Source organism: Tachyglossus aculeatus, chromosome 17 (assembly GCF_015852505.1).
Source record: "Tachyglossus aculeatus isolate mTacAcu1 chromosome 17, mTacAcu1.pri, whole genome shotgun sequence".
Lineage (NCBI taxonomy): Eukaryota > Metazoa > Chordata > Mammalia > Monotremata > Tachyglossidae > Tachyglossus > Tachyglossus aculeatus.
The window spans coordinates 854160-996324 of record NC_052082.1 but is presented as its reverse complement, the minus strand read 5'-3'; the positions used below and the strand labels follow the sequence as shown (position 1 = coordinate 996324).

The following is a 142165-nucleotide window of genomic DNA, read 5'->3' as shown; positions in this document are numbered from 1 at the left end:
GGTTTTCATCAGGTACCCCGGCATCAGGATGGTTGTCAAAAGTCTAGTCCCACTTTTTAAAAACGTTATTTGTTAAGTGACTACTATGTGTCAAACACTGTTCTAAGTGCTAAGGTAGATACAATTAATTAAGCTGAATGCAGTCCCTGTCATGGGTAGGGCTCACCATCTCAGTAGGAGGGAGAACAGGAGAACTGAGGCACAGAGAAGTGGTGAAGTGACTTGCCCAAGGTTACACAGCAGAGAAATGACAGCGCTGGGATTAGCACTCATGTCCTTTGACTCCCAGGCCTATGATCTTTCCACTAGGCCATGATACTTTTCAGACCTTCACAGTTCAGCAGCAGCAACAGCACTCAGCCCCAGCATCAATCACATTTTTTGGTCCCTCTTTCCTGCCTGCCTGGACTCCCTCCCACCTCAGACTCACCAGAGCCCTATTAAAATCCACCTCTGCCAGGTGGTCTTCCCTGATTCATCTCTCATCTCCCTATAGCACTTTTGTACAGAACAGTTCACGTGCTGTATTATTTATACATTTATTCATTTACCTAACCAGGTGTCCCTTCTCTTTGTCCTCCTACTGGTAATTTATCTTCTGTCTGTCTGCCTTCCCCTCTGGACTGTAAATTTCTGGAGGAAAGGGATCGTGTCTCCTAACTGTCATGTACTCTCTCAAGCTCTTGGTCCAGGGCTGGCTCTGCTTGAGCGCAATAAATGCCCAGTCAACACTACTGATTTGATTGGTCCCCTACACAGATTCCCCCATTCATTCATTCATTCATTCATTCAATCGTATTTACTGAGCACTTACTGTGTGCAGAGTACTGTACTAAGTGCTTGGAAAGTACAATTTGGCAACAGATAGACACAGTCCCTACCCAACAACGGGCTCACAGTCAAGAAGGGGGAGACAGGCAACAAAACCCATGCAGCTGCCACCATCCTGCCTGTCTCCCATCCACCTATGGCCTTCCCTTTGCTGCCCACCCATCTGCAGCCCACCTGACTGCTGCCCTTCTGTCCAGCTGCGAGCTCCCATGGATTGGAGGATCAGGTCAGTGACGGCCACTGTCCAGACTGAGGGTCTCAGCCATGAGGGGGCTCCCAATGTCTCCCACTGAGCCTGTGCCGCTGGGCCTGCTGCCCACACCAACCCGGTTCCTCCTCATCCACAAATGACAGTGTGCGGGGTTCAGAGTTGGGAAAAAGGGTTCTTGTCCTGGCTCTGCTCTGGCCTGGCCACGGCTTCTCCAGGGAGCTGTCCCAGGGTCCACCCGGCCAACTGCCCATGAGGCAAAGGCCTGCGCAGTTGGCAGGGATGGGGATGAAATGATCCATTACCCCTCTCCTCCTCAGCGCTCCCAACCCAGGTTTTGGCCCACGATGTCAGCTCAGCCCGGGAAGCGCTTGGGATGAAAATACCTCTCTGCTCTGGAGAGACTCCAGGATGGTCTCACTGTGTTCCCGATCCTGGGGGAGGCCCAGCGTCCATACTGGAGCAGATCCAGAAAGACAGGAACACCTGGACACCCAACCTGGTTCAGTGAGCAATTATCCAGCACCACCAATCCTCCAGCCCACGGGACCCCCCAGCCCTACAGGCACGCAGCCAGCACCATCAATCCCCCAGCCCTCTGGTCCCTAGGCCACCAATATCATTGAGCCCCCATAACTAGCCAGTATCACAGGGGTCCCCGAGTCCAGTGGTATTCCCGCCTCTCACCCCCAACACCTGCCTGTGTAGCCCTGTCTAGGCTGGGCTTTGGGTCTGTGAGAAAGAATCATCTCTGGCAGTGAGGCAGAGAGGTCTTTGCCAATTACAGTAAACCTGCTAATCTCCCCGGGGCAACCTCCTCATGGGAAGAAATCCACCACATTCCAGACAGCAACACAAACAGTGCAAAGGGGCTGGCCGAGATCCATTCTTAGAAAGTAACACATGCTCTTACTGTCTCTCTGTCTCTCTTCATCTCCTCCTCCCTCTCCTTACTTCTTTCTCTCTCTCCCCTAATTCCCTCCCCTCCTTTCCCGTCCCTCCTGACCACTCCAGGATGCCAGCTATCCAGAGAGAAGGTCAGTGAGACATGGCTTCCCATGGGAAGCAGGTACAAATTACATGAACCAACTTGCTGCTGCTGTGGTTTTGGGGGCGACTGCGATAACTGGAATTGCAGTGGCTGTGGCAGCTGTGGCAATTGTAACTGTGGTAGTGGCAACTGTGGCATTTGTGCCTGTGGTGACTGTGGCTGCGGTGTTGAGCCGGGCAGTCGGACGGATGGTTCTCTCTGTGGCAGATCAGAGAGGAATAGCTGCATTTCAGACGCGACTACTCTGGTTCAGGACGTTCAGCCCTGTTCTTCTCTCCTTGGGTGTTCACCCAAGCCCGTCTGACTGCTCAGGCCTCAGTCTCCCCATCTCCAAAACAGGAGCACATGGTACATCTCTGACTTCCTTGCAGTGTTTGCCCAATCATGGTAGCTGGTGCTTGAGGATTCTGAGAGCAACAAACCCTAGCTGTCCTCTGTGATGGAGGAAAGGCCAAGTGGCCTTCTGGTTCACAGACAGCCTTTCTTTGTCAGGGAGGAAGAAGCCCAAGCAACGTGTTATGGTGTTCCTCCAACTTCAGAGCACCTTGACTTATTCTTAGCACATCTGCAGTCGATTACAATTTCTATTTTTGTTAAAATGGCATTTGTTAAGTGCTTACTATGTGCCGGGCTCTGTACTAAGCACCAGGGCTGGGGTAGATACAAGCTAATCAATTTGGATGCAGTCCATGTCCCACATGGGGCTCACAGTCTTAATCTCCATTTTACAGATTCATTCATTCATTCCATTCAATCGTATTTATTGAGCATTTATTGTGTGCACAGCACTGTACTAAGCACTTGGGAAGTACAAGTTGGCAACATATAGAGACTGTCCCTACCCAACAACGGGCTCACAATCTAGAAGGGGGAGACAGACAACAAAACAAAACATGTGGTCAGGTGTCAAGTCATCAGAATAAATAGAAGTAGGGCTAGATGCACATCATTGACAAAATAAATAGAATACTAAATATGTACAAGTAGAGTAAATAGAGTAAAAAATCTGTACAAACATATATACAGGTGCTGTGGGGAGGGGAAGGAGGTAGGGCGGGGGGAATGGGGAGGAGGAGAGGAAAAAGGGGGCTCCATCTGGGAAGGCCTCCTGGAGGAGATGAGCTCTCAGTAGGGCTTTGAAGGGAGGAAGAGAGCTAGCCTGGCGGATGTGTGGAGGGAGGGCATTCCAGGCCAAGGGGAGGACATGGGCCGGGGGTCAACGGCGGGACTGGCAAGAACGAGGCACAGTGAGGAGGTTAGTGGCAAAGGAGTAGAGGGTGTGGGCTGGGCTGTAGAAGGAGAGAAGGGAGGTCAGGTAGGAGGGGGCGAGGTGATGGAGAGCCTTGAAGCCGAGAGTGAGGAGTTTTTGCTTGATGCGTAGGTTGACTGGTGGCCACTGGAGATTTTTGAGGAGGGGAGTAACCTGCCCAGAGCGTTTCTGCACAAAGATGAGCTAACTGAAGTGCAGAGAAGTTAAGTGACTTGCCCAAGATCACAGCAGACAAGTGGCAGAGCTGGGATTAGAACCCAGGTCCTCCAACTCCCAGGCCCATGCTCTTTCAACTTTGCCACTCGCTCCGTCTTCAATAAATAGGCCCGGGGGGTGCCAAACACCAAAAACTACAAAGTACTGGATTGGACAGGCAGTTTGTGGCCTTGGCTGTTATATGGCCTCCAGCTGATGTGGATTTGCTGATTCTGAGAAAACATGGCCCTATGCATTTTCCCAGACGCCTCCAGGTGACAACTTTCTAAATCCCAACCCGCCAAGGAACAGGATTCCAGTCTCCCTACCACTTTGTTCCCCACAGAGCAAGTGTCTTAATGTAGAAATATTTTAACAACTTGAAATTCCAACTTCGACCCAATAAGCAGCACTGTTTCTGTGAAAAGCTCCACCCCACTCCACCCAACCAGCTTCTCTCAGGGCCCAGATGGGCTGCCAACAAGGACGGTGCATGGGGTGCCCCTGACAGTCGGGGCCTTTTTCAAGTCTGGGATAGGCGGTCCACCCCGAGAAGCCCTCATTTCCGAGTGGCCATCCAGCGGGCCCGGTGGGTCTGTGGGAGGAGCTGGCCCCTCTCATCATGTTGGGAATCCATAATGTCAACCTCTGGCACTTGCCAACCACCCAGTGCTGCCCACACTGGGCTTGCCACCTCTGTGGCTCTTCCCTCTCTCTCATGGGAAGAGAACAGCCAGGTTCCAAGGCGGAACACAAGTGGAAGGTGTCTTTGGGTTCTTTCTGGACTCCCTACCGAACCATCATTGGGAAGGCCGGGGGGATGGGGAGGGTCTGGCACATCTGCATCCTGGGTGGCAGTTGATGCTTTGGGTGGTGTCGGTGAATGGGACCGAAGCCCCCATCGGTGAGAGAGGCCAGAAGCACGGTATGTTTCAGGGCACGGGTATGAAACGAGGATCGAGTGAGTGCAGGAGATCGGCCCCTCACCCTGGTCTGCCCAGTTCAAAACAGCCATCTGGGCTGGGGTCCCTCCCAAGACCAGGCCCCCTCCTCAGGCTCCACCACAGAAACCTCCTAACCATACCTGCACAGACACACACTGCTACTTCCCACTTGATGTTGCTTATGGGAGGGAAATCAGCCATTCAGAGTGTTTCATTTGCCTATTGCTCGTCTCTAGGGGAGTTGCTGTTCTTATGGTTTATATGCACTCAGGCAGCCTCACTAAGAAATGCAACAGGGCGTCAGAGGACATGAGTTCTAAATCGGGCTCTGCCATTTGTCTGCTGAGTGACCTTGGGCAAGGCAAAAAAAAATATCTAAGACCTGCACTGAGACACCTTACTAGGGCTGAGGCCAAAGCACCTAAGACTCGAACCAGGATGACATGCTGCGGGGGGCCAGACTCCTTGAAACTTCTCTGACGTGGGACTATCTTCAGGAAACTTGGGGAAGCTAGTCGGATTGATGAGGGAACTGAAGCACAGAGAAATGAAATGACTTGCTCAAGGTCCCACAGCAGACAAGTGGTGGAGTCGGAATTAGAACCCATGGCCTTCTAACTCCCAGGCCCAGGCTCTTTCCACTAAGCCATGCTGCTTTGGCTCAGCCCATTCTGGTCTTTAAACTTACTGCCGATTTCCGGGAGGACACGGACCCCTGCAAGGTCAATCTGGAGGTGGGAGCCCAGCCCAGCCCGCACACTCCACTCCTCTGCCACTCACCTCCTCATTGTGCCTCATTCTCGCCTGTCCTGCTGTCGACCCCTGGCCCACATCCTACCTCTGGCCTGGAATGCCCTCCCTCCTCACATCCACCAAACTAGCTTTCTTCCCCACTTCAAAGCCCTACTGAGAGCTCACCTCCTCCAGGAGGCCATCCCAGACTGAGCCTCCCTTTCTTCTGCTCCTCCTCCCCTCCCCACTGCCCCTACTCCCTCCCTCTGCCTACCCCCTTCTCTGCCCCACAGCACTTGTTTATATTTGTGCATATTTATTATTCTATTTATTTTATTAATGATGTGTATATGTCTAGAGAAGCAGTGTGACTCAGTGGAAAGAGCCCGGGATTAGGAGTCAGAGGTCATGGGTTCTAATCCCGACTCCGCCACTTGTCAGCTGTGTGACTTTGAGCAAGTCACTTCACTTTGCTGGGCCTCAGTTACCTCATCTGGAAAATAGGGATTAAGACTGTGAGCCCCACGTGGGACAACCTGATCACCTTATATCCTCCCCAGCGCTTAGAACAGTGCTTTGCATATAGTAAGCGCTTAACAAATGCCATTATTATTATTATCTATAATTCTATTTATCTATTTTGATGTTATTGATGTTATTGTTTTGTTTTATTGTTTGTCTCCCCCTTCCAGACTGTGATCCTGTTGTTGGGTAGGGATTGTTTCTATCTGTTGACGGATTGTACTTTCCAAGCGCTTAGTACAGTGCTCTGCATACAGTAAGTGCTCAATAAATACGATTGAATGAATGAATGAATGAATGAATGAAGTCACTCAACTTCCCTGTTCCTCAGTTCCCTCATATGAAAAACAGGGATTAAGAATGTGAGCCCCATGTGGGACATGGACTGTATCCAACTTGATTAGTTTGTATCTACCAGCTCTTAACAGTGCCTGGCACACAGTAAGTGCTTAAAAAGAAAAATATAAAAAACAAACATCCCACTGCCTCCTTGGAGGGGCAGGGATCAAACAGGTAGTGCTATTTAGTGAGCACTTACTGTGTGCAGAGCAAAGTACTAAGCACTTGCACTGTACTACAGGGAGAATATCAAAGAAGAATCAATCAATCAGTAGTATTTATTGAGTGCTTACCATGTGCAAAACACTGTACCAAGCACTTAGGAGAGAGTACAATTGAACAGAACTGGTAAATATGTCCCCTACCCACAAGGAGGGAAAAGACATTAGATTAGATTACAGATATACAAAGAAGTGCTGTGGGGGTCTAACAAAGACACGTTTTTCTGGTAAAATGAAAATGTTCTTTTGGGGTTTTTTTCTACCATTTTATCACAATGCAGGATCAACTCTATTTGTAAAAGACAGAGTTGGCTTCAAATACAAATCAAGGTCAGGCATGAGAGTGGGTGATCAGAATAATGAACAGATCCAAAAAAATTGTACTACTTTAATTCATACTGATTAAGTGGGATGTTACAATATGCAGCCATCTTCTTCACAGACTGATGATTGACGGACTCATGCTCAGAGAGAGATGAAAGGCAGTCAAAAGGAGGATGGCTTTCTATTATTAGAAAATAACTCTTTTCTACTTGCCTTAGGGCCAATTAATATTTTTCTGGGCAAGTGACTCTATGTGAGCTTAATGTCAATCTTTTATAACAGCCCAACCATTTATCAGAAGCAACAAAGGGGTGAAAGCTTGTTGCTTTACCCTTGCTTCAATCCCCTTCCCGCATCCCCTCTCCCTTCCCTTTCCTCTTCACTCTTAAAAAAAAAAGGATTTGGAAAACATATGGAGAAGTATAGGTGGGCTCAATGTATTTTCTTCAGTCAAACAGAGGGAAAATTGGGTGGATTACTGGGAGGGTAAAAACACTATCCAAACTACTAAGTTTCTCACACAGAAAGTGAAGCCAAAGTGAAACAGAATTTTGCTTTGGATGCTTGATATTCTCTTTCCAACACTTACTGTTCTCCCCACCCACAACCCCACAGCACTTATGTACATATCTTTAAATTATATTTTATGAATTACTTATTTATTCATATTAATATCTGTGTCCCCCAAACCCTAGACTGTAAGCTCGTTTTGGGTGGGGAACTTGTCTACCAATTCTCTTGTATTGTACTTTCCCAAGAGCTTAGTACAGTGCTCTGTACATAGTAAGTGCTCAATAAATACACTTGATTAATTGATTGATTGTCCCCCATGCAATTGTTTTGCTGCACCCACGTCCAGGGCATAGACTTTTAGACTGTGAGACTGTGAGCCCACTGTTGGGTAGGGACTGTCTCTATATGTTGCAAATTTGTACTTCCCAAGCGCTTAGTACAGTGCTCTGCACATAGTAAGCACTCAATAAATACAATTGATGATGATGATGATGATGATGATGATAGACTGCTTCCCAGAACCCTCTGGGACTCACTTGTTCTGAGCCCCTTAGATGGTACAAAAAAGTATTTAGGTGGCTCCTGGAAGATGGCTGGACAACTTGTTTCAAAATGCACCCCATTAGAGCATTTCTTGGGAAGGAAAGTTTCTCCTAAATCAATCAATTAATAATATTTATTGAGTTGCCTACCTTGTGAGGAGCACTGTGCTTAGCAGAGTACCATGGAGTTGGTATCAATCAATCAAATCTATGGTACTTATTGAGCACTTACTATGTGCAGAGCATTTAACTAAGCACTTGGGAGAGTACAATATAATGGAATTGGTAGACATGTGCTCTGCCCACAACAAGCTTACAGTCTAGAGGGGGTTATAGACATTAATGTGAAGAAAGAAATTACGGATAATGCATATAAGGACTGTGGGACTAAGGGAGGGGAAAATAAAGGGTGCAAATAGTAAACACAATCTCTGCCCTCAAGGAGCTTACAGTCTAGTGGAAACAGTCAAATCTTGGTTTTCTTTCCATACCTGGTCAAAGGTTCCAAAGAGAACAAGTTCTTCCTGATCTATTGTTTGCTGGTGTCCCAGAAGACAGTAGTAAAGAACTGAAATGTGCCTCACACCCTGACAGCTGTTCAAGCTCCTGCTATCAGAATGCTTTGCTGTGGGAGAGTCTTGTAGGGGCTGACCCTTGGGCCTGGTTTACAGAGAAGTCTGTGGATTCCCTTCACCGCAACTTTGTTTGATCCTCAGCCTCAAACAGCCCAACAAACAGCAGGCACAGGAAAGCACAAGTCTTTTGTCAAGGCAGGCTTCGGGGAGGGCCCCCCCTTAGTAGTAACTGTGACATTAGCTGCAGCAGTAACAGCAGCGGTAGTAGCAGCAGTAACCATAGCAGCAGCAGCAGTAGTAGTAGTAATATTGGTATTGTTGCCAACTTGTACTTCCCAAGCGCTTAGTACAGTGCTCCACACACAGTAAGCGCTCAAAAATATGATTGAATGAATGAATGAATGAATGAATGGTAGCAGTAGTAGTCGTGGCATTTATTGAGGGCCCTCTTGATGCAATGCATTATACTATGCTCTTAGGAAGGATAGAATAAGGAAGCAACACGTTCCCTGCCCACAAGGAGATGAGACACCAATGGGGGAGGCAGGCATAACAAATGTACAACTCAAGTTGTCGAAATAAATAATTGAACTGTCGTATAGACGTGGGTGCTTTGACAATGACTGTCAGTCAGCTCATCCCTTGCCTGCAAAAATCAACTTTGGCTCAAGATGGGAGCAGGTGGGAGCAGCAGGGCAGGAATCTGGGGCAGACAGACGTGCACCGACATGTTTCCTGAAAGCATGAGCTTGATGAGAGACAGTCACCCCTGTCAGAAGAGTCCAAGCCTCTTGACCCTTGGTTCATCCAGCCAAGGCATGGACTGTTAGACACCAGGAAACTGGGTGGGGTCAAAGACAGGCTTGGGGAGGAAACCGGGAGTCATATGACTATGCCTGCATTCCCTCAGCCACCCCCCAACACTCCACGCTGCTATTTAGCAGTGAATTATTAACCTGAAGATTTTGGCCACTCCCCAACAACATCCTGGACTTTGGCTCAATCTTCCTTCCAGGTAGAATCTGGGAGCTCAGATCAAAGGGCGTATGTGGAGATCCTTCTTCTTAACTCTCCACTCCCTGTGAGGCTTGTGGAAAGGGGGGGAGTGAAAGATGAGAAGATGCCCCCACCCGAGCCCGGCTCCCATGGATGGCTGATGGGGGCGGTCACTGGATGCCACCCTCAATCTGCATCCACCTCACCTCACCCCACCGGGAACCAATCTTCTTTCCAAATGGTGCCTGAGGCTGACTCAGGGGGCTACCTCCAACAGAATACCTGGGCTTCAGAGCAACTTCCCCATGGAGGCCAGAGTTAGCTTCCTTGGAGAGACAAACATGACCCTTCCTTCCTCTTCCAGTCTCTCTCCACCCACCATTCTGATGTTTCTGTTGGCTGGGAAAGAGGGAAGACCTGAAGGAGTGTGTGGGGTCTGGCTTTGGTGGGCAGGGGACAGTCAGGGAAGGGAGACAAACACAAATGATGAACAATTAAACATCGAAGCTAATTACAAAGATAGACTATAAGCTTCTTGAGGGTGGGGATCATGTCTACTAACTGTACTGTATTTTCCCTAGTGCTCAGTAGAGTGCTCTGTCCTCAAAAGATGCTCAGGACATATTGTTGACTGAACCCACGGAGCACTACCTTCAGACTATGCTTATTGTGGGCAGGGAATGCACCTGCCAACTCGTTGTGTTATACACTCCCAAGAGCTTAGTAAAGCACTCTGCACATAATAAGCACTCAATAAGTACCATCGATGGTGATAACTGTGATTATGGTGATGATGATTACTTCAGCCCCTCTTCTCTCCCTTTCCACTCCCCCAATCCTTAGGGCATAGACAGAAAATTGCCAGACCTCGAAATAATTATCAAGATCATGTGTGTGCTACTACCTCTGACCTCTGCTTTAATGGAGAGGGAATCAGGGAGAAGGGACCTCCCAGCTCCTGGGACACACTGAAGCTCTTGACTCCAAGAACTGGTCTCCCTCATTCCTACTGTTCTCTCTCTGTCTTTGCCGGGACTTCATCTCTGGACCAGCTCCTGTTGCCATAGATACAGTGGCCATAGCAACAAGAGATATTTGTCCACTGCTGCGTGGGAATAGCCGCCATACAGCTGAGATCTGGTGATGTCACTGGCCCTAAGCTAGGGATGCACCAAACAATCAAAAGTTTTGATTGAGCACGTACTGTGTGCAGAGGGCACTGTTCAAATCCCTGGGGAAAGCAGCAGTGCTCCTTGGAGACCTGGTCAGCATCTGCTAAAGCATCAGATTCCCAGTGACCAGAACAGGCAGCAGGGGTGGCCAGAGATGGCCCTCCAAGATACCAAACAGGAGGGGCATATTTACATCTACATATATACATGTACTTAGCTGCAGTTTATTGTTTTATATTAATGTCTGTCTCCCCTTCTAGAATGTAAGCTTCTTGGGAGCAGGAAATGTGTCTACCAACTCTGTTGCACTGTACTCTCCCAAGAGGTCAGTTCAGTGCTCTGCACACAATAAGTGCTCAATAAGGGTGCTGCGGGTGTTCCCTCAGACTTGCAGCATAACATAATGGCATTATATGGAACCCTGTCGGGGAGTTTACCATAATTTAGAGCTTGTCTCCTGGGGGGCCCCTGCCCCCTCCTTTGCTCCAGAGCCACTGCATTCCCCTCCTGGATCCCTGGGAACATGGGGTCTCTATGGCACAATGGCTTGGTGCATTCTGCTGTTAACTGAAAGATTGGTGTTTTGAGCCCAGCTAGGGATGGTTTACTTTAGGGAAGTAGTGTGGCCTAGTGGATAGAGCATGAGCCTGGGAGTCAGAAGGACCTGGGTTCTAATTCTGGATCCATCAGTTGTCTGCTGTGTGACCTTGAGCAAGTCACTTCAGTTCCTCTGTGCCTCAGTTACCTCATTTGTAAAATGAGATTAAGACTGTGAGTCCCATGTGGGACAGGGACTATGTCCAACCCGATTTACTTGTATCCACCCTGGTGCTTAGTACAGTGCCTGGCACATAGAAAGCATTTAACAAATACCACAATTCTGAGATGCAGCATTCAGTGGCAGGAACCGAGGCCAGCTCTGGAAAACAGAACAGTGGATGTGAGAGCATCCAGTGTTGTACTTGTGCTGGACAGGGACAAGCCCAGCTAGACTGGCTGCCTCAGTTGGCATAGAGAAGCAGCGTGTCTTAGTGGAAAGAGCATGGGCTTGGAAGTCGGAGGTCATGGGTTCTAATTCTGGCTCTGCCACTTGTCAACTTTATGACTTTGGGCAAGTCACTTAACTTCTCTGTGCCTCAGTTACCTCATCTAGAAAATGGAGATTTAGACTGTGAACCCCACGTGGGGCAACCTGATTACCTTGTATCTACCCCAGCGCTTAGAACAGGGCTTGGCACATAGTAAGCACTTAACAAATACCATCATTATTATTATCATTATTATTAAGCTGACAGAAGAGATGGCGGGAGAGGTTGGAAGAGACCCCTGAGGTTGTCATGTCCCAGCTATTCCAGCCCCCTGCAGCACTACAAGGCTTTGGCTAGATTCCCCTAGGGTTAGAGAAGCAGCGTGGCTCAGTGGAAAGAGCACGGGCTTTGGAGTCAGAGGTCATGGGTTCAAATTCCAGCTCTGCCAATTGTCAGCTGTGTGACTTTGGGCAAGTCACTTAACTTCTCTGGGCCTCAGTTCCCTCATCTATAAAATGGGGATGAAGACTGTGAGCCCCCCGTGGGACAACCTCATCACCTTGTAACCTCCCCAGTGCTTAGAACAGTGCTTTGCACATAGTAGTGCTTAATAAATGCTATCATTATTATTCTCCTAACCAGGGCTAGGAAATATCTTCAACTAAGATTTCTGTTCTAACGGCGATCCCTTTTTACATAGTCTCTTCCTTCTAAGGCTCTAAGTAGTCACAGAATCATCTGGTTTGATTAATAGGAGTAGAGAAAGAGCAGAATTTTTCATATAGTCCTCTCCACCTCTGGAACTACAAGCCCTCCTGCTGTCCTGGGCTCCTCCTCCCTGGAACCCGAGCAGTGAAGAAGCCCAGTGGGAGGGGCTCCAGCAATGGGCTCAGACCGGAATCATGCCAGACTGTGAGCCCTCACCACTCTGCCTGCCTCAGGATTGGTGAGAGCTGGGTCCTGGTGGGAGAACAGAGGGGACTAGCAGGAAGGAGAGAGATGAAGGAGTTCCTTAAAGCCAACCGACAGGAGATTCTGCCTGATACAGAGAGGAATGGGCAGTGCCTGGAGGTTTCTGACATTGTACTTCTCAGAGTCGTGTGGAGAGTCTCCCTCCCTTCTCAGACTGTGAACAGGATAAGGACTGGGTCTTATCTGTCTGGAACCAAATTCCGTGCCTTCCATCCTAGCCTTCTCCTCCACCTAACATTTTCATCACAGGTGACAATACCATCATCTTCCCTGTCTCTGAATCCAGCCATCTCAGCTTTCCCATGACTCCTCTCCCTTTCAACTCTGACATTCAATCTATCATGAAATCCTAACCCAGTCATTTTGTCGTTAATTTGGCTTTACCTCCACAACATTTCCTGGATCCATCCTTTTCTCTCATTCCATGGGCCCCCCACACTGGACTAGACACTCATCACATCTTGGCTAAGACTACTGCATCAACCTCTCAACTGGTCTCTCTGCCTCCACTCCCTCTCCTCCCCAATCTATTCTTCACTCCGCTGCTTAGATCATCTTTCAAAAACATCATTCTGCGCATGCCTCCCCACTCTTCAGACAGCCCCACATAGTTGTCCCTGGACAGGGATGCTCTAAACTCGGTCCCTGGAGCATGGCACCCACTATCACCATGGCAACACAGGACAAGAAGCTCAAACCCCTTAATTAACATCAGTTTAATTCAACGTCTGTGAGAATGGAAGGTAGGTAGTAAACATAAGCCACCTTCTCTAACTGTAAGCTCCTGTAAAACTAACTCTACTATTCATTCCCTAGTGCTTCGTACATTGCTCCATTCCCAGTAAAGCGCTAAGGAAATAACACTGATTGATTGATTGATTGACTCTCTCTCTCTGCGTAGGGGTGGGGGCAGAATTGAGGGCTGGGTTGATGGAGGGAAGGGATTGCTGTTAGGGTTACCAGCTAGTAAGTGGGACAGAGAACTGGGCGAGGCTTCAGGAGCCCTGGCCAGGGTTCGATCCTCCAGAAAAGGTGAGAGGCTTCCCCCATTGTCCCCAAGAGCCTCAACCATTCCCAGAGCCGGTTATGCTATCTCTGAGCCATACGCTATCTCAAGACCCTTTCTACTGCTTTCCCTCTTCTGTAACCACTGTTGGCATAGCCCGACCCAACCCGATTTCCAATTGATCTCTGTGGCTGGCATAGAAGCCACCCTCTCACCACCCTACCTGGGGCACTTGGCCAGTGCAGGCCAACAGGAGGGCCTAAGAAAGCATTCCCGCAGCACCCCGCTCCACCCCACCGCCCCCTGCCCTTCTCTCAAGAGATCCCGCATTTCAGGCCCTTCACAAAGGTATAGACTTTGCTCTTATCTCACTCTTAAATTCTCATTTCCTGCAGGATGGTGACAGTTCAGGGTTGGAAGGAAGGAGGGTTCTGGGGAAGTGATATTTGTCTTTCAATTCCAGAAACACAATGCCCAGACCGGCCTGGAGCTGAGAGGCAACTTTGACTCAGCGACCTCAAGCCCTGGGGTGACCACGAGTCAGGAAGGCCAGACATTTTCACATCACATGCTGCCAGAGGCCCCCAGGGCAGCTCAGATCTGGCCAGGCTGGGGAATTCAGTGTATGGTCTGTGCTCCTTTTTTTGATGTAGGTTTTGAGCACCAAGATGCTGCCATGAAGAGCAACTAAACTACAGTGAGGCAGTGTGGCTTAATGAAAGGAGCATGGCAGAGAAAGTCAGGCCACCCTGGGTCTAGGCCCAGCTCTACCACTGGCCTGGGGTGTGACCTTAAGCATGATACTTAATCTCTCTGGAGCTCAGTTTCCTCATGTGTAACATGAAGATACATGACTCACTCTCCCTCCCTTCTCAGATTGTGAACAGGATGAGGCCTGGGTCTGATCTGTCTGGAATCGAATTCCTTGCCTTCCATCCTAGCCTTCTCCTCCACATAACGTTTTCATCACAGGTGACAATACCATCATCTTCCCTGTCTCTGAATCCAGCCATCTCAGCTTTCCCATGACTCCTCTCTCTTTCAACTCTGACATTCAATCTATCATGAAATCCTAAGCCAGTCATTCTGTCATTAATTTGGTTTTACCTCCACAACATTTCCTGGATCCATCCTTTTCTCTCATTCCATAGGCCCCTTACACTGGACTAGACACTCATCACATCTTGGCTAAGAGTACTGCATCAACCTCTCCATTGATCTCTCTGCCTCCACTCTCTCTCCTCCCCAATCTATTCTTCACTCCGCTGCTTAGATCATCTTTCAAAAACATCATTCTGCACATGCCTCCCCACTCTTCAGACAGCCCCACGTAGTTGTCCATCTCTCTCCCTAGCAAGCAGAAACTCCTCACCATTATTCATTCATTCAATTCATTCATTCAATTGTATTTATTGAGCACTTACTGTGTGCAGAGCACTGTACTAAGCACTTGGAAAGTACAGTTCAGCAGCAGATAGAGACAATCCCTACCCAACAGCAGGCTCACAGTCTAGAAGGGGGAGACAGACAACAAAACAAAACAAGTAGACAGGTATCAACAGGCCCCAAATAGACAAATAGAATTATAGATATACACCATTGGCTTTAAGGCACTCAATAATCTCTGTGTCCTGTATTTATCCTCTCTCCTTCCCTACTACTATGACCCAGCTTGCACTCTCGGCTCCTCCCAAATTCAATTTCTCACTGTGCCTCCTCCTCCTCTTCTTTCCTTATCCCTTGCTCACACCCTCCCACCTGCCTGGAACTACCTCCCATTTCACATTTGCCAAACCTCAGTTCTCTCCATCTTCAAAGGCTTCTGAGTTCCCACCTCCTCCAGGAAACTTTCCCTGGTTAATTTTTCTTCTCCTCAGGTTATACCTTCCCCACTATCATCTCCACACTTTTGCATCCTCTATCTCCTGCTGCATTCTTTTGCAAGTCAATTTACAAACTCTGCTTTTGAGGCACTTTTTGGAAACACGTTTTCTTGCCCTGAAAACTCCAAGCTCCAGACGGTAGCAGATGGAGGACGGACCATTAACAGTTTCAGAGAACGGGGCAATAGGTCACTCAAGTAGGAGAGTAAAAAAGATGAGGAAGCTTGCTTGGTGAACTAAGAGTTTGCCTCAGCCCTGGCAGCCTTAAGAAAATAATAATAATAATGATAATAATTGTGGGATTTATTAGGCACTGTGTGCCAAGCACAGTACTGTGCGCTAGGATACATACCAGACAATCAAGTCAGATCCAGTCTCACAGTCTAAAGAGGAAGTAAGTGCTCAATAAATACAATTGAATAAATGAAGATATCTTATCCCCATTTTATAAGCGCAGAAACTGAGGCCCAGAGAAGTTAAATGACTTGCCTATTCAGCAGCCAAGTGGCAGAAACACGATTAGAACCCAGGTCTCCTGACTCCTAGGCCCGTGCTCTGTCTACAAGGCCACACGGCTTCTCAGGCAAAGATCCTTGTATATTGACATGACCCTGGAATGCCAAGGTCACTTTCCACCCCAAGATCTCAGGGAGGCTGTACCCTGTCCATTGGGTGCAGGGACTCTCAGGTCCCTGACACAGGCAGAATGTGACTTAGAATCAGGCCAGTCCAAACGCCTTAGGGAAACTCCTGACTCAGAAACTCTTAGCAAAGGAAATCCAGAGAAATCCAAAAAAAGCCAGAATCTCCCACGGCACTTCAAGGAAGAGTCCAGGGCAGGAAAGGGTCAGAGAACCACAATCGCCTTCTAGATAAACAGGATCTTCCTAAAGCCACTGACCCAGAGAACCGGGCCCAATGCCAGACCACCAGGGAGAAACATCTCTCGTCAACGCACTCAAGAGCAGAGGTTTGGGTCTCCCAGAGACTGTGCCTGCTTCTGCAACAGCAGTGGAGACAGATTCCCCACCAACCCGGCTCCAACACCCCAAGATACCCCAGAGCAGAACACAGCTGTGGCCAGAGGGTCTCCTCTGTTTGCAGAACCAGCCCTGACCATTGACTCAGGGGGCTTTTCCAAATCCTCGGGAATGTCTTGCCATTTTCCATGTAGATGGCTGCCACCCTCCCCGTCCCCACCTGGATACGTGGAAGAGGCCACTCTGGTGCCTCTGGTGCCAGTCTGAGGATCAAGGAATTCCCCTCAAGGGACCCAGTCAAGCCTCTCCCTGTGTCCCCAGGCCCCTTTCATGTCCTCAGGGTTTCCAAGCCTGGCTGGGAGATTATATCTGCAACTCCCTAGGCATGGGGCCCTGCTGGAATGGGTGGGGGCCTCCCATGGTGGGAGGAGTCTGAGAAAAGCCCAGTGACATTGCCTGGGCCCAATGTCTGGGCTGCCCATGGAGCAGTCCAGAACTGTGAGCAGTAAAGCCAGGGTTCTGCTATCCGGGAGACAGTCTGCCAGGGATATAAACCCTGTAGAGCTTCAGCAGACTCGTCTGTTCTGGGAGCCACTCAGGAGAGTATTACAGCACGTGCTGGGGGTTATCCAAGATCAAACAGAAAAAAAGAAGCTAAGAGGGACAGTTGAGTGCGATCAGAGAGTTACAGCCGGGTGGAGTGGGTTGGCCCAGACACAGGTGGGAATCTCCAGCTGAGAAGCAGCGTGGCCTAGGGGAAAGAGCCCAGGACTGTGGGTTCTAGTCCTGACTCTGCTACATGTCTGCTGTGTGACCCTGGGCAAGTCACTTCACTTCTCTCAGTTACCCCATCTGTAAAATGGGGAACAAGACTGTGAGCCCTCTGTGGGACAGGAACTATGTCCAAACCTGTTAGCTTGTATCTGCCCCAATATTTAGCACGGTGCCTGGCATAAGTGAGTGCTTAACAAATGCCTTAAAAAAATATACATCTTCAAAAGCCTCCTGAAATCCCACCTCCTCCAGGGAGCCTTCCCTGAATCATTATATCCACTCTTGCCAACGCTTAGCACTCATATAGTTTGTTTTCACCCTCAACACATATGTCTGTTTATTCATATTATTCAGTCATTTGATCAGCGATTTCATCCTAACACATGTGCCTTCCTCTCTGTTCTGCCTTCGCTTCTTCCCCTGCTCCTGCATCTCCAGCCCAGTGTTGACTGCTCCCTGGTCAAACCAAGAGATTCCAGTCCTGCTGTGAAATGTCCGGACATCCGACAGAGCTCGGTGCTGCTCCGGTGGTCTGAGCAAGGTCATAAATGATGTTACCAGCCCAGCCCAGGGTGCCAGGGCAAAGGGGAACAAATGGAAACCCTTGCTCCCATGCGGGACAGAAATAAATCAAGGACCAGAGGCAGTTTCTTTCTTTCATTCCTAACAAGGGGAAAATCACCCAAATTTACCCAGTGAAGAGCAGTGGGCTTTCTAGCCTCAGTTTCTACATGTGCTGGTTGAAACTCTGCCTCTGCCAGTATCAGCCCCTCAAGACTTGCAGGAGGCAGCGGGTGCAGAGTTGCTAACTGTTGCTACCGCTTGCGTCTTCCTCACCCAGCTCCTGGCCCGAGTCCTGCGCTACAAGAAGGCAGCCCCACCTGATTTCATGGGTGATTGGTTGGGGGTGCAAAGCTCTTCAGGGACAACACCCCAGATCCCCTGCATGGTCTCCTCCACTCTTCCTTCCCAGACACAGAGGAAGCCCAGAAGCCCAGACTAGCAGGGCTAGAGGACAAGACCCACCATGGTTTCCTGACTCCCCACCCTGAGCCTTGGCCTCAGCCCCTTTCTTAGAGCCAGGACCCTCTCTGTGTTGGCTCTCGGCAGAGAGATGGCAAAGACTCAACCTGCCCCTTTGGAAAGGACTCACAGCCCTTTTCTGGAAGGACACTGACTTGACCTCTGAATTAAACAATCGATCCACGGTATGTATTGAACACTTTCTGTGGGCAGAGCTTTGTACTGAGCACTTGGGAGAATACAATAGAATTAGTAGATATAAACTCTTCCCTCAAGGAGCTGACACTCTGCTGCGCACTGAGCACTTAGGAGAGGACAACAGAGTAAGCTGATGCAATCTTCACCCTTGAGTTTACAAATGGTGATGGAGTTTTCTGTTAAGAATGACAGTTCTGAGAGGGAGTAGAAATGGATGAATTGCCACAAACCCATCCCACATTCCACAGGTCCGAGGCTTGAGGAACGTGGCTTCCCCAACAAGCAGTACCTACCTGACTTCCTGGTTGTCCTTCTAGGGTCGCTGAACACCAGAGAGATAATCTGAGAGACTGCTGGAGAGGCAACCAGAGAGAAAATCTGAGAGATTGCTGGAGATACCACCAAAGGGATAGAGAAATTATCCAGAAATAGTCAGAGAGACCACTACAGAGATTGCCAGAAAGACCGCCAGACAGATTGGCAGAGAAACAGTCAGGGAGACCACTGGAGAGCTTGCTGGAGAGAGAGAGAAAATCAGAGGAACAGCTGGAGAGGCCACTAGAGAGACAGAGAGACTGTCCAGAAAGACTGTCAGAGAGACAAAGAGACCCTTAGTGAGCTTTCTAGAGAGGCAGAGAGACCACCAGAGAGGTACTCACAGAGACCACCGGAGAGGCTGCCAGAGAGACAGAGAGACCTCCAGAGAGGCATCATCATCATCATCAATCGTATTTATTGAGCACTTACTATGTGCAGAGCACTGTACTAAGCGCTTGGGAAGTACAAATTGGCAACATATAGAGACAGTCCCTACCCAACAGTGGGCTCACAGTCTAAAAGGGGGAGACAGAGAACAAAACCAAACATACTAACAAAATAAAATAAATAGAATAGATACGTACAAGTAAAATAAATAAATAAATAAATAGAAAGACCGCAGGAGAGCTTGCTGGAGGAGGCCAAGGAAAACTCTCACAGTGCCATCTCAGGGACCCCACAACACACCACTGAACAGAACCAACCCTGCATCTACAACAAGAACCAATGTTAGGCTGTAGCTTCAGGTTTCTTCCTTCCCCTGACTCCAGTCCATGGCTGCCTGGGACAACAGCACAAAACAACCCCATGAAAGCACAGCTCTCTCAATTTACCCTCAGGACTGAAAACTTACTTTCCCCTCCACCCGTTCTGCCCCCTCTCCACACACCCCAACCCGAAACACACTGCACAATCCAGATATCCCCTCACAGAAGGAAAAGCCGAAACTCCAGTAAAGAAGCAACTCTCCAAGCTGCGGGTACCAATAGAGAAGATCAGTCAGTCAGAAATGCTAGCATCCATTTTCCCTTTATTGTAAAGGGAACTTTGTTCTCTGAAGCACAAGCACAATGCAGTGCATTGTGGGTCATCACACACATAGCCACGAGCTTCTGTTGAACAGACTCGCCTTCACTCCCGCCACCAAGCTGGGGGATCAGATGACTCTGGTGGATTGATTCTCTTTCCAAGAACAAGGTTGGCAGGAGGAGGTCTGACTGCAGGAGTGGACCCCTGAAGTGGTCCCACAGCTAGCAGGGTAGAATCTTGGGATGCCCGAGACCAGCTCCAGGGGAGGGAGGCAGTCACCTTGGGGAGCACGGTTGGGGTGGAGGGAAAAGGAAAGTTAGAAAGGACAGAGGCAAACCTTCCCCTTCCCTTATCCACAGGGCAGCCAGGCGACCACCTATGTTCCACAGTGACAGTTCCATGATAGACACGGCACCAGACATTTTTATCTCCAGGGTCTTTATTCTGAGCCCCAGCCTCCCTCTGCCACCTTGACCCTTGATGATGAATCCTACATCACAGAAGTAATGCCCATGCTCACAGGCCTTGGGAGGGGACTCAGCTACTCTGGAGCAAGGGGAACAGGTGGTCGGCGTGTCCCCCCAGGGATGTGGCTCTAGGTTATTATTATTATTGTTGGTACTCCTAATAACAATGATAATAATAATAATTGTGGAATATGTTAAGCGCTTACTCTGTGCCAAGCACTGTGCTAAGTGTTGGGATAGATATAAGATAATTATGTTAGACAAAACCTCTATTTCACATGGTGCTCGCAGTCTAAGAGGGAGGTAGAACAAGTATCTAATTCCCATTTATCAGATGAGGAAACTGAGACAGAGAGAAGTTAAGTGACTTGCCAAGGGTCACACAGCAGGCCGGTGTGCCTTGCAAACAATAACTGCTCAATAAATATGATTTACTGTCTGACAGAGGTGGAACCAGAATTGGAATCCAGGTCTTACAACTTCCAGACTCATGTTCTTTCTACCATCCACAATGCCTGTATTGGTAAGGGCAAGTCACACTTCCTCCCACTGTCAAGCTTCCAGAGGGCCAAGAAATTGTGTGCACAATTCAGTGACCCACCCAGTGTTCTTCTCAGTGCTCAACCCACTGCCTGACTCACTGCCTTACTCAATGCTCTGCTCGATGCTTCTCTCAGTGCACGACTCAGTGCTCCACTCACTGTCCAACTCAGTGCCCCTTTCAATGCTTCACTATGCCTACTGGTCTCATAAATGGAAAAACTCAGTGGTAGGAATGGAGAATGAAGAAGGGACCTATCCAAGCTAGGACCTCTGACCCCTTGACCTGACCTCTGACCACCCCCCAAGAGCCCAACTCTGTCATCTGGACTTGGCTGCAGAGGAGAAGAGAACGAGGCAATCTCCACCTTTTTCCCTCCCTCCTTGGCCTAGAGGAAATGCTTTTGGCAGCCAGCTCTTCCCTTGGGGACTGGTTGATGGGTTTGGTCCCTGGGGTCAGGGTCAGGGTCAGGGCCAACAAGAGCTAAACAGGAATTCCCAGCTGTGAGCTCTCCCGCACAATCTCCTCTGCCCTGGACAAAAGCTAAGCTTTCACAGGGAAAACAGGAAGTGTCTTGTTCAGTAGACCGGGTAAAGGATACAGGCTGAATATTCATTATGGAGAATGAGGGGCCGGGGGGGTGGGGGTGGGGGGCTATGAGAGTACGGAACCGGGACAGGGGTGGTGTAAGCAAGGTCACACCCCTGGAAGCTCTTTCCTCAGACTCAGGGAGTCTAAATGGTGGCTACTGGACCCCGAGGGAGCCAAGCCTTCCTCCGCTCCCATGGAGCTGGGGGGCGTGGGCCAGGGACATATTTGTAATTCAGTTATTTATATTAATGTCTGTCTCCCCCTCTAGACTGTAAGCTCACTGTGAGCAGGGTGTGTCTGTTTATTGTTCTACTGTACCCTCCCAAGTGCTTAGTACAGTTCTCTGCACACAGTAAGTGCTCAATAAATACAATTAACTGACTGAACGAATGACTGCAGTGCAGCTGACCAGTGAGCTCATTCACCTCTCCCAAGGGGTAAACAATACGTCCCTGTGGACCCAGCGGGGAAAGAGCAGTCAGTGAGAAGGGGGAGGAGCTGGTCGAAAAGTCCATCAGTCCACCAGTCCACCAGTCCTTCAGGCCATCGGATGGTCCACTGCTTGGTTGGAAGGCAGATGGTCAATCAATCAATCAATCAATCATATTTATTGAGCACTTACTGTGTGCAGAGCATTGTACTAAGCAATTGGGAGAGTACAATATAACCGAGTTGGGAGACATGTTCCCTCCCCACAACCAGCACAGTCAGATGGCTGATCCAACATAAAAGGAAATTTCCCTGTTCTCTCTTCCAGTGAATTACCTCCCTCTCCTACTCCATCTCCCCATTGTCTCCATGTCTGTGACATTTTCTCAGGAATTTTCCTGGGGAAATGGAGAAAGGAACCTCCAGCACGACCAGGTGCATTGCTGACCCAGTTCTAGGACAGTGAAAGCCCTGGGTCTCAGTGCTTCCATGTTGCCTTTTCCCAGCCACTAATGCACAGAGTTGGTAGGTGATTTACTCAAGGTCACACAGCAAGCCCTTGGCAAAGGCAGAAATAAGTCTCAGGGTCTACTGGCCTCTCACCAGACCCCATCCATCTGACCACAGTGGATGTTCTTCCATGGCCACCTGAACATGTTGAGGGTTCTGTCATGGACATCAGCAGCCTTCGAATTTCTTGAAGCCTTGAACCACAGCCTGAAAACACTACTGCAGGCTTCACCTGCTACTCGATTACTAAAAGCAGTAGTGTTAGAAGTAGTAACGGGCTCAGCTTCCTCACTGACCTCCCTGCCTCAAGTCTCTCCCCTCTTGGTTCGGCTGCCCAGATCATTTTTCTAAAATGAGGTTTTTCACACATCTATACACTCCTCAAAATCCTCCAATGGTTCCCCACTTCTCCCCACACCAAGCAGAAACTCTTGACCATTGGCTTTAAAGCACTTAATCAGCTCTTCCCCTCCTAGTTACCTCTCTCTTCTCCCACTACATCCCAGTTTATAATCTTTGTTCCTCTCAAATCAATGGACTCACTAGGCCTCACTCTTATTTCTCCCCTCTTGCTCACCCCTTCCCTCCTGCCTGGAACTTCCTCCCAGCTCACCTATTGCAGACCACTACTCTCCCCATCTTCTAAGCCTCCTCCAGGATATCTTCCCTGATTAATTTCTTATCTTCCCACCCTATCTTCTCCCCCAACTGGTAATTCAGCTCTTTCACATCCACTAAAGACCTGGATACTCATCCCCACTCTCCCATAGGACTTATGTCTGTCTTTCCCTCTAGATTGAAAGCTTGTTGTGGGCAGGGAACGTCTACCAACTCTGTTATACTGTATTCATTCAATCGTATTTATTGAGCGCTTACTGTGTGCAGAGCACTGTACTAAGCACTTGGGAAGTACAAGTTGGCAACATATAGAGATGGTCTCTACCCAGCCGCGGGCTCACAGTCTAGAAGGGGGAGACAGACAACAAAACAAAACATATTAACAAAATAAAATAAATAGAATAAATACGTACAAGTAAAATAGAGTAATAAATATGTACAAACATATATACAGGTACTGTGGGAAAGGGAAGGAGGTAAGGCGGGGGGATGGGGAGGGGGAGGAGGGGGAGAGGAAGGAGGGGGCTCAGTGCTCTGCACACAGTAATTGCTCACTAAATACCATTGATTAATTGATTATGGACCTTTCTTCACACCCTTTTGATTTCCCCTGTCTGTAATTTATTCTACCTAGGGTCTGCTTCCCCTCTAAACTGTAAACTCCTTGAGGGCAGGGATCATGCCTACTAATGCTACTGTACTCTCCCAAGTGTTCAGTACAGTGCTCTGCAAAGTTCTTTCCAAATTGTGGAAAGGAAATGCATGCCATAGCAGAACAGGGAGCAAAGGGTTTCCTACATTGTGGAAAGGGGGCCTCAGGGCGAGTGTTCATTTCACTCATTCATTCATTCAATTATATTTATCGAGCACTTACTGTGTGCAAAGCACCGTACTAAGTGCTTGGGAAGTACAAGTCGGCACCATATAAAGACGGTCCCTACCCAACAATGGGCTCACAGTCTAGAAGGTGATTTGATTTATATGGGCTGGCCATTCTCAGGATGCAGGGAAGTTGTGAGGACCCCTTGCCCACGTCCTCCCTCTAGATTGGAACTCCGCCAATCTTCAGACAGAGCCCCACTCTCCCCATTTGCAAAGCCTCTTAAAATCACATCTCTTCCAAGAGGCTTTCTCTGAATAAGCCCTCATTTTCCTGTTTTAGCCCTCCCTCTTACAGCATCTATGCACTTGGTTTTGTTCTCCTGATTCACTTTGCTATTCCCCATTCCCCCAGGCCCACAGCACTAATGTATGTATCCTTCTGAAATTTATTTTAATGCCGGTCTCCCCCTCTAATCTGAAAGTTCCTTGGGGTGTAGGGGTCGTCTACACCTACTTCTTTGTATTGTCCTCTCCCAAACACTTAGTACAGTGCTCTGCATACAGTAAGTGCTCGATAAATGCCATTGATTGATTGATTGAGAGCTGGTGATACTGCGGTGGGCCAGAACACAGGTTTTCCAACATTAAAACCCATCTCCTCCAAAAGGCCTTCCCCGACTAAGCCCTCATTTTCTCTTCTCCCACTCCCTTGCACTAGAATTTGCACCCTTGATTCACGCCTCCTTCAGCTCCATAGCACTCGTGTACATATAGGTAATTCAGTTTATTTATATTAATGTCTGCCTCCCCCTCAGACTGTAAGCCTGTGGTGGGCAGAGAACGTGTCTACCGGCCCTATTATACTGTACTTGCCCAAGCACTTAATACAGTGCACTGCTCACAGTAAGCACTCAATAAATACGATTGATTGATTGTTGAAGCTTCTTCAACCACTTGGCACAGCTGAGTTTGAGGGTGAACAAGTTACTTCCAATTGATCATTTCTCTAGAATTTAAATGGCACATAATTGGTCCTATTTTCTCAATTGGATCACAAGTTGCCGGCTTCTTAAAAACATGTTTTTAGAGTTCAGTACAGTACTGGGTTCTCAGTGCTCTGAAAGCATTTCAGCATAACTTGTTCGGAGGGCTCACTGGTAATCTTCCTAAAAACCGTAGCTGTGTGGTGCAGAACGTGAGCTGCCACACACATATTCTGTGCATGCCAGTCAGCACATACCCAGATACTCATGCAGTTGGATGGGCTATGGGACTGGGGGCCAGGATAATTCTGCCTGGCTTCAGTGGCATGTGATAGATTACAGACATTTCATTTCCTCTTCTAATGCTCTTCTTTTTTTTGCCTCCTGCTCCTTTGATTAGCAGCCATTCAGGATATGAGCTTCCTCTTAATCACTGTCTTTCCCTTTCCCACAAAGCCTGGAACTGGGTGTCGATTTCTTCAGAAAACATTTTCTGATATTTAAAAGCACTTCTTGAAGCTCTCATTATCTTGGCGATAAGATGAGAGTCTGGGTTGGGGAATATTTTCTCTCTCTGCTCTAATCTAAGGAAAAGGAAGATCCGAGACCTTTGGTCAAATTCCTACATGATGAGGCTTGAAAATGCATGCAATCTTGATCTGTATCCATGGGACTTCGTGTGCTCTGAAATGGGAGAAAGCTTGAGTGGCTTTAATGGAACTGACTCCATTTCTTCTACCAATCGAACAGACATTGATGCTAGCTGTTTGCAATAATCTGCTCTAACTGTACAGACGGAGGGGTAGCCTACGGTCTGCAGTAATTAGGGAAAATGGCACCTGCAAATTTTCCTCCATGCCAGGTGGTGGCCACAGTTCTGGGGGTGGCGGGGGGTGGCAGAGGTGGCAGAGGCAGGATTTATGCAGTGGGAACCTGGCAATTAGTAATTAGGCAGCAGGAAGGAGGGGAGAAGAGGAAGAGAAGGAGGAGGAGGAAGAGGAGGAAGGGGGTGCAGGGAGAGAGGTGAAGCATGGGATGATGGTCACGGCCGTGGCAAGCCCTGCCTTTCCAGGGAACACCAGGAAATGCCATCTGGGCCAAATACACCTCTTCCCCACCCTTTGGCCACCATGAGTTTGGGGCAGAATCACTCAATAATCACTTACTGGGTGCACAGCACTGTATTAAGCACTTGTAAGAGTATACTATAACAGAGTTGGTTATCCCCAGTACTGTACTAAGTGCTGAAAGAGTACAATATAATAGAGTTGGTTATCCACAGTAATCCCCAACACTACATGAAGTGCTTGGGAGAGCACTATAAAGAATTGGTTATCCCCATTTGGCAGAAAGAGGGCTCACACAGGCACTCCAGCTCACCCCCATCACTGCCTCTGTCTCCCCACTCTTTAGCCAGAGGGAGGGGCCCAATTCCCCCACTGAACCTTGCTAATGCCAAACCTTCCCAAAGAACACCACTCACATCAACACCCGACAATGACCACCACCAATGTCAAATCCCTTCAGTGAACATGCCCATTGTCAAACCCCCTCAGTGAACACCACCAAGGTCGAAACTCTCCAAGGAACATCATTGACATCAACCCCATAAAACAATCACCATCAATGGCAAACCTCTCCAAGAAATACCATCAACATCAATCCCCTACAATGATCACCACTGATGGCAAACTCCCCAAAGTACACTGTTGACGTAAAACCCCTCAAATGAACACCACCTATGTCAAACCTCTCTCAAGAGCACCACTGACGTCATCACACTACAATGATCACCACTGATGTCAAACTCTCTCAAAGAATATTACTGATATCAAATTCCCTCAATGAGCCCCACCAATGTTAAACCCCTCAAAATAACACCAACAATGTTAAAGCCATCCAGGCTAGGGGTGGAAGGGCTTTTTCTGCTCTCACAATGAGCACAGCATCAGTCCTCTAGCAGATACTTAGCCAGAGAGAAGGACTTGCTTGATCCAAAGAAGTCCCTGAAGGTTCCTCAGTTCCTTTCTGTCTTCTCTGGCTGGTGGTTCTCCATGAAAGGTCAGACACGCTCTGCTTGGTGGGCCTAGCATCACCGCTGACAAGGGTAAAGGGTCAGGTCTCAGAGAACATCTAAGGGACAAATGACAATAACAGGATTGAGAGGTTGGGTAAAGCTTGGGGGACAGCTATAATGGCAATAATATAACCCCCACCACCCGCCGACTAGGTATTGTGCCCAAAGAACATGGCACTGAACCAACAGAAGTGTTATTTACTAAGCATCCATTGAGTAGTGGCTGTTGGGGAGAAGCAGCTTGGCTCAGTGGAAAGAGCATGGGCTTTGGAGTCAGAGGTCATGGGTTCAAATCCAGCTCCACCACTTGTCAGCTGTGTGACTTTGGGCAAGTCACTTAACTTCTCTGTGCCTCAGTTACCTCATCTGTAAAACAGGGATGAAGACTGTGAGCCCCCCGTGGGACAACCTGATCACCTTATTAACCTCCCCAGAACTTAGAACAGTGCTTTGCACATAGTAAGCACTTAATAAATGTTATCATTATTATTATTATTACTGAGCTCTTGCTGTGTAGTGGCAGTGGGAGGTATGCCCTGGGCAGAGATTGAGTGATGGCAGTGGAGAAGAGAAGCAGCAGGGCCTATTGGATAGAGCATGGGCCGGGAGTCAGAAGGACTGGGATTGTAATTCCAGTTACTCCACTTCTCTGTGAGTCCCATGAGGGGCAGGGACTGTGTCCAACCTAATTTGCATGTATCCACCCCAGACCTTAGTGCAGTGCCTGGCGCTTAGAAAGTGCTTCGCAAATACTACAATTATTATTATTATTGTTCTCTTCTGTGTGATCCTGGGCAAGTCACATCAGTTCTCTGTGCCTCAGTTACCTCATTTGTAAAATGGGGATTAAGGCTGTGAGCCCCATGTGGGACAGGGACTGTGTCCAACCCGATTGGCTTGTATCCACCCCAGAGCTTAGTACAGTGCCTGGCACATAGAAAGTGCTTCACAAATACTACAATTATTATTATTATTATTCTCTGCTGTGTGATCCTGGGCAAGTCACTTCAGTTCTCTGTGCCTCAGTTACCTCATCTGTAAAATGGGGATTAAGACTGTGAGCCCCATATGGGACAGGGACTGTGTCCAACCTGATTGGCTTGTGTCTACCTCAGCACTTAGTACAAGGGCTGGCACATAGTAATTGCTTAACAAATATCATCTAAAAAAAATAGTGGAGGTAGGTATGTACTGAGCCCTCACTGAGTAATGGCAGTGGAGGTATGTACTGGGCACCTATTTTGGGTTGTGCACTCACACTAAGTGCTTGGGAAAGTACAAAAGAAGCAAAAGTCCTCAAATAGCTTTCACATTTAATTTAAACATTAACACATATTTGTTATAGCACTGCTCATCCAGTTCAGTACTCACTCAATCAATGGTATTTATTAAGCACGTACTGTGTGCAGAGCACTGTACTAAGCACTTGGAAAATTACAATGCGATAATGTTGGTAGACAAGATCCCTGCCCTCAAACAGCATACAGTCCAAATGGGGGAGGCAGACATAAAAATAAATTATAGATAGGGAAAATGGCAGTGTGTATGGATATGTATGTAAGTGTTGTGGGGCTGAGGTTGGGGGAAATAGCAAGTACTTAAGGGGCTCGGATGCCAGTACTTAAGGGGCTCGGATGCGAGTGAATAGGTGACACAGAGAAGGGGTGGGTAGGAGAAATGAGGGCTTAATCAGGGCAAACCAGTAACAGACTGGACAGGGATTAATGAAACTCAAGGCAAAACACTGTCCCACTGTCCATGGTGGCAGGAAGGGAAGGTGAAAGAGGCTGGACAGGAGGCAATAGCCAAGGCAGGATGAAGCTATTCAACCTGGACCACAACCCCCAGCTGCCTGCCCTCTGAACCTGGAAGTTGCTCTGCTCCAAGCGGGTTCATGAAAATCATAATAATGCTAATAATAAATGTGGCATTTGTTATCGAGTCCACTATTGCCCATGTCCTGGGTGCCACTACTTGGGCTGGGCCGCTGAGCACCGGGGACCACCAACGTTTAATCCAGCTGTTGTCCTGCCCCACAAGCACCACTGGGCTAGTAACTCAGGAAGCTATTAATAATCCTTTGCAGCCCAAATCACTTACCCAATGAGCCCCTTAATGGAGACCAGATCAATCTACTAATCTACACAGAGAAGCAGCATGGCTCAGTGGAAAGAACCCAGGCTTGGGAGTCAGATGTCATGGGTTCTAATCCTGGCTCCACCACTTATCAGCTGTGTGATTTTGGGCAACTCACTTAACTTCTCTGTGCCTCAGTTCCCTCATCTGTCAGATGGGGGTTAAGCCTGTGAGCCCCACGTGGGACAACCTAATCACCTTGTATCCTCCCCAGCACTTAGAAGAGTGTTTTGCACATAGTAAGCACTTAACATATACCATTATTATTATGGCTATTCAGGATGACCCCTGGACTGTCTAGAAGAAAGCAGCATGCAGGGTAAAGGCCCGCAGGAACCAGGGGTATTTACTGTTCCTTTGTCAGGAAGGACTTCTTCTGGGAGGCCCATGTCACTCATACTGAGGGACAGAGTCCTGGCAGGGATCTGATCACTTCCCCATCCCCACTTCACCGCTTCCCCGAGGGCACGGGCTACAGCCAATTGCTAACTTCCAGAGTGCCAGCCCATCTGCCCGCTACAGCACTAACTGAGGGGTCAGTGTCCAGGGAGTGAGGTCACCTCAAAGACCGACCCAGACCTCCCCAAGGCGGGGGGACAGTTTGCCCACAGTCGGGGAATGTCTGCTGGGGCTGCACCACCCCTAAATAACCAGGGAGTTACCATGGCATCAGCTGGTGCCGTCTTCACCTCGCAGAGCAGATAGAGAGCTGCAGAACCCAGCCAAGTGACATCACATCCTGTCGCTCAGTCAAGCGACATCACAACTTGTCCCCCAGCCAAGCGATATCACATCTAATCAAATACGATTGATTGAACATCTAGTCCCCTGAGCCAACAGACCAATGTGAGACTCCAAGCCCCGCCTTCCCCAAACAGGCCAGGGGGCAAGTCTACCGTGGGAAACCTGCACTCAGCAGCTTCCAGACCCCTCAGTTATGGGCAAGACCATTTTTCTTGGTTCTGGGGGGAAGCTGCTATTCGAAGATCTCAGAACAGGCAAGTTCATAGGCCCAGAAGATAACAGCATCATGGCATGCCTGTTTTCAGGAGTGTCAAATCCACCCACAACTCTGTTCAGCTCCAGAGGACCTGTCAGCTTTTCTCAGAGCCCTGAGCAGAGGCACGAAGGTCAGAAAATGAGAGAAAAGGTAAGGGAAAGGTTTCATTCTTTTCACCTTGCTGCAAGCTCCTTGTGGGCAGGGAACGTGTTTACCAGCTCTGTTATATTGTACTCTTCCAAGAGCATAGTACAGTGCTCTGCACACAATAAGCGCTCAATAAATGATGATGCTTCCCCTACTGATTGATTTGCTCTCCCTCACCCCAATCCTTTCTGGAACTGTGACTATGAGAGTTAGGTGCCAAGCACCATGCTAAGGACAGGGGTTGATACTAGATAAATTGATAGGCTATGGTTCCTGTCCAACACCGGGGCCCACAGTGTGCCAGGGAGGGAGGGAGGGCAGGGAACTTATTCTCATTTTACAGATGTGGAGACTGAGGCTCAGAGAGGTTAAGTCACTAGTCTGAGGTCACACAGCAAGCGAGTGGCTGAGCTGGGACTGGAACCAGTTTAGAGAAGCAGCATGGCTTAGTGGAAAGAACATGGGCTTGGAAGTCAGAGGTCATGGGTTCTAATCCTGACTCCGCCACATGTCAGGTGTGTGACTTTGGGCAAGTCATTTAACCTCTCTGTGCCTCAGTTATCACATCTGTCAAATGGGGATTAAGACTGTGAGCCCCACTTGAGACAACCTGATAAGCTTGTATCTACCCCAGCGCTTAGAACAGTGTTTGGCACATAGTAAGTGTTTAACAAATATCATCATCATCATCATGTCTCCTGGCTCCCAGGCCTCACTGCCTCTCTACCTTCTCCTGCTCTGGATCTTCAGTGGGATTTGCTGGGAAATATTTCAGAGCCAATTCACCCTGCCCTGGATAGATCTGGGGTTCCAATCCTGGCTCCGCCAATTGTCAACTGTGTGACTTTGGGCAAGTCACTTCACTTCTCCGGGCCTCAGTTCCTTCATCTGTAAAATGGGGATGAAGCCTGTGAGCCCCCCCGTGGGATGATCTGTTTACCTTGTACCCCCCCCCAGCGCTTAGAACAGTGCTTTGCACATAGTAAGCGCTTAATAAATGCCATTATTATTATTATTATCTGGGTTTCTGACTCTGAGGGCCTGACAATCTCTAATACCCTACAACATAATCTTCCCTGTCATCTAGCTAAGGTACCCAGAACAGAGATAACCCACAGCAGAGCTCTCCTCCTGGCTTTTGACCTATGACCTGTTTTGGAGGCATGTAGAGGGTCAGCCCCAGGGCAGGATCTGTTGCTCTCTGAGGAACCTTGTTCCATAGATCTACTCATCTACTGATCTGATAGCCATGGGTTTCCCTTAACCCCAACCACATCCTCAGTCTGGCCTGGATCTCCCTCCCCCTTCATACATAACAGAACCATGTAGAGAAGCAGCATGGCCTAGTGGACAGAGGAGGGGCCTCGGAGTCAGAAGTACCTGGATTCTAATCCCTGTTCCTCCACTTGTCTGCTATGTGACCCTGGGCAAGTCATTTCACTTCTCTGGGCTTCAGTTACCTCATCTCTAAAATGGGGATTAAAACTGTGAGCCCCATATGGGACAGGGACTGTGTTCAACCTGATTCACTTGTATCTACCCCAGTGCTTAGAACAGTGCTTGACACATAGTAAGTGCTTAACAAATACCATCATTATTATTACAAAAACCTTAGGGAGCTAGAGAGAGAGGGAAGGATAGTCTGCTATATAAAATCAGTAACCACCAAACTCACAATTAATGTATGGATTTAGAAACAGAAACCCACTATCTCTGACTCTCACAGACACACACACAGCAAGTTAATCATCAGTCAGGGCTCTAGGTCTACTTCATAAAGCCATTAGCAAACATGTTCCTGACTCATTTTATTCGTTTGGATTGATGTCTGTCTCCCCCTGCCCCTAGACTCTAGGCTCATTGTGGGAAGGGAATGTCACCGTTTATTGTATTATACTCTCCCAAGAGTTTAGTACAGTGCTCTGCAAACAGTAAGTGCTCAATATATATGATTGAATAAATAAAAGAATGACCTGTGGGCAGGGACTGTGGCTAGTAACTCTGCTGTATTGCACTCTCTCAAATGCTTAGTGTGGCCTAGTGGATACAGCATGGGCCTAGGAGCCAGAAGGACCTGGGTTCTAATCCCTGCTCTGCCACTTGCCTCCTGGGTGAACTTGGGCAAGTCCCTTCACTTCTCTGGGCCCCAGTTATCTCATCTGTAAAACAGGGATTAAGACCCATGTGGGACAGGGAATGTCCAACCTGATTATGTACCCCAGCGCTTAGAACAGTGCCTGACACATTGTCTCGTCTTATGCTGTTGTCAGTTCCTACCCATAGCGACTTCATGGACACATCTCTCCCAGAAGGCCCTACCTCCATCTGCATTCGTTCTGGTAATGCATCCCTAGTGTTTTCTTGGTAAAAATAAAGAAGTGGTTTACCACTGGCTTCTTTGGCGCTGTTAACTTGAGTCTCTGCCCTCAACTCTCTTCCAGGCCACTGCTGCCCGGCAGAGGTGAGTTTTGACTTATGGCAGATTGCTTTCCACTGGCTAGCCACTGTCCGAGCTAGGAATGGAATGGGTACGTCCCTGCTTAACTCTCTTTACCGTAGCCGAGACTGATAGAGGCCTGGAAACTCTCCCGGTGCGACCCTGAGAGGGGCCAGACACAGAGTAAGTGCTTAATAAACTCCATAAAAATGCTATTGATTAACTGATCGATCAGACATCCCCCCTCTCCTGCCGCAGAGGCTCATGTTTCAAAATGAGGGTCCCGGCTGGGCCAGACTCGGGAGTCTGACAGACTTTGGTCTTGCCCATGTCGGTCAGCTGGGGCCCAGAAGGGCCAGGACGCAGTCATCATCAATCGTATTTATTGAGCGCTTACTATGTGCAGAGCACTGTACTAAGCGCTTGCCAGGACGCAGTCCAGCCCGGCATCGTGTGTGGCCCCTTTCGCGGGCTCACCCAGCTCTGCCCCTGGCCTGACCGGGAGCCCCAGGGGACCGGATTTGTTGTCAAAGATCAGTGTCCGACCTAATTGTCCTAGGTTTACAGCAGCGTTTAGCACACAGTATATATCCAGCCCGCTCTTCGCCCTAAGGGATTCACTTCCTGGATTCTGCCGACACCTGCTGGACAGGGCTGGAATCAATCAATCAATCGTATTTATTGAGCGCTTCCTGTGTGCAGAGCACTGTACTAAGCGCTTGGGAACTACAAGTTGGCAACATATAGAGACAGGCCCTACCCAACAGTGGGTTCACAGTCTAAATGGCACCACGTGAGGCACCAAGTGAGGACACGTGGCCTCTGGTAAGATTAATAGTAATAATAATAATAGTAATAATAATGAGTAGTATTTGTTAGGCGTGCCAAGCACTGTTCTAACCACTGGAGTAGATGCAAGGTAATCAGGTTGCCCCACGTGGGGCTCACAGTCTTAATCCCCATTTTACAGATGAGGTAACTGGGGCACAACGAAGTTAAATAATAATAATAATAATGGTGGTATTTGTTAAGCGCTTACTGTGCGCAAAGCACTGTTCTAAGCGCTGGAGGGGATACAAGGTGATTAGGTTGTCCCACGAGGGGCTCACAGTCTTAATCCCCATTTTACAGATGAGGGAACTGAGGCACAGAGAAGTTAAGTGACTTGCCCAAAGTCACACAGCAGACAAGTGGAGGAACCGGGATTAGAACCCACGACCTCTGGCTCCCAAGCCCAGGCTCTTTCCACCGAGCCAGGCTCACCCATGGTCACACAGCTGACAGGTGACATTATTTTATGGTATTTGTTAAGCACTTACTATGTGCCAGGCACTGTACTAAGCACTGGGGTGGATGCAAGCAAATCGGGTTGGACACAGTCCCTGTCCCACATGGGTCTCACAGCTTTTAATCCCTATCTTACAGATGAGGCAACTGAGGCTTAGAGAAGTTAAGTGACTTGTCCAAGGCCACACAGCAGACATTTGGCATAGCCAGGATTAGGCTCCAGGTCTTTTGAATCCCAGGCCAGGACTCTTTCCACAAAGCCACACTGCTAATCCACCTTTTCAGCACATACAGCCTGCCGAGCACTGTACTGAGCACTGGGAAAAAATATACCAGTGAGAATTAGACACAGTCCCTGACCCTCAAGCAGCTCCCAATTTGAGAATAATAGAGAGTAAGTGTCGGGAGACAGACACATCAGGAAAGATGGAACAATAAAAACACAAAGACAACATGAGATAATAATCCAGTGCTTAGAACAGTGCTCCAGAGCTTAAAGCAGTGCTTGGCACATAGTAAACGCTTAGCAAATACCATCATTATTATTATTAATAAGTATATCTACAACAAAAGGGCTGGAGCATTGCGTCTAGAGGAGCAGAGTTTGGGGCTCCTCGTGGCTCAGAGTCCCACAGTCACAGCTGCAGCCACAGCCACAGACATGGCCATGGCCTTCCTGAAGTTCCAGTAGTACAGACAGCCCCGCGCTGGCATGGCTGCCCATCCACCCAACTGGAGCATGGGCTGACGGGAGTTCTGACCAGAGCATGGGGGCGTCGAGGCGGGTGGAAACAGCCTCTCTTCCATCACTCAGTGTAAAAATGTGTCTGTTTATTGTTATATTATACTCTCCAAAGTGCTTAGTACAGTGGTTTACGCACCTAAAATGCTCAATAAATACGATTGAATGAATGAATGAATGAAAAGACTGCTTGGGACCTTCACCGCGGCATCGGATGCACAGCATGGAAGGGCTGGAAAAGTTTACCCTGTTTTTCCCAGTATTGGTGGGTTTACGCGAGGCTCCTGGTGGGTCAGAAAACCCACCTGCTGGACAGCTACTGTTGATGGGGGCAGTCACCACTGGCAGCCCTGCCCACCCCCACCCTCCCATGACAGAACAGGGGCTGGGGGCTTTTCGGCCTTTGGGCTAAGATCAAGTGTACTATCTGTTCTTATCAGTTAATATCTGAAAAACACCTGCTTGTTTTGTTGTCTATCTCCCCCTTCTAGACTGAGCCCGTCGTTGGGTAGGGACTGTCTCTATATGTTGCCAATTTGTACTTCACAAGCGCTTAGTACAGTGCTCTGCACACAGTAAGCGCTCAATAAATACAAATGAATGAATGAAAGTATGAATGGGGACCATGGCAGGGGACTAATGACCCCACTCCTGAGCTGGACAGTGGCTCTTGAGCCAGCTCTTGTCCCTTGCCAAGACTGGTGACCATGGGGCAGCAAGCTTCCTGTCAGAGTGAAGGGTTCCCTGGCTGTAGTGGTGCCCCCACCCCATTCCACGGCTGCCCGCCTGCTGCTGTTTCCTGTGGGCTCAGTGTTTTAAAAGATTAACTCCCTCTCTTCACCCACCATCCCCCCCCCCGGCCCCCCAGCCCCCAACCAATGCTCTGGTCTTTTTGTGGTCATCATAGAAACAAGCACTGACTGAGCTCACAGTGTCCTGGAGGCCCCAGCTTCTCCTTTCCTCTCCATGCACCCCCACTGCCCCGAACTGGGATTTTCTCTTACTTCTGTGGAAAATGTCTATACTGCACTAGGACAGAGAAGCCAGCCCACTGCTGGTTATCCATGATTCCATCCACTGAACTGGAGATTAACGGGGTGACTCTCCCACCCTCCTTTCTGGCCAGCTTCCCCGTGGGGCCTCTGGAGAAGAATGGGCTACTGCTGCTATGGGCCTAAACACGGTTTTGAGGGGAGGGAAGACGAACCAGGCCTATTTCCAGAGGGTCCTCCGCACCAACACTCAGATAATGAAAGGAATTGATTGAGCGCTTACTGTGTGAAGAACACTGAACTGAGCACCTGGGAGAAAACAATACAACAGAGTTGGTAGACTCAATCCACAAGGAGTTTGCAGTCTAGAGGTCAAGGTAAACTGAAATGTGGCAACAGGTAAAACAGGTAACCGATGAAACTGAACAGGTAAAACAGGTAACCAACAAAACTGATTCAGCCAACCAAACATTCCCATGCTAAGCGGAAGCACAACTGCAGAGTGGGGGTTTAAGTCACGGTGCCTTTATCTTCCTCTAACTGTTTGTTTTGAAACTGCCAATAAAGGAAACGTTTCTCAGGGCTTATGGTCTTCCCAGCATTTCTGGTCTGATTCTCAAACAGTAGTTGTTTTGATTAAGCATCTACTAGGTACTGTGCGCACTGCACTAAGTGTGCAATAGAAGCTATAGATGTAACATATTCCCAACCCACAAGCAGCTTACACTCTTAGAAATAATTATGATACTCGTTCATCATAATCATCATCAGTGGTATTTATTGAGCACTCACTGTGTACTGAGCACTGTACTAAGTACTTGGGAGAGTACAACAGAATTGGTAGACCCATTCCCTGCCCCAAGTTTACAGTATAGAAGGGGATTAAGTGCTTACTATGTCCCAAGCACTGTACTAAGTGCTGGGGTTGGTACAAGTTAATCAGGTTGGACACAGCCCTGTCCCACATGGGGTGCACAGTCTAAGTAGGAGGGAGTAGGATTTAATCTCCACTTGACAGATGAGGTAATCAATCAATCAATCAATCATATTTATTGAGTGCTTACTGTGTGCAGAGCACTGTACTAAGCACTTGGGAAGTCTAAGTTGGCAACATACAGAGACAGTCCCTACCCAACAGTGGGCTCACAGTCTAAAAGGGGGAGACAGAGAACAAAACCAAACATACTAACAAAATAAAATAAATAGAATAGATATGTACAAGTAAAATAAATAAACCAAGGCACAGAGAAGTTAAGTGACTTGCCTAAGGTAACAAAGCAGACTTGTGGCAGAGCCTGGATTAGAACAAAGGTCCTCTGACTCCCAGGACCTGCTCTTTCCACTAGGCCACACTGCTTCTCTCGTAGTGGGGGAGACAAGAAAATTATCTCCCAACTCTGTCATATTGTAATCTCCCAAGCACTTAATACAGTGCTCTGCACTCAGTAAGTGCTAAATAAATACGACTGATTGATTGATTGACTGGTCAGTGAAGGTGGAAGGGTAGAGAGAGAGGTAAGAACTTAATCCCAGGAGAAGTTTCCTCTCAACCTCTGCGTCAGGGTCCTTTTCTGCACAGCTGTTCCCTAGCAGGCCTAGAAGTCATGGACAAGCAGCTTTTTGCTGATACACGGTCTCCCACTCCCAACCTCCCATCAAGCCCCCCACACCCCGCAGTGTGGTTTTAAACTTTGGTTTTCTGTTTGACCCAGAAGGCCTGAGAGACAGGTGCAGAGAGAACCATAGAGAGACTGAGACACAGAGATGGAGACAGGGCTGAGAGACATAGAGAAAGAGAGACAGAGACAGATGCACAGAGAACAGAGAGAGACTGAGACACAGAGATGGAGACAGGGCTGAGAGACACAGAGAGACTGAGGCCCAGAGATGGAGACAGCCTGAGAGACAGACTGAGAGACAGGCCCAAAGAGAACCAGAGACTGAGACTCTGAGAAAGAGAGAGACTGAGAGACAGAGACACCCAGGGAAACAGACTGAGACAGAGAGCGAGAGACAGGCTGAGAACACAGAGAGACAGAGACACAGAGAAAGAGACAGACTGAGAGACAGGCCCACAGAGAACCAGAGACAGAGACTGAAAGAGACAGAGAGACAGGCACAGAAAGAACCAGAGAGACTGAGACACAGTCAGTTATAGAGGGAACCGTGAGGCCAGTGCAGTTGTATTGTAAGGTTGAAGGCACTCTTTCATGTATCCAAATGTGGTTAAAGTGAGGAGATGGAGGAAATGAAGTGACTGTGTTACACTTATATATGTATATATCCTGTATATATGTTTGTACATATTTATTACTCTATTCATTTATTTTACTTGTACATATTTATTCTAGTTATTTTATTTTGTTAATATATTTTGTTTTGTTGCCTGTCTCCCCCTCCTAGACTGTGAGCCCGCTGTTGGGTAGGGACTGTCTCTATATGTTGCCAACTTGTACTTCCCAAGTGCTTAGTACGGTGCTCTGCACACAGTAAGCGCTCAATAAATACGATTGAATGAATGAAAGGCCAGGTCCACCCAACCCTGCTTGAGTGCGGATTTTCTCTGCTTGAGCAGCCAGAACACTGGCAAGGGGTCAGTCCGGGGCTTAGGCCGACAACTCCAGCCTGGCCGGGCCCTCCAAACCGCAGTGTCGAAGGGATGGTTCTCGCTTGCCCACGGCGGTGAGTGCCTCAACACGAGCTTCTGCAGGAGCACCCCCCACCCCCTGCCATTCTATGGGAGAACTAAGGGTTCTTTACTACAGTGGGCACACTGCGGAGACCATACTGGCTGCCTGCTCACAGCTTCTTGATTACAGACACAGATTACAGATGATTACAGATTACAGATTAGGAGAAACAGCGTGGCTCAGTGGAAAGAGCACGGGCTTTGGAGTCAGAGGTCGTGGGTTCAAATCCCGGCTCTGCCAGTTGTCAGCTGTATGACTTTGGGCAAGTCACTTAACTTCTCTGTGCCTCAGTTCCCTCATCTGTAAAATGGGGATTAAGATTGTGAGTCCCCTGGGGGACAATCATCTTGTAACCTCCCCAGCGCTTAGAACAGTGCTTTGCACATAGTAAGCACTTAATAAATAATGCCATCATTATTATTATTATTATTACAGATAGCTGCTCCTAGAAAGGGACCTTAATGTTGGAGAGGAAGCTCCTTGTGGCCGGGAACAGGTCACTTCGGTAGCCCCAAGTGGCGAGTACAGTGCACAGTACCAAGTGGGTGCTCAATCAGTGCTGCTGCTACCTATAAAACTACAGTACAGTATTCTCTGGTCATGGGTGCAACAATCAGTGGTATTTACTGAGCACTTGCCGTGTGCAGGCCACTGTCCTAAGCACTTCTTTGAGATCTTGGGCTGCTCCTTCCTGCAGAGAGATGGAGAGATCATCACAATGCCTCTGCCAAAGACCCCGCTATTCAGATTTTTTTTTGAATGGCATTAGTTAAGTGCTTCCTACGTGCCAGGCACTGTACTAAGCACTGGGGTAGGTATAAATTAATCAAGTTGGGCACAGTCCATGTCCCATGTGGGGCACATGGCCTAAGCAGGAGGGAATGAATTTAATCCCCATTTTACAGATGAGGTAACTGAGGCACAGAGAAGTTAAGTGACTTGTCCAAGGTCATACAGCAGACAAGTGGCAGAGCTGGGATTAGAGCCCAGATGCTCTGACTCCCAAACCTGTGTTGGTGGGACAGATATCCATGCAGAGACCTGCTATCTTGGTGACCAGATGACCATGTGTATGTGGCCACTTTGCCTTTGCCAAAGGCACTTTACATTCTCACTCTGTGCTCACGCCACCCCTCTGAGGGAGTACAGTTATTTTATCCCGGGCTCTAATTCCGGCCCCACCACTTATCTGGCGTGTGACCTTGGGTAAGTCACTTAACTTCTCAGTTCCCTCATCTGCATTAATGGAGAGTCAATACCTGTTCTCCCTTCTTCATAGACTGTGAGCCCCTTGAGGGACCTGTTTATCTTGTATCTACCCCAGAGCTTAGTGAGTGGTTGACACTTAGTAAGCACTTAATCAATCTATTAATTATATTTATTGAGCTCTTACTGAGTGCAGAGCACTGTACTAAAGTGTTTGGGAGAGTACAACACAACAGTATACAGATACATTCCCTGCCTATAATGAGTTTACAGTCTAGCTTAACAAATATGATTATAATTATTACCATTTCACAGATAATGGGGGCCCAGAGAGGATGACACCCAAGTCAGGTGCAGTGCTGGAACTGGAACCCAGAGCTCCTGACTCGCTGCTCCTTGCTCTTTCCACTAAGCTACGCTGCCTCCCCACATTTGGCTTTCAACCAGTCTTCTCCTTAATACTACACCTTCAGTAGCCCCCCCAACCTCCACATACGCACACCCTCGTCCACCAAAAGGCCGGTTTTATGAGTGGTTGCCTCTCTTTGCACAACTTTTCCACTTCCAAACTTCAGTCCCCGAGACTAGAGTGGCCGACCGTGGTGTGGGAAATAATAAACGGACCGTTCTCTGGGATAGTTGCGTTTTTCTGGTTTGTTCAACAAGGCCTCAGTGGCCTAGAACTTTGGCTCACTCCCAACACCAGAGTCGCGTGGTGTCAGGAAGCCAGAGCCCGGTGGACCCGGTCCCCAGACCAGCACAAACCCTGGGGGAGAAGAGGACGGGGTGGGGGGCACTCAGTGAAGATGTCCCCCGCAGCCCCACGACAATGGCGGGGGGGGGGGGTCTGCCACTGCTCCTCCTCCCTTCCACAACACCCTGACTCGCTTCCTTTGCTCTTCCCCCCTTCCTGCCCCATAGCACTTATGTAAATAATAATAAAAATCACAGTGGTATTTGTTAAGCGCTTACTCATTTCCAAGCACTGTGTATATATCTATAATTCTATTTATTTATATTGATACCTCTTTACAGAGCCCGTTGTTGGGTAGGGGCCGTCTCTATATGTTGCTGACTTGTACTTCCCAAGCGCTTAGTACAGTGCTCTGCACACAGTAAGTGCTCAATAAATACGATTGAATGAATATATTGATATCTGCCCCCACTCCCCGCCCCCCTCCCCCCACGCCAGACTGTGAGCCCATTGTGGGCAGGGATTGTCCCTCTATTGCTATATTGTAATAATAATAATGATGATGATGGCATTTATTAAGCACTTACTATGTGCAAAGCACTGTTCTAAGTGCTAGGGAGGTTACAAGGTAATCAGGTTGTCCCATGGGGAGTTCACATTAGCAGCATTGTTCAGTAGAAAGAGCCCGGGCTTTGGAGTCAGAGGTCATGGGTTCAAATCCCGGCTCCGCCAACTGTCAGCTGTGTGACTTTGGGCAAGTCACTTAACTTGTCTGTGCCTCAGTTCCCTCATCTGTAAAATGGGGATTAAGACTCTGAGCCCCCCGTGGGACAACCTGATCACCTTGTAATCTCCCCAGCGCTTAGAACAGTGCTTTACACATAGTAAGCGCTTAATAAACGCCATTGTTATCTTTTAGACTGTGAGCCCACTGCTGGGTAGGGACTGTCTCTATATGTTGCCAATTTGTACTTCCCAAGCGCTTAGTACGGTGCTCTGCACACAGTAAACGCTCAATAAATACGATTGATGATGATCCCCATTGGTAACTGAGGGACAGAGGAGTTAAGCGACTTGCCCGAAGTCACACAGCTGACAATTGCGGGGGACAGGATTTGAACCTCTGACCTCTGACTCCAAAGCCCGGGCTGTCTTTCACTGAGCCTCGCTGCTTCTCTATTGTACTTTCCACGATTTTAGCACAGTGCTCTGCGCACTGTGGGCCCTCAACAACCCACTGTTGGGTAGGGACTGTCTCTATATGTTGCCAACTTGTACTTCTCAAGCGCTTAGTCCAGTGTTCTGCACACCGTAGGCGCTCAATAAATACGACTGATGGTTTGAATGAACGAGTGAAAATGAATGAATGCCGTGTAGTCCTCGGCCCCTCCCTCGCCCTTCCTGCGAGCACCTGCTGATCCCTCCTCCTGTCCCCGCTCCTCCCGCTGCCCGGTCGGGCCTCCTAGTTTCGATCGGCCCCTCCCGGGAGCTGGTTTCGCTTACGGACCGACGGACGAAAGGAGGGACGGAGGGAGGGACCGAGCTCCCAGGCTCCGGACAGACGGTGGGCGACGCTGCCCCCCAGGAAACCGTCCCACCGTCCGTCCCGTCCGTCCTCCAGCCGCGCTGGGGATGGGAGCCGAGGCCTGCGGAGCCTGGCCGTCGGCTCCCGGAGAGCCGGTCAGCGGGCCCCGGACACACGAGCGGAGGGCGGAGGACTGAGCAGAGGCCGGCCCCTCCTGCATCCGTGCCCCATCCTCCTCCTCATCCCCGGGGCCGACGGCCGTGACCTCTGACCCGCCATGAGGACCCCGACGGCGATGATCCTGGGGCTGGTGCTGGCCTCCTGCGGCCTGCTCTTCACCCTGACCGGCACGCTGGCCCCCGGCTGGCGCCGGCTGTCCGGCTTCTTAGACCAGCCGGTGGACACGGTGATGTACCAGGGGCTGTGGACCATCTGCCTGGAGGGCAGCAGCCGGGAGCGGCGCTGCCAGGTGCCGGACCAGTGGGCCTACTTCTCGGCAAGGCCGGTGCGGGCGGCACAGGGGCTCATGGTCGCCTCGCTGGTGGTCACCGTCGGGGGGCTGCTGCTGGCCACCCTGGGCGTGCGCTGCTGGCAGGACGAGCCACGCTGGGCGCTGGCAGGCGTCGCGGGGCTACTGCTCGCCGCCTCGGGGCTGCTCAGCCTGATCCCGGTGTCCTGGTACAACCACGTCCTGCGGGACGGGGCCGTGCTGCCGCTCCCGCCGGGCCCGCTGACCGTGGGAGTCAGCTACAGCCTGGTGCTGACCTACCTGGGCAGCTGCCTGCTCATCCTGGGCGGCTTCTCCCTGGCGCTCAGCCTCGCCCACTGCTGTGGGAAGTGTCGGCGCCCCCGCCTCAGAGCCCCCCGCCCCGGCCCGGCCAGGGGCGCAACCCAGCTCTCGGGGTGGCCCTGGACCCAGCCTTCTGCGGACAACACGTCCCCCAGACAGAAACGCCCACCGCCCACTGGACGGCCTGGCCCGGGCGACCAGAAGGCCCCCCGCCCCAAGGTCGGCTTCAGGATGCCCGCCCCCGCCTCACCCCGGGCCTACACCAACCCGCTGGACGTGCTCGATGGTGAGGTCATCAGGGGTGACCACCGCGGCCCTGAACAGCGCTCCTCCTCCTCCACTCTCCCCTGTGACTCCGACTTGTAGACCCCGGTGTCTCCAGCAACCAGAAGGCCCCCTGCCCCAAAGTCGGCTTCAGGATGCCCACGCCCACACCAACCCACTGGATGTGCTCAACGGCGAGGCCATCAGGGGTGACCGCCATGGCCCTGACCAGTGCGCCTCTTCCTCCTCTCTCCCCTGTGACTCTGACTTGTAGACCCCGGCATCCCCGGAGTCCCACTTGTAGACCCCGGCGTCCCCGGCCCGGACACCCTCCCTCCGTCAGACCCTTCGTCCGGCCTGGCTGCTGCTGGAGGCCCCGGACCAGATCGGACCAAAGGATGGACACCATCACTCGGCCTAGGCCAGAACGGTCCGGTTCTGAGCCTTCCGCGACACAGAAGCGGAGCGCAGGGTTGCACTTGTCTTTTGGGCCTCCGTTTGTTCGTTTTTGAAGGTTTGTGCTCTTCTGGAAAAGAGTGACATGGCTGCAGGATTGCCTTCAGGTGACAACATTGGATTCCTTCAACTTGGCGTCCATTTAACTCGATCAGATGCTGCCTGAACCCTCTGTGCCAAGTACCTGTCGGGCTTTTAATAATAATAATAATAATTATTATTATTATTATTATAACGGTATTTGTTAAGCGCCTATGTGCCAAGCACTGTACTAAACACTGGGAAATGCCATCGTTATTATCATTATTATACAAGCAAATCAGGTTGGACACAGTCCCTGTCGCACGTGAGGCTCATGGTCTCAATCCCCATTTTACAGATGGGGTCACTGAGAAGTGAAGTGACTTGGCCAAGGTCATACAGCAGTCAAGTGATGGAGCTGTGATATGAACCCATGACCTTCTGACTCCTAAGCCTCTGCTGTATGCCATGCTGCTTCTCTGCACTTCTGGCCGGGCGGTTAGAGGGTGCATCTGGCTCGAAGGCAGGGGCCGGGTGCCTGGTTGGATTGGCTCCCTCGCCCCTCCTGGACCCCGTCTTATCTTCGTAATTAATAATAATCGTGGTATTAAAGTGCTTACTAGGTGTCAAGTGCTCTTCTAAGTGCTGGGTAAGCTACAAGTTGCTCAGGTTGGACACAGAGCCTGTCCCATGTGGGGCTCACAGTCATTCACTCAATCGTATTTATTGAGTGCTTAATGTGTGCAAAGCACTGTACTATGTGTTTGGGAGAGTACACTATTCCCTGTCCACAAGGAGCTCACAGTCTAAAGGGGGAGACAGACATTAATATAAATAAGTAGATAAATTACAGATGTCTACATATATATATGCAGTCATCATCAATGGTATTGAGCACTTACTGTGTGCAGAGCACTTGGGAGAGAAGCAGCGTGACCCAGTGGAAAGCACACTAGTCTGGGAGTCTGAGGTCCTGGGTTCTAATCCTAGCTCTACCACTTATCTACTCCCTGTAGCTCACTGTGGGCAGAGACTGTGTCCGTTGTACTGTATTCTCCCAAGTGCTAAATGCAGTGCTTTGTACACAGTAAGTGCTCAATAAATATGACTGAATGAATGAATAAAAGTTTGACCTTGGGCAAGTCCCTTCACTTCTCTGTGCCTCAGTTTCTGCGTCTGTAAACATGGGGATTAAATTCTACTCCTTCCTACTTAGACCGTGAGCCCATGGTTGTCAGGGACTGTGTACAAACAGATAACCTTGTATAAATAAATATAATGTTGGCATTTGTTAAGCGCTTACTATGTGCCGAGCACTGTTCTAAGCGCTGGGGTAGGTACAAGGTAATCAGGTTGCTCCACGTGGGGCTCACAGTCTTAATCCCCATTTTACAGGTGAGGGGACTGAGGCACAGAAAAGTCAAGTGACTTGCCCAAAGTCACACAGCTGGCCAGTGGCAGAGCTGGGGTTGGAACCCATGATCTCTGACTCCCAAGCCCCTGCCCTTTCCACTAAGCCACGCTGCTTCTCTAGATACCCCAGCACTTAGAGCAGTGCTCAGTACATAGTGAGCATTTAATAAATACCATAATTATTATTATTACAATGCAACAGAGTTGGTAGGCAGGTTCCCCGCTCACAGCAAGCTTACCATCCCTGTCCCACATGGGGCTCACAGACTCCCACCTTCCCTCTCCTTCCCTTCATGGGATAGTTGGGCTTTCCAATCTCTTGCCCCTTGCTGGGAAGAATGGAAACAGAAGGCATGGCCCATTCTCTCTTCCAGAAGCCCACAGATACGGGAAAGGCTTTGATCGTGGGTGCCACGTGAGCCGTGGGGGCACCTCACTGGAACATGGGGTTCTGAGGGTGGCTAGATCTGTCTCTGCTGGTCACTCATCCCAGTGGGCTCAACCTGACCCAATCTGGCCCAGCCGGGGCCTGGGGAACTGATCCTGCAATGTAACAGGGTATAGGGTGAATAATATCACCTTGTTCTTTGTGGAGGGCTTTCATTTGTTCAGATCAAACAAATGATTTTATACTCACAACCTCCCTATGAGATAGGGAGAGCAGGTATTGTTGCCATTCCACAGATTAGGAAACTGGGGCCCCAGAGGTTGTGACAAACTCAAATTCATATAGCAGACAGGGGGACAGAGCTGGGGTGAGAACCCAGGTCTCCCAAATCCCAGTTCTCTGCCTTCTCCATCAGACCATGCTGCCTCTAGACCAGCCTATACATAACCATCAAATCTTATTTATTATTATTAATATTATTATTAGCAATAATAATAATAATGGTATTATACTGAGCACTGGGTGGAGACAAGCAAATCGGGCAAGCAAATTTACTGTTGTGGAGCACTGCAACAAGTCCTTGAGAGGGTACAACTGCTAGCCCATGTGTTTTCTCCATGAGCCTGACTCCAGTGTTGTCAATTCAGCTACAAATTCAGGTAAGTTGCAGAACTGTGTCTCTGGGTGCCCCAAGCCCAAACCCCAGTTTCTGTCAATGGTTTGGATTTGAAACACTGAGTCACCACCCTCCATCCTGATTTATGCTGCTGTCGAGAAATGTGACTGAAACCGTGCTTACCACTAGAATAAAACAGAACTCCTCAGACACCTTGATTTCATAGATGCTTCCCCATCTCAGCACCATTTTCTGAGGACGCTCCAGACAAGCAGGAACTCAGACACAGAAACGTGAGCAATAATGCGCCCCAGCACAACCAGAACTGTTTCTAGTGCAAACCCTGACCTAGCTTCATCCCTGATCTAAACACCGCTGTCTGTGAGCTGGGCAGGATCAGGGTCCAGACACCACCCACCCCAAGAGACAGCCCTGGCCTGCAGTCTGAAAGGAGAGGTCACCCTCTCGGACTCTGAATAGAGAGGGCCTGGGGCTCCAGCTACAGAGATCTCCCTGCTGAATGATCGACTGGTTGCAGGGTACAGCAGACACACATGTAGTTTTCCAAGAGCTCAGGGGGGCCCTGTCTGCCTGGGGAGAGGCAGGACAGTCAGTCTATTCTATGACCTGGTGTGGGTTGTAGGTCCCAGTGGCAGCAATCTCCCAACCCAGCTCTCCCTTCTTGGACAGGAAACGGTTTATGGCTTACCTAGGCCACCTCCCTCCCTGCTGCCCTCAGGGGACCTTGCCTGGCTCCCGCCCTTTCCCGCTTCCTCCTCCGTGCTGGGCCAAGAACTGCTCTTTGCTCCCTGAGAGTGAGCCATCTGTGGGAAATCTGCCAACTCCCCGGCCCATAGCCACTGACAGTGGTGTCACAACCATTCGGCCCACAGACTTTCACTCCTCCACCCTAACCCCTGTCTCATTTGCAGGGTGCAGATGTGCCCCCCCCCCCCCCATCCCAGAAGGGGACTAAAGGGCCAAGAAAGTAAAAGTCACCCCACTGATCAGAATTCCAAGGCCCCAAATCCTAGTCAGAGCTCCAGGAATCACAACAGGAGTGGAGTACCAAACAGGAAGTTGGCTTTATTGTATTTGTCTGTTAGGGAAGGACAGCCCTTGGTCTGTCAGACAATAGGGCATCACTGGGAGTGTCTAGCGTGAAGGGAGAGCCTCAGAGCGGATTGGTGCAAGTGGCCTGTCACTGACCTGAGCCACAGGAGTTCTGTACTTTAACTCTCACAAAAGACTTTACCATTGTTCATGTACACCCACTTTAACTACATCCTCACCTCTTTGACTAGAAAGCACATTCCACTTTAAGTGCTTACTAGATGGCAGATAATGTACTAAATGGTGGGGCAGATACAAGATTATGTGGTTGGACACAATCCCTGTCCCACATAGGGCTCTCAGTCAATCCCCATTTTACAGATGTACTCTCCCACATGCTTAGTACAGTGCTGTGCACATGGTAAGCCCTCAAATACAACTGACTGGATAATGGAGGCACAGGGGAGTTAAGTGACTTGTTCAAGGTCATACAGCAGATGAGTGGTGGAGTCAGGATTAAAACCTAGGTTCTCTGATGCCCAGGCCTATGCTCATTCCACAAGGCCATTCTGCTTTTCATTTGCAAAAGTCAATCCATAGTAGGTACAGAGCACTATACTGAACACCTGGAAGCATAAAATAGAATTAAGAGCTTACAATCTAGCAGGGGAGTAGTGGATCTTAAAGATACATACATGCTATATGGGAGTTGGCAGGGGCCGGGGGGGGGGGGGCGGGGGAGAGATGTGGAAATGCTGTCATAAGGGGCAGTGGGAGGGCAAGGGAAGAAATTAGTCAGGGAAGGCCTAGAGGGGTATTAGGCAGAGCAGCTTCTGCAGGTGTGTCCGGGGCCAGGTTTGGAGTCTGGGGCTCTCCCTCCTGGAAAGAGTAGGCATTCAAACAATATAAAACTCATTGTTTTTGCCAGCAGGATTCCTGCTCCCTTGATCTCACACCACTGATATCAGGGCCAAATCTGAAAATAGCTTTTGTGGAAGTCAAATACCCAGCGACAACCCAATTTTCTGGTGCTGCCCTCGGCTTCTCTGGCAAGACCTTAAATGCTCAGTACAGTGCTCTGCACACAATAAGCACTCAGCCAGCTTGGCCAAGTGGACAGAGCACCAGCCTAGGAGTCAGAAGGACCTTGGTTCTAATTCCAGCTCTTCCACTTGTCTGCTATGAAGCTTTGGGCAAGTCACTTCATTCATTCAATCGTATTTGAGCACTTAGCACAGTGCTCTGCACAAAGCACTTGGGAGAGTACAATGCCATAATAAACATACCCAATCTCTTCCCATAACAAGCTTACAGTCTAGATCAGGGGAGACAGATCAATATAAATTAATTACAAATATGTACATAAGTGCTGTAGGGCTGGGATGGGGGCACGGGAGAGAAACAAAGGAATAGGAACCAAGGGAGCAAGTCAGGGCAATGCAGGAGTGGAAGAAGAGAGAAGGAGGAACTTAGTCTAGCAAGTCCTTTTGGAGATGTGCTTTCAATATTCATTCAATCATATTTATTGAGCACTTACTGTGGGCAAAGCACCGTACTAAGCACTTGGGAAATACAATTCAGCAACATATAGAGATGGTCCCTACCCAACAACGGTCTATGCTTTAAGGGGTTGATGGGGGAGGAACTAATTGTTGGATTTGAGGAGGGAGGATATTCCAGGCCAGAGGCAATATTTGAGCAAGGAATCAATGGAGAGACGGACAAGATCGAGGCAGTCAGAAGGTTAGCACTAGAGGAATAAAGTGTGTGGGCTTGGTTGTAGAAGATGAAAAGGAAAGTAAGGAAGGAGCGGACAAGGTGGTAGAGTGCTTTAAAGCCAGTGGTGAGGACGTGGAGGTGAATGGGCAACCACTGGAGTTTTTTTGAGGAGCAGGGTAACATGTACTGAATGTTTTTTGTGGAAGATGATCCAGGCAGCAGAGGGAAGTATGGACTGGAGTGGGGAGAGACAGGAGGCTGATGCAGTAGTCCAGGCAAGACAGGATGAGTGACTGTATTAACATAGTAGTAGTTTGGATGGAGAGGAAAGGGTGGATTTTAGAGATGTTGAGAAGGTGGAACACCACAACTTTGCTGTGCCTCCATTACCTCATCTGTAAAATGGGGATACAGACTAAGCCCATGTGGGACATGGATTGTGTCCAAGCTGCTTAGCTTTTATCTACCCTAGTGCCTGGCAAGTAGTTACCACTTTGTACCATAAAAAAAAAAAAAATAATACAAGCAATGATGGCAGAGTAGAGAAAGTTAGCAGTAGGAGGTATGCTTTAACCAGGGACAGAAAGGGTAGCTGTCTTAGATCTGAAACCTCTGAGGTCTCCCCTCAGTCATCTGGTCAGCATCCCCCACCCCTGCTCCTAGAGTTCCAAGCTAATGGCCTTCCTGACCCAGACAAAAGGGTTTGTGCAGCAAATATCAGCAGCTGCCCCTTCTGGACCTGCTCCTACTCTGAAGTGATGGAGAAGGGAATGGTTGGCAGGGGAAGAGACTTGGGGAAGGAACAGCGTGGTGGCATAAAGGCAGTCATGAATTCTGACTCCTCAAGATCTTCAAACCCTCAGCCACATCTAGTAGTGGCAGCAAGAGTAGCATGTAGTGTGTGTATGCAAGGCACAGTGCTAAGCCCTAGGACTGGCCCAGCAGGAACACTGGATACATTCCCTGACCCACTGAAAGAAGCTGCCAGCAAACAGCCGACGTGCTGTGAACACATCTCTGCTCGCCCTTGCCCACTGGGATAGACACAATTAAGGTACAGAGGGTGGGGTGCAGACCTGGGACCTTTGTGCTAGAACTGCAGTGTGCTTGCCTCCACAAGGTGGGTAGGTGGGGTGGGGGGGAAAAAAACCAGTGACTTGATCAGTCAAGTCCTACAGGTACTGGCAGTGTCCATGCCTCTCGCCGACTGACTTTAGCGTCACTAAGCAAGCCTAGGGCATAAGATGCCACCAGCTGGTCCTCAAGTGCTCATACAGAGCTCCAGTCACCCACTCCCAAATCCCCCATCCAGTTCCCCCAGCCCAAGGCAAACAGCCAAGGCTCTGCGCTCAGCTTTGACTACTCACTGAGGAGGCAGACACACAGATCTAAGCAATTGCTTTATTGAAATACTGAATTCCAGGTTGAGCTACTCAGGAGGCAGCTCCTGTTAGCTCCTGTTGGGAAACAGAGACAGAGACACTCCATTAACTCACATGCATGCACATGTGTGCTCTGCCTCTACAAAAGACTGCTTCTGTTCCCCTCTCCAGCTTGCTTGCCTACCCTCCCTGTTGCCCAGGGGGCAGCCCTCTGGGAGTTGTGAGTCACCCAGAAGTTGTCAAGGTGACTAAAGAGTGGGCAGCAACTGCCCATAGCCCAACCCCATATGTCTGACAGGTGCCCACCTGGTTTCTATAGCAAACAGAGGTGGGGACTTCATTTCCCCCTCCTTGGCACCCCTGAACTTCATACTGGTTCTCTCCTCACTTCCCACCCACCCTAAGAGGAGAGAGGGGTCAGTGTGAGGTTTGTAAAGGTTAGGGGCAGAGGGCAGGACTTGGGACTCCTGGCTAATATGTGCAATAAGACTGCTTCCACCTCAGCCATCAGGGAGAAGGCTTGAAGGCAGGGACATGTACTGATGTAGAAGCCCTGAGGTTCCTCACTCTTTTTTGCCCAAGATATCCTCAAACCCCATCACCCTACAGTTGAGTCCAGTCCCCAGGGTCCCTGAAAATCCCTTAGGACATAAGGACCAGGGAGAGGGTGGGCATGAGGGCTAAATAATGCCCTGTCCTCAAGGAGTTTACCATTCTCATGGTCTCAGCTCTATTTCCACCCACTGCTGGCCAAGCCAGTGGACCAGGCGGACTCAGAACTGCATCCTGGGACCAGTGGGTCTCCTCTTTCCCTCTCCCCCATCAGCTCAAACCTTTACGCACCTGTTTTTCATCATAGGCTTCATTGACAAATGTTTCACTACTCACGAGGGTCTCTTCTTCCTGTTCACTGATCCTGTAGTTGGTCAAGACTCTGGAGGACCCGGTGCTCGATGTTCTAGAACCAAAGCAGGCAGAGTTAATAGGCAGCAGAGAGGGACACTCTACTGCATCAACTTAGGCTCAGGGGTTTCATTCATTCATTCTATCATATTTATTGAGCGCTTACTGGGTAAGAACTCTGTGGGACCAGACTAACAAGCCATAGGGCTAAACAGCTGTGGTTTTTTCATACTATTCCACTACTCTAGCTGACATTTACCTGTCCAGAGACAAGCGTCAGAGGTTTTCCCTCTTTCTGCAGCGAGGCTGCATCCAGGGTCTGGGTGAATTGGAACAGCCCCCTGGGGTTGATGGTGCTTGCCCCTGAGCTAGTATGGCTCCCAAGCCTCCAAGCTAGCGGGCAAGTAAAGCTCAAGGAAGAGAGTGGAGGCTGGGGGAGCCAAGCTGGATGCGATAGGACCTCAAGGCATTGCTGGATTGGGCATTGGGGCCAAACTGGAGGGCTGAGTGTCCTCTCTGCTTTCAGGGCAGATCGTGGGGGGCTGCTTCTACTCCCAGTTCCAATGGGGAGAATAGGGTGAAGCAATGGATTGGCTACAGCAGTAGCCTTGAGAGAGCAAAGGGTAAGGGCCCTGAAAATGCTTCAGTAACAAACTTGGACAGCTAACCAGGTAATGGATTCAACTACCCATGGTGAGGGAAGGCAAAGAAGTCTGGAGTAGAGGAGTGCTGGGGTAGGAGGCTGAGCTGCTCAAGCTGGTGGCCAGATGTGCATGAATGTGTTCATCTAGCCAGAAGGGCCCCTTTATAAAGCCTGGACTCTAGAGGTCCCAGGTCAGCCCTAGAGGTGGAGTGCTGTCCAGAGCTCCAGACAACTCGAGTTTCAACTTTCCACCCAGGATGGACTCACCGTTTGAGTTGGTTTTGCCTCCTGATGTAGAGAAGAGCTCCCCCGACGATGGCAAGGATGAACAAGGATAAAATGATGCCCAGAGCTACGTGTCCAGGCCGTGGTCCGGCTGCTGCCGTCGCCACCTCTTCCTCACAGAAATCCCCACTGTAGCCCAGCTCGCAGTTGCATTTCCTTTGCTTCCCCTCCATCACACAGATCCCTCTCCCACTGCAGGTTTCACTGTCGCAGGGCGGGTGCCCCACCTCTCCAGCACCCCCCCGCCCAGAGGATTCCTTGGTGGGTGCCCCTGCCAGTGTCTGGATGACTCTATGGGACTGCGTGGTCGGGGCCCGTCCCGCACTGTATTTGGTTGCTGCGGGAGGGGAGGTGCCTGTCCTGGCCGGTCTCCCAGGAGTTACTGTGATGGATGCCAGGGTCACTTTTTTTCCAGTCTCTGGCTCACCAAGAGCGGCTGCTGTTGAGCTGGGGCTTCCTGAGTACAGGCCTGTGGAAGAAAGAGTCCCAGGCTCAGCATGGCAGCCCCCACCACTGTGCACCCCAGGATCTGCTGGAATCCAAGCAGCAGAGTCCTTTAGAGTCTGCTCATCCTGGAGTGAGAGTGTTCCTGAGCACCTATGGTTGCCAGAGCTTTGACTGAGCTCTTGGGAAGTACAAAATTTGCTAAGGTTTCTGCCCATGAGAAGCTTCCACTCTAACAGGCTAAGGGTGATTTGGACTCTTTCCAAACTCCTCAAGTCTACTAACCCCAGTGAACCCCCCCAAGCATCAAGTATAGTATTCTGCACACAGAGTAGGTGCAGAAATACAACTGGCTAATTATTGGACACCATCTCAATTAGGAGGATGGTGTTTAGAGATAATGTAAAGTCTAACAAGATGGGTTTGCACACTGCTGAGGCAGTGCTGGGTGGTCAGGACAGTAAAGGCCAGCTGCAGAGGTCAAATAGGGAGTGGTGCTTAAGTGGAGCCTGGTTGAGTGAGGCGTGGGATGCCCACAGCCAGTTGAGCTCCGATAGGCCAGAAGGCTTTCAGTGAGGGGTTACCCCAGGACCCCCAAGGGCAAGCTCTGGTGGCAAGAAAGAGGCTGATTTTTCAGGAGGAAGGAGTCAGCTGAGATTGGCCACCTTAGTCTCATAGAAGCTCAGAATACTATCCTGGGCTTTCCCAGAGCCCCTGGCACATTGCACTAGGGGGTGATGAAGGGAATGGTCAGCTTCCTACTAGGAGTGAGCTTGGATCCCAGCACTCAGACTTAGGCTAGGCCCAGAGCCGAGGTGGCTTCCAATTCTGGCTCTGCCTTTTTCCTGCTGTGAGCCCTTAGGTAAGTCCCTTCACTCCTTTATGCCTCAGTTTCCTTACCTGTAAAGTGGGAATTAGATACCTGTTCTCCCTCCCTGTTAGACCATGAGTCCCATGTGTACCAGGGACTGTTCAATCTGATTGTACTGCATCTACCCTAGTGGTTGGCACATAGTAACAAATATCACAATTACTATTATGGTTGGAGGGACACCAGGCATAAAAGATGGGGGAAGTTGGGGCAGTCCAACTCCCAGGACCAGGCCAGCAACTGGGCTGCTTCCTCAAGGGAGATCCATGTTAGCCCTGGCCCAGAATCTCTGGTCTCGCTATTAGCACCTGACTAAGGGAGGGGAAGAGGGGTACTCACAGTTGGTCTCATCAGACCCATCCGGGCAGTCAGCGTGACCATTGCACACTTGACTGGGGGAGACACACGTGCGTCCATCCTTGCAAGGCTGGGAAGGAGCTGGGCACTGGACCACCTTTTCACAGCTAACGCCAGTCACGTAGTAGCCAGCAGGGCACTTGCAGGTCTTCCCCTCAGGGTTGGGCAGGCAGATGTAGCTACAGCCCCCATTCTCCTTGGAGCAGGCATTCCTACCTGCAAATGGAAGGGGAGACCAGGCTCTGCTGCTGCCCCACGTGGCTGGTCACCACCTGGGACACCTGTGCTGCTCCTCTCACCGAGTGGGTGGAGGAAGTCACCTCCCTGATGGGAGGGCTGTATGGCTAAGTCTGTTCCCTAAGTCACTGGGGCCCTCAGACACCAGGAGATCAGCCACCTGCTGAGAAGATGAAAAAACACTCTCTCCCTCAAAGATGGCTTCCAGAGATCCAGCCAGCACGTTTGAACTGGACAGTGTCTTGCTCCCAGATGTCAGAGTGCAGGTGTGGGGACGGGAGGAGGTGTAGGGGGAGAAGATTTAGGCCAAGAGACCCTTCCAGAAAGTGAAGGGGACGCAATGGGGCCTAGTGGTACGAGCACAGGTCTGGGTGTCAGAAGACCAGGCTTCTAGTTCTGGCTGGACCTCTTGCCAGCTGTGTGGCTTTGGGCAAGTCTATGAACCTCTCTGGGCTTTAGTTTCCTCCTCCGTAAAATGGGATTAAAGTTCAGCTCTCCCTCCCCCTTCGGCCACGAGCCCTGTTTGTGACAGTCTCTAGTGGCTTTAGGTGCCATCTGGACCATTGAGGCCCTGAGGTCCCTAAAAGGGAGTCCACTGGAGCATCTAGTGGGGCAGCAGAATAATAATAATAATAATAATGATGGTATTTGTTAAGCATTTACTATGTGCAGTAGGCGCTGGACCAGGCCACCAGCAGCAGTTGTCTGGGGGAGCAGTTAGAGAAGCCCCTACCCCTAATGGGAGAATCTGGTGCCAGCAGCCCACTCCCACAGCAGGGAGGCTCTCCCCTGACCTTCACACCCTGATTTTCTTCTCCCCAGTTAACTTACCCAGCTGGCTGAATGCGCTGTAAGTTTTCAAAGCCACAATCTTCTGGTCCACCTGGAACCACCAGTTTTCTGATCGCCCCATCTTGCTATACCAAACTTTAGTTTTCTGGCCTAGAGGCAGGGGAAGACAAAGAACAAACTCATTTTTCTCAGCTGCTCCATGATGAACAAATCAAGGCTGGTCATTCCCAGGAAAGGGAGATCCAGCAGGTTTTCAGCTCGGCAATTCTTGTTCGATTGTTGGCAGGGTCTTAGCCACAACTCCAGGGATTTTGCCAACAGATGGCACAGTTCCCAGTGAAGATCCATTGGTGTGGTAAGTCTGCTCGAGTACTGAGGGGTCCCATTAGTCTGTGTGACTTGAGATTCTCTAGATTAGTAGTGACCATTGGGACAGAGTTGTGTTTCAGACCCCTTAGAGGAAGTCTACTGAGTATTTTGGTGTCTGGTTCCAGTCCTGCTTTCTCCACACCTTATCCCCAACCCACTGGGGAACAGAAAGTTTTCAGCCTCTTTAACACTGCTTCCTTGCCCAGAGCTAGATTTGAGCCGGGCCCTAGACACAGCAGTACACGCACAGGGGTCAGGGGTCATATGTCAGAAGCCTCTCTGGGTCATAGCCTGATTTGGAGGCCCAAGAGATGCCAATGCTGCTAAGGAAACAGCTGTGTATCTGCTTAGGATGCTGTCTAGTATATAAACCTCCCGCATCCCTAGGGTGAGAGGTCTGGTGCTTTCAGGGTGCTGAGAAACAACATTAAGGACACACATGTGCCCGGGGCCCCAGGCCATGCCACCACATACCACCGTCGGTATCAGCCGTGGTCCAGAACATCATGCCCTCCCCGACGGTGAAGAGCTGCAGGCCCCGCAGTCCTTGACGGTCCACGCGGTAGCCAGTGCCATCTTGTTGAACGCTCTCTATAACTCCTCTTCCTGGAGGATGAGAGGTTAGGTGCCCTTAGCTAGACCATGGCTGGGTGACAACCCACCTGGCAGTCAGGGAGGCTTTCTGGAGCATTTCGGCTTGGAGTGAAGAAGTCTCCCTGCTGGGGAGGTTTGTCCTCACACACAGGTTCAAGATGTTGGGCTCCAGACCCAAGAGAAACCAGGTACTAGGAGCTGCAGATAGGCCAGCCCAGATAGGAGAGGCTCAGGGTGGAAGCTGCATCAAGATCGAGGTCGGGGGAATTGGCTCGTGGCCTCCTTATCACTGAGTCACTTTGCCTGTAACCGATGCTCCCAGAACCCCCCTCCCACCTGCAATTCCTGGGCCTCCTTCCTGACTTGACTTGCTTGGTTACCACGGGAGAGATGGAAGTGGCAGTGGCTATAGTAGCACACTGCCTCCTATTTGAACGCTTCAGCTGGGACCCTCACCGTGGCTAAGATTAACTTCCTAGCAACTTGTGTCAGACACTGTTCTGCTAGGCACACAGAACCCTACCCCTTTTGTTTTTGAATTTGTCTCTGCTCTCTCTTGTTGGTGTTCTGAATGAATATTTTTCCTCTTGTCTGTCACCTTCCTCCTCTCCTCCTTTATTCTTAGATTATGAGCCCTCTAAGGGCCAGGAAACGTGTTTAATTCTCATCTGAATATCCTCAGCCTTTAGAACAGTGGAATACACACAGTGAGTGCTTAACTGCCATTACAACTATTCCTACTACAGAGAGGCAAAAGCAGAGACAGTGTCATGTATGACAAGCAACCTACGCAACGGGACAACGAATGTGTGAGCACACACTGTGGTTGGCCTGGGTAACTTCCATCTGTTTTTCAGCCACACAGGCACCCTGAGGAGTGTCACTGTCAGTGATGTTACTTTAAAGAATGCAGGATGGCAGGTGTGTATGTGTAAGCCAGAGGTGACTCTAGCCTGGTGTTTGGCCCCCCAGAACAGAGCCACCAACGCAGCGCAGACTCACCGCTGTCAGCCCAGAAGAGGCGTGTGCCAGACTCGGCGAAGGACAGGCCCACGGGCAGCTGGGCTCTCTGCCACAGTACCTCCCTGCGGCTCCCGTCCATGGCGCAGCATTCAATCCGGGGGCTGGGGGCCTGGGGGCCACCCCCCTCGACGAAGCACATGCGGGCAGTGGGTGGGTGAAGCACGAGCTCAGACGGACAGGTCAGGCCCTCCTGAACCACCGGCAGGCCGGGCTGGCCCCCGGGTCGGCCGACGCTGATCTGCGGCTGTGTGCCATCAATCCAGTACACGTTGCCACTCAGCCAGTCCAGTGCCAGTGCTATGATGGTACCCTCCACTGTCACCACCGTCTCCCATGTCAGCTTCCGTGCTGACTCGCTCAGCCTCAGCAGGCGGATGGCGCCGCTGCTCCAGTCTGAGAAGTAGAGGACCTGCTGCTTCACCCCATAGTCGACCGTCACCAGCCGGTTCAGCTCTGTGAATGGGAGGACCCGGTGCTCGGGGACAGTCTCCTGGCCCGCCACAAGCTCCAGCTTCTTCAGATACACCTGGGTGGGAGACATGAATTAGCCTTGGGCCCATGGGCCACATTCCGTGGGCACGGGACCAAGTGGGTGCTATTTCTGCACCAAGCACCAGGCTAGATACAAGGTAACCAGAACTGATGCATTTCCTATACCACATGGGACTCACAGTCTGAGAGGGAGGTAAGGGCAGGAATCACTAGGAAAGTAGTGCAGCCAAGTGGAAAAAGCATGGACCTGGGAATCCAAGAATGAGGGTTATTAATAATAATAATAATAATAATAATAATGTCATTTGTTGAGTGCTTATGTGCCAAGCACTGTTCTAAATACTGGGGGAAATACAAGGTAGTCTGGTTGTTCCACATAGGGCTCACAGTCTTAATCCCCTTTTTACAGATAAGGTAACAGGCACAGAGAAGTAAAGTGACTTTCCCCAAAGTCACACAGCTGACAAGTGGTGGAGCCGGGATTAGAACTCACAGCCTCTGACTCCCAATCCCGTGCTCTTTCTAGTAAGCCACACTGCTTCTCTGGAGTTAGAGCCAGCCACGTTGGTTCTAACTTCAGTTCTGCCATTTGGTTTCTGTATAATCTTGCCAAGTCACTTCACTTGCCCAATTTCCTCAACTGAAGTGGAGATTTGTTACCTGTTCTCCTTCAGACTGTGAGTCTCATGTGGGACAGGGACTCTGTCTGATCTAGCATAGCATAGTGGATAGAGTATGGGCCTAGGAGTCAGAGGGTCATGGATTCTAATTCTGGCTCTGCCACTTGTTTGTTGTGTGACCTTGGGCAAGGCACTTAACTTCTCTGTCACCTCATCTGGAAAATGGGGATTGAGACTGTGAGCCCACAAGGGACAGGGACTATGTCCAATCCCATATGCTTCTAACCACCCCAGCACATAGGAAGCACTTAAAAAATACCATCATCATTATTATGCTTCTACCCCAGCACTTATCACATAGTAAGAACTTAATACTATAATTATAATTTTTATCTGCTCTCCATCATACAAGAGCCTACTAAGGGCAGGTATCATGTCTAACTGTATTTTATCCTCCGAAGCGCTCAGTACCATGCTTTGTACACTACGTGCTCAAATACCCTTGACTGATGAAAGAACAGCAGTTAATAGATGATAAGTGACTTGCTTAAGTCACAACAGGCCAATGACAGAGCTGAGACCAGAACTCAGGGCCTGTCACTGCTAAGTGGTGTCTGGAGGGCCTGAGCTCCATAGGGCTTCCCTTTCTGGTGCCCCATTGCTAGCCTGAGGTGTATCCAGAGGTATCCCATTGTCCCCAGACTCCAGGACAGGGCAGCCTGGCCTAGTGGGAAGAGCTTGGAGACAGAAGACCTAGGTTCTAGTGCCAGCTCACCCCTGCCCACTTTGTGAACTTGGGCACACAGTCATTCTGCAAAAGCGAGATATGAGAGAGGAAAAAAATAGGTATCTTAGGTGAAGAGTACTGGTTGGTACAGGGAAGGAACTTGGCCTGATTACCCTGCACCTCTCCCAACAGCAGACACACAGTAAGTACATCATAGCTGTAATAACAATAGTGCCACAAGCTGCTTGAATACAAGCAAGGCCACGCAGTAGAAAGCTGCCAGCTGGGAGGAGTGCCAGCTGTGCCAGGACCAACCTTAAACCACCAGCAGTGGACAAGGACTGAGGATCACGGGGAGCTTATCACGTAACTCAGTACTGTGCCTGGTCCTGGAAGGCTAGACTGGACAGCGGTGACAATCACCTGTCAGCAGGGTCTCCCAACCAGTCTGCTCCGGAGGGATGTCCTGTTGGGCTCTGACCCAGTATGGCATGCCTCTGTCCCCACACCTGCCCAGTCTCCTCCCCCCTCTGTGGATGAGGCTCAGTTGGTCCTGCTCATGGTCTGGGTTTGCCCTGGGAAGTGATAAGGGCATGGTTTGGGTCACCTCTCCCCTGAACACTCTGTTCCCACCCCAGAGCAGGAGATGCCTGAAGCTAAGGCTCAGAGCAGATCAAGCCCCGTCCCTGCCTGCCCAGGCAGCAGTACCTGAGTCACTAGAGATGAGAAGACGATGAACAGGAAAGCTGACTCCTTCAGCGAGATGCAGTGTAGCCCATTAGCAGCCAGCAGTAGCCCCACAGGGCAGTGGCAGGAACCCTGGGCCCGGGGGGTGAGTAGGCACATGTGTGAGCAGCCCAGGTCCAGGCAGGGGTTGGGAGACTTGGGCTGAAGTACTTCATGCATGATCTGGGATGAAACACAAGTGTCATTAGCAGGTCATGGGGAGGAGCAGGAGGCCATCAAGAGCAAAGTGGGTGAGGAGGGGGAAGAGCAGAATTTCCCACCCTCAAATGAGGCTCTCAAGATGGCCCAGCTGAATGTGGGGGGGGACTCCTAGTGGGTCAGGAACACGTTGTGTGCTTCCTTTCTTTTCCAAGTACTCAGTACAATGCCCTGCATCCAGTGGGCAATCAGTATAGGACATGGGAGTTGAGGTTAGCAGCCAAGAGGTAATTGAGTTCAAGTAGAGGAAGGGGAAATGAAGCAGAATATGGGAGGTAGGGACTCTGAAGACGTGAATACACCTTGTTTTAATCAGAGGCACCATAACAGCCTCAAGCCACCACCAAATCCCATAGCAGCAAAGGGATATATTGAGCATCCACTGGGTGTGGGGATCTATACTGAGCACTTGGGAAAGTAAAACAGAAACACGAGACATTACCTGCCCACAAGGAGCTTCACAGTAAAGAGGGAAATGGGCCACACAATATTCACGAGCAGTGTGATCGGAGTAAATAACTGAAGGGACAGATAGTATGGAGGACTGAGGGTGGCTGGAAGAGCCCAGGGGCTGGAGAAGGCCATTGGTTCCAGGATGGGGGTACAAGAGGTTAGTGGGGAGGGTGGAAATTCAGGAGGGCCTTCAAGTAGTCAGTTCAGGAGGCCCCAGATGGGAGCCAGGCCAGGAGTAGGGAGAGACCTTTAGGCCATAAGGCTGCCCATGTCGCTTGAGGAGGACTGTCCTGTTCTTGCCGGTCAGGCTCCCAACCCGCTGCACAGCTCGTGTCTTCATGTCCGACCAGTAGATTTCGTTTTCAAACACAGCAAGTGAGTAAGGGTTCTGGATTTGGTCCAGCTGGAGCACCTGGAGGAGGAAGAGGAGCAGAAGAGCAGCAGGCCATCAGGGGGGGAGGAACTCTGGGAAGAGGGAAGGGAAGGGCAGGGAAGGGCACTTACCCGGATGCCAGTGCCATCCAGACTAACAGAGCTGATGGAGCGCAGCTTCTCGTCAGCCCAGAATATCTTCCAGCTGGCAGGGTCCAGTGCCAGGTCGGTGGGCCAGCCAAGGCCTTGGCTAACGAGGACCTTGACACCACTGCCGTCCAGCCCAGCTTGTTTGATCTGTGCATCACCACCGCCAGTTTCAGACCAGAACATCAGCCTGTGGGAACACAACAGTTAGCACAATGTTTGTGCCTGTGGCCCTCCCTCTAGGTGGAGCAGTCTGGCAGTTTCCACTCTAGGAGCTATCACACACTCACTGCCCTTTACAGTCTCTCAGGAGGTGCTGGAGATACACCATCCTCCTTAGGAGAGCTGCAGACAAAAATTGTCAACTCCCTGAGGGCAGGGATTGGGGTTACTAGCTCTCCCAAGTACTCAGTACAGTGCTCCACATACAGAAGGTGCTCAGCAGAAGCCACCAATTTTTTTGGTAGGTGGGGGAAACAGATGATTGGGTCCCAGATTGTGGGAAGTCATCAGATGTCTGATTCTCTAATAGGGTGGGGATGTGGGACAAGATGGTAGGAGAGGAGGGCCACCACCACTTGGTTCAAGTCACCGAGTTAACTGACTCCCAGCAGCCTGTTTGGGAACTCTAGGTAACTAAAAAGAGTTCTTCCCCTCTTGGTATCTTGGCTGGGAGACAGGGGTGAGGGACATGACTCCTTGGGTGCAGGGCACAGGACAGGGTACCTGGCGCCTGAGGCTCCTAGCAGGGGCAGTGAAGGCAACTGAAGCCAGAGCTTCTGAGTGGAACAGACTGGTTTACACTACAGTTTATTTTAATATCTGTCTCCCCCTATAGACTGTAAGCTCATTGTGGGCAGGGAATGTGTCTACCAATTCTTACATTGTCTTCTCCCAAGCACTTAGTACAGTGCTCTGCACACAGTAGGTGCTCAATAAATATGATTGATTCTTGTGGAGGATGCAGAAGCTGGGGCCCTTGGCCTGGGCAGGACAGGGAGATTCCTCAGTGACACTCCTCCATCCCCCAGGCTAAAAAGAGAACCCTAAGAGAGGGACGGAGAAGCGGCATGGCTTAGTGGAAAGAGCACAGGCTTGGGAGTCAAAGGTTGTGAGTTCTAACTGCAGTTCTGCCACTTAGCTGTGTGACTTTGGGCAAGTCACTTAACTTCTCTGTGCCTCAGGCACCTCATCTACAAAATGGGGATTAAGATTGTGAGCCTCATGTGGGACAATCTGATTACCTTATATCTACCCCAGTGCTTAGAACAGTGCTTGGAACATAGTAAGTGCTTAGTAAATATCATCATTATTATTATTGCCACTGAACAGAGGAACAGTTTTGTCCTTAGAGAGGGAACTTGACTGTTCCAGTACTAAGGGGGTCTGGTCCCAAGAGGCGGTTCTTACTTGAGGCAGCAAGTGAGAGGCTAGGCTGCCAGAGATGGGCAGGTTTTATGAAACAGTGAGTGGTAAGTAAGGCTGTTAGAGAAGTAGCGTGGCCTAGGGGAAATGAGCACAAGGCTGCGAGTCAGAGGACTTAGTTCTAATCCCAGTTCCTCCACTGGTCTGCTGTCTGGCTTTGGGCAAGTCACTTCAATTCTCTGTGTCTCAGTTTCCTCATCTGCAAAATGGGGATTAAATTCTATTCACCCCACCCCCACCACACTTGTGTACATATTTTTATATAAGTTATAAGTTATCTATTCACATTGTCTCCCCCTCTAGACTGTAAGCTCATTATGGGCTGCGAATAAGTCTGTTAATTCTGTTGTAGTGTACTCTCCCAAGTGCTTAGTACAGTGCTCAATAAATGATTGATTAATACTCTTTCCCACTTAGAATGTGAGTCCCATGTGAGACAGGGACTGTGTCCAACCTGATTTTGTACCCACCCCAGTGCTTAGAACAGTACTTGGCACATACTAAACACTAAACAAGTGTCATCGTCACCATTATCATTACAGTGGGGTTGTAGTCCTCTGGGAAGTGTGGAGCTGGGAGGGAGCAACTCAAGCAGAGTGTGTCTTTCAGTCTTACCCGCTGAGTGGTGCCACAGCCAGAGCTCGGGGCTGGTCCAGCCCATCCAGGACCACCGTATACTCCGTCTTACCCCTCCAGGTAGCTTGCAGCGGGTTGGCGAGGATACGGCCAGCCTGGCCCTCCGTCCAGTAGAGGTTTCTCCCAAGCCAGTCGGTGGCGATACAGTCTGGCTTCGTGCCTGAAGGTAATCAGTGGTATTTACTGAGTGTGGATCACTGTACTAAGCACTTAGGAAAGTACAATACAGAGTTGGTAGATACATTCCCTGCCCACAAAGAGCTTACAGTCTAGAAGGGCTTCGGGTGAGGTGACTGGTAATTTGGGACAGGCTAGGTTGCCAGGGACAGGCCAGTGGAGAAGATAATTCATCTCTTCTACTTTGGTTCCTATGTGAATGGCCCAGTACAACTATCACCTTGCCCCCACCACAACAACATGGATGGAGAATGGGAAGGGAGGGGAGGAGGAGGAAGAAGAACGGTACTGTAGCTCCTGTATGGAGAACTCTATTCTAAGCACTGGGAAGATACACAAATGACTATTATACAGGGTACCTGCCTGCAAAGGACTCAATCAGCAAGGTGAGGCAGGGGTGAGAGAGAAATAGGGACTGGTCACAGACATAAGGAAAGATTAAACAACAAGAGCAGTGACTCACTAAGCACTTCCTACGGGTCAGATATGAGAGTGCTCAGAATCAGGAGCTTTGCACTTGTGATCTGGATCAGAGGACATTTTACATACCTGGGAGGGGAAGCTCGGCACTCTGGAAACCACACTGTGAAAAAATGCATTGGCACCAAGTGGACTTCTACGGTCTGAGGGCATCTCTGACAAGTGCCTACTCTATTGTCTATCCACTCTATTTTACTGTACTTTCCCAGAAGCTTAATACACAGAGTTCTGCATCCAGTAAGCACTCAATAGTATCAGTGGGCTGGTAGAGCACTGCCCAGGGCTGACACTGACCCTTGACTACAGTTCCACTCTTCTTTGTGTCCAAGTTGACCCACTTGATGGCTTCTGAGTTGAGGTCTGTCCAAAACACCTTCCGGCCCTCCAAGTCGTAGTCCACAGCAAAGATGTTCCGGTGATTGTCACTCAGCAGAACCTCCTCCCGTCGACTCCTCAGCCCGAGCTGCAGCAGGCTGAACTGCACCGCGACTAGGAGGACTGGCTCCGGGCCTGTAGGGGAAATGGGCCCTCACTGGGTTCTCTCTGAAGGCGGGCCACCGAGGGGATCATGTGCATGATTGTATGTGTGTGTCCACTGGCCAGCAGGCCGGTGCTCAGTCCTGCCCTAAGTGGAAAGACTTGAGCAGACACGGTGACTTTGGGAGGGGGGTTAGTTTAGCCTGCTACCTATAGGAGCATCCATCACCCAGTGATTATCCTGTTCCAAGAAAGCAGGGATGGTTCAGTTTGGGAAGAGGAGGAGACTGCCCCCTCCCCGAACCCCAATCACTACCCTCTTCTTCCTCCTCCTCTCCCATCTCACCAGTCACTTTGCACTTCTGCCCATCCTGCTCCAGCTGGTAGCCGGGGTGGCACACACAACTGTAGGCCCCCTCGTTGTTGATGCAGGTCTGGGCACAGGGCCCGGGTTCCAGTTCCTCACACTCGTTGACATCTCTGCAAGAGTGGCCACTGCTGCCCAGCTTGAAGCCCTCTGGGCAAGCACAATGCTGAAGAGAGTGAGGATGGGAGAGGGAAAGTCAGCAGGGGCTGTTAAAGCCTCCATCCAGCTGTTCAGAGACCCTCCATCACTTCAAACCCCAGGGGAGCAAAATTACCCTCCCTGCCCACCCTCACTACCCACCCCAACACCACTCATAGGAGATGGTCTCGGTACAATCCAGCCTGCCCATGTCCACAGGTCCAGATGGCTGGGAGGGAAGTGAGCTTGGAGAGAACAGGAAGCAGTGCCCAGAGGAATTAAGGGGCTGCTCTTTACTTTCAAGGAGCCCATCCTTTCCTGTCTGTAATCTATATAATGGTATTTGTGAAGCACTTACTATGTGTCAAGCATTGTTCTAAGCACTGGGGTAGATACAAGCTAGTTAGGTTGGGCACCCGGGGCTCAGTCTTAATCTCCATTTTACAGCCGAGGTAACAGGCACCGAGAAGTGAAGAGACTCGCCCAAGGTCACACAACAGACAAATGGCAGAGCCAAGATTAGAACCCAGATCCTTCCAACTCCCAGGCCAGTGCTCTATCCACTAGGCCACGCTGCTTCTCTATTGCAATGTCTGTCTCCCCTGCTAGATTACAAACTCCTTAAGGGCACAGATTGAGTTCATTGACTATTCTCCCAAGTATTTGGTATGATGCTGTGCACACACAGTTGGCTGTAAGCTCCTTGAGGACAGGTAGAGAAGCAGTATGGTTTAGTGCTGCTAAGTGTGGCTTAGTGGAAAGTCAGAGGATCTGTGTTGTAATTTGGGCTCTGTCTCTTGCCTGCTGTGTGACTTTGGGTGAGTTCTCACTTAAGTTTCTGTGTCCCAGTTTCCAAATCTGTAAAATGGGGATTCAATATCTGTCCTCCCTCCCCTTAGAGTATTAAGCCCCTTGTGGGACAGGAACCATCAGATCTACCCCAGCAAATAGTAAGTGCTTAATATTACAGTTATCAGATTCTCCCGTGCACTCAGTACAGTGCTATGCACACAGTGAATGGTTGATAAATGCTACCAATTGTCTGGGTCCCAATTGTACAGTTCAGTTTGTGCTTTGGTAATGGATTTCACTCTGGGCACGTGACCAAGGTGCCTCTCCCCTCCTCCACCCCCACACATCTGCTGGACTCACTGGACCACTGGGAGTCTGGAAACAGGTGTGGGAGCAGTGGGCATCGCCGCAGGCTGGCACCGCACACTGTCCACCCTCGTCAGTCCCATCCACGCAGTCGGGATGTCCATCACAGACGCGGCTGGTGGCAAGGCAGGTCAAGGAGCCACACTGGAATTCGCCCCTGGGGCAATGACGAGGGTCACCTGTGGGGAGAGGAGAGGTGCATGCTTTGTTCTCGATCTCTACACTCAACAAGCAACAGCTAAGGCCAGCCAGGACAGCTACCAGCCACCTGAAATGGGCATTTTACAGAGAAAAACCAGTCTCAGGTTTAGAACTCATCCCTTTGTTAATCTTGCTAGGTTTTGGGAGGGGGTGTGGCATGCAGAGAAGGAGAGGAATAAAGGTAGGAGAGGAGCTGGGCAGTTTGAGCTGGGCCAGGGACTCCTTGGGGAGAAAAGAGAGTGGGGCCTCACCCTTGCAATCCGTGCCTCTGGTTCAACCAGAATGGTGTTTAGGGCAAGATCCATTGCAAACAGGATTGTTTGGGTGATTTATGTGCTGGTTAGCTGTTCACAGGATACTGGGTGAGTGGCTTGCACTCTTGGGTCAGCATTAAGGACTTCAGCCAGTTTAGAGGGCATAGGGAAGCAAGTGGAGACCATGAGCTCCTCAGACAGTAGTTAAACCCAATCTCTGTATTCTTCCAAGCACTTAGTACAATGAATACTGCAGATTACGTTCCTTGAAGGCAGTGATCACGTCAACTACTGTACTTTCCCAAGGGCTTAGTAGAGTGCTCTGCACACTACAGGTTATGCTCCTTGTGAGCAGAGTTCATGTTTACTAACTCTGTTGTACTCTCCCAAGCGCTTAGTGAGTGCTCTGCACACTGCAAGCTCCTGAAAGGCAAGGATTGTGTCTACTATTGTAATCTCCCAAGCACTCACTGCAGCACTCTGCAGGGAATGGGTGCCCCATCGGTACTGTTGACTGCTAGTCCAGCCCCATTCCGCTCAGCCATGGCTTTGCCCTGCTGTTCTGCCCTCCAATTGGTCAGGGCCACTCACCACGGGCAGGTCTGCCTGGATCCAAGTCCCCTTGGAGTTGGAGAGCTGGGCCCAGCGCCCCAGGTGGTCTTGATGATAGGCTAGGCCCCCCGACCACCACCTGGCTGTGCCGGGCCACTAGGGATTGAGGGAGTAGCCACCATGCCACTGCTGCTCATGGTGACCCTCCTACTCACAGTCAATCTCATCGCTGCCATCCTTGCAATCAAGCTCCGCATCACAGCGCCAGAAGCCAGGCACACACTCGTCCCCGCTGCGACAGGGCCACTGCCTTGCCCTGCATGCTGCCTTCCTGGGTGGGCAGTCCTTAAGAGGAAAGGGAAAGAGTTGTCACAGGAAGCCACATGGGGACCGGCCCCTACTGCTGCTCTGCTACCTGGAGGTGGCAGCATGGCCGGCCCTAATGGGGAGGGCAAGAGCCGAGTTGTAGTTCCAGCTCCACCCCGGCCTGCAGGAGGACAGAAAGCAAGTCACTTCACTTGCGGAGCACAGCCCAGCCTAGTAGAAAGGACACAGGCCTGGGATTCAGAGTACCTGGATTCTGGTCCTGGTTCTGCCATTTGCCTGCTGCGTGACTTTGGGCAAGTCACTTAACTTCTCCATGCCACAGATTCCTCTTCTGTAAAATGGGGATTCAATACCTGTTCTTCCTCCTACTTTTAGCCCGTGAGCCCCATGTGGGACACGGACTGTGTGCTAACTGATTATTTTGTATCTACCCCAGTGCTTAGCACAGCACTTGATCTGATTATCTGGTATGCACCTAGGGCTAAGCTCCCTCTAGACTATAAGGTTGTTATGAGCAGAGAACATGTCTACCAATTCTTATACTGTACGCTCAAGTGTAATACAGTTCACAAATACAATCGTCACACAAGTGCTAAATCAATACCATTAATTTAAGACTTGGGACGGAAGGGAAAGATTGTTGCAAGTGTCACTCAAAACTTCTCAAACAACCACAGGCACACCAGTGCCCACTAGCCAGGCCAGGGACCAGGGACTAGCAAAGTGTCAGAAGAAGGGATGGACCAAATGTGGGCTTTTGGGGGCAGCTCCCAAGGCCACAGAGTCCAAGCCCCCACGCACCGGCTCACCCGCGCCCACACCCACCTGCTCATCCGTGCCGTCTCTGCAGTCCACATCCCCATCGCAAATCCAGGCATTGGGCATGCACTCCCCACTGGAGCGGCAGGATCCCTCTCCTGGGCGGCACTGGTGCGGCCCCCGGACAGGGCAGCCTTTCTCATCCGAGCGGTCCTCACAGTCCCAGTCCCCATCGCAGCGCAGGGACAGTGAGATGCACTGGCCATTTGTGCAGCGGAACTCCAAGGGGCTGCAGACTTTGTGGCCTGTGGGGAGAAGGAGTCCCCCAGCTCATTCTTTTAGGGCTTGGGAGAACCTTAGTTTCACAGAAAGCAACAGGGCACTTGAGCCCCAGAGCCCACTTGGCCCCTGTCTCGCTCACCATGCAGATGGCCAGAGTAGACATAAGGGATAGAAAGAGCATCCCTGGGAATGGAGGAAGGTGGCTCTGCCCAGATTCCTGGGATCCCTTGGTGGCCACCACACTCCTGAGTGCTAGACCCACCCAATAAATTAATCTCCAATCCCAACCCCCCTTCTCCACAATCTCAGGGTCTCTACTTGGATGTCCCACTGAAACCTCCACATATCCAAAAATCCCTTGCCTTTCTGTCCGGATCCTCTCTTTTCCCTCCATCCTTCCTGTCTCAAGGATGGACAGGGTTAACGGCATTATGCTCAATGCTCTCTCCCCCTTCAATTTACACAGTCAGTCACCAAATCTTATTACAGCTCAGTCAATCTCCATGTAGTAATTGAGGCATAGAGAAGGTCACAGAGTTCGGATTAGAATCTAGGTCCTTCTGAGAAGGAAGATGGAAGAAGGAAGGAAGATGGAAGAAGGAAGGAAGATGGAAGAAGGAAGGAAGATGGAAGAAGGAAGGAAGATGGAAGAAGGAAGGAAGATGGAAGAAGGAAGGAAGATGGAAGAAGGAAGGAAGATGGAAGAAGGAAGGAAGATGGAAGAAGGAAGGAAGATGGAAGAAGGAAGGAAGATGGAAGAAGGAAGGAAGATGGAAGATAATTTGTTAAGCACTTGTGCCAGGCACCGTACTAAGCACTGGGCTTAGTGTCAGGTTGGACACATTCCCTGTCCCACCTGGGGCTCACAGTCTCAATCCCCATTTTAAAAGATGAGGTAACAGGCACAGAGAAGTGAAGTGACTTGCCCAAGTTCACATCACTAAGCCACACTACTTCTCAGCTTGTACTTACCTACCTACCAAGTGCCTAGCACATAGTAAGCACTTAAATACCGCTTTAAAAAAAAATGGATTGACCTGCAGACTTTGCCCTGGTGGAGTCACATGGAGAGGGGCCGCTGGACACCCCCCCCATCTCCAGCCAGCCAACTACCCTCCCACCCACAGGGTCCCGAGGCCCATGCAGAAGGCTGACCGCATTCTCGTTCATCGGCCTGGTCAGCGCAGTCAGGGCTGCCATCGCACAGCCAGCTCTGTGGGACGCAGTGAGTGTGGTTGTCGCAGCGCAGGGCACATTCCTCCGTGGGCTGCCAGCAGTCATGTTCGTCCGAGCCATCGGGACACTGCTGCACCCCGTCACAGAGGTAGCGCTCCTCCACACACTGATGACCGTTCAAGCACTGGAAGATGCCTTGGAGGAGGAGAGAGAGAAGGGAGAGGCGAGAGCCCAAGTCCCCCAAATACTCCAGGGGAAAGACCCCTGCTCTCTCTACAGCCACCCCCCTAACCCACCCGATCTCAGACTCCCCATCTAGACCCAGAACTTAGCCCTGCACACCCTGACTCTCTTGGGGCACTCTGGGCCCCAGTGAGAACACGGCGGGTCAGGCCACAGAAGGAAAGTGGGAGTGCCACCATGCAAACCACCCCATGGGGTGGTGTGTGTTGGGGTGGTCTCCAACCTGCACCCCGCGCCCCACCAGCCGATGGCTCAGGAACCCCCGCAGGGCCCTACCTGGGCCTCTGCACAGCTCCGAGCAGTTCTCCTCATCTGAGCCATCCCTGCAGTCCCATTCCCCATCGCAGAGAAACTCATGGGAGACACACTCGTTCCCATCATGGCAGAGGAAGAAGGAGCGGCGGCATAACAGGGGCGGTCGTGGTGGCGGTGGGGATGACCTGGGGGACGACGCTGGGGGCTGCGAGGCCGTCAGCTTTTGGGCCTCCACCGCTGCAGGAAAGGAAGGCAGTCGGTCAGCTCTGACTCCACATCCCAGGCATATTGGCATAGCCGTAGGGAGGGACAGCCCCCTCCTCGCAGTAGGCCAGGTGGACAGTCGACTTCTCCCCTTCTTGGAAGCAGCATGCAAAACCCCAACCATAGCCCCTCTAGGCATCTCAGAGCAAGAAGAGCCATCATGAGAGCTGGTTTTATGGTCTTGGAGCACTGCTACAGACCACAGCTCATGGTGCTCGGGCTCCAGGAGGTGAGAGTGCAGGGACCAAAAAGTTTGTGCTAGCTACTGTACTCTGCCAAGAGCTCAGTACAGAGGTCAACACATAGGTGGTACTCAGCACAACTCTCAGCCCACAGTAAGCATTCGGTAAGTGCCCACTGCCGGATGAATGAATTCTCGCCCATCTTTTCTGGACATCGGACTGGGGAGGGGGGCACACAGTAGAAGGGAACCCACCTGGGGCCCGCAGGTCTGCAGAGTGCCAGACAAGAACTGTCCCAATGCCAGGCTCCTTCAGGGCAGAGAACGGCGCCATGGTGCGGCGATCCCACAGCGTGAGGGCACTTTGGTTCACAGATACCAGGTAGGGGGCATAGGCTGCGGTGAGCTTGTGAGTCCAGCTCTTGTCCAGGACAGAAGCACGGCGCTTCGCAAGGCTCAGAACCTGGAGGCCTGAAGGATGGTGGGCTTAGAGCTCCCTCCCTCTGGCACCCCCTTTTCCAGCCCCTCCAGTATGACTGACATGACCCTAGGTGCTTACTACAGTGCTCCCAGAGAGGGTTCCATAAGTTCCATTGCTACTGTTGTGACAGTTATTTTAGCTTTACATTGTGCCCAAACTAGTCTAGCCTAAGAGGTATCTTACTAAAGAGTCTTGGGAAAGTGCCCTCCTGTGAGTGCTGTCTCCAGGAAGGTTTCCCTAACTTCTGCTTTCACCTGGTTCTAGCTCCTTCCCCCATGACCGGCCCAGTGATGCATCCTATTGTTCAAGCATTCACCACCCGCTACAGAGCCACCACTGCCTCCCCTGCTAGACTGTGAGCACTTTGAGTACCAGGATTGGGTCTATTAACTATTGTGCTCTGCTTGGAGGGCTTAATATGGAGCTTTGACCAGTGGGTGCCCAATAAGTGCTAGTGGTTGGTTGATCCAGAATGACAAGCATTAGGCTATTCCATTAGAAGGTTACCAGGTCAGTGTTAGGGCCCCACTGAGTTTGGCATGGGGCAGCTGAGGACAGTCAGTGACCTGCTAGCTTCCCTGGAAGCCTTGAGGGAAAGAGATGAGATCAGTCTTCCCCATCCTTGGCCAGGGCTTAACTCCAGCTGGTCGGGATGGATGCAGAGAAGGGGGAAGGCAGAGTCTGGAAGACCCCATATGGGAAACTGGCCCTCTGGGGAAAGACTATCATGTTTGGTGTCAGAATAATAACTGTAACACTTGTCAAGCATTTATGTGGCAAGCCCCATACTAAACACTGGGGTAGATAAGAATCACACTGGACAATTTCCTTTCCCACGTGGGCTTCAGTTTAAGTAGGGGGAGAATAAGTTTCTCATCTCCATTTTAGATGAGAAAACTGAGGCACTGTGTAACTAGAGGAAACTCAATTAGAACCTCCTGAGTTCTAAGCCCATGCTTTCTTCCATTGGGCCTCATTCCTTCTCTGTACCCTTCTCCCAAAGTCCACCCATGACCTGGATACTACAGTCCTGGGCAGGGTGTGTGAGGCCCCCCGCTCCCTGGGAGATGGGCTGCCCAGCCTCTCCGTAAATACTAAGGGCTGCTCTGGGGTAAGACTGATTCTGTTCCCCTCTAGTGGGAGAGAACAAGGAACCCCGGCTCAGGCTGGCCTGCAGTCACACCTCCTTGACCTCTTACCAGAGTCCTCGGTGGTCCAGAGAATACTGGATGACCTCGTGTCCAGGGCCATTGGCGTGTCTGCTTGCCAGGTGCCATTCCAGATGTCCTGCACATTCTGGCCACCCAGCTGCATCCCCTGGAGGGGTTTGTCCCTCTCGACCCAGTACAGCCACCCCTTGGGCCAGTCCAGGAGAAGACGCAGAATCCCGCTGGGGGAATGATAGAGCATCCTGGGCTGTAGGTCTGTGGCTTTCGTCACCTGAATGGCTTTTCTGTCACATGGGAGCCAGTACAGGTCCCCAGTGGACACATCCACACTGGCTGAGCACACTGCAGACAGACATACAACCCATCATTGGTGCCCCTCCCTAACCTCCCCCCTCCCCAACGACCACCCAGGGTTCAGAAAGGTGGGGAGGGGAGAAAGCTGGGGCCCACCAGCTCTATGGGCCCCTTCATGACTATTGCTAGCCCAGTACTGAATGGGCCTCTTGACATCTGCCTCAAACCCCTGAGTCAGGCTGTCCCCCAGAAGCCACAAATGGTCCGGCCCAGATGATTGGAACCCATCATGGCAGCTTGTCCTTCTGGATCAAGTTCCAACCCCTTGACCTCACCACAGCAGAGCCCTGAGTTCCTAGGGAACCAGGGCTGGGGTTGAAGCTTTGGGGGCAGCATGTGATCGGGCAGACTTGAGAACAAGATCCCCCACTTCCTCCAAGACTCCAAATCCACATTTGGCCCTAAGAGACTTTTGGAAGGACATGGTGTGTCGAGGGGTGGACATGTGTGCACATGCACTGCCCATGGGATCTCACTTACCTGGATGGTCAGTCAGGATCTCCTTCCCTGAAGAGCCAGTAGAGTGCATCAGATGACCAAAGTTATCGATCCAGTAAACGGTGTCCCTCTTCCAGTCATAGTCCAGCAGGGAAATGGTTTTTGGGTGTTCCTGGAGCAGAGTCTTCTCTTCAGTCATGCCCAAGAAGCCAACTTTCAGTAAGAAGACTTTTTTGCCAGAGGAGAAGACAAGTTTCAGCTCTACAAAGGAGAAGGTTGAAACTAGAGGAGCCTCCTTGACTCAGATGTTGAGATTCAGTGAGCCCCTGGGTTCTGTGCCTAGTTATCAGTTGTTTATCCCCACACCCCAGCATTTAGTACAAAGCTTTGCACAGAGTAGACACTCAGTATGGTCACTGCTACAACTTATGGAAGGGAGAACCATAAGAACATTGCTATTTCCTTTTCTCCCACTCCCTTCGGCATCACCCTGACTTGCTCCCTTTTTTCGTCACCCCCACCCAGTCCCACAGCACTTATGTACGTATTTGTAATTTATTCATATTAATGTCTGTCTCCCACTCTAGACTGTAAGCTCCTTGCGGACAGGGAGCTCCTTGCCTGTTTATATAAAGTAACACTAAACTAAGCATACTAAATAATACTTAGTACAGTGCTTTGAACACAGTAAGTACTCAATAAATACAGTTGAATGAAAAAAAATTAGGTTGAGTATGAACTACAAACCCTGTGAGGTACAGGTACTTAGTATGAGGGAGAACAAGTATTAAATCCACTTTACCAGAGGAAAGTGAGGTACAGAGAAGTAACTCGCCCAAGGTCACAGCAGACAACTAGCTAGTCTGCTAGTTGTCTAGAACCCAGGTCCTCTAACTTGCAGGCTTGTGCTCTTTCCACCAGGCTGCTCCCCTAGAGAGTTAGTTATGTCTTCCAGTGTTACAGGACAGACAGGTGAAAGCATCCTAAAGATATAGTCATTAGGTGGGGATGCTCAGTGAGCAATAGTCCCTGACTGCAGCCAAACAAGAAACCAGGGACTCCTGGCTCCACTATGTAGGCAGCCAGCAAAAGCAGAACAAGATTCCTTGCCATTGGTGCAGCCCTCTAAGCAGAGGCTGCCCGCGGAGTCCTCCCATACCACAGTTCTCATTGGAGACAGACGGCAGACTAGAAGATCTGCTAAGTCCCTCTCCTGGGGAGCTGATGGCTGCCCACTGCCCACCATCTGGGTACTTTGTCCCCAGGCAGAGCTTTGTCTAGGATAAGAACCTGGAGAAATGTTGGCCTCCTATGCTGCCGTCTGTTCCAGGCTCTTCCCACCACCCACACATGTGGCAGGAGCCTGCACCCACTATCCTTGCCCAACAGCCCAGAGCCCCTATCTAGAGCAGACCTGGATCATAGGGGGCACACTCACCAATGCACTGGCCAGCTGGAGACAGAAACAGGCCCTCAGGGCAGGCACATTTGTAGCCTTGTGGGTGGATAGGCGACAGGAGGCACAGATGGCTGCAGGACTCGGGCAAACAGACTGGGTGGCTGTCTGCTTGGAAGGAGAGAGTTCAAGTGATCAGCTGCCCGACCCCTCCAGCTCATCCACAGCAGTCTGTGGAAGGACTGAGGCAGTGGGCCAGGCCCTCTGTGGAGGGAACTGGGTGTTTCCTGCTTCATTCTGCTGCTCCCAACTTGATTTTATGGTCCAGGGAAGTTCTCAACTAGAAGAAGAATCTTAAGGTTCAAAATTCCTGGGAAAGGGGGCAGGAGGCCCTGGAAAAATGGCTACAGGTTTAGCCTCACTTCCAAGGCCAGCCCCATCCAGGCCAACTTCCAACCTCAGGGAGGTGAGAAGTAGTCAGGAGGCCAGCCATACACTTTTTCCCTGCCACCCCCACCCCAGGAAACCCTCAGAAATGTTACTTGCACTAGGATCTGGCCCACAGGTTGGGCTTCTCCAGGTAAAGGCAAGCCCTGAGGTTTTTTTCCCTACCTGGGTAAGACCAGTGGGGCTAATGCTAGTGATCACCAGGTCTGCTAGCCAACACCACAGGAGGGTTGCTTTAACCAACTCTGTCTACCTTTAGGTGGGCTGGCTATCTGCCCCTGTGGGTTTTGGGCAGGTTTCACAGCGCCCCTGGGAGTGGGCCCCTTTCCACAAGTCCTACACCAAGTCCCTCCCTTCCACTGGGGCCCAGCCCAGACTCCCCATGGCCCAGCCAGATGACCAGCCCACCTTGCCAGAAGGAAGAAGCAGTTGACTCACTTGGGGGTTGCTGGAGCGTGTGGAGCACGGCCAAGGCCGAGATGGAGGCATTCAACAGCACCGTTCGCTCCCCCAGGGCACGGCGGGGTGCTCTCAGCACCTGGAGCTTGTCTGCCCAGAAGACCCAGTTTTCAAACACAGCCAGGCCCACCGGGTCCTGCTCTTCCAGCGGCATTTGAGGAAAGGAGTGTCGTCCGCGGCCATCCACTTTCACTGTCTCTAGGGACTGAAGGGTCAGAGGTCAGCAATGGTCACTGGAATCACAGTGACTTACTGCCAAAGCACAGGGGGAAAGAAGTGGTGAACTTCGGTTTGGTACTCCCCGTTCCACTAGAACAACTGTTGTCTGGACATGATGTAAGGGAGGAGGAGTTAGGAGTTATGATCTCCCCATACCATGCATCATCTGTCCTGGTAGGTCACCACCCACACATTGACTTAGGACAAGCTGGTATGTACATGCAGGAAACAGTGGGCAAAGCATGATTATGCTCCGCCTCCTAGCCTTATTACTCACGGGCAGGAAGTGTGTCTATCAACTGTTGCATTCTCCTCAGTACTTGGTACAGTACTCTGCAGACATTAAATGCTCAGTAAGTACCATTGACTGATTATGCTACACCCACTCCAAATATGCCCTCAGATAGGGAGACCACTGAACCAACAACTAGAGAAGAGCTTGGGGATGGAAGGGGAGGCCGTGTTCGTTCTTGCAAATGCTCAGTTTCCAGGCTGTCAGCATGGCCCAGCAGAGAAAGCCTTTTAGCCTTTCCTACCTCCTTATACTCGCTGATCCAGTACAACCGGCCAGTGATGTAGTCGAGAGTCAGGCCAAAGGGCTCCTCCATGGTGACCACGGCCAGCACGTGCCGGTCCGACCCGTCCATACCAGCTGCCTCGATCCACATTCTGCCTCTTTCGCGGTTGACCCAGTACAGGTACCTGGGGAGAGAGCCCTACTGTGACCCCAAATACTCTGTCTGGCAGCGCATGTGTGCGTGAGCTTGTTGTGGGCAGGGAATGTGTCTGATACTGTAATTTCCCAAGTGCTTAGTACAATGCTCTGCACGCAGTAAGTGGTCAATATGATTGATTGACATTGACCCGCCCCTCCATCCCCCAACCCAAGAAGTAGACCACCCTCTGGATGAAGTGTGCTGGATACCAACAGAATGCAGCCGACAGTCCAGGCCTGACCCAGCAGTAGCAGTCAGACAGTCTGAGGAGATGGACCCTCCCTCAGACCACACCAGTACTTCCTGCTTTGCCCCCATGCTTCATTTTCACCCATGTCTCTGACCTGAAATCCTGAAAATTGCAGACAAGTCTAGCCAAATGGTCCAAATAGAGGTAGAGACATAGAAGCTGGGTGGGAACTCTTACCTTTTGGCAGGAAAGACGTTTAGTTGCTCAGGGGTGAGATCCTTCTCCAGAATTTTGACATAGCCCCGGCCATCTGGAAGCCCTGCCCAGATCACTCTGGCCTCGTTGCTGGCCCAGTACAGCTGCCCCGTGAACCAGTCCACTGCGATGCTGTTGACACCTTTAAGTTCTGTGGGCAAGGAGCAACTTGGGGACCACATGGCTGTCTACAGTAACCATGTCCCCAGGACAGGATGCTTTAAGTAACCATCCCAGTGCTCAGCCCTTAAGATTACTAGGGAAACACCTTGCCCCCCTCCCTGCCATTCAGGGAGTGTGGCAGAGGTCCTTGGCTCAGAGCACTGTCAGCAGAGCTGCATTGCTGAGGAGAGAGTCACTAATATGGATACTGGGGCCCCTCTAGACCTAGTGTCTGTTCATAGACCCAGATCTAGGAGGATGATCTCAGAAAAGTGGCACTCCCAAACTAGGGAACAAGTTAGGTTCTGAGAGCTTTAACCCCATGGTCAATTAAGCAAGAACATCAAAACTTGTCCCACTAGCTGGGCTGGGAGGTGCAGGGAAGGAGACAAAAGGAAGAAAAATAAGGAGAGTTTTCTCTAGACTTCAAAGCTCCTGGTGGATGGGAATGTTTCTACCAAGTCTGTTGTACTCTCCTGAGCTAAAGCAAACACTAGGGTTAGATCCAAGTTTGCCCAAGTCTTTGGGCTCCCAAAGTTCACCCTATCCAATGGTATTTGAGCACTCTGTTTAGAGAACTGTATTAAATGCTTGGGAAAGTACAATAAAATTCCCTTCCTCAAAGAATTAATTTAGCAGAGGAGACACTAAAATAAGCTATAAGTAGAGGGAATGACTAGATTAAATGTAGCTAAGTGATGCATGAGAACACAATCAATCGCATTTGAGTGCTTACTGTGTGCAGAGCACTGTACTAAGCGCTTGGGAAGTACAAGTCGGCAACACATAGAGACAGTCCCTACCCAACAGCAGGCTCACAGTCTAGAAGGGGGAGACAGAGAACGAAACCAAACATACTAACAAAATAAAATAAATAGAATAGATATGTACAAGTAAAATAAATAAGTGCTTAGGTGATAGTGAAGAGGCAGTAAGATGGGAAAATAAGGTAGAGAGATGAGAGAAACTGGGGAAGGCTACTCAGAGATGGGATTTCAGAAGGGCTTTGAAAGTGAAGAAATTGAAAGTGGAGATGTGAAGGGAGAGGGACTGAGCAAGGGGTCATGAGATACAAGATGGAGGAACAGTGAGGAGGTTAGTATGAGAGGAGCAAAGCATGCAAGCTGGGTGTAGTTAGGACAGCTGATCAAATGCCTTCATGCTGACAGTGAGGAATTTTCTGCATGATGCAGAGAAAAGAGCAGCCCTTGTATGCTTGAGGTGTGGGGAGATGTATGCAGCTCAGCATTCGTGGCAGTGGAGAGGGAGGAGCCTAGCTGAAAGCCACAGGAGGCCTTGCTGGGAAAGAGGGCAGCCTAGTGGAAAAAGCACAAGCCTGGGTGTCAGAGGACCTGGTTTCTAACTTGGCTCTGCCACTTACCTAGTGTGACCTTGGACTGGTCACTTCACTTCCATGCCTCACTTTCTTCAACTGTAAGGAGGTTTTAAAACCTGTTCTCCATCTTAGACTGAGTTTTATATGAAAAAGGGACTGTGTCCAACTTGATTAACTTGTATCTACCCCAGCACTTAGAACAGTGCTTAAATACCATTTTTATTTTTTTAAAAAAAGAGTAAAAATAAAGTCAGCAGCTGCCCACTTGGCCCCAGTGCTAGGAACAGTTAAGCACTAAATACTATTATAGTAATTAATGGTTAAAGCAGTCCAGACAGGCTCAAAGGAGCCAGTTTTCTGGATGTTGAGACTTCCTGGGATAACTAATTAATTAGTGATGGTATTTGTTAAGCACTTGGTATGTGCCAAGTACTGTTCTAAGCACTGGAGTAGAAACAAGGTAATCAGGTTGTCCCACATGGGGCTTACAGTCTTAAGCCCCATTTTACAAATGAGGTAACAGGCACAGAGAAGTTAAGTGGCTTGTCCAAGGTCACACAGCAGACAAGTGGGGGAGTGGGGATTAGATCCCATGTCCTCTGACATCCAAGCCTGTGCTTTTGCCACTAAGCCACACTGCTTCTCTAGAACAGCTTACCTGGGTAGAGAGGTACTGAGTTAGCTTTTCCAAGCACAAACACGTTCAAGATTTTTTCTTTGTCAATCCAGTAGTAAAGTCCCCTTCTGAGGTCATAGGCCACAGCAGCAGGATGGGTCTTGGTGGCCACAAGGGACCGGTAAGCACCAGTCTGGATATCCAGGGTAGCCAGCTCCTCATCTGCAGCTACCAGAATCTTGGTCACATTGTCTGCAGCAGGACATAAGAGGAGCACTTGGAAAATGGAGCCGGCACAGATAGGCACACGGTATGCGCTCAATAAATACAATTGAATCAGTAGGCAGAGTGGAATAAACAATAATATTTGAGTGCTTATATGGGGTGGGGAGGGGGAGAGTATACATTATAATAGAAAAGGGGTAGGGGAAACAAAATATAAGACTATCTATATAAACATTGTGGGGCTGAGGTGAGCATCAAAGTGCTTAAGGGATACATGACCAATATAAAGCATAATGAAGTTGGTAGGCATGGTCCTTGCCTATAAGGAGCTTACAGTCTATAGGGGGAAGACATTAAATTAGATAGGGTTCTAGGTGCTGAATGGACAGGACCCCAGAGAAGCAGAAGTCAACCAGAGAGGAGATGAAGGGTCAGTCTTGGTTAGTCAGATTTCTAGTCATTCATTCATTCTTATTTGAGTGCTTACTGTGTGCAAAGTAATCAGGAGAGTATAATATAAGAACAGACACATTCCTTCCCACAGTGAGCTCAGTTTAGATGGGGATAGTCAGATGGGATGGTGGGTGGGAGGTGCCAGAGTGCCCCTTTTGGGTACACGTTTTGTGTAGAATGTGAGTAGGAAGTTAGGCTGAGTGGCTGGGGGTCATGCACCCCATCTGAGTTTATCAGCTGTGTTAAGGGAGCCAGCAGGTGTGCTGACATTTAACAGCCACCTGGGCCCCAGCCACAAACCAATAATCTTGCTGTGTTCTAGGAAATGGGGCTGGTTTTGTGTGGACTCAGAACACACCACCAGCAGGAGAGTTGCTTCTTCTCCCCTCCCTGGGACCATAACCAGGTACACTATTGGAATCTCCCAAGCATTTAGTATGGTGTTCCTCGCAAAAGTAAGCACTCAGATACCATTCACTGATTGGGTACCCTGCTTGTCCATTTTAGCCCATGTTTCCACTTGAGTCAGCCTGCCTCCTCCTAGGGAGTGACATATTGGGTGCTAATGCATGCAGGAATGAGTTGAAGTTTATCCTGGGAAAAGTTGGTGCTTTCCTTAAGCTCATATGAGGCAGGCAACAATGAAGAAACCCATTAAGATGTTTTTCCAGAGACCGTGGCCAAGATAGGTTCCTGGGCCAGGAAAGCACACCACCCCCGACTCCCACCACCTAATGGCTTCCATCCCTCTGTCTCCCGTGGGTAGGACATCTTCTCGATTCAAAGTCGGGGTCCCCAGCTCCTCCACTATCGCCCGAAGGGGTGTGGCAGTCCCGGGTTCTGGCAGCTTACCTGCTACCTGGCAGTCTCTGCCACCGAGCAGCTGATAGCCTTTGACACAGTCACAGGTGAAGGAGCCCACACTGTTGTGGCACAGCTGGCCACAGGGACTGTACACTGTGGAGCACTCATCAATATCTGTGCAAGAGAGATGCCCCATTTAAGCCCTGTGAACCACCCCTGCAGGCCCCCTCCCCACGCCCCCCACCCATCGTTTTTCCCTCTGCTTCCTCGTTTGGGAGAGGTTCTCTTGGCCGTGGTCCAGGATGGCACAGGTGGTGACAGGGCTGGTACAGAGGGAGGGGCAGATAAAACAAATCCCAAAATACTGCAAGCAGATGTTTTAGTTCAAAAACCACGCACATCCCACAGGTGGAAGGCAAGAAACGTGTGCGCTAACTCGGTTGTTTTGTACCCTCCCGAGAGCTTAATACAGTGCTCTGCACATAGGATGTGCTCAATAAGTACCACTGAATGAATAAATATTATTGATTGATTGGAAGGGAAGAGGATAAGCAGCAGAGCGTCTGGGCTTTGCTACCCTCTGGTGGCAGTGTCCCACGTATAAAAAAACACCACAGGTCCAGGGCTCAGCTTGCCAGGACACACCTAACCTCCCAAACCTAACTTGCAGCGCACATATTTCAACATCCTCTGGTTTAGGGAGAGGAGCAGGGGTATTCCCACAGTCGAAGTGGAAAGCCCAGAGGTTAAGCGAGGGGCCTGATGGCCAGCTGTCCCACACCAGCAGGAAAGCCCCAGAACCTGGTGCCTTCAGACATACCTGCACAGCTCTTCCCGTCAGCTTGCAGCTGCCACCCAGGCTCACAGGAGCACTGCACACCCCAGTCTGTATTGTTGCAGTGTCCCATGCAGCCTCCATTGCTTTGAGAGCAGTTTTTACCTAGAGAAAGGAGACTGTGTAAGATGATTTTTCTATTTGTTTTATAAAATATATATTTATTCTATTTATTTTATTTTGTTAGTTTTGTTCTCTGTCTCCCCCTTCTAGACTGTGAGCCCACTGTTGGGTAGGGACCGTCTCTATATGTTGCCAACTTGTACTTCCCAAGCGCTTAGTACAGTGCTCTGCACACAGTAAGCGCTCAATAAATATGATTGAATGAATGAATGATTTGCAGCGTGGTTTAGTGGAAAGAGCACAGGCTTGGGAGTCAGAGGTCATGGGTTCTAATCCCCACTCTGCCACTTGTCAGCTGTGTGACTTGGGCAAGTCACTTCACTTCTCTGGGCCTCAGTTACCTCATCTGCAAAGTGGGGATTAAGACTGAGCCCCAAGTGGGACAACCTGATTACCTTGTATCTACCCCAGGGCTTAGCACATAGTAAACGCTTAAAATACCATTATTATTTATTATTAGGATTACTGGTTCCGAAACCCGTTCCTGAGATGGAACGTGCCTCTTCTGCAAGTCACAGAATCCTAATGAGAGCATGAGACCTACTCACTCAGAGCCCTACTGCTTGGGACAGTGCTCTAACCACAGTAGATGCTTGAGGTAACAGGTTGGTGGCTTGTCCCAGTCCCCCAGATGGCAGGCAGGCTCTGGTACCAAGGGCATCAGCAGCACTTGAGTCCGTAGTCCCCTCCAGGACCACAAGCATCCCACCACACACCATGAGCAGCTAGCTTGGCAGTGCCCCCTCCCCATCCTCACAAGCGGTGAGCTCCTCACCACAAGTGGCCGGCTCGTCTGTGCCATCCAGACAATCCATGACCCCGCTGCAGAACAGAGACTCCAGGATACACTTGCCCTCGTCACACCTGACCATGTTGCCTGGACACGAGGCTGGGAAGAAGAACTGGTGGTCAGTGGCTCACACCCATGGGAGGAAGCCATCCAGAGAGCAGCCTGTCAGGAAACTCTTCTGGGATGTAAAGGAGGAAATTTCAGAGTTACAGGTTAACAGCCTCAGGCTGAGGCGGGGCTTACTGCTGGATGGCCAATCTACTTCTAAGCAGGTGCTTTTTCCAAGACAGGGCATGGGAGTCAGAGGACCTGGGTTCTAATCCTAGCTCTGCCACATCTGCTGTGTGGCCTCGGGCAAGCCACTTAACTCCTGTGCCTCAATTTCCTCATCTGTAAGTCAGGTGTAACCCAAATCAGAGAGTTATGGGCCCCACTTGGGTTTCCAAGGCTTGTTGCTGTCCCACAGTCCCAGGAAGTGCAGCTCACTCTGTTTAAGTGGATGTACTTTGAGGGCAGGGGCCAGGGCCACATGCTATTTTACCCAATGGTCTCCTCTGTACCCCCAGGGTAGGCCATGGCTCCCTCCCTGGTCCAGCCCCGAGGACACATACCACACACATCCTCATCCGATGAGTCCCCGCAGTGGTTCACGCCATCACACTTCCAGTAGTCCATCACACAAATGCCATTTCTGCACCGCCACTGGCCGGGCAGGCAGTGGTCCTTGGCACAGTCAGCCTCGTCCGAACCATCGTCGCAATCCTCATGGAGGTCACAGATCTCCCAGGCATTGATGCACTGGGAGCTCCCGGGGCACTGGACTTTCTGGTCTGAACACACTGTCAGAGGAGGACAGTGTCACTCCCACTCCTGGCACCAGTGTTGACACCATCCCTGGGATTGAGGGGTGACTGCCACTGGGGACTGGAGTCCTGCATGAGGGTCCCTAGTGCCCAGGTCTGGGATGTGGGTGTGGTTGGGCTAGATTCATCCCCAGGTGCTAGGGCAGAGGGAGGTTTTCGGATCTCGGTGCCTACCACAGTCCATCTCGTCTGAGCCGTCCAGGCAGTCGCCAACACCATCGCAGACCCAATGTACTGAAATACACTTCCCATCATCACATTGCCAGGTGAGGGGGTTACCATGGCATTCTGCATCTGCAGAAGGTGGCAGGAGTTAAGAAGGTCAGGTCAGGGTGGGCATGGAAAGTTTGTTCCCATCCTAGTCTAACCCCTTGAATGTCTCCCTGTAAGTGGCCATAGAATGAACATGTCACCTATAAGGTAAGAAACCAGTGGGGCATTGCCAGGTCAGGTCCAGCTTTTTGCCAAGCAGCTGCCTGCTCCTGGGTGCTTGGGCCCACTGCCATGAGGTGCCTCTGTCTCAGGCCACTTGCAGCCAAATAGGCCTGATGGAAGGTGTCAGGACTGCCCACGTGCAAGGGGCAGCTAGGAGGAGGAGCAGGGCCCTATCACTATGGACAGGGAGGGGGAGTGGGCAGGAAGGCTGCCACACCCATGGCAGTGTCATGTGAGCCACAGGGCAGCCAGTTTGACCCGGTGCCATCCCTGGGAGATAGCTCAGTATGAGCCTCAGTCAAGGTTGGCAGGCACCAAGGGGAGTCACCTCCTCCAGGAAGCCTTCCCAGACTGAGCCCCCTCCTCCCCCCTACCTTACCTCCTTCCCCTCCCCACAGCACCTGTATATATATTTGTACATATTTATTACTCTATTTTACTTGTACATATTTATTCTATTCATTTTCCTTTGTTAATGTTTTGTTTTGTTGTCAGTCTCCCCCTTCTAGACTGAGCCCGCTATTGGGTAGGGACCATCTCTATATGTTGCCAACTTGTACTTCCCAAGCACTTAGTACAGTGCTCTGCACATAGTAAGTGCTCAGTAAATACGATTGAATGAATGAATGAGTGGACAGGCAGGCAGAGGAGATTTGGGGGTTAGCTTGAGGAAGCTTTCATCATCTGAATCCCCTTTGAGCTCTCAGAACTCGAGGCTTGGGGGAAAGAAGTGGGGTCAGTCGCCCAGTGGGCCACCATTCACCACCCTCACGCTCCAGGACCACCAAGGAACTCCAGCTGGGGCAGAGGCAGGCTCGCTAGCCCAGCCCCTTGGGTTGGTCTAGGAGGAGGCAGAAGCAGCATGGTACTCAGAGTTGGGTAGTCAGGTACCAAGCCCAGGTCTAGTAAGGGTATAAGGCATGAAGAAAAGGGCTCCCAAAGGTGGAGGTTAGAAAGGGATGGCTTTTGCCAAGGACTCACCGCACTGCTCGTCCACCCCGTCGGGACACTCCTGCTCCCCATTGCACAGCCATGCCAGAGGAATGCATTGTCGCCCACAAGCAGCCTGCCGACTGGCGCTACAGGCTCGTTCATCTGCAAGACAGAAATGGGATACGGGTAGCCGGGCTGGCTCCTATCGGGCCGCAGTAGAACAGTCTGGAGCTCACTAGGGAAATCCTCGGGATCCTGATCCAGCAGGCAGAGAGGCTGTTAGCCCACCTATCCATTAGTAGCACTTAGAGGCCCTGCTGGGTACAGAGTACTGTATTGAGAGCTTGAGAGAGTGCAGTGGTTAGTACAGTATCCCAGGCCTCAAGGAGCTTAGTCTCATAGCACAGGAAGGGCAGGGAAGCAGGGTCCTCACCAGTAGAAGGGGAACACTTAAATCAGGGGTCCCATCTCAATTCACAGCTCTCTATCCCTGCCTGGCACCGGCCAGTCCCAAGCCTTCTACTCCACCACCCCTAGACCCAGATCACTTCTCATCAGGTCTCCCGGCTTGACCTCCAGGCTCTCCCACCACTGCCAGTGGCCTTTACGGCTATTCCAACACTCACACACAGCTTGAGACCCTCCCACCCACAATGTTCTTTATTGAGCACTTAGTATGTGCAGAGCACTGTACTAAGGATTTGGGAGACATGTTCCCTACCCACAAGGAGCACCACCCCCACCTCCTGCTCTTCCAAAGTCCACAGCCTCTATTTGCCATTACTTGCTTTTAGAGCCTTCAGTGAGCTACAGGCCTTCGTCTAGGACTAAAGGGGCCAGGCCATCTGCCCTCCTGTATGTACTCCATGCCAGAGTCCCACCTCCCACTACCATTTTAAAGCCCATTCAGGTGATTGAAGAAGTTGGGGGTGGTGCACCATAGCCATTCCACCCATGGTCATCCTACATGGCTCAGTGGAAAGAGCACAGGCTTGAGAATCAGAGGTCATGGGTTCTAATCCCAGCTCCACCACTTGTCAGCTGTGTGACTTTGGGCAAGTCACTTCTCTGTGCCTCAGTTACCTCATCTGTAAAATGGGGATTAAGACTGAGCCCCACGTGGGACAACCTGATTACCTTGTATCTCCCCAAGCGCTTAGAACAGTGCTTGGCACGTAGTTAGCACTGAAATGCCATTATTATTATTACCACCGCACCAGCCAGTCCAGCATTTGCTCAGGATCTAGTAGGGTCAGCTGAGTTACCCCATTCCCAGAGGGAATGAGGGAGCCCAGGTGTCCCCCATTCCCTGAGGGTGTGAGTGGTGCATCGCTCCAGAGATCACAGGTCCTGGCTGCAGGCTGGTCTAAAGGTCACTGGTTAAAACATGACTTGTTTCCAGCAGATAGCCAGTTAGAGGTTTACACATGCAAGGAATGGATGGTCAGTTTCTTTACCGGATGAGCCTTCAAGACCAGACTGGTGCAGATTTTCTTGCTGGACCAGACTTCTCCCTGAGAGAAATCAATGACCCTGCTCTGAGAGTAGAGCACTATACTAAGCACTGGAAAAAGTACAATGCAATAAATGCAATAAAGTTGACAGCCACTATCCCTATCCAGAGGGCTAACAGGGGGAGACAAAGTGTTACAGGTGGGGGAAAGTAGTGCATAAAGATAAGTACTTAGATGCTATAGGGGTGGGGTAAGTATCAAAGTGTTTAAGGGTGCTCCTATTTGAGAAGGCCACACCTGCTCCCAGGACTAGCCCCATCCCTCCCTATGCCAATCCACCAGTCACACTCAATGATGGTTTAGCAGGTGGGGGAGGCTGCAGCTCCTTGAGGGCAGGATCACAGCTGCTACCTATTGCACTCTCAAGTGCTTAGTACCATATTGCAGCTACCTGTTGTGCTCACTGCAGTGCTCAGCACACACAGTAGACACCACTTAGGAATTGCAGCAGTGGTCTCAGATAACCATTCTAGGACCACAGACAGTGTACCCTGTTTTAACTACCAGTCACTCCATAGTGCAGGCTCTGGGCACAGGAGGGCCAGGTGAGAGAGTGTGGATGACCTAATAATAATAATGGAATTTATTAAGCACTTGGTATGTGCAAAGCACTGTTCTAAGCACTAGGTTGTCCCACGGGAGGCTCACAGTCTTAATCCCCATTTTACAGATGAGGTAACTGAGGCACAGATAGGTTAAGTGACTTGCCCAAAGTCACACCGCTGACAATTGGCAGAGCCAGGATTTGAACTCATGACCTCTGACTCCAAAGCCTGTGCTCTTTCCACTGAGCCATGCTGCTTTTCTACATAACAAACCATCCCCACTACTGCAGAAAAAAACGCCAGCACAGGACCTGCTGACAGTAGGACATCCCTTTCTCCTCAACCATCTGTGTTTGAGCAAGTCCACCCAAACAGTCAGGGGCCAGAAGGGGTGCCCACTTGTATCTTTATAGGCACGGTGGTTATGTCCCAGGGCCAATCCCACAGGTGGCAGTCATCTTAGAAATCAGGGATGATTCCACTACCTCAAGATTGCTCAAGCTTGTATTTCTCAGGGCTCGACATGCAGTTGGCCAATCCTCCTCTTGCTTACTGAGAGCTATTTATTAATAATAATAATAATAATAATGGCATTCATTAAGCACTTACTATGTGCAAAGCACTGTTCTAAGCACTGGGGTAGAAACAAGGTAATCAAGTTGTCCCACGTGGGGCTCACAGTCTTAATCCCCATTTTACAGATGAGGTAACTGAGGCCCAGAGAAGTTAAGTGACTTGCCCAAAGTCACACAGCTGACAAGTGGTGGAGCCGGGGTTTGAACCCATGACCTCTGACTCCAAAGCCCAGGCTCTTTCCACTGAGCCAATTTCTCTCGGTCTAGGCACCTAGAAGTCTGGGTAGGACAGGGGAGACTCTTTCCTCAGTGCAAGCCCTGCTGGCACCACACTCGGGAGGGGGTGGTGTGTTACTGGCTCAAGGGGGGAGGGGTGTCATATGGGAGATTGCAGGGAGGGAGGGGTCAGCTGTACCAGGGAGGTCACATACTGCTGGCTTCATTCCACCCTAGAAGAGGGCCAGGCCCCCATCTCAATCCACACCTTCCCTTCTCCCTCCCAGTTCCAGCCTGGTGGATGGGCAGGATCTAGACCACCGTTCCTGGGCACAGCTAGGGCAGGTTCAGGTCCTCATTCCCGGGTGCCCGTGCCCACTCTCAAAGCAGGGGCTCCACACCACATTCGAGGCTTGAGCCCCAGCATCACTCTAGTCCGCAGGATGCAATGTCTGCTTCCCTGCCCTGTGGGGAAGGGGTGAGGGCAATTGGGGTGAAGGCAACTGAGTCAGAATAAGGTGAGGACACCGCCTAACACAGTTATATCCCATGTAAGGGAGCCCCCTTGTCGTCCAGGCTGCTCAGGTGGTAGACCCGAGGGAGAACCTCCTTTCCCCGAACAGGGAGTACTGGTTGCCTGCCCACCCGGTTCCTGGTCAGAGCCCCCAGTGTAGGGCAGATGTAGCACCCCGAGAAGGGAGAGTAAACCCTGAAGTGCCCCCCAGCCCCCTTATCTACACCGGGCTCAGGGACGTGGCAAAGCACTGCGCTTGGAGATCTCGGCCGAGTCCCCGGGAGGCGAAAACCGCGGCAGAGGACCCGTCCAACCCTCTTTGCCATCCCCTCACCTGGTGCGGGAGGCCCTCCGCTGCCCAGAGCTGCCAGGACCAGGGGCAACAAGACGGGCAGTAGGAGCGGCTGCTGCAGCAGCCCAGGGCGCCCCATGCCCGTCCGGGGTTGGGGGGCAGAGGGGTGTGTGGCTGTTGGGGGCCGAGATGGTAGAAGAGGAGAAGCGGGCCGGACCGCAGAAGAGGCACGCGGGGAAAGAAAGCCCCCACCCCGCCAAGGATGCTTTTATCCTCCGCACCCGGGGCTGATTGGGCAGGGCTGATTGGGAGAGGCGGGGAGGCGCGGGTTTATTGGGCAGGCAGGAGGGGGGCACTTCACTTACTGCTGCGGGGGCACTGGGCAGCGCCGGACAAAGCCCTGGGATGCCCAGGGGGTGGGGGGCAAGTAGTGTGACTCAGTGGCAAGAGCCCGGGCTTGGGATTCAGCGGACGTGGGTTCTAATCCCCACTTGTCTGCTGCGTGCCTTGGGCAAACCGCTTAACTTCTCCGAGCCTCAGTTACCTCATCTGTAAAATGGGGATTAGTATCGATAATAATGATGGCATTTGTTGGGCGCTTACTATGTGCCAAGCAATGCTCTAAGCGCTGGGGTAGATACAAGGTAATCGGGTTGCCCCACGTGGGGCTCACATTCTTAATCCCCATTTTACAGATGAGGTAAGTGAGGCACAGAGAAGTTGAGTGATTTGCCCAAAGTCACACAGCTGACAAGTGGCGGAGCCAGGATTAGAACCCGCCACCAAGCCCGGGTTTTTTCTCCTATACCACGCTTATTCTCTGTGCAAAAAATTACGGTATTTGTTAAGTGCTTACTATGTGCCAGGCACTGTTCTAAGCGCTGGGGTAGATACAAGGTAATCAGGTTGTCCCACGTGGGGCTCACAGTCTTAATCCCCATTTTACAGATGAGGTAACTGAGGCACAGAGAAGTTAAGTGGCTTGCCCAAGGTCACACAGCAGACAAGTGGCAGAGTAGGGATTAGAACCCACATCCTCTGATTCCCAAACCTATGCTCTTTCCACTAAGCCACACTGTGTCTCATTAAGATTGTGAGCCCCACCTGGGACAACCTGATTACCTTGTATCTACCCCAACGTTTAGAACAGGGCTTGGCACATAGTAAGCGCTTAACCTGATCTCTAAAATGGGGGTTATTATTGATAATAATGATGGTATTTGTTAAGTGCTTACTATGTGCCAAGCAATACTCTTAAGTGCTGGGGTAGATACAAGGTAATCGGGGTTGTCCCATGTGGGGCTCACATTCTTAATCCCCATTTTACAGATGAGGTGAATGAGGCACAGAGAAGTTGAGTGATTTGCCCAAAGTCACACAGCTGACAAGTGGCAGAGCCAGGATTAGAACCCGCAACCAAGCCCGGGTTCTTTTCTACTATACCACGCTTACTCTCTGCACAAAAAATTATGGTATTTGTTAAGCGCTTACTATGTGCCAGGCACTGTTCTAGCGCTAAGGTAGATGCAAGGTAATCAGGTTGTCCCACGTGGGGCTCACAGTCTTAATCCCCGTTTGACAGATGAGGTAACTGAGGCACAGAGAAGTTAAGTGGCTTGCCCAAGGTCACACAGCAGACAAGTGGGAGAGTAGGGATTAGAACCCACGTCCTCTGATTCCCAAGCCTATGCTCTTTCCACTAAGCCACACTGCATCTCATTAAGATTGTGAGCCCCACGTGGGACAACCTGATTACCTTGTATCTACTCCAGCGTTTAGAACAGTGCTTGGCACATAGTAAGCGCTTAACAAATACCATCGTTATTATTACTATTATTATGGGGATAGCTTGGCTACATCCCCAGGGAAGTTGATCCTCATCGTGATCTTGTGCCTCGGTTACCTCATCTGTAAAATGGGGATGAAGACTGTGAGCCCCATGTTCGTTCATTCATTCATTAAATCGTATTTATTGAGCGCATGCTGTACTAAGTGCTTGGGAGAGTACAATATAACAACAAACAGGCACATTCCTGCCCACAACGAGATCACAGTCTAGAGGGGACATAGATTGTGTCCAACCTGATTATGTTGTATCTACCTCAGCATTTACTACGTCTACCAACTCTGTTCTATTGTATTCTCCTAAGCGTTTAGTACTGAGCCTGTTGTTGAGTACGGATTGTCTCTTGCCGAATTGAACTTTCTAAGCACTTAGTACAGTGCTCTGCACCCAGTAAACGCTCAATAAATGACTGAATGAATGAGTGAATGCACTGGAGTTCAAATCCCGGCTCTGCCAATTGTCAGCTGTGTGACTTTGGGCAAGTCACTAAACTCTGTGCCTCAGTCCCCTCATCTGAAAAATGGGGATTAAGACTGTGAGCCCCACGTGGGGCAACCTGATCACCTTGTATCCTCCCCAGCGCTTAGAACAGTGCTTTGCACATAGTAAGCGCTTAACAAATGCCATCATTATTATTATTAAATATAATTGATGCTAAAAAAGTTCTTAATCCTACTTATTGAGAGCTTATTGTGTGTAGAGCACTGTACTGAGCAAACAAATGTGAACTCAACTATTGTCCAGAGCTGAAAAAAAATAAGGCTAACCCTAGAGGCAAGTGGGGGAGACCGCAGGTTGGAGGGGTCGTGGGTGGGGGGAGCAGGACTAGGGCGCAAGGGAAAGAGGGGGGTTCTGGGCGGAGCCGGGGTGGTGGGAGGGCCAGTCTTTCTTTCCCCTACCCCTTGAGCAGAACGGCTAACCGCCTCCCCCGTCCCCATCCTTTGATAGGCGTTTCGGGACATTTTCTTCTACTGAGCCCAGGTTGCGCACTGCTATTAACCAACTTATCGCGACCCTGCTACCCGAGCAGAACAAGGTTAAAAATCCAGGTCTCCGTGCCCGCTGCTGACAACGTCCTGCTAAAGGTTTGCTGGTTAATTACGGTATTCCGTGAGCATAAGCGCCTACCATGGCTACCTTTTAGCACAGTCAGAACAGTGCCATGCACTGTCCTAAACACTGGGAGCATCCAAAGTAACCAGATAGGACACGGTTCTTGTCCTACATGAGACTCCTAATCTGAGAGAGGGGAAAATATGCACTTTATTCCCATGTTATAGAGGTGAAAACTTAAGCCAGTTCGGTCCCTGGCCTCCCCTGTGGCCAGGTGCAAGTCACTTAACATCTCTGGGACTCTAACTTGCTTGGGTCTCCTGATTCCCTGTCCCGGGCTCTCTTCATTAGATGACACTATCTTGCAGGGTGGTGGTGGGGGCGAATTCCCTGAACCCCTGAGCTCTAGCAGGGGGCGGGGGCTGACCAGGGTTATGTGTAGATCAAATCTTAAGACCGAAAGTGTGAGTGGGGTAAAGTCTTTTCTTGTCAGTTTTTAGCCCTGCTGTTGATTCCGGGGGAGATGGTCAAGGCCCCAAGTATTAGTGTCGGGAAGGAGAAAGAAGGAATGTGAGAAAGGGATCAAAATGGTTCAAAAAGTTGGAGGCCAGGGGGGCCTAGGGGGCATAGATGACCATGCCTTGTATCTGGAGTGGGTAGTAGAGGAGGATGAAAAGGTAGGAAAGGAAGAGGTGGGTTTCAAAGGAAGAAAAAGAGAAGGATGGGAGATGTGGAATGGCACGAAAGCAGCACTGGGGAGAAAAGGACGCCAAATCCTCCCCCTTTCCCAGTGAGTCAGGGGGATTGGGTGAAGATAAAGCCCCATCTAGGGAGAGCAGCAGGGGAAAGTGTGTCAACTGGGGAGAGCCAGGTTTCAGTGATGGCGTGACTGGGTCAGGAACAGGTCAAGGAAGTAGGGAAGCTTTCCCATGATGGAGAAGCGGGGGCGGGGGGGGGGGGTGCTCCACAGGCCACGCTTGGCTGCAGCTGTGTGTCGGGGAGGGCTGAAGGAGGGGTTGGATGGCAAGGAGCTGACAGGGACTGGAGCAGGGGAGGGAGGAGGATGAGGGGCGGCACTGGGACAAGATTAACAGGGATGGGGACCGGGAGGGGTTGGATGGAGCCTCACTCTCGGCTTCAAGGATCTCCATCACCTCGCTCCCTCCTACCTCACCTCCCTTCTTTCCTTCTCCAGCCCAGCCTGCACCCTACGCTCCTCTGCCACTCACCTCCTGTGTCTCATTCTCGCCTGTCCCAACGTCGACCCCCGGCCCACGTCCTCCCCCTGGCCTGGAATGCCCTCCCTCCGCACATCCGCCAAGCTAGCTCTCTTCCTCCCTTCAAAGCCCTGATGAGAGCTCACCTCCCCCAGGAGGCCTTCCCAGACTGAGCCCCCTCCTTCCTCTCCCCCTCTCCATCTCCTTCCCCTCCCAACAGCACCTGTATATGTTTGTACAGATTTATTACTCTATTTTACTTGTACATATTTACTATTCTATTTATTTTATTTTGTTAATATGTTTTGTTTTGTTGCCTGTCTCCCCCTTCTAGACTGTGAGCTCGTTGTTGGGTAGGGACTGACTCTGTATGTTGCCAAGTTGTACTTCCCAAGCTCTGCACACAGTAAGTGCTTAATAAATACGATTGAATGAATGAATGAGTGAATGGAGGGGGAGGAGGGGATGTGCAGGGAAGTGGGGACAGAAATTAGCTAACTGGAGGGTGGAGATTGAGGAGTCATAGTGATGTCAGGGAAATTTAAGGGTTGTAGGTGAGGTTATCAACTGCAGTAACTGCTTTATATGGTAGTTTCCTGAGTAGATCGTTGAATTGTATGGAGGTCCTTGGGTTCTTGAGAGTGAAGAGATCAGCGTTTAGGAGTAAACTGGTCATAGATAGACAAGACTGAGGTACCTTGAGTTGACTGGCATTAGAGGAGCTAAGGATGCACCCTGGGTTGTAGCAGGAAACCAGAGTGGTGAAGTAGGAGGGGGCAAGGTGACTGATTGCTATAAAGTCAGTAGTGTTTCTTTGTGATTCAGCGGTGGATTGGTAATCATTGGAGGTTCTTAAGGAATGGGGAAACATGAACTGAATGGTTTTATAGGAAAACGATAGAGAGAGAGACAGAAGGTAGGGAGGCCAGCACGGAGGCTGATGCAGTAATAAGGCAGGGTAAGATAAGTACTTGGATTAACGTGGTAACAGTCTGGATGGAGATGTTCAGTTTGAGATGTTGAGAAGGTTAAATTGATAAGATCTGGTGATAGACTATGTGGGTTCAATGACAGATTAATCTTTCATTTTTTAATGGTACTTTTCAGCACAGTGTACCAGGCACTGTACTAAGTGTTGGGGTAGATACAAGCTAATCAGGTTGGACACAGTCCATGTCCCAGTGGGGGCTCACAGTCTTAATCCCCATTTTACAGATGAGGTAACTGGGGACCATAGAAGTGAAATGACTTTCCCAAGGTCACACAGCAGACAAGTGGTGGATTAGAACCCAGGTCCTTCTGACTCCCAGACCCATGCTGTAGCCACTAGGCCACGCTGCTTCTCGAGGATAATGCCAAGGTTCCAGGCTTGGGAGACAGGGAGGATGGTGGTGCTGTCTACAGTGATAGGAAAGTCTGAGGATGAGAGAGTTGGGTGGGAAGATGGGTTCTTTTGCATATGTTTAGTTTTAGGTGTCAGCGGAGCACCCCGATAAAGATGTCCTGAAGGCAGGAGGAAATGTGAGACTCCAGAGAAGAAGTCAGGGCTGGAGAGGTAAATTTTGGAATCATCCTCATTGAGATGGTCATCATCATCATCATCAATCGTATTTATTGAGCTCTTACTATGTGCAGAGCACTGTACTAAGCGCTTGGGAAGTACAAATTGGCAACATATAGAGACAGTCCCTACCCAACAGTGGGCTCACAGTGTAAAAGGGGGAGACAGAGAACAAAACCAAACATACTAACAAAATAAAATAAATAGGATAGATATGTACAAGATAAATAAATACATAAATAGAGTAATAAATATGTACAAACATATATACATATATACAGGTGCTGTGGGGAAGGGAAGGAGGTAAGATGGGGGGGATGGAGAGGGGGACGAGGGGGAGAGGAAGGAAGGGGCTCAGTCTGGGAAGGCCTCCTGGAGGAGGTGAGCTCTCAGCAGGGCCTTGAAGGGAGGAAGAGAGCTAGCTTGGCGGATGGGCAGAGGGAGGGCATTCCAGGCCCGGGGGATGACGTGGGCTGGGGGTTGATGGCGGGACGGGCGAGAACGAGGTACGGTGAGGAGATTAGCGGTGGAGGGTGCGGGCTGGGCTGTAGAAGGAGAGAAGGGAGGTGAGGTAGGAGGGGGCGAGGTGATGGACAGCCTTGAAGCCCAGGGTGAGGAGTTTCTGCCTGATGTGCAGATTGACTGGTAGCCACTGGAGATTTTTGAGGAGGGGAGTAATGTGCCCAGAGCGTTTCTGGACAAAGATAATCCGGGCAGCAGCATGAACTATGGATTGAAGTGGAGAGAGACACGAGGATGGGAGATCAGAGAGAAGGCTGGTACAGTAGTCCAGACGGGATAGGATGAGAGCTTGAATGAGCAGGGTAGCAGTTTGGATGGAGAGGAAAGGGCGGTCGTTGAAGCTGTGGGAGCAAATGAGTTCTCCAAGGGAGTAGGAGGTGAAGATGGAGAACAGAATCCCTTCTGAACCAGAACTGACCTTTGAGGGATCCCCCAAGTCAGATGGTGGGAGGCAGGCGAGCTGCTGGGGAGATTGAGCCCAGCAGCTCCCCCTTTTAGACTGTGAGCCCACTGTTGGGTAGGGACTGTCTCTATATGTTGCCAATTTGTACTTCCCAAGCGCTTAGTACAGTGCTCTGCACATAGTAAGCGCTCAATAAATACGATTGATGATGATGATTGAGATGGAGCATCCAGGCCGATGAAAGTGATCGACCTTTGGCTTCAGCGACACTGTCCTCCCCTGGGTCTCCTCCCATCTCTCTGGCCCACCTTGCATAGGTTTCCGGTGGGCAGGTCAGTGAGGCCCTGGGGACCAGAGCACTGTGAGCAGCCAGGTGGGGCGTTGGAACGGGCAGCCTGCGACTGGAAGCTCATTTTGGGCAGGGAATGTGTCTGTTATATTGTACTCTCCCAAGCACTTAGTACAGTGCACTGCAACGGTAAGCTCTCAATATATACTACTGACTGGCATTAGGATGGCCGGAGGACAGAGCCCCAGGGAGACCCTCTGCTGCGTCCACCCGCTCCGGGCAGCCATCCAAACACTGACAGCTGGTGCTGCCCGGGCGATGGGAGCACCAAGAACTGGAAACAAGAAATATCAAAACGGCCAACATGGTGAGGATCCATCCTTTTGCTTTTATTTTGACTGTTTTGGTGACAACTGTCTCCATCTTGGCCTGGTTATGCAGAGTGAATGGGCAACCACAACTGCACTTCACAAACCACAGGTGGGAGGGAATCCGCCATCTCTCCCAGCCACCCAAGAACAAACACAACACATAAGGGTCCGTCCTACAGGAGCCAGGCCCCACCTCTGTGGATGGCAGAGGATGAGTCAGACATACACACACACACACACAACACAATCACACTCATTCTGACAGCACTTTGATGATTCCACGAAGTGGTGTGGATGCCACAGGTCGCATGGATCGCATAGAGGACAGCTGTTTTGTGAGGCGGGAGATTGCTTGGTTGGACTGGTCCCTCCTGCTTAGAGGACTAACATTGTGACCTCCCTGAAACAGGTGACGGAGGCTCGATGGCTCCCATGGGCTGAGGTGGTGATGGAGTTCCTGCTTGGGCAATGGCACCCCTGCCAGGTAGCCGAGTTTTCTGGATACTTTCCCATCTCTGTTGGAGCCCAACGACCTTCTCCTTGAACCACAAAACCCACACGGGCGAGGCCTCTGCTGGGGCTTCGGTGGCATTCCCATCTAACAGGGGCTGATCCCCGGCCACTCGTCGGAGAGCCTCAAGGGTGCACAGCCCAGCAGCCCAACCATGCTTAACATTCACCTGACCCCACAACCACACACACAGGTCGGGGATGAGGATTACGAAGATCCGGCGGTCTTCTAGTTAATTCAAATCCCAAACTGGAGCCATCACATATCAGATCAAAGGCTGCAACTGGGGGGAAAGCAGATGACTGTTCTGATCAAATACGTGCGCTGCACAAGCTCACCATGGTGACTGGTGGTTGCGGGCTGAGCCCTGCCCCACCCCCTCCTGGGGGTGGGCGACATTCTAGAAAAGCCGTTTGGGATGGTCTGAAATAGCAGGGGGGCCTCCGGGAGGGACAGACAACTCGAGGCTGTGGAGACTGCAGCATTCAAGGAGACGTGCTTTGGAGAAGCGAAGAGGCAGATTGAATGGCGGCGGCCCTGTGCCACTCCTCGTCCTGCCACCAGGGGGCGACGCGAGACTTTGCAGGGCTCCCAACGCTGCTCAGGTGAAGCAGGAGATGGGGGTGGGGGGAGGGGAGGGCCTGTCTTTTTTGCTCCCCAAAAACGTCGTGCTGCCGGGATGGAAATCAGTATGTCTCTTCACTGAGCTCCCTTTCCCAACTTCTCTGGAAGCTCCAAAGGGATCCCTTTCCCAACTTCTCTGGAAGCTCCAAAGGGACGGAGGATGGAAGAGCCGTCCAAGGCCCTGGGGGGTTCGGGGTGGCACGAGACCGCACTCCCCAATTACGAAGACCAAGACACTCATCTGCAGACCGGCCCAAGGGGAACGGAGCAGGAGAGGCCCTGCTGGCGTTCAGGGATTGTACTTCCTCCTGCAGCAAATCGCTCCCGACTGACGAGCACCCTCCATCCTCGAGACCCCGGCTCCGAGAACGTTCGGTGGGTTCAGGCGCAGGAAGGCCGGCACCCCTCGCTATGAACAGGTCAGGGAGACATCGCTTGGCCGGGCCCCAGCCCACTGCTAGTGAGGAGAGCAGCTTCGAGGTCAGGATCTCTTCTCTGGGCCTCAGCCCTCCGCCCACCTACTCCAAGCCTGGCCCGGGCAGCCCCGGGGTGGGCAGGAGTGTTGCCCTGGAAGCACCTTGGCAGGTGGGCAGCAGTCTTAGTTCCGGGCTCCGTGGCGGCTGTTTTGTCAGGCCACGATGGGTTTCAACCCCAGTCGAGGGACGATTTCCTTTGAGGTCTGTTCCGGCTCGGCCAGGGTGGGCGAGTGAGAGGTGGGCAGGAGAAGGCGGTCCCGATGCCCGAGGCTCCGACTATGCTTCCCACTCCGGGGCTGGCGTGTGGATCCTGACCCAGGAATGGAAACGCAAGAGGGCAGCGAGGGCCGGCCATGAGGAGGGCCAGCCCTGAGGAGGTCCAGCTGTGATGGTCAATCGAACAAAAAGACACCAGAAACAAGAAAAACCTCAAAGGTAAAAAAATGAAGGAGACAAAAAACCAGTCCCATCTTGGCACGGTTCTCATGCAGAATATTGCACCCAGTGTTAACTAGCGCTAAAAGCTTGAACCTGTATAAATTTAAATGTATTTGCATATTATAAAAATAAAGATAAACATATACATATTTTACAGTCATTACTGAACAGCGATGAGCGTCAGAGCCGCCCTCTCTCCTCACACGCAACAAATGGAAACCTGCGATCCGATCCGGGTGCGCTGGCCCAGTGCCTACCTTAAACTATGGCTTTAGTGGTGCTGCCCAGCAAACACGATCCCTGAGAAGCCGCATGCCCTTCCTGTTTCTCCAGCAGCTCTTCCACCTGGGACGGGGTAGGATGGGTAGGGCCGGGGGCCAAGGCTAGAGGCAGACAGTGTTGGCTCCGTGTTTGCTGCGCCCTTGCTTCCCCTGCTCCCCTGAAATCTCCACAAGGCAGGGTCCCTTTCCCTTGTCTGAGCACTCCATGTGACCCCCTAATGAACCATGACCAGTGGTAAGATGGGGTCACAGAGCCCACCTGATTCCTCCAATGCCCATGATGGTCCCCCCTCATTAACCACAGCCAGTGCTAGAGTGGGGCCACAGAGACCACCTGGTGCCCATGATGCCCAGGATGGCACCTATCAGTAACGATCCCTGCTGCCAGGCCAGGAATACAAGGCCTATCTAGTGCCCACAATGGTGCCCCCTCATTAGCCATTCTCAATGCCAGGATGAGACCACAGAACCCACCCGGTGCCCACAATGGCACCCTCATTCACCATTCCCATTGCCAGGGCAGGACCACAGAGCCCACCCTGTGCCCATGATGGCACCCCCTCATTAACTATTCTCGGTGCCAAGGCAGGGCCATAGAGCCCATCTGGTGCCTGCGGTGTACATAATGCACCTCCTCATTAACCTTTCCTAGCACCAGGGCAGGATCACCAAGCCTGCCTGGTGCCCGTGCTCCTCCAGGCCAGTTCTGGCATCCCCTCTTCTCGGTGGAACTTCACAGCAGCAACCAAAGGCTCACTGGTTTCTGTGCTTTTCACCAACGTTCTTCCTGGGGGGAGAAAAGGGAAAAAAGGCCCGTCAGTCCCAAGAAATTGAGTAACCTCCCTGATCCTTGGCAGCAGCACCTCCCCGCCCACTGCTCCTCCGGCCCCCGGGTCTTCTAAAACATTTCAGAGAGTGGAACCGTAGACCTCCTGTTCTTTGATTTCCCCTTTAAGAATGTGAGCCTACTATGGGAAAGGATACGCATCTTATGCTCTGCTGTACTTCCCACACATTTAGTCCGGTGCCCTGCTCCCAGTGGGCACCCAGCACAAACTGCTGCTGCTAGGGGGAGATTCTACGGGCCCAAGAACCACCAACCCCTTACCGTTCCCCGTCTGCTCAGAGCTCAAACTCCAATGGCCGCCTTGACTGGTCGCTCCTACGTGTGGCTCAACTTCTCACCCTGCCTCCAAGCCCTCTCCTGTCCTCACTTTTCCATCATTGGATTAATTATTATTATTATTACTGTTATTATTATTAGGCTGTGTCCCAAACAGTCACCAAGTACTGGATACACTCAGTCCTATTTGGTGAAGTGGTCGGTGCCGCAGGCATGGGCCGGGCAGGGGTGGGGCCAATGACAATTATACTAATAATAATTGACGAAAATGATGATGGTGTTTATTAAGCACTGACCCTAAGCCAAGGAAAGGGGCCGGCTGACGGTGCCCCCATGGCAGGTTCGGAGGTTCCCACTCTGTGCAGAGCCCTGTGCTGTGCACCAGCGAGGGTTCCCTGCTCTCTGATGATCACCAACCGGTGGCCTCCACGCCCTTCCAACGGCCCAGTCTGGATCCTGGGGGCTGCGGCTGCATGGCTGCTAAGGGCTCCTGTTCAGAGAATGGTCCCATACCATCAAGCTCAGCAGGCCGGCACCAGTGGCCAAAGAGTCCGTATCACGCTCGTCTGGGTCAAGGACCATCGCTGTGGTACCCCGGGGCTCCAGTCACTAACGGACAGCTATTTCAAGGGCCAATGAATATCCCAACTTGAAGAGGGAAGTAACTGAGGCTGCGTCTTGGGCCCTGGCCGACGGGGAGCCCGCCCTGGGTTTGGGAACAACTGGGAAAACACCGAGTTTGAAGACATCGCTGGGGGGAGGGAGAGAGACAGGGGAGGATGGGGTTCCCTGAGTCCACAAAAGGCAAAGCCAATATTTGCCCCATAAACACCCAACGGCAGATCTTGTCTGTCTGTCCTTACCCCGACCAAAGGCACAACGCCCGCCTGGGGAGCTCCGTGAGCCTGGCCTCTCCCCGGCAGATGGCACAATGCCAGAAGCCTGCAACGAGGATCCTGATGGAATCTGAGCCCCGAGTGAAGGGATGCCATAATAATCATAATCATGATAATAGTAACAATAATGATGGTATTTGTTAAGCGCTTACTATGTGCCAAGCACTGTTCTAAGCACTGGGGAAGATACACGGTACCTGGGTTGTCCCATGTGGGGCTCAGTCTTACCCCCTATTTTACAGATGAGGTAATTGAGGCACAGAGAAGTTAGGTGACTTGCCCAAAGTCAAACAGCTGATAGGTGGGGGAACCGGGATTAGAACCCACGACGATGAAATGTTCCCATAGGCGCCGGGGCCAGCTTGGGGCTGGGGTCCAGGTAGCCCCCATGGTGATTAGCCAGGGGGATCCAACCTTTTTTGCTTTTAATGGTATTTGTAAGGCGCTTACTATGTGCCATGTATGCATCTTTAAATCATATATTACAAATTACTTATTCATAGTAACTAACGTCTGTTTCCTCCTCTAGACTGCAAGCTTGTTATGGGCAGGGAATGTGTCTACTAATTCTGTTGCACTGTACTCCCCCAAGCGCTTAGTACGACCGATTGATTGCCATGCACTGTACTAAGCACTGGGGTAGGTACAAAGAGAATCAGATTTGGACACGATCCATGTCCCCCGTATTGCTCATGGTCTTAATCCCCATTTTCCTGATGAGGTAACTGAGGCCCAGAGAAGTGAAGTGATTTGCCCAGGGTCACACGGCAAACAAGTGGCAGAGCCGGGATTAGAACCCAGGTCCTCTGACTTGCAGGACTGTGCTCCTTCCACTAGGCCATGCTGCTTCTCAAAGAATGATGCCCAACATGGGGCGCGAACCCACTTCTCGGAGATTAAGAGCCTCCCGTTCTACAGACTGAGCTAGCCAGGCCCAGCGCTGAACCAGAGGACACTCCTTTAAGCTGGAAAGGGACAAGAGTTGGGCTGTGCTGGGTTGTACTCGTACTGTACCTTCATCCTCAACCTCTGCTGCCCCCCAGTTCCTGGGGTGCCCCTGCCCGGGCCGGTGCCCCTCCGCTCCCAGCTCCCCACGGGGGTTCGACCCCGCCACTCTCTGGGCTTTGGGAGCCACTCCGAGGTGTCTGCGCGCCTTTCAGAGCTCACTTGGAACAGGGGCTGATGGCGGTCGGCGTCGGTGGGTAGACCAGGGCCACGTTGACGCGCTCGCTGCCGTTCTTGGGGCAGATGATCTCGGTCACACCCTCCGGCCTCGGCTGACTCAGCAACTCCCCTGCCGCGGGACGGGAGAGGGAAAGGAGAGGAAGACGGCTGTGAGATCCACAAGGCGGAGGGGAATGGCGTCAGCCAAACTCCCGAGCCTGGCGGGTTGCAGGTTGATGTCAGCAAATAACAGAGATCGCCGCCTCGCCCCCCGCCCCCCTGCCACAGACGCTCATCTTCGTCGCCATGGTGAGGGCCCCGCTGGAGGGAGCAGGAAGGCCGGCTGGCCACCCCGACAAAGCCGGTGGCATCTGCCACGCTCCTCTCTGTCAGACCGACATTTTCTTCTGCCCGCCTCCAGGGAGCTTTTTCTACCCAGTGGCAGGTGCGGCCCGGTACAGCCCGGGCTGGGGAGGACTCTGTTGATAATGAGGCCTCGGGGGCCGATGGGATGATCCGGAATTGCCTGCCGTCACCCGTCCGCCGAGCCCGGCGGAAGCCAGCTCTCAAGGCCAGGAACTGTGGGCGGGAGTGAGAAGCCCTGGCTGAGAGGGCCCCTGTTGCCCAGGGGAAAGTCGGAGAACTCATCCCCAGCAAGATAAGACCCGATGGAAGCCACCCAGGGAGGCGAGATCGACAAAAACTCCATCATCAATGGGCGAGAACCCCCAAGGTCTGGCAAGAAATCCTGGTCCTGGGTGGAGCCTGACGGGCGAGGTTCCCTTTCCCCAGGTTTGCTGGGCAGGGTGGACGGCCCATCTTACCCATCCGCCCCCTTAACCCACACAGCCCCAGCTCACACTCTTCGCTCTGCCCAAGCTCCCCATGCCACAAGCAGATTGACTGATGGAAGGAAGCAAGCGGGGCCTTTCGGGGTTGGGAGTGCCAAGTGCGGGGCTGGCAGTGTCCCGGTCTCCCTCACTCAAGAATCGCAGGGTTTCCGGGGGAACAAACGCTCTGCTCTCTGGTCTGCCCCTCCCTCCCTCCATCAACCCTCTTTTGTCTGGGGGTCAAATTTTGTCAATTTGTACTTCCCAAGCACTTAGTACAGTGCTCTGCACATAGTAAGCACTAAATAAATACGATTGATGATGATGATGATGGGGCCAGCAAAGAACCAGAGACAATGGGAGAGACACAGAGCAAAGGAGACACTGTAAGAGAGATGAGCAGAGAGACTCCCCAAATGCAATTCCTGTTGCTGGGCCCAGTGGGGAGAGAGGTGCCCCCGCCCCAGTTTGGGCTTGATAATGGAGCAGCAGGAGGAGCAAATAGTCTGCCTGCACACTTGGCTTTATGGCCTGAACACCGACTCCTCTGACAGAGCTCCAGGGCAGCGCTCTTGAAGTCAAAGTTTCGGCTTAGTACGGTGCTCTGCATACAGTAAGTGCTGAATAAATATGAAAGAATGACAAAAGGATTGTGACACAGAAGCCAAAGCAAAAAGAGTGCCGAGTGCTACAAAAAAAAAACAGAAATAAAAAACCAGCACAATAAAGGTGTGCGTGTGTATGTGTGTGTGCGCACCTGCCCAAGACAGTGGCTCCTGCATTGGTGTGCACGCTCTTTCTCTCTCTCTACACACACACACACACACACACAAACACACACCCCTCCCCCCCACACCGGTAGACATGGTCAGCTGAAAGCTTACCCCTTATTATCATATTGCCTTCAACCAAAATTAGTTTAGTTTCTGGTTGAAATATTGTTCTTTGCTTTTTTTATGGTGTTTCATTCATTCAATCATATTTATTGAGTGCTTACTGTGTACAGAGCACTATATTAACTGCGTGGGAGAGTACAATATAGCAATAAACAGACACATTGCCTGCCCACAATGAGCTCAGTATTTATTAAGTGCTTACTAAGTGCCAGACACTGTTCTAAACACTGAGGTAGATGTAAGCTAATCAGGTTGGGTGTAGCCCCTGTCCCACCTGGGGCTCACAATCTTAATCCCTATTTTATGGATGAGGAAACTGAGGCACAGAAAAATGAAATGACTAGCCCAAGGTCACACAGCTGACAAGTGGAAGAGCCTTGCTTTTCCAAGAAGGCCCCTCTTTCCTGCTGTTGGGTTTCTAAGACATACCCACTTCTCCCAGGTAGGCACCCCACCCTGACTCTACAAATGGCGGATCAGAGCCGCCGGGCTCCCGCGCCTCAGATCAAGTGTTGGGAACTGGCCAAGCAAGAAGACATCTGTCGAGCCTCCAACATCAGAGAGAGAGATCTACACAGAGGCAGGGAGAGAGAGATGACCCTGGTATCATAATGTGCGTTAGCATACTGGTCAGATAGTCCGGTTTCTCACATCAAAGAAAACGTTCCTTTTGCGAAAACCAGGACACAGCATCATCATCATCATCATCATAATGGTATTTGTTAATGGTATATGCCAGACACTGTGTCATCACACACAAGAAAAGAGCAAAATTTGATTTTCCGCATAAACATAATTGCTTTAATAACAACAGTAACAGTGGCATTTGGTAAGTGCTTACCATTCACCATGTTCCATGAACTGTTCTAAAAGCTGGGGTTGATACAAGATAATCAGGTCCCATATGGGGCTCACAGTCTAAGTAAGAAAGAGAACAGGTACTGAATCCCCATTTTGCAGATGAGATAAGTGAGGCCCAGAGAAGTGAAGTGACTTGCTCCATGTCACACAGCAGGCAAACGTCGGAACTGGGAATAGACGGCTGGTCCTCAGACTCCCAGGCTCTTTCCACTGGACCGCACTGCTTCGCCACTTAGCAGATTAGATGTGGCTTAATTAACCCTCAATGTTTTCAGCAACAGTGAGCTTCAGCGACTGTCAGCTTAAACAGGCTCATCTAGCAATCGATGGTACTTACTGAATGTTTACTATGTGCAGAGCCCTTCTGCCAAGCTCTGCCTTATGGCTCCTGATCACAGAAACATTTCTGCATGGGGGACGACAGGACAGCCAATCAGTAGCTCACCTAAGGGCATAAGTCAAGGCGATGATCACAGCAGCATACTCCTACCAATTTCCACCCTAGAAAAGGGAATGAACCTCTTTCTGACCCGCCTCAATTCTGACCTCACAGGGAGCCGGGGGACCCCGCCCCCCACTTCACTATGACCTCAGAGGGACCTGGGTCCCACCTCACCTCTGACCTCACACAGAGCCAGAACTGGGCTCACCTCTGACCTCAGAGAGCTCTGGAGATTCCTTGGGTGAAGGCAGATCACAGGAAAGGGGTAACTGCACAAAGTAGGGAACCATCCTGCCAATTCTACTGCCTTGGGGTTCTCTGTCAGAACAGAACATTTTCCTGAAACACTGGATAGCACTCTTCCTATCCAGATGGTGCCTCTTAGTCCATTAAAGCAGTTGGAGTGTGCCACTAGCTCCGCTTCCTGACTTTTCTCCTGCTGTTCCCAATTGCTGCAGATAAAAACCTTCAAAATACATTTGGGAACGTTATGATTTTACCAAAACTGCTTAAGATGGTCCTCTTAAAAGCCCTATGTTAAAAAGATCTATCCAGCTACAGATTGCCAGCATTAGTGCTTAGTGCTCAGAAAAACACAGTTCCAATTCTAAAACTAAACTGTGGGAGCAGTTGCCCAGCCCTGCGGACTTTGTAGTCTCTACAGTTTATTCCTTGCTATTTTGGGGCTGTTTCAGGAAGGACAATTCAGCTAAACTGAACCTAAATTCTGCACTTTCCTTAGCCTTTTTGTGAGAAGCATCTTAGAACCCAAACACCTCACTTTTCTGCATTTTTGCTTCCTGCTGCCTTAGCACATAGCTTCCCCTTGCATTTTGGCTATTTCCGGTCAATCGTATTTATTGAGTGCTCACTGTGTGCAGAACACTATACAATACACTTGGGAGAGTACACTATAACAGAGTTGGCCCGTCCACAAGCAGCTCACAGACAGGAGGGGAACTTACAGTCTGGATATCCAAATACCTTGATGGCCAAAGTTTCCTGCAGTCACTGGCTTCGGGCCCAGTCAAGCTTCACCTGGGCTTCCTGGCTAGCAACTGGTGCTTGCCTGCTCAATCCACCTACTCAACACAATCACCATCACACCCACTTCTCCACACCCCACCTATAATCTAACTGCGCAGACACCTCGTTACGTGCTTAAACACGCACTCTGTCTCTCTCTCTTTCTCCAGACAAAGTCCATACTCTATCTAGGCATACACACAATATATGTTTGAAATCTTCATTCAAAGGCCCTTGTGTTTTCACAGCAACCACCACACTGCCACTTGATTGCCTACCCATTAAAACAGAGCCTTTCATGACAAGATTGCGTAACTCTGGGAAATAAGCCATACTATTTTGGCAACACAATTTACAACTGTGTGAATATAGCCAAAATTATGTCTGCCAAATCAATGCTGAACAAAGTCCCACCCCCGTGCCAGCAGACTTTGCCAGTTTAGAGCCACTAGGGTAGGGTCTTGGTGGGGGGGCATTGGGAAAACAGGAGAGAGAGTGTAAGGGAGAGAAGAAGGACAGCGTGCACTAGTTGAGAGGAATGGGAAGGAGAGTGAGAGGGCTGAATCTGTCCTAACAGGTGAGCTCAGTCAATTGCATTTATAGAGCACTTACTGTGTGCGGGGCACTGTACTAAGTGCTTAGAGGAGCTCAAATAACAATAAAAAAGACACATTCCCAGCCCACAACATTTACAGTCTAGTGCCTACAGTGCAGGCTCAGTCTCTGTGGCTTAACTGTCCCAGACAATAAGGGGGCCACAGGCCAGGGTCTGGGAAAGGAGATCCCTCTGGATTCCCCCACTGCCCTTCATGTAGCCCAGCTTCATCTGGCTTTCAGCCAGCGCTCAGTTAGAATTGTTGTAACGATAAGGGAACCAGCATCTCACACGCTCCTGAACAACCACCGTGTCACGGGGAGCCAAGCTTCCTGTTCTGGCTCCATTGGGGTCCGCTGTTAATGTCAGGAGTCCATCCCCAGTTGGTGCTTCCCCAAGGTCCCTCGGCCAAAGGGGTCTCTGAACCCCAACACCAGGCCCGAGGAGGCTCGTTCTAGGGATTATTGCACCGGCTTCCCTCTCCCATAAGCCCCATGACAGTCCAGGACTGGGTGGGCCGGCCTGCCCAAGAACCCCATACCAGAGTCTGGGAGGGGGTGGGCCAGAGCCCAGGACAGGGTGAACTGGCCTGCCAATGGGCCCCACACCAAAGCACAGGCTTCGGTGCACTGACTTGCCCAAAGGCCCTACATCAGAGCCCAGGAGTGAGTGGCTGGCTTGCCCAAAGGAGACAAGGAAGAACACTACCCCCGCTGCCACCCCCCCCCCCCGCCAACCCAGCCCCTCAGCTACACTGCCCCTTTTCTTCTGGGAACAAAAGCAGCCATAAAAGCCCAGGTGCTTCCCCCTGCTGCCAGGGGCACACTTCAAAATGCAGTATTTTGTCACACCAGGAAATTATACCTTCGCTGTCTTTTGCCCGAAAGGTCATTTTTTGACTTACACTTGAGCAGGTTTACTTCAGAAATAAAGCCTGCCTGACTCCTGGTCGGGGTGGGGCCGCTTGCCACCACCCCCCCGCACCGCCGGCCTGGCCTCCCACATACTGGTCACGACCCACAGGAAACACTAGCTTGGGCGGGCCGCGCAGGCCCCAGCTCCGGCTCCGCCTGGGAGCAGCAAGAACAGGAACACGGGCCCAGGCACCATTTCTTGTCCCAAAGGGACCTGCTTCCGAACCACGGCTGGAGATTTTCAGGATACTATTTCAAGATCACGTGACACAATCTCTTCTTCAGGTTTCCTACTTCCCCAGCCTGCGGAGTGAGGAAGCCTGCTGTCGGGCTCTTGTTCCGGGGTCCTCAGGCCGCCCCCAGACTATGGCGAGTCACTTAATTTCTCTGGGCCTCAGTTACCTCATCTGTAAAAGGGGGATGCGGTCAAAACCTGTTCTCATTTCCACTTTGGTATGGGAACCTCCTGTGGGGCTGGGGCTGTGATCAGCTTGATTATTTTATATCTGTCCCAGCAGTCAGTACAGGGCTCGGCACATAATAAGTACTTAACACATACCACGCTTATTATTGTGATCATCATTATCATTATTGATTTCCAGGCCTTCAGAACACAATGCTCCTTGGGTCTGGCTGGGGGAAGGATCGTAAGCAAACGCAACAGTTGCCTTGCATGCCTCAGCAGAACCGCCCAGCGGCATGGGTCAGTCATGGCCAAAAACACATTAGCATTTCGACAGCCTGGCTCACCATCGGGTCTAAGGAGCCCAGCCAGGCCCCATCCAGCCCCAGAATGGGCTCAAGGGAAGGGGGGGGCGGGGGTCTCAGGCCAGTTCAGACCAGCAGGCCACCTGCAGGCACCAGCCTCCCGGGACGGCTCTCTCCCTCAGCCCGGATGGCTGCCCCTGGTCCCAGGGAGCCAGAGGGCCCTGGGCAAACTGCCCTCGGCCACCGAGGTCCAGAGCCGCCCTCCTGGGCCGGAAGCTCGGGCACAGATCTGCCCCATAGAGCAGGGTCTCCTCACCATCCCTGTGGCAGCCGTGTGGTCTAGTGGAAAGAGCACGAGGCTGGGAGCCAGGAGACTGGGCGGGTGGAGGAAGTGAGGGAGGGAAGGAAGGAAGGAAGGAGAAGGGTTAGTCCCGGCCCTGCTTCCTGGCTTGCTGTGTGGCCTCGGGCAAGTTCCTTAACCTCACTGAGCCTCACTTTTCCTCATCTGTAAAATGGGGAAAAGATCCCTGCATTCCCTCCCTCTAGGACTGCGAGCCCCATGTTGGACAGGGGTTGCCTCTGCCCCGATACCCCAGTGCTCGCAGAAAGCTTAATAACTCACCTTCTAGGACAGTTAGCAGGAGCAAGGGATTGAACGGAACAGAGCAGGTGGGAGGCCATATTCTCCCAAGTGCTTTGTACAGTGCTCTGCACACAGTAAGCGCTCAATAAACATGACAATGAATGAATGAGGCTGCTCCACATACCTGAGCTGGGGTGGTGGGAGGAGCATCCGATCCCCTGCCCTTTAGGGGAGCCATGGAGAACAGGCCGCCAGCAACCTACACATCAGGCAAAAACTCCTCACCCTCGGCTTCAAGGCTGTCCATCACCTCGCCCACTCCTACCTCACCTCCCTTCTCTCCTTCTACAGCCCAGCCCGCACCCTCCGCTCCTCTGCCACTAATCTCCTCACCTTGCCTCGTTCTCGCCTGTCCCGCCGTCGACCCCCAGCCCACGTCATCCCCCTGGCCTGGAATGCCCTCCCTCCGCACATCAGCCAAGCTAGCTCTCTTCCTCCCTTCAAGGCCCTACTGAGAGCTCACCTCCTCCAGAAGGCCTTCCCAGATTGAGCCCCCTCCTCCCCCTCCCCATCCCCCCGCCTTACCTCCTTCCCCTCCCCACAGCACCTGTATATATGTATATGTTTGTACGTATTTATTACTCTATGTATTTATTTTATTTGCACATATTTATTCTATTTATTTTATTTTGTTAATATGTTTTGTTTTGTTCTCTGTCTCCCCCTTCTAGACTGTGAGCCCACTGTTGGGTAGGGACCGTCTCTATATGTTGCCAACTTGTACTTCTCAAGCGCTTAGTCCAGTGCTCTGCACACAGTAAGCGCTCAATAAATACAATTGAACGAATGAATGAACCCGCCACGAGGCCCCAGTCCCCGCTCCGCGGCTGTGCTCCTGGTGTGAGTGGACCGTTTGGCTCCACGTCAGGGTTCCAGAGAACATCATCGGCGTGGTCAGGCCAGGCCATGCAAGCAAACCGGCACAGAGGCAGAAGCAAAGCCTGGGTGTCCTTTGTGGGAGTGACTGAGTGAGCCCATGGCCTCGCTGAGCCCAGATGGAGCCCAGTCCTCCAGAACTCACAGAATTCCCCAGCGAACTCTCCCACGTGCTCAGTACAGTGTCTTTACGGGACAAGCAATCAGTAAACACTACTGACTGCTAGGGAAAAAGTCTTCCCGGTTGTAGTTCTATTGGAACTGGGTGACTCTCATTCTGTACCCATTGATCGCCCCTGGTGCCATTGGTGGGACCTGGCCCTTGGCCTGGGTTCTACAGCCTGCAGGGTGGGGAAGCAGGAGGGGTCTGCCCTCATCATCATCAATCGTATTTATTGAGCGCTTACTATGTGCAGAGCACTGTACTAAGGCCAGCCGCGCTAAGTCAGCAGGCAGCAGGGGACGCTTGATTGCCCCCTAAGTCCAAGGGGACTCCGTCAGCCTCAAGGTGGGACTGACAGCCCGGTACCTCATCAGGATTTTCCACCGGAGCCTGGAGCCGGGACCGAGGAGAGATCCCCAGAGCCCGGGGCTGGGGGTTGGGGGGGGAACCTCAACCGCCCGATCGAGTGGGGGCAGAGGCGGGGGCTGGGGCTGCGACGTCAGCCTGTCCCGCCACCCCAAGTCTGCTCTCACAGCCGTTTGTTTGCATTCTCAGTGCCGGGGCAGCGTTGCCTTGTTTGGTCTGGTTTCTGAATGTTCAGCAGTGGGTGTGCACGCGGACCAGGCCGAACCTTGGGGCAGCAGCAAGCTGCCCGGATGCTGACAACAGAATTAAACCGAAACAGCAAGCCCCGCAGTAAAAGCAACTGAGTTTTCCAAAAGAGTCTGAATAAGAAAACCCAGCCTCCCCCGAGCCCTCACCTCCTGGCTACTCTCTCCCCACCTTGCCAAGAAGACGGCCACATTTGGAATCAGTAAAGGAATTTCGCTGCCAGGGTTTGACTGTTTCCCTTGCAGTTACCAAGCAGCTATGGGTTTTAAAAATTCTTCCCCGAGGAGGAAATGGCCACATTTCATGCTGGAATCACCATAAAAGTCCTGGGGAAGAGGTCTGGGAAGTTCCCAAGTCCCGCTTTTCTTCCACTGCCAAAATGTCAAATAACTAGAGTAAAATAATCCGGTCAATTTAACACTTTAGACACCGATACTTGGGAGTCGGCTGCCCACTCCCCAGCTTCCCAGATGCTGGCTGGGATTGTACAGGTCAGGTGTAGGTTTTCAGGAGAAGCTTTCACTCTGGACCTGATCCTGCAGGATCAGGATTCATTTTGCCCAGGCAGAAATGGCTTGGGAGTCGGGTATAACTAGTCCCACTGCTATAGCAGTCCTCCATCACAAATCCCGGGGCTATGGTGGACCCCATCATTGACACAGGCACACACACCTGAAGAGCAGCAAGTATCCACACCCCCTCTGCCCTAACCCCTGGACACCCACTGGCCCAGCCACGCACCCACCTGGGAAGTGACACCGCTCCACTTTCCTCCCGTTCAAGAACAGGGACTGAAGGTGGTAATCCTTATTACTGTGGTATTTTTTAAGAGCTTACTATGTGCCAGCACTGAACTAAGTGTAGGGATAGATACAAGATAATCAGGCCGGACACAGTTTCTGTCCCTCACGTGGCCTGCAGTTTAAGTAGGAGGAGAGCGGTGTGGCCTAGTTATAAACAGCATAGGTCTGGGCATCAGAGGATCTGGGTTCTAATCATGGTTCCATCACTTGTCTGTTGTTTGACTTAGGGCAATTCACTTAAATTTCCTATGCCTCAGTTACCTCATCTGCAAAACGGGTATTAAATCCTACTCCTTCCTACTTGGAGTGTGAGTCCCAGGTGGGTCAGGGACTGGAGAAGTAGTGAGACTTAACGGAAAGAGCACAGGCTTGAGAGTCAGACGACATAGGTTCTAATTCCGTCACCGCCACTTGTCTGCTGTGTGACCTTGGGCAAGTCACTTTGCTTCTCTGTGCCTCAGTTACCTCATCTGTAAAATGGAGATTAAGACTGTGAGACCCACATGGGACAACCTGATTACCTTGTATCTACCCCAGCACTTACATCAGTGCTTGGCACAGAGTAAGTGCTTAATGACTTCCATAATTATTATTATTATTATTATTATTGTTAACCTATCCGATTATCTTGAACCTATCCAAGCGCTTGGTAGAGTACTTGGCATATACGAAGCGCTTAACAAGTAAGCTTGTTGTGAGCAGGGAATGTGTCTGTTTACTGTTATATTGTACTCTCCCAACTGCTTAGTACGATGTTCTGCACACAGTAAGCACTCAATATGACTCAATGAATGAAGTACAATTATAAAAAAAAGAGGGAGAGGGAAGAGAATAGGCATTGAATTCCATTTTACAGATGAGGAAGCTGAGTCCCAGAAAAGTTAAGTGACTCGCTCATGGTCACACGGCAGGCCAGTGGCAGAAACAGAATTAGAACCCAGCTCCTCTGATTTCCGGGCCTGTGCTCGCTCTGCCTCTGGCCTGCTGCCTGACCTTCAACAAGTTACTCAATCCCTCTGTGTCTCAGTTTTCACACACGTGAATGGGAATAAAACACGGGCTGTCCGTGCTTTTTCAAATGACAGCCCTGAGCAGGACAGGGTCTGTGACTTATTTGCTTCATTTGTTTTTATCTCAGCGCTTAGCCCAGTGTTTGGCCCCTAGTAAGGGCTGAATAAATCTCATAATCGTCACACTAGAAACTAAGAATGCCTCCATTGGGGGAAAAATGGGGCCTGTTCAGAGGGAGACATCGATCCCGCCGGGCAGACTGGAAACATATATCTTTCGCTATGGAAAGTCCCTATGGTGTAGAAACCTGCTGACCGACGGATGGCTTCTTAGCTTGGCTCAAAACCAATTAGTAACTACTGCCTTCTAGGAAAGCTGAGGGGATTCAGGCTTCCGGCATAGGACAGCCAGGCTGTGTGTATTCCCTCCCGGACCCCCACCCCGCCACACACACACACAATTTCATTCATTCAATCGTATTTATTGAGCGCTTACTGTGTGCAGAACACTGTACTACGCGCTTGGGAAGTACAAGTTGGCAACACACAGAGACGGTCCCTACCCAACAACGGGCTCACCCCGAACCAGCATCACTGGCTCCTTCTCCATCTTTATACTCTCCCAAGAGCTTAGTACAGTGCTCTCTATTACTCTATTTATTTATTTGTACATATTTGTACATATTTATTCTAATTATTTTATTTTGTTAATATGTTTTGTTTTGTTCTCTGTCTTCCCCTTCCAGACTGTGAACCCACTGTTGGGTAGAGACCGTCTCTGTACATTGCCAACTTGTACTTCCCAAGCGCTTAGTACAGTGCTCTGCACACAGTAAGCGCTCAATAAATATGATTGAATGAATGAATGAAGCTCCAGCCCTGGCAGGGGATAGGGGACTCATTCTCTCTTCCAAAGCCTTCTCACTGAAGCTCTTGGGAAAAACCCACTCTCAGAACATCTTCCAAATGTGTATGGAGTCCTGGAGGACGTGGACTGTTTTTGGACAGGTACAACTGCAGTCACCCACCTTCCTTAAAAATGGAACTCTTTCTGTCCATTTCTCCTACTCCTTACAATTGGATTTTTTGCCAGACACATATATATGGCAAAAGACAGGAGGTGCCAGCCGAAAAAATGAATGAGGCACGTGTTTTGGAGCACACTGAAAAGGACTTTGGCTCGCTAAGGTTTGAGCTGAGTTTCCAAATTCAGTAAAGGGACTGTATCTTTTGCTCTCCTTGAATACTTCCAAATGCCTAGACCGGTGCTCTGCCCACTACAAGGTCCTCAATACATACTAATGAACAAAAGAATCAAAACCAAATTTTTGCATCTTATAAGTATCTAAGGGACTTTTATTTATTTACCAACTCTAATGTTGCCACCTCTAGTACTTGACCAAAATCTATGTATGCAACAATGAACACAGTAGCTAAGGTCACAAACGTTTCCCAATTAGAACAGTGTTTTCAGCTGCTCCAAAGGTCAGCCAAAAGGGAATTTCACACATGATTTCACACCATTCGTTAGTGCCCAAGGATAATTTTTTTTAAGGCAGAGAAAAAAAAAATCTCCTGGCCATTTTTGCCTTTCAGCAGAGGGGAAAAAAGTCTTTGTGTTTCCATTGCAAAAACAAGCGTCTTTGATCTAAAACTACTGAATTTGAACTTCAAATTTGGGAGATTTATCTTCTTCTGGACCCACAATGCATGTCATAAACCTGTGGGTGGATGGTTGGGGCTGGTGGGGGTGGGGTGGAGGAGAATCAGGAATTACTCATTGACACTTGGATATCAATGACTAAAGCAGGTTTCTGGGCTTCACTCCCTCCCCATTTTTCAGGACATTCCCCAAGGAAAGAGAGGAGGTATGAGGAGAGAGACAGTCAGATAAAGGAAGAGGAATAGGGAGGGAAGAGAGGAGGCAGAAAGGAAGGGAGGAGTCAGAGAGAAACAGTAAAGAAAAAACTCCAGCATTCCTTTTTTTAATGGTATTTGTTAAGTGCTTACTATGAGCTCATCAATCAGTCAATTGTATTTATTGAGTGCTCACTGTGTTCAGGGCTCTGTACAAAGCATTTGGGGGAGTACCACACAATAGAAAATAGCCCTGTCCACAATGAGCTTACAGTTTAAAAGGGGAGACACATGCTAATACAAGTTATTACAGATATGTACATAAGTGCTGTGGGGCTGGGGGTGGTGAATAAAGGGAGCAAGTCAGGCAACACAGAATGGAGTGGGAAAAGAGGAAATGAGGGCTTAGTCAGGGAAGGCTTTTTGGAGGAGATGTGCCGTCAATAAGGCTTTGAATGGGGAGAGAGTAATTGTTTGTCAGACAGTACGTTGACAGGCACTGCACTAAGCGCTGGGGTAGATGCAAGCTAATCATGTTGGACACAGTCCATGTCCCGCACAGGGCTCACAGTATTAATCCCCACCTCACAGATGAGGTAACTGAGGCCCAGAAGTGGAGTGACTTACCCAAGGTTACCCAGCAGACAAGTGGCAGAGCGGGGACTAGAACCCTGAACCTTCTGTCTCCCACCAGGCCCATGCTCTATCCACTAAGGCTACGCTATCTCTTCTCTGGACTGTGGTTTTGAAGCATTATCATGACAAACTTTTCAGTGCTCCCATTCCCCCTACACAGGACACCTGAGCTCTCACTATTTATCAGAGGGAGGTTGGAAGGTTTTCTCTGGAGATTAGAAGACAAGAGAAATTCCCAGAAATGGCCTGGGTTCAGGCCTACCCAGAGGCGGGTAGAGAAGGCTACACATCCCCTCCCTGCTCCCTTCCAGCCTCCAAGTTCTCAGCCTTTCTCCCACAGCGTTAATAGGGGTCACTCTCAATAGAAGCCTGATCCAGCCTGGGGGACGGATGGACGGACACACAAACACACACAATGCAGACAATTCATTCATTCAATCGTATTTATTGAGCGCTTACTGTGTGCAGAGCACTGTACTAAGCGCTTGGGAAGTACAAGTTGGCAACATATAGAGACGGTCCCTACCCAACAGCGGGCTCACAGTCTAGAAGGGGGAGACAGACAACAAAACAAAATATATTAACAAATTAAAATAAATAGAATAAATATGTACAAATAAAATAAATAAATAAATAGAGTAATAAATACGTACAAACATATATACAGGTGCTGTGGGGAGGGGAAGGAGGTAAGTCGGGGGGGAGGGGGAGGAGGGGGAGAGGAAGGAGAGACAATGCAGAGTTCATCGTCATGTCCCAATAACAGAAATGAAACGCTGTGATCACCAATAACACGAAATAATAAAAAGCGGAGGATCTGGTTGATAACCCTCGGGAAACAGAAGCCCAAGCCATTCCAAGCCTAAGCTTTACTGCTGGCCCAGGCCCCTACCCTGCTTTCACCAGCTCCGGCCCTGCCAGCCCAGCTTGGTTTCAGAGTTTGGTTCTGCTCCCACTGCCCCATGGAAAGCCCCCCTCAGCAGAAAGGGGCTGCTCACATGGTGATGATTAAAGTGGAAGGAACCTACGTCCCACAGTGCCCCCAATCCCGCCACAGGAAGCTGAAAAAGAGAAGGAATGCCAGCGTGACCCGGTTGTGAATTAGGCAATGAGGATACTGTCAAAAGCAACCAACTCAAGGAAAGGGTCCTGGACAGATCATCTTTCTCCTCATTCCCGCTTCTCAGGAATTCCCACTGAAGATCCCGGGCCCCCGGAGGCCATGGCTCCACCCACCCTCCTGGCTGAACTTTCCCCACTCACGATGGACATGGCTCAGTCCTAGTCTCACAGACAGAGATCTCCGGGAAAGGAGAACTCTCCAACCTGCAAGGGGGACCCATCCCTGGATTTAGCAACCCTTTCCAGAAGGAACTGTTCCAGAGTGTCAGATCACTCCTGTCAGATCTCCACAGCTCTCCCCTTCCCCGAGACTCAGACTAGCTGCTGCTCCTCCTCCTCCTCTTCCTCCTCCCCCTGCCCACGTTGTGCCATGACGACTTCCCAGCATCTGAGACTAAGGACCAAATCAGAAGTCATGCCTCACTCAGTCTTCTCCTCCTCCGGGCCCAGGAAACTCAGATTCCCAAAACCTTTAACCTTTCCTCACCAGGCTTATTTGCCAATCCTTGAACTTGATGGCACCAGGATAGGGGAGGTGGACAACAGGGAGGAGAGACAGAGGAAAAGAGGGGCAATAACAGAAAAGGGAGAGAGGGAGAAGGAGAAGAAAGAAAGGGACAGAGAGAGCAAAACTAAACCATCTGGAGGCTGAAAACAACATCTAATACCCTGCCTAAAGGTTCAGAATTTTATTTATTCATTCAATCAATCATATTTATTGAGCGCTTACTGTGTGCAGAGCACTGTACTGAGCGCTTGGGAAGTACAAGTTGGCAACATCTAGAGACGGTCCCTACCCAACAGCAGGCTCACAGTCTAGAAGGGGGAGAAAGACAACAAAACAAAACATATTAACAAAATAAAATAAATAGAATAAATATGTACAAGTAAAATAGAGTAATAAATATGTACAAACATATATACAGGTGCTGTGGGGAGGGAGGTAAGGCAGGGGGGATGGGGAGGAGTGGGCTCAGTCTGAGAAGGCCTCCTGGAGGAGGTGAGCTCTCAGTAGAATTTTTGGGTAGAGAAGTTGTTTGATTTCTAGCCCTGGAAATTGACAAAAATACCAGAGCTTAGTAGAGAGCTTGGCACATTGTAAGCACTTAAATACCACAATTCCTCTTATCAACATCCCACAGTAAAACAAAAAAGCATGTATTTTCAATCTTGCTGTTTTCCTTGTAGTTCCAGTCAAATGTTACTGCAGCAACAAGCCTCTTAAGGAGCCACTATGCCCCCTCCCCTTGGCTGTATACCCAGAGCCAGAAAGACAGCATGGCCTAGGGGAAAGAGCCAGGGCCTGGGAGTCGGAGGATCTGGGTTCCAATCCCGATTCTGCCTCTTGCCTGCTGTGTGATCCCTGGGCAAGTCACTTCACTTCTCTGGTCCTCAGTTTCCTCAACTGTCAAATGGGGATTCAATAACCCATTCTCCCTCCTACTTAGACTGTGAGCCCCATGTGGCAGAAGGACTGTGTCCACCCTGATTGATTTGCATCTACCCCAGAGTTTAGAACAGTGCTTAACACATAGCAAGTTCTTAACAAATCTGTAAAAAAAAACCCAACCAAATAATAATAATTATGGTACTTGCTAAGCGCTTACTATGTGCCAGGCACCGTTCTAAGCACTGGTGTAGATACGTGATAATCGGGTTGGACACAGTCCCCGTCCCACATAGGGCTCAGTCTTAATCCCAATTTTACAAATGAGGCCCAGAGAAGTAAAGCGACTTGCCCAAGGTCACAGAGTAGCCAAGTGGCAGAGGTGGAATTAGAACTCACGACCTTCTGCCTCCCAGGCCCATGCTCTATCCACTAAGCCATGCTGCTCCTACCGAACATCATCATCAATCGTATTTATTGAGCGCTTACTATGTGCAGAGCACTGTACTAAGCGCTTGGGAAGTACAAATTGGATATTCCAGGATGGTCAACGCTCCCTCCTAGCCCTAAAGGAAGACCGCCCCGCCGGTGTTCACAGACTGTCCTCTCCCCCTTCCCTTCCTGCCTCCCCATCTTTCCATCTGCCCCACTTTCCGGGTGGTCTCACCACTCCGGGATCAATCGATCAATCAATCGTATTTATTGAGCGCTTACTGCGTGTGGAGCACTGCGCTAAGCGCCTGGGAAGTCCAAGCTGGCAACACATAGAGACGGTCCCTACCCAACAGCGGGCTCACAGTCTGGAAGATCATTCAAGAAGCAGCGTGGCTCAGTGGAAAGAGCCCGGGCTTTATTCATTCATTCATTCCTTCATTACTTCAATCGTATTTATTGAGTGCTTACTGTGTGCAGAGCACTGTACTAAGCGCTTGGGAAGTCCAAGCTGGCAACACATAGGGATGTGCCACCGGCAGCTGAGGTGTAGGACGACAACTGAACAGAAACTGGGGCAGTGAATAAAGGAGGAGGGTGAGCAGGACGCCACGCCATTAGCCGGGCTCCAGTCCCGGGGCCCTCTGAGTGCACACGCTGCGCCAGCTGGAGCTGGCACCCAAACAGGAGCCTTCTCATCTTCAGGCTTGACAAATCATTGGGAAGACAAGACCCGTTTCTAACCAGCTCTCCTTTCTTACAACCTCCAGAAAAGACACCAGGTGCCTTATGCGGGGAGGATGGGGGCGCAGACAAGTTTCTTCTGATGCGATCTTGGAGACCCACTGTGGAGCAGCAGCTAGCTGGAGAGACGGAGTCTTTTCCTTATGTTTTCTATCTGGCACCTCCCTTCCTTTCTCCCTCCCTCCGTCTGTTTGGTCGTCTGAGCCAGGTCCCTGGGGAAAGACTAGATCCAGAACCAACACCTACCCAGGGGAGAAAGAGAAAGGGCAAAAGCAGGGAAAGGCGGAGTAGCCCGGAAGCCGGTCCAGGCAGCCCGAGGATGGGGCTGACCAGCTCCAGGCAGGCAGTGTGGTGCGGTGGCTCGGTCTGTGGACAACGGCCACGGCGACCCATCCGATCACAAGCCCAGGTGAACAAATCACACCACAGACACGCAGATCAGCCCCCGGCCCCTGGGGCCCTCCCCAAGGTAACTCCCAGAGCTTGCTGCCAGACAGATCTTCTTGGACACGAGGGACACCTTGAACAATGAACAGCAGCCGCAGCAGGCCTCAGTGAGAAGCAGTCTGGCCTTCTAGATTGTGAGCCCGCTGTTGGGTAGGGACCGTCTCTATATGGTGCCAACTTGTACTTCCCAAGTGCTTAGTACAGTGCTCTGCACACAGTAAGCGCTCAATAAATACGAATGAATGAATGAATGAATGAATGAATGAATGAATAGTGGAAAGGGAGCGGTTCTGGGAGTCAGAGGACCTGGGTTCTAATCCCAGCTCTGCCACATATCTATGTGACCTTGGGCCTCAGTTACCTCATCTGTAAAATGGGGATGAAATCCTCCTCCCTCTTCCTCAGACTGTGAGCCCAACGTGGGACAGGGACTATGTCCAACCTGATTAACTTAACTTACCCTAGCACTCGGTAGAGTGCTTGACATAGTAAGCACTTAACAAGTACCATAGTTATTAGGTTCCTCCCTGCTTCAACACTTTATCTGGCTTGGGAAGCAAGCCTGAAAAGTATTTTCCCAAATATGACTTTTACAAAGGAAAGAAAATCAAAAATCACCCTTGTAATCTACTCCTGGAAATACCTACCGCCCAAAGCCAACAGCCCCAGCCCTCCCTTCTCAGCCTGAAATAAAGCCATCGAGCTCAGTGGCCGGCACGTAGAGTATGACACAAGGATGAACCAAGTGAGAGAGAAAATGAAGAAAAAGATCAACATTTCTCTCTCAAGAATTCCCACTCTGGTACCCCAGACATGAATAGGGGAGACACCGAAGGGCCAGGTACATCATGGGGAGAATGAGAAATGCTGGGACCGAAGGAGTCGAACAAGGCGGAAAACCAGTTGACCTCTTGCAAGGGGCTTCAGGACGTGAGCCCATTGCCTGTCTGCACTCCGACAAGTGTGGCTTATGCAGATGGGGGCACACGGGCAGGCAGTCTGCTACCTCCAGCCCAGGAAAGCGCTTAGTACAGTGCTCTGCACACAGTAAGCGCGCAATAAATATGATTGATTGATTGAAAAGCAGAACCATCCATCCGGGCCCTCTGTTTTAGGAGGGACATTTCAGCTAACTTCACCAACGGTCCAAGGTAACTATTTAGGAGTGTCTGGGTCAGAGAGGCAGGGAGCTTGGCAAAAATATACCCCGTTGGACTGGTGCTGTTCTTTTCTCCGAGTTGAAGTCAATCAACTGGCTCCCATTCCACAAAACCTCTGCTAAAGTATTCTCCAGTCTCTGCATCCAGCAGAAACTCCTGATCATTGGCTTTAAGGGACTTGATCAACTCTCTTCTCCCACTACACTCTTCCTTCCTCTCAAGCCAACCCGCTTCCTGGGTCTTCTCTTCATCTCTTCCATCTCCAACCTCTTGCTCAGGCCCTTCCCCACCATCCTGGGACTCCTTTGCCCTTCCACAATCTGCCAAGAGTAACTATCCCGCCTTCAAAGCCTTTCTGAAATCACTTCTCTTCCAGAAGGCCTTCCCTAATGAATTTCTCCCCTCCTCCTGCCCCCAGGTTATCTTCCCCCAACTACCGCTTCAATATTTCTGAACCAAGTAGGCCCTCAGATACATGCAAGGCACTCTGAAAGTGACTTTTACACTTTACTTCAACAATATATCATGTCCACATCATCTTTCCCTTCCTCCTGTCAACAAGCGTTTGTCTCCTTCACTGGCTCATGAGCTTCTTGCTGAGGACAGGGATCGTGTCTACTACCCCTGCTGTACTCTTCCAAGTGCTAAGTACAGTGCTCAGCAGAGGTAAGTGCTCAATAAATACTACTGATCAACTGAAAGCAATCTAACCCAACAGCAAAAAAACCCAAACAAAACAAGAAACCAAAAGAGAAGAGCACATGAGATTAAATTCGCTAGGCTACACTGGTGATGGGATTGGCATTTCTTCATCCCAGCCAGTCGTTTTGGTCCCGTCATCCCTCCTGAGCCACAGACCGACATTCATCACCGGACAGATGTCCCGGTCTCTCCTCATTCATTCATTCATTCATTCAATAGCATTTATTGAGCGCTTACTGTGTGCAGAACACTGTACTAAGCACTTGGGAGAGTACAATGCAACAATAAACAGACACATTCCCTGCCTACAGCCAAGTTTACAGTCTACACTCACCCTCTCCGCCAGAGGTGGGGGGGGGTGGGGGAGTGCCACTCATCTGAAAGGCAAAGCAATAGCCAAAACTGATCCCTTTCTACAGTCTGAAGTCCAAGCTTCCAGCAAACAACCCCTTCTGATCCTGCATGCGTCCTGATAACCGTAAACTGCCCTGCTAGGCTGTGAGCTCTACGAGGGCAGGGATTCTGTCTTCTCACTGTACTGTCCTCTCCCAAATGCTCAGAACAGGGAGCCGCACACAGGAAGCGCTCACCAAAAGCCAATGATGGTCGGACTGATTGGGGCGCGGGAGATGGCTTGCTCGGTGGTTCATCTCTCCCCTTTCTACCACAACACAAGCAGGTTATTGTGTCAGCCCTGGCTCCCTGGTGAAGAATTAACTTGGGGTATTTTCTTCAGTAAAGCCAATTACAAACATCTAGTACCCACCACGGGTGATTTCTTTGTTCAGGGCCGGAAAGCCGTGAATCATTCTGGTCGAACTCAGTCACCCAGGACGGGAAACAAATACTGGGCCACTGCTACCGCGGCAGGAACACGGCGAGAACAAATTCTACACTCCCTCATCGACCTCGTTGCCAGCGAGGCCCTCCCTGGGGCTGGGGGCCGGAACCCGGGAATGGGGGCCGGAGCCTGGGGCCAAAGCCCAGGGCTCTTTTCAATCAGTGAATGACCCAGTCCTGATCCGGGGCAGCGGAAAGCGGTGACCATCCGGAACACCAGGATCTAGTTCCTCCCAGTTACCGCTGCCAAGTGCATTCGGTGTCGGGGAGGAGCGCGTTAGCTCAGAAAAGGCTCTGGGGTCCGACTGGCTCTAGGCCCGGCCCACTTTTTTTTATCCCTTCTGACAGATGCAAGGTGAAGCAGTCAGGGTGAGTGGGCAGGAGAGAGAAGCCAGAAACAATGCAGCCTACGATACGGCAGTTCTCTGCACGAATGGCCCCTTCTCTCCCGTGCCGCCCGAGAAGCGGTGCACTCACCTCCCTATGCATGGCTGTCCGATCTCCCACGCCCCGTTCCTCGAGCACTCCCTCAAGGACATATCCCCTTTCCTCTAGTCAATCAATCGTATTTATTGAGCGCTTACGGTGTGCAGAGCACTGTACTAAGCGCTTGGGAAGTACAAGTTGGCAACATATAGAGACAGTCCCTACTCAACAGTGGGCTCGTCCTGTTGGAACTTACTTTAGCATCTCCTTCAGCTAGACCGGAGGTCCCTAGAGGGCAGGGATCCCATCTACTAAATCTGTACAGTCCCAAAGCTCTCGATACAGTGCTCCACACATAGCGGGCGCTCAGTACGTTCTCCCCGACCGACCGGCCAACCGACGCCAGGTGAAGCGGCCGCCCCGACACGGAGAGCTCCTGTCTTTGTGTCAATAATGTGGCCCGCGCCCAGCTGGCCCACACCCCTCTCCAGGGACCGGAACACCGACTCTGGAACAAGAGGCGCCCTGATAGGCGGGAGGTGGACTTTCAGGCTGCGAGCCCCGGGGCAGCGCACCCAGAGCCGCGGCCCCAAGGAGCCTCCTGAAGATCACTAGAGAGGTTGACACATATGCTCGGGGCCCACTCCTTGCACCCTGGAAATTTCCCTGTCTCAGAATGCGGTGAAAAGGAAAGGGTTGGAAATCCTAGGCCAAAAACCCTGGTTCTTCTTAAACCCGTTCTAGAGGTCCGGGGTTGCCCCCTCCCTGGGGACTAGAACGATGCCAACAGAAGCACAAGCCCCGGGACTGAGTTTGGGGGCTGGCCCGCCCGACAAGCCTCGGAACCACTCCAAGCTCCGGGGGCGGCGGCTGGGAAACATCATCCTGGGCCAGCTGCCGCCCCTCCCTACCACCACCGACGCAAGAGGCTCTGAGCGTTTGGACGCCGGCCAGGATGGGCTGCCTGGGGGTGTGGGGCCCCATCTCTGACCGGACCCAAGAGCTTCCCGTCAGGCAAGGAGAGTCTTCTCTCTCGGTCACTCACCCCCACCCCAGTCCCCATGCCCGCTCCAGTCCTTGTGCCCCCGCACCCCCCCACCCCCGAGCACACCGGGCCTCCCCTGGCCCCCGCCTTACCCGGGAAAGCGTGCGGATTGGGCGAGCCTCGCTTAAGGCACTTAGAGCAGAGGATGTGCACGGTGTAGTAGAGGCCGGGCCACTCCTGAAGCAGCCCGTTCAGCTCCTCCAGCAGGGGGGTGATGGCCTGCCAGGCCGTCCAGATGTTCGGGAGCGAGGCATGACTGGCAATGGACAGCGTGTCCGGCTGCAGGGCGCCTCGGCCCGGCCGGTAGCTCACCACCACGGGCACCTTGCCCCGGTAGGCGAAGATCTGGAACTTGCCGTCAGCCCGCTGTCCCACATGGCTGTTGATCTGGACACTGTAGCGGGCAAACAGGCCGGGCGGAGAGGTGAAGGGAAAGCTGTAGCGGATCTGCAGCTGCTCGGCCACGAAGGCCTGGCCAGTGGGGCCGGCGCCCGTCACCCAGGCCTCGACGGGAGGCGCCCGGTTCTGCACATAGCAGGGGAACTTGTACCAGGCGGTGGGGGAGGCGCCGGCACCGCCACCCGGCGGGGGCTGGCCCTTGGGCTTGTTGAGGCAGTAGCAGAGCCCCATCTTCTCCAGCAACTCCAGAAGCAGCTGCAGGTCCTGCGGCGTCTGCACGTGTGGCTCGAGCAGCAGCCGAATGACGTGGGCCGGCAGCAGTCCGTGCAGCAGGAAGCCCTCCACGTAGTGGCGCAGCTGGGCGGCCCGCAGCGGGTCCCGGGAGGTGGGGGAGGAGGAGGAGGAGGAGGAGGGGGAGGAGGCGGCAGGCAGAGGCGGCAGGGCGGGACCCCCTTCCTTCCCATCCTCAACCCCGTCATCACCCCCGTCCCAGGTCTCGCCGCCGCCGCCGCCGCCGCCACCAGCCTCCCCAGGGAGCAACTTGTCCAGCAGGAGGGCGGCGTCGCGCCGGAAGAAGACGTTGAGGATGTCGATGAGGCGGGTGAGGTTGTGGAAGACGTGCTCCTTGAGGGCCGGGCTGTCCTCGAAGAAGAGCAGCTTGCCGCTCTCGTGCAGGTAGGACAGGGCGCTCTGCAGCCGGTCCTCGGTCAGCCCCGCCTGCAGGCCCAGCCGCGCCGAGTCCCACCAGCTGAGCCACAGGCGCCGGCCCTGCGGCGGCAGGAAGTGCAGCTCCTCCAGCACCTGCCAGGAGCGGGGCAGGACCCGGTGCAGGTTGGGGAAGATCTCACGGTGCTCGGCTACCGACAGCAGCTTGTCCCGCAGGCGGCACAGCCGGCTCCGATCCCGGCAGCTGACCGGCAGGACCGGCGACAGGATCTGCAGCCGGTGGTTCAGCAGGAACTGGACGTGGGCCCTGCGGCGCCGCAGGTTCTTGTCGGAGACGCCGTAGTAGGCGGCGCGGGGGCTGGCACAGCGCAGCTCGAAGTCCCGGGCCAGGGCCTCGTCCAGGCTGCGGGCCAGGCGGCGCAGGCCCTCCGCGTCCCGCTTCTCCTGCAGGGCGATCTGCCGGTGGATGTCCAGGCACTTCTCCTCCAGCTCCCGCTCGCTGCACAGGTCGGCGTGGGTGCCCACGATGCAGACCACGGCGTGGGGCACGCGGGCGCCCACGCGCCGCAGGAAGGAGCCCACGGCGGCGGGGAAGCCGCGCGGCTCGTAGGCCGCCAGGTCCACCACCAGCAGGTAGAGGGCCCCCGGCGACAGGAAGAACGGCTGGATGACCTCGTAGCTGTCGTCCCCGGCCAGGTCGTAGACGACGAAGTGCAGGCCCCGGGCCGCGTCCGCCGCCCAGCTGGTCACTTCGATGCCCCCGCCGCCGCCTCCCGGGGGCGGCGGGGGGTCCGGGGGCCGCCCGTCGGGCCCGGGCCCCGCCCCCTCCCGCTCCCCGGGGCGGCCCTCGGTGAGGCAGCGGCGCAGCAGGGTCTTCCCGGCGGCCTTGCGGCCCACGAGCAGCAGCTTGAGGCGCGGCTGCACGGCCGGCCGCGAGTGGGCCAGCTCCTTCTGGTAGGCGGCGATGTAGGGGATGCCCTTCATGCAGACCTCGTAGGGCGGCTGGATCAGGGGGTTGTCGCGGATCTTCCACAGGCCCACGCGGGCCAGCTGGCCGAAGTCCTCGGGCAGCACGGCGATCTGGTTGCCCTGCAGCACCAGCTCCTCCAGGCCGGCCAGCTCCACGATGGCGTCGGGCAGGTAGCGCAGGCGGTTGTGGTCCAGCCACAGGGCCAGCAGGCGGCCCAGGCCGGCGATCAGGGCGGGCACGGCCGAGAGCCGGTTGCGGCTCAGGTAGAGCTCCTCCAGCCCGGCCAGCGGCAGCAGGGCCCCGGGGAACTCCTCCAGGAGGTTGGAGGAGAGGTCGAGGGTCTTGAGGCGGCGCAGGAGGCTGAAGCGGGGCGGCAGCGCCCGCAGCCTGTTGTTGTCCAGCATGAGGCTCTCCAGGCCGGCCAGCTCGCAGAAGCCGCCGGGGAGTTCGGCCAGCTCGGCCCCGCTCAACCAGAGGATCTTCAGGGCGCGCAGGGCCCCGATCTCCTCGGGCAGCCGGCCCAGCCGGTTCCCGGACACGTCCAGCTCCTCCAGGGCGGCCAGCGCCAGCAGCGGCCGGGGGAAGGCGGTCAGCTGGTTATGGTCCACGTCCAGGGTGCGCAGCCGCCGCAGGCGCGCCAGGGAGTCCGGCAGGCCGGCCAGCCGGTTGAAGCTGAGGTCCAGCTCCTCCAGGTGGACCAGGGCGCCCAGCTGGGCGGGCAGGGCGGGCAGCTGGTTGTGGCCCAGGCCGAGCTTGCGCAGCTGGTGCAGGGCCCCGACCGCCTCGCCGCCCAGGCCGCTCAGCCGGTTGTGGCTGAGGTCCAGCTCGGTGAGATGGCCCCCCAGCTCGGCCAGCGCCGGGGGCAGCCTGGGGAGCCGGTTCCGGCGGAGGTTGAGGACGCGCAGCCGGCCCAGGGCCGGGCCCAGGCCCTCGGGCAGCCACTCCAGCCCGTTGTTGCCCAGGTTGAGTACCTCGACGGCCCCGAGGTCGGCGGGGCGAGGCCCCCGGGGCCCGGAGCCGTCCCCGGTTGGAGGGCCGGACTCGGGGGGGTCCCCCGGACCGGCTCCGGCCGAACCGAGTGTCAGCTGGAGCAGGTTGGTCCGCAGCTTCCTGGCGCGCAGGGCGGCGTCCCGCCACAGCCTCACGGCCCGCAGGTTGCCGCTGTCCGGGCCGGCCATCGCGGCCGCCCCCGCCGGACCCCGGGACCGGGCCCGTTACATGCCGGGGGGGCCGCCCCGCCCAGGGAAGGGGGTCCTAGCGCGGCTCCCGCGGCGGGGACCGGGACGGGCGCCGGCGCTGCTCCCCTGCTTCTCCGTCCTCAAGCGCCATGGGCACCGGGCGGGGAGGGGCGGGACGGGGCCGGACCGGGGGCCCCGGGGAGGGTGTCCGGCCGGTCCCGCGCGCTCCCCCCGCGCCCTACCGCCGCAGCCGCAGCCCCGGCCCCTCCTCGTCCTCCGGTTGCCGGGAGAAGAAGGCGGCGGGCTCCCCTCCGGGCATGGTGCGGGCGCCACCCCGGCCGGGACGGACGGACGGACGGACGGACAGGGAGGGAGGGAGGGAGGGAGGGCGGGCGGACGGACGGACGCGCGCCCCCGCGCCCCCGGGAGCGAGCAGGCCGGAGCCGCGCCTCCCTCCCGGAGCCCCACGTGACCGCCGGCGCGGGAGCGCGGAGCGGGGCGGGGGCCGGGCGTCATGGCGACGGAGCATCCCCGGACCAATCCCTTCTAACACCGATAATGATGACGGTGGTAGTAATAATAATAATGACGATGGCATTTGTTAAGCGCTTACTATGTGCAGAGCACTGTTCTAAGCGCTGGGGGGATATAACGTGATCAGGTTGTCCCACGTGGGGTTCACAGTCAATCCCCATTTTACAGATGAGGTAACTGAGGCTCGGTTAATCAATCAATCAATCGTATTTATTGAGCGCTTACTATGTGCAGAGCACTGTTCTAAGCGCTGGGGGGGGATATAACGTGATCAGGTTGTCCCACGTGGGGTTCACAGTCAATCCCCATTTTACAGATGAGGTAACTGAGGCTCAGTTAATCAATCAATCAATCGTATTTATTGAGCGCTTACTGTGTGCAGAGCACTGTACGAAGCGCTTGGGAAGTACAAGTTGGCAACATATAGAGACAGTCCCTACCCAACAGTGGGCTCACAGTCTAAAAGGCGGAGACAGAGAACAAAACCAAACATACTGACAAAATAAAATAAATAGAATAGATATGTACAAGTAAAATAGAGTAATAAAATAAATAGAGTAATAAATATGTACAAGTTAAGTGACTTGCCCAAGGTCACACAGCAGACATGTGGCAGAGCAGGGATTCAAACCCACGACCTCTGACTCCAAAGCCCGAGCTCTTTCCACAGAGCCACGCTGCTTCTCCTATTTGCTTCTCCTATTTGTGGTATTTGTTACGCGCTTCTTAGGTGCCGGACGCCGTCCGTATCTATTCTGTTTATTTTAGTTTGTTTGTCAGTTTGGTTTTGTTCTCCGTCTCCCCCTTTTAATCAATCAATCAATCGTATTTATGGAGCGCTTACGGTGTGCAGAGCACTGGACTAAGCGCTTGGGAAGCACAAGTTGGCAACATAGAGAGACGGTCCCTACCCAACAGTGGGCTCACAGTCTAGAAGGGGGAGACAGAGAACAGAACCAAACATATTAACAAAATAAAATAGACTAGATATGTGAAAGTAAAATAGAGTAATAAATATGTACAAACATATATACATGTATACAGGTGCTGTGGGGACTGTGAGTACTGTGACTGTGAGCCCACTGTCGAGCCCACTGTCGGGTAGGGACCGTCTCTATACGTTGCCAACTTGGACTTCCCAAGCGCTTAGTACAGTGCTCTGCACACAGTAAGCGCTCAGTAAATACGATTGATTGATTGATTGATTGATTGATTGGGGTGGAGACTGGTGCATGGGGTTGGATACAGTCCCTGCCCCACGTAGGGCCCCCAGTCTCAATCCCCGTTTTACAGATGAGGTCACTGAGGCACAGAGAAATGAAGGGACTGGATTTTCCAGCGTCTTATTAAAATCCCATTTCCTCCAGGAGGGCTTCCCCGACTAAGCCCTCATTTCCCCTTCTCCCGCGATGCCTGTGCACTGGATACGTAGTACAGTGCTCAAGCGCTTAGTACAGTGCTCTGTACACAGTAAGCGCTCAATTAATATGATTGAATGAATGGATACGATGATGATGATGATGATGGTATTTGCTTACGCGCTTACTAGGTGCCAAGCGCTGCTCTAAGCGCTGGAGTAGATACAAGGTAATCAGGTTGTCCCGCATGGGGCTCACCGTCTCAATCCCCATTTTACAGATGAGGTCACTGAGGCACAGAAAAGTTAAGTGACTTGCCCAAGGTCACGGGATATTCGCCCCATCCTCAGCCCCACAGCACTCATGTACGTATCCTTAACTCATTTTAATGTCCGCCTCCCCCTCCAGATGGTAAACTCCCCGTGGGCAGGGAACTTGTCTACTAACTCTGTCGTACTGTACTCTCCCAAGAACTTAGTACAATGCTCTGCACACAGTATGCACTCAGTAAATACCATTCATTGATTACCTGAGTTAACAACAATAATGATGGTATTCATTGATTACCTGAGTTAACAACAATAATGATGGTATTTGTTAAGAGCTTACTAGGTGCCAGGCATTGCACTAAAAGCGTGGGAGTGGACACAAGCAAAATGAGGTGGGCAAAGTCCCCATCCCACGAGGGGCTCACCGTCTCAATTCCCATTTTACAGACGAGGTAAATGAGACCCAAAGAAGTGAAGCGACTTGCCCAAGGTCACACAGCAGACAAGTGGCAGGGCTAGGATTAGAACCCATGACCTCCTGATTCCCGGGCCCATGCTCTATCCACTATGCCATGTGCTAATGGGCTGCCTGGCTTCCCTTCCATATCTTTCTCCCACCTGTGTGCTCTTTCCCAATACTTAGTAGAGTTCTCTGCACTCAGTGAGCACTTCGTAAATTCTATTACTATTACTTTCTACCCTGAGGTTTCCCAGCCATGAGGGAGGCTGGTAAGCTAGGCTCAGAGTTCAAACAAATTGCTCTTCTAAACCCAGGTCACCTTTCAATTAACCACTCAATCAATTGTATTTATTGAGAGCTTCCTATGTGCAGAGCACTGTACCCAATTTGTACTTCCCAAGCGCTTAGTACAGTGCTCTGCACACAGTAAGCTCTCAATAAATATGATTGATGATGATGATGTACTCAGTGTTTGGGAAAGAACAATACAACAGAATTACCAGATATGTTCCCAGCCCATAATGAGTTTACCGTCTAGAGTGGGAGACAGACACTGATTTTGAATATATGAACATAATTTTCCAGGTTAACTCTGCTCCCTAACTTTTCCTTCCCCAAAACTTCTAAAATGAGACATTTTCTTTCTGTCTCCTTTTCCCACCTTCTAAAACAGCTTGGCTTGACACTGCTCCCGAGTCCTTTCGCTAAAAATCCCTGTGATGTGGGTCACTTTTTATCCAACTAGTGGCTGAAGGGGGATAAGGCCATTGCAGTGGAGCAGGGGAGTGAGGGGCTCAATGGCACTATCTTCCTTTCCTTGGGGGAAAGTCTACTGAAAATCTAGCCTTTGGGCAGCACTATTTATTCCATTTTTCTAGAGAAGAATATTTATCAATTTGACTTCAAAAATAAAAAATTTTGATTAGTGTTGAATAAAATATAAAGGGGGCTTATTGTCTGTTGCTGGTTTTATGCTCATAATGTAGTGGTGGTTGGGTGGTGAAGACTGGTAATATGAATCATTCAGCCCCAATTTTCTCCTCTTTGCTAAAGAACATGCATCCTCTGAGTTCCTATGCTAGGCTCCCAGATTTTCCCTGTGAAGCAGTGTGGTCTAGCAGATAGAGCATGGGGCTGGGAGTCAGAGGACCTGGGTTTTAATCCCGGCTCTTTCACTTGTCTGCTGCATGACCTTGGGCAAGTCACTTAACTTCTCTGTGACTCAGTTACCTCATCTGTATAATGGGGATTAAAACTATGAGCCCCTTGTGGGACATGGACTGTAATCAACCTGATTAGCTTGTATCCATCTCAGTGCTTAGCACAGTACCTGGCACAGAGTAAGTGCATAACAAATGTCATTAAAAAAAAAACCTGGAGCAGATAAAAATAATTGTGGTTTTTTTAAGCACTTACTCTGTGCCAGGAACTGTACTAGGTGCTGGGATAGATACAAGATTATTAGGTTGGACACAGTCTAAGCACTGGAGTGGATACTCCAGTGGAGATCGAGTGGATATACGAGTGAATGCACGAGAAGCAGCGTGGTTCAGTGGAAGGAACCCAGGCTTGGGAGTCAGAGGTCATGGGTTCTAATCCCAGCTCTGCCACTCGTCAGCTGTGTAACTTTGGGCAAGTTACTTAACTTCTCTGTGCCTCAGTTACCTCATCTGTAAAATGGGGATTAAAATTGTGAGCCCCATGTGGGACCACCTGATTATCTTGTACCACCCCCAGTGCTTAGAACAGTGTTTTGCACATAGTAAGCGCTTAACAAATGCCATTATTATTATTATTATTATTATTATACAAGCCAGTCAGGTTGGACATAGTCCCTGTCCCACATGGGGCTCACAGTCTTAATCCCCATTTTACAGATGAGTGTAACCAAGGCCCAAGGTCACTTGTCACACAGCACATGGAGCCAGGATTAGAACCCAGGTCATCCTGACTCCCAGACCCTTGTTCTATCCATTAGACCACACGATCTAAGTAGGAAGGAAAACAAGTGTTGAATCCCCATTTTGCAGATGAGGCAACTGAGGCCCAGAGATGTGAAGTGACTTGTCCAAAGTCACACAGCTGACAAGTGGCGGAGCCAGAATTAGAACCCAGGTCCTCTGACTCTAAGACCCTTGCTCTTTCCTCTAGGTCACACTGCTTCTTGGGGGCTTCTCCGAGCTGACGTGCTCTAGCTACCACTGGGTCACATGGAGAATTCTTAATTGTGTGCTTGCTTTTTTTTTAATGGTATTTGTTAAGCATGTCCCATACTCCAGGCATTTTACCAAGTGCTGGGGTAGTTACAGGCTAATCAGTTTGAACACACACGGGGCTCACATTTTACAGATAAGGTAACTGAGGCACAGAGAAATTAAGTCACTTGCCCAAGGCCACACACCAGACAAGTGGTGGAGCCAGAATTAGAACTCGGGTGCTCCGACTCCCAGATAAGGTAACTGAGGCACAGAGAAATTAAGTCACTTGCCCAAGGCCACACACCAGACAAGTGGTGGAGCCAGAATTAGAACTCGGGTGCTCCGACTCCCAGGCCTGTGCCCTTTCTACTAGGTCAAACTGCTTCTTGCTTGTCCCAATAATTCCCAGTTTCCAGTCAACCCCTTCCCCCCAACAATCAATCAATCAATTGTATTTATTGAGTGCTTACTGTATGCAGAGAACTATACTACGCTCTTGGTAGAGCTCTTGGGAAGTGGGGTGGCCTAGTGGATAGAGCACGGGTTTGGGAGTCAGGATGACCTGGGTTCTAATCCCGGCTCCATCATTTGTCTGCTGTGTGACCATGGGCTTTGTTTACCTCATCTTTAAAATGGGGATTAAGTCTGTGGGACACGGACTATGTCCAAACTGACTGGCTTGTATCCACCCCAGTGCTTCATATAGTGCCTGGCACATAGTAAGCGCTTAACAAATACCGCAATTATTATGATTATTGTTGTTACAATGTACCCAATAATCCATGTGATCCAGTTTGTCCCCAGGCACCCAGCCCAAGCTTCCAGAAAAAGGGAACACTCTTTCTTCCTTCCACCCTGCCTTAGCCCATGGAGGGCAGCAGCCCATTGGGGTGTTGCCAGTTTGTAATCCTCCAGGCCAGGGTGGGGTGCAGCGGGTGGGCGAGGTGGGGGGAGGATATTCAGATGACACTGTGATGGAAGAAGCCTTGTGACTCCCCAGGAGTCAGTCATCAACACCGATAGTGCTTATTAAGCACCTTAAGTAGGCAGTCCAATGTACTAAATGCTTCATTCATTCATTCACTCATTCAATCGTATTTATTGTTTACTGTGTGCAGAGCACTGTACTAAGTCCTTGGGGAAGTACAGTGCAACAATAAACAGTGACAGTCCCTGCCTACCGTGAGCTTATAGTCTCGATGGGGGGGGGGGGGGGCGGGCGGAGTCGGGGGGGGTAGGAGACAGACATCAATGCAAATAAATAAAGTTACAGATATGTACGTAAGTGCTGTGGGGCTGGGAGGGGGAAAGAGCAAAGGAAGCAAGTCAGGGCTATGCAGAAGGGAGTGAAGGATGAGGAAAAGTGGGGCTTAGTCTAGGAAGGCCTCTTGGAGGAGATGGCCTGATCCCTTTCCTGGGTGGGTCCTAGGATTCCGTTGCAACAGGTGGGGGAAGAAATGGAGAGCCTGTGAAACGTGGCGGAGAGGAAAGCAGGCAGGAAGAGGAAGGGGATGCTGTGAAAGACATTCAATTTCCTGACTGCTTCCTCTCTCAAATGGAGGGCAAAGCTGCCTTGTCCTGGGGGGGGGGATGGGGATTGCCCAGGGAATGTTGTTATTTAAGAGTTGCAGTGTTGAGTGTTTCGCTGTCCAAAGAGAAGTGATCAATCTCCTCCCTATCTCTTTCCACTTTGTCTTCCATCTTGAGACTAAAATTAGCGGTTTAGGAGCTTGTACTTACTGTTGCCATCTCTGGGCTGATTCTGGTCTTGCCAAGTCTGACTTCCTCTTTGGGAATTGCCTGGTGGTGTTTCTCTCAACCGTCTGCCAGCTTCTCCCCCTTCAGATATCTCCATTTGCTTCTGCCTCCATTAAGCTCTAAAAACAACAACAATAATAATAATGGTGATAACAACAGTAGTAGATATTAACCACTGTATTAAGCAAGGGGGTAGCTACAATACAATGAGATCAAACACAGTTCCTGGTTCCACACTAGGCCCAGAGGGAAGCGGGAGAGAAAACAGGTATTTATCTCCATTTTACTGATGTGGAAAATGAGGCACAGAGAAGTTAAGTGATTTGCTTAAGGTCATGCGGCAGCTAAGTTGGCAGATACTTTTCCTGCCCACAAAGAGCTTACGGTCTGGAGGGGGAGACTGTAAAATAAAATACAGATATGTACAGAGGGGACATAGAGCGGAGGGTGAGGTTCAAATTCCTTCTTTTTAATTATTAGTCAATAAAAGAGAGCATGAAGGGGGCAGATGGGAGAAGGGAATGAAGGAAGGGTTTGTTCTGATTCTTAATCATTTTCGTTTTTTCACCCTTCTTTTCCCTTACCCTTCCAACGTTTTCCCTCCCTCCCACCATTTTTCACAGCCCAAATAGGGCTGACCCAGAGAGAAACAGAGCTTGGTGGGTGGGCCTCCGCCCACCACAGCAGGGAATATGTCTGTTTGTTCTTATAGCAAACTCTCCTAAGCGCTTAGTACAATGCTTTGCACACACAGTAAGCGCTTAATAAATACAACTGAATTAAATGAATGAATGAATTACTCTTGTTCCCTGTTCCCCAGAGTAAAGCTGGACCTGCCCCCGTCTCTGTAGGTTCTTGGAAGTTCCATCAGTGGGGAGGACCTCAGGGAGTTGAGGAGAGCAGGCTGCAGTCGGGTTTACAGATTATAGGGATTAAACACACAGGGACACCCACACAGCCAGAATGTCCTGGGTGCTCACTGCCCCCTCGGGGCTGGCACCCCTCGATACCCTGGCTCAGCTTGGCCTGGGCCTTAGTTTGGCCCATGCAGCATAAATCCAGCCAGGGAACCGCACAGGCCCCTATCTGATATTCTCCTGGTGATGTGAGCTGGTGCGCTGTTTGCTTTGTTTCACCAACTAGGCTGTAAGCTCATTCATTCATTCATTCAATTGTATTTATTGAGCGCTTACTGTGTGCACAGCACTGTACTAAGCACTTGGGAAGTACAAGTTGGCAACATATAGAGATGGTCCCTACCCAACAGTGGGCTCACAGTCTAGAAGGGGGAGACAGACAACAAAACACAACATATTAACAAAATAAAATAAATAGAATAGTAAATATGTACAAGTAAAATTAATAGAGTAATAAATCTGTACAAACATATATACAGGTGCTGTGGGGAGGGGAAGGAGGTAGGGCGGGAGGATGGGGAGGGGGAGGAGGGGGAGAGGAAGGAGGAGGCTCAGATGTGGGCCGGGAATGCGTCTGGTTATTGTTCTATCATACTCTCCCAAGAGCATAGTATAGTGCTCTACTCACACTAAGCGCTCAATAAATATGATTGACTGACTGACTAAGTGGCAGAGTTGGGATTAAAACCCAAATCTCGTGATGACAAGGCCATGCTGCTTCTCAACATTCCTCTTTCTTTCCTCTCCAGGACTATTTGCCAGCCCCCAAGAATGCTTCAGTTCTCTTTCCCCCAACCCCCGTCCCCATCTCTTCTCATCCCTCTCTTGGAATCTCTGACCTCAGACTTTTCCTACCCATCACTGCTTGACTTGACCACTTTTTCTCAGTTTCTGTTCCCCATCAGAGGTTTTTATTCAAACCACGAGGTCGAGCCAGGTAAAGACAGTGTATTCTGGAAGAAAGAGTAGAGGACTGGGAGGGAAGAGACCCGCGTTCTGGTCCTAATTCCACCAATGGCCTGCTACTGAACTACTGTGGGCAAGTCACTTGGCCTCTCTGGGCTTCAGTTTCTTTGTCTGCAAAATGGTGATAAGATCTCTGCTCTCCCTCACTCTTAGATTGTGAGCTCTGGGTGGGGCAGCGACTGGATCTGAGCTGATGATCTTGTATCGCGCCTGATGCAGACTCAGCTTAAAAGATGCTATAATTATGATTAAGAGAAAAACAACAGTGATGCCATAGGGCCGTAGGGTCGTAGGAAAAAAAAACCTGTCCACAGAGTGAATTGAACTCTGTTCTGGAAATACTGAAGGCTGGCTTGTTATGCAACCAGCATGTCTAGACCAAAGAGTTCCTGACCCTTGAATCACTGGGCTCAATCTCTGTTCTTTAATACTGTTACAGAAAGCTGGCAGTAGTGATCACCTGGGTAGCTGGGGTGAGGGGAGAAGCAGGGACTTTGTAGGGTGAGTGTGGGGAAAGCAACTGAGAAATGTGCCCTCAGCTGGCAGACAGGAACAGAAGAGTTGTGGATACCTTTTCTGGGAAGACAAACCACTGTCACATACTTGCTCCTGCTCTCCCCACTCTTTCTACTCTCCTCGCTCTTCCATCTCTCCCCACTCTCCCGACTCTCTGAGCTCTCCCCACCCTTCTCTCTCCCTATTCTCCCCATCCTCCTCAGTCTCCACTTTCCCCATTCTCTGCTTTCCTCACTCTCCCTGCTCTCCCCAATCAATTGTATTTATTGAGAGCTTACTGTGTGCAAAGTGCACACTAGTACTGTGTACTAAGCACTTGGGAAGTACAAGTTGGCAACATATAGAGATGGTCCCTACCCAACAGTGGGCTCACAGTTTACTCTCCCCCACTCTCCCCCACTCCGCTTTCCTCACTCTCCCTGCTCTTCCCACTCTCTGCTCTCCCTTCCCTCTCACTCTCTCTGCTCTCTGCTCTCCCGCAACTCTCCACTCTCTCCCTCTGGCTCAGCCTACGGAGGGCCAATCCTGGCGACGAGCTGATGGTCCATTGCCCCCACCTCTTCTCATGGCCTCAAGCTCAGCTGCAAGGTACACAGTTTGTATGTGGCTTTGTAGGGGCTTGGAGATGGGGCTTCTTAAATATATGAGATAACCATTTTCCTCCCAAACATAGATGTTTATGCAAATCCAAGTGGCAACATGGCTATCCCAGATAGGTGAGATTAGCCCATCCTTTTTTAACTGGAAAATCTCCCACTTTCTCGAATACACACTCCTTGTCACCCCAACACCCTGGCACCAGAATACCAGCGGATCAAGCATCTTTGAGCCCCAAGGGATATCTAAAGCAACTGATCAAAGGATGGAACTCAGTACAGTCAGATGCTGGGGAATATTTCATCAATCAATGATATGTATCGAGCACTTACTATGTGCAGAGCACTGTACTAAGCCCCTGGGAGAGTACAATACAGCAGAGTTGGTAGATGCATTTCCTGTCCACAAGGAGCTTACAGTCTACAGTGGGAAGGGGCTTTCATGGAAAGATTAGGTCTCAAAACCATCTCTGGGAAGGGGGGTGGGATTTGAAATTGTGGTCTCCTTTGTCCTTTCAGGCATTAGTTTATGTTGGCAAAGTTCCATGGGTGGGGAAAGTGTCATTTGTTTAGTCCTTCCCAAGCACTTAGTCCAGTTCACCTAGTGAGTGCTCAGTATGTGTTTCTGTTACTGCTACTACAACTACTCCATCTGACAGCGGGACTTTATGCCAGGTCAGGTAGCACTGGGCTGGACTATTCAAACTTGTCTGTTCATATTGAGGGAACAATTAATTGTTCTCTTTCTGCAGTTGTGTGTGTGGGAGTGGGTATGTGGGTGTATGTATGTGCACACAAATGCCTGTGTGTGTGAATTGAGAAAACACAGATAGTTTGCTTTGGGGAACATAAGGGGAAAAATAAACTACCTCAAAGAATTCCATCATTTTCTTTGAAATTATGAGACAGCATTTCATTAGCTAGGCTAAGGTTTATTTAAGCAGCTAGATTTCAGCTCATCAGCAACTCACAATGCCGGTAATCCCTGTACGTTATTGCACATCTTAATTCGGCAGCTAATGATATAGAGCTCTTAGCCAAAGGCAGAAGCCCCGTCGTAAAGTCCTGAATCACAGTAGGAGTCACGTGAATGGCGGCGCAGGTTGGAACAAGAGTGACAAGGGGTTTGAGTTTGCTCCCTGCAGGAAGCAAGAGGCTGACACCCTTTTAGACACTCTCATGTCCTTCTGTGGGTGGGGTGAGGGGAAGAGGTAGGAGAGGGGGCATAAGGTAGGGAGCTGGGGGCTTCAGCAGGCCACCACACACTGACTGCCACCTTCTGAGATCTCTTGACCCTGCTGATGTACAAGTAGTAATAGTATTTATTAAGTGCATACTATATGCACAGCACCAAGTGCTGGACCGTATACTAAGCCCTGGGCACTCTGCCAAGAGCTGGGCACTGAACTAAGCACTGGGCCCATGCAAACTCTGGGCACTGTCCCAACTGTTAAAAGCATGAACAGTCATAGCCAGGCTTCCTCCTAGCCCCACCCCCACTACCATCTGCATTTTTTTCAAATAAAAGCAAGCTTGGCATCAACTTTGCTTTTCCCCAGCCTCTTCTGCCTCCTACCTGTCCGCTCTCCCCCAAGAAATCCCCATGGAAATAGCCACTCCAGCTGAGATGGAATAAGGAGTCACTTCTCGGGCACCCAGGGCTCAGACACTGCTTAACAATCGACTGACCCAGTACTGGCTGGGCCAGCTGTGGCACTGCCAGCCCCGGCTCTACCCACTGACAGGGATCAGCAGTGGAGGAGCCTTCCTGTCGGGGTGTTGCCAGCCTGCTTGATGGCACCAACCCCAGCTCCTCAGCCTAGAGCAGAAGGACTGGTGGGGCTGCAAGGGGTCAGCCACCATCCACACAGCTCCACATAGGGCCACACAACAACTCCAAATCCCTGAAACCACCCCCTTCTGAATCCTCCGCTAGCCTCACCAATCAATCAACAATGAGAATTGAGCACTTATTCTGCGCAGAGCATTGTACTAAGCTCTTGCGAGAGTCCAATACCATAAACTTGGTAGACACGATCCCTGCCCAGGGAGCTCTCTAAGCCCTTTAGAGGCATGATCCTTCTCTCTTGCCCTGCCCCTTTGTAAGTGAAAATGAGGAAGCCAGGGATTGGTCAATGATTGGAACAGCTGTACCCTGACTGAAGTGTTTCAGGGAAACACCTCCCTCAGTAGCTGTCTCTGTCAGTGCAGACAAGGCAATTTTTCCTGGCGTGGGTGAGCTCCCCAAAGGGCAGGACCATGTCTCTTTCAGACTTGCTTCTGCAAACAGTAAGCGAGCTTAATTAATTATGGATGTAGGGAGTCACCTCAAGTTACAGAGGGAAGGAGAGACAGAGCCAGGGACAACACCCAGGCCTCCAAACTCTCAGTCCAGTCCCTGTCCCTGGGCCCACATCCAGCGCCCCTCTCCGACCCCCAACCCTAACTCTCCACTGGCCATCCCCCTTGGGCAGCAAGGCAGGGGAGGCAGCCAGGTCTCTCAGGGTGGCCCCACCCACTGATCCAGGCCATGATGGGGCCACAGTGGTACGCTCTCTCTCTCTCTCTCTCCCACTCCCCACACCAAAACTGGCTCTGGCTGAGCCATTACCCCAAAAACATCTGGATCTGGGAGTGTCTCGGGGGTGGAAAGTGTTTATCGAAGCCTCTTGAGGTGCAGAATAAGTGCTCACTCTGTGCCAAGTGCTGGGCCAAGCCCTGAGGTAGACACAGTGAGATCGGACCCGGTTGTCAGTCCGGTTTCAAGTCGCTCATTCCGTTTCTCTGGTTCCAGGGATCAGTGGACAAGAGGTCCATTCCCTCCATCCATCCCCACAGCTGACTCATGTCTCACTGATGAATGGAGGCCAGAAGGGAGGTCAGACACCACCCACAAAGGTGGGACCGCCCACCGCCCACCACCCTGAGGAAGGCAAAGGTCAGAGTCAGTTGAGCTCAGCTCCCCGAGAAACAATCTGTTTCTGAAACTGACCTCCACACACCTCTGCACCCCCCACAGCCTCCCCACAGCACTCTGGACTGTACTCTCCTCAGGATTTAGTACAGTGGTCTGCATACCGTAAGCACTCAATAAATACCATCGATTGATTAATTGATTGACTGACCAAATCCTGAGTCCAGTGGACCAACCAAATGCTCCCAATTTCCCCAGTGTCCTTTCCAATTTGTCTGCTGTCCAGGCCATTTTGAGTGAATACTTCAGTTTAATTTCTAAACAAACAGTGTAAGCAGAGCATAAAGATAACAAGGTTTTCCACCTTAGTTTCTCCCTGAGTGTCATATTGTGAACACAGATTTTCAATCACGGAATTCCCTCCATAAGAACGTGTCAGAGGAGGATGGATGACAGCAGTTTATGTTGCTTGGTGTCCATTTTCAAAATGGTTTCCAGGCAACCGCTCTCTCCCAGACAGTTGCTAGGAAGAGCAAAGCCAGGAGCGAACCGTAAAAACCTGGCCAGAGTCTTTCAGGCATATTTTGCAAATGCCTGTGGATTTCCCTGGGTGGCAAGTCACGTTCAGGAGTGTCTAACTGTAAAAATCCTAATGGATTTCAGAGATCAGTGCCTCAGCTCCAAGGCTGGAAAATTGGGGAATCCCTTCTGATCTTTCCACAATCTCAGCCGACCCTCTGTTTGCTCGGCCTCATCTCTGGCTCTGGCTGGGTAGGTCGGCTGCTTTTATAGACAACCACCAGTGTCAGTGTCGGCTCTGAGGAGGAGAAAGGTGAGAGATGTTATTCGATCTCTCTAAGGGCCACCAGTCATAATCATTTATTGCTTCCTCAGAAATATTCAAATGAACAGATTAATTTTGGATGAAGAAGAATTTCTCAAAATCACAAAATTTTATTACTGATGTGTATATATCTAAAATTCTATTTATTTATATTGATGCCTGTTTACTTGTTTTGAAGTCTGTCTTCCCCCTTCTTGATTGTGAGCCCTTTGTTGGGCAGGGATTGTCTCTATTTGTTGCCGAATTGTACTTTCCAAGTGCTTGGTACAGTGCTCTGCACACAGTAAGCGCACAATAAATATGATTGAATGAATGAATGAATGAAGAAGTTTTGTAGTTCCAAGTCTTTATAAGAGTATTCTAATTAGCACAGTCTTCTGAGTTTGCCTTTCTTTAGCTGGTACCAAGAACAATAAGAAGGGGTTTCCTAGAGGGTAAGGAGAGAAAGTTAGAATCTCTCCTTCTTAACCTGGAGGATGGATGTCAAGGACGCAAATGTCACATGATTCCTTGGAAACATCCTTTGGACCTGTCATCTGAGACACGATGCTGGCTGGATGGGTTGTTTCTTATGGCCTTAATGTCTTTCTCTAAAGGGTGGGCTCATACCTAAGATTCTTTCCTCTCCAGTTCACCTACTTCAGTGCTCTGCACCCACTGAGCTCTCAATAAAGTATTTGCCCCGTCCAGATTCCCCTTAAAAGGCTGGTTGTATTTCACAAAGGAGACTCATTTAGGGGACCCCTTTAAATCCCCTTCTGGGAATGGCTCAGAATTAGGACATCTTCTACCAGGTGGTCTAAGTGGGCCAGAACTAGGTCTGTGAAGAAAAGTAAATCTCCCAAGGGGAAACAAAGAGCTTAGAGTCAGAGCCAAGTAATGAAGTTCCCCCTGGACTACTCACCCCTTACTGATTATCCAAACCTCTATTTCTAGACTAGAGTGCGAATCGTTTTCTGAATGCAGAAGGTCAGTATGACCTGAGTTTACATGTTTGCCAAATGAGCATCGTGGGGGAAGGAGGCGGTGGTAGAGACCCACCTTCCCTTCTCTTCTGTTCCCCCCACCTTCCTCCCTCTCTGTCCTTCTTCCCCTGGCTTCCCTCTTCACCCCTACCTCCCCACCCCAGGGGCTGGAGTTTCTGGCATGGTGCCTTCCAGAAGTTTGAGCTCAGAAATCTGGGAAGCAGAAGGGGAAAGCCAAGCCCAAGCTGACTGTGGTTCTCCAGCTGGAGACCAGCTTGACCGGTTTTTGGCCCTGGTTTGGCCCTGTCAGCGAGTTAGCCAAGGCTTGGTGTTGGGCACGCTCTGTCTAGGCGGGACAGGGTCCCAACGAGATCCAAGTCAGCTCAATGCCACTTGCCCCGTGGCTCACCCCTCCATCTGTCCCACTGCTCTGCCTCACCACCATGCCCCACCTCTCTGCCTCATTGCTGTGCCCCATCACTCTCGCCCATCACCTGCTCCGCCGCTCTGCCCTACCACTCTGCTCTGCCACTCACCCCACCACCTGCCCTCCGCTCTGCCCCACCACATTTGCCCCACCACTCGCCCCTTGACTTGCCCTTCTGCTCGCTCCACTGTGTGCCACACCCTATGAGTTCAGGGTAGCACAGGCACCGGTGGTGGAAGGGGCCGAGGACGCACACCAAAGAATCCGAGTAAGAGTCCTGGGGGTGGGGGGGGCCACAGTAGGGCTCCGATCAAGCTCTTCCTTTCCCATCCAGACTTTAGAACAGCCCAGGTGATCAAAGAAAAGATGGTGGAAGTCAGGAAGAATCAAAATTCAAAAGAACCTCAGTGGGTTGGGGGCAACTTTCTGAGCAGCTTCCTCGCTTGTAGTGGCCAGCTGGAAATTTCCACTATGCCCTTGATATGGCAGTGCCACAAACCGTGGAAGCCCACTGAAGCTGCAATAGGCACCAAACAGCAGCAGTGGAAAGGACAGTCTGCTCAATAATAATAATAATAATGACGGCATTTGTTAAGTGCTTACTATGGGCAAAGCACTGTTCCAAGCGTTGGGGAGGATAAAAGATAATCAGGTTGTCCCACATGGGGCTCACAGTCTTAATCCCCATTTTACAAATGAGGAAACTGAGGCACAGAGAAGTGAAGTGACTTGCCCAAAGTCACACAGCTGACAAATGGCAGAGCTGGGATTAGAACCCATGACTTCTGACTCCCAAGCCCTTTCTCTTTCCATTGAGCCATGCTGCTTCTCCAAGAAGCTTCTCTTCAGGTGGTCAAGAGAACCACCGGAAGCATTTCACCTCCAAAACCCACAGATGGCCACATGACCACAACCAGGCCTAATGCTGGGCCATGGCACCAGGACCGAGCAGGCTGGAACCTCGGTGACTGCTCTGGTCTCGGCCGCTCCCATTGGTCAACTGTCTGTCAAGATTCCCATGGGGCCTGTCATCCTCGTAGAATGCCCTGTGTGGTTCTCTTTTTTTTGGTATTTCTTAAGCACTTACTATGTGTCAGGCACTGTTCTAGGTTGCCAACTTGTACTTCCCAAGCACTTAGTACAGTGCTCTGCACACAGTAAGCGCTCAATAAATACAACTGATGATGGGGTAGCTAATCAGGTTAAATACAGTCCATGTCCCACAGTCCACCCCAACCATGCAGTCCATGCAGATTAGACAGACCATGCAGACTATACCAACCACACAGAGCATGCAGATCAAGTCGACCACCCCAATCATGCACGTAGACCAGGCAGACAATGCCGACCTCGCAGACCAGGCCAACCAGGCAGACCACCCACCACGTAAACCAGGCAGACCGTGCAGACCATAGCGACCACAAAGACCATGCACACCAAGCGGACCATGCAGACCAGGCAGACCAGGGAGTCCACACCAAACACGCAGACTAGGCAGTCCACACACACCGTGCAGACCATCATCATCATCAATCGTATTTATTGAGCGCTTACTATGTGCAGAGCACTGTACTAAGCGCTTGGGAAGTACAAATTGGCAACATATAGAGACAGTCCCTACCCAACAGTGGGCTCACAGTCTAAAAGATAGAGCACGCAGACCAGGCAAACCATGCAGACCACACAGACCAAGCAAACCACGCAGACCACACCAAACACACAAACCATGCAGACCAGGCAGACCACTCCAACCACACAGACCAGGCAGACCATATAGACCAGCTAGAACACACAGACCTGCCAAACCATACAGTTCATGTAGCCCACGCGGACCACATGGGTCACACAAACCATGCAGCCTGTGTGGAGCTCTGTCTTCAAGGCAGTCGTTGCTTTGCTAGAGATGATGATCATTTGGTCTTGGGTTTCAGATGCACTGCCCCTTCCTCTCCACCTTACAGCCCACTCCCTCTCAGCTCAGTCCTTCTCCCGGCTCTCCCAGCTTCTGGACACCCAATTGTTTGATTGTCTTTGTATAGCGCCCTCTCTGAGACTTCCCATTGCCTCTGGAGTAAAACACCAACTCCTCCACCAACCTCTCACTCGTGTCTATTCGCTCTGCTCTCCCGCTAGATCCCAGCTCGCTCACTTGCCTCTCTGCTCTGCTCTCCCACTCCATCTTCACTCCTGCTCCTCATTACATCCTCTTGCCCGTCCATTCTGCTCTCCCACTCCCACTCTCATTGCTCCATCCAAGTTCACCTCTTCAACCGTCCCTTCCTCTCAACTTGTGGGCTTTGGCTCCTCACTCACCTCTGTCCTCTTCCCCGCTTTCTGCACGCTTCCTGCACATCCTCCTCAAATGTGTTCCTCCCTCCCAGTCTCTCTCCTTCCCTGTCTCCTCCTCCAGAGCCCCTTCTGAAAGGCCATTCTATCCAGGAAGTGGTGTCCGATTGATCTCTCCTCCCACCTCCCTCTCCCCTCCACCTTGTCCCCTGCCACAGCATCCCAGCCCCAGGATCCCATCCATTTCCTTAGCACTCCTGCATCTATCCTGTTATTGATTCATTCATGTTGATTATTTATATCTCTACTTCCCGTTTGGTCCCTTTGTATCTGCTCTTTCTTCCTTTAGAGGGTAAGCACTTTGACGGAATGTGTGCTTTAATAACAACATACTGGGGTTTTTCATAGAGCGCTTTTATTCACAAAGTGCTTTCACACAACTAATCTTATTGCTGTGCCCACAACAGCCTTGTGAGGGGAGGAAAAGCCAGGCATTATTATGCCCATTTTACACATGATGACACTGAGGCCCCAAGTGGTTAAGTGATTTTCCCCGGGTCACCCAGCAGGACAGTGGCAGAGTTGAGACTCAAAGTCAGGTCTCCTGACTCCCACCCCTGTACCCTTTTCATTAGGCCACACAGCCTTCCTCTACTTCTCTGGCACATTCTCCAAGTGCCTAGTACAGTTCGCTGCCCACAAGAAACTTCCATTTGATCAGGGGAGATTGCCCTTCATGCCCAGTGAGTCCCCCCCAGCCCCCCCGACCCCCCTACCCCTTGGAGCTCAGGGCTGGAAGCACAGACAGATCAGGAGAGGGGTCCCAAGCTCTATTCGACCCTCACACTCCTGCGTTCAGCTTCATCTCTGAATCCCATTACTGTTTCCCCCCACACTATCAATAATTATGACATTTGTTAAGCGCTTACTATGTGCCAGGCACTGAATTAAGTGTTAGGGTGGATTCAAGCTAATCAGGATGGACACAGTCCATGTCCCACATGGGGCTCACAGTCTTAATCCCCATTTTTCAGATGAGGTAGCTGAGGCACAGAGAAGTGACTTGACCAAGGTCACACAGCAGACAAGTGGCAAAGCCAGCACGAGAACCCAGATCCTTCTGACTCTCAGGCCCAGGCTCTATCCACTAGGCAACACTGTTCCCTAACCCTAATCCCCAGCCCAGATCTCTCTAATCCTAACCACCCACCAAGATCTCCCTAATCCTAAATACGACTATCACCCCCCTGCCCCAGCCATTCTTCCTCCCTCCCCCCACCTACCCAACTCCCAAACTGGCCTCTGAAGGATCTGGCAGATTATGTCTTGGTGCCACTGTCTCTTCTCCTCTAGAACATCAGGACCTTCT

The 142165-nt window shown here is 51.1% G+C and overlaps 4 protein-coding genes and 1 pseudogene across 6 annotated transcripts; 3 read left to right on the top strand and 2 right to left on the bottom strand.

Moving 5' to 3' along the window:
* The first annotated feature begins 34821 nt into the window (after positions 1-34821).
* Positions 34822-34920, top strand: LOC119939867 (annotated as a pseudogene).
* Positions 34921-41538: 6618 nt separating this feature from the next.
* On the top strand, positions 41539-43237 carry CLDN23 (claudin 23). Its single transcript, XM_038759678.1, has one exon. It carries the CDS (start codon positions 41818-41820, stop codon positions 42694-42696), a length of 879 nt encoding a protein of 292 aa, XP_038615606.1. The 5' UTR covers positions 41539-41817; the 3' UTR covers positions 42697-43237.
* On the bottom strand, positions 43012-86763 carry LOC119939420 (low-density lipoprotein receptor-related protein 1-like). The gene is made up of 34 exons (XM_038759430.1): positions 86666-86763; positions 83016-83129; positions 81774-81893; positions 81348-81575; positions 80722-80835; positions 79809-79928; positions 79037-79162; positions 77549-77758; positions 75375-75543; positions 74768-74933; positions 73992-74217; positions 73149-73274; positions 71753-71971; positions 70949-71260; positions 69524-69739; positions 68845-69060; positions 68305-68520; positions 66934-67172; positions 65997-66126; positions 64769-64953; positions 63458-63644; positions 62929-63144; positions 61957-62137; positions 59902-60106; positions 59645-59809; positions 58708-58908; positions 56140-56686; positions 55018-55149; positions 54214-54324; positions 53128-53361; positions 51456-51942; positions 50486-50600; positions 50210-50283; positions 43012-43120 (listed from the first exon to the last, which is right to left on the bottom strand). The coding sequence occupies exons 1-34, from the start codon at positions 86760-86762 to the stop codon at positions 43012-43014; spliced, it is 6513 nt and encodes a 2170-aa protein (XP_038615358.1). The 5' UTR covers position 86763.
* A 7119-nt stretch (positions 86764-93882) lies between these two features.
* MFHAS1 (malignant fibrous histiocytoma amplified sequence 1) lies at positions 93883-124006 on the bottom strand. Of its 3 annotated transcripts, none has more exons than XR_005454662.1 (4): positions 120668-124006; positions 99402-99528; positions 96192-97002; positions 93883-95879 (listed from the first exon to the last, which is right to left on the bottom strand). XR_005454662.1 is itself a non-coding variant. In XM_038759272.1 (3 exons), the coding sequence occupies exons 1-3, from the start codon at positions 123786-123788 to the stop codon at positions 96969-96971; spliced, it is 3282 nt and encodes a 1093-aa protein (XP_038615200.1). In that variant the 5' UTR covers positions 123789-124006; the 3' UTR covers positions 93883-96968. The 3 variants fall into 3 exon arrangements, 1 of the variants encoding a protein (XP_038615200.1); XR_005454663.1 differs by having other exon boundaries at positions 93883-96317; positions 96859-97002; XM_038759272.1 differs by having other exon boundaries at positions 93883-97002.
* Positions 94922-95891, top strand: LOC119939315. Its single transcript, XM_038759273.1, has 2 exons — positions 94922-95001; positions 95335-95891. Exons 1-2 carry the CDS (start codon positions 94922-94924, stop codon positions 95867-95869), a joined length of 615 nt encoding a protein of 204 aa, XP_038615201.1. The 3' UTR covers positions 95870-95891.
* Positions 124007-142165: the final 18159 nt, after the last annotated feature.

Coding starts and splice junctions, on each gene's coding strand:
- LOC119939420 (XM_038759430.1), bottom strand. CDS start 86,762: ATGGGGCGCCCTGGGCTGCTGCAGCAGCCGCTCCTACTGCCCGTCTTG. Junction 69,061..69,523: donor TGCAGACCTGCGGGCCCCAG/GTGGGTTCCCTT, acceptor CCTTTCCTGCAG/CGGTGGAGGCCCAAAAGCTG. Junction 66,127..66,933: donor GAGACGGCACGGATGAGCAG/GTGGGTGTGGGC, acceptor TTTCCTCTTAAG/GACTGCCCACCCAGGAAGGC.
- LOC119939315 (XM_038759273.1), top strand. CDS start 94,922: ATGGCGGCGGCCCTGTGCCACTCCTCGTCCTGCCACCAGGGGGCGACG. Junction 95,002..95,334: donor GGGCTCCCAACGCTGCTCAG/GTGAAGCAGGAG, acceptor TTCCTCCTGCAG/CAAATCGCTCCCGACTGACG.
- CLDN23 (XM_038759678.1), top strand. CDS start 41,818: ATGAGGACCCCGACGGCGATGATCCTGGGGCTGGTGCTGGCCTCCTGC.
- MFHAS1 (XM_038759272.1), bottom strand. CDS start 123,788: ATGGCCGGCCCGGACAGCGGCAACCTGCGGGCCGTGAGGCTGTGGCGG. Junction 99,529..120,667: donor CAATCCGCACGCTTTCCCGG/GTAAGGCGGGGG, acceptor GTCCCGCGGCAG/GGGAGTTGCTGAGTCAGCCG. Junction 97,003..99,401: donor GCCATCAGCCCCTGTTCCAA/GTGAGCTCTGAA, acceptor TTCTCCCCCCAG/GAAGAACGTTGGTGAAAAGC.